This window comes from Necator americanus, chromosome I (assembly GCF_031761385.1).
Source record: "Necator americanus strain Aroian chromosome I, whole genome shotgun sequence".
Taxonomy (NCBI): Eukaryota; Metazoa; Nematoda; class Chromadorea; order Rhabditida; family Ancylostomatidae; genus Necator; species Necator americanus.
The window spans coordinates 29,540,382-29,651,867 of NC_087371.1; the positions used below are offsets into that span (position 1 = coordinate 29,540,382).

The following is a 111,486-nucleotide window of genomic DNA, read 5'->3' on the forward strand; positions in this document are numbered from 1 at the left end:
TCAATCTAAAAAAATCTATTCATGATACCGTAAATACGTACAGTATAGCTGTTATTTTTTTGCCTCTAATCACTTGAGCCAATCCAGTAAAATAATAAAAAAGAGGATTCTTATATAGTTGCTGGATTGAATTCAAACTAAAATTCTCAAAAAAAAATTTCGATTCTTCTTTCGATTCTGTTAAAGGTCCTAAGCAGATTTTGTGCGGGATCGTTACATGAGCTTCTCTAACTTTGTAGTTCTTAAAAAAAAGCGATCCAGTTCTACCCGCTGATTGTTGTTCTCATACAAAAAATAAGAGTAAGAATGTTTTTTTCGTGGATAAGATGTTTGTAAGGATAAATGTTGTTTGCTCTCTATTTATTAGCTCTGAGCGAGTCGAATAACATGAAAGTTCTAGAAAATCTCGTTTTTCAAAAATTGGAACCTAAAGAGCACGTTAAATACCTCCCAGTTGCTGCGTTCACTTTCATATTGCAAGGAAAATATCTTCTTTCCGAAAAAAATATGCATTTTATGCAAACTACATATCTGAAGCACATATCATTTTAAGCATCGAGTATATTTAAAATTCTTTTTGATCCGGAGGAGAAAAATTCTCCTTTCTAAAAATTGTTCTCAATCAAAAACAGAAATCAGAGAGCCGTCAACCACCTACAAATTTATCATTGGAAAAATTATTTTTTCAATATATTCGATTTTATTATTATATTATTATTATATTATTATTTATATATTACTATTTCTTTGTTTTTTATAATCTGAGCTAATTTTGTGAATTTTTTTATAATCTCAATCTATCATCCATTTTTCTGTAATTTGAGCGTGATTTGTAATAAGGAACTGAGCGAGAAAAACTGACAGCAATGGGGTTCAGTATGCCAAAGATCACAATTCTCAATAGTCGATCAATAGAGATCACAAATCAAGTCCAATTTCGGATCCCACACGTCGATTTCTTTCTTTGAGAGTCGAGAACGGTGGGACTTGTTGTAGTTTCTTTATTGGAAGGACTAGTTCTCCGGTTAGCTGTTCTGTCATATTGTAGCGTTTCTCAATTTGGACACTGTATGTATTTGTATGTTTATTTACCACAATAAGAGAAACAGATCAAATTTCACCACTAAAAAATTTTGATCACCTACCTTTCCACGTTCCGCTTCGGTTCTAAGAACATTCGTTTGTATTCCCGCACTCTTAATAATCCGAGAAATTCCTCAAGAACTCTAATCGCATAATCAATGTGCTTCCTTCCTTTTCTCCTTCAAATTCGACATTCTAACGCACTCCTTTGCATATTCGCGATTATTTCTTGAGAAAATGAAGAAGAGTCGTCGAAATTTCTGCCTCTTTTTCCTTGTTTTCTCCTTTTTTTGCATCTTTGCGCTTATTCGAAGGATGATTTCATGAATATTACATCATTTCTAACAATTTTCCACAACTGTACTGAATCGGTTTGTTTTTGTGCTGTTGTTAAATAAGGAATTCTTCGCTCGGGCATGATTTCCCTCTTTTCAACTTCCGTTGGATTCTCTAGAGGAGACAGTCCTAGCACATTCCAGAAAAATCCGCTATGGTAGATTTATCTAAATTCTATCCATAAATTCTGAATATTTTTTCGAAATCGTCTCATTTTTGCATAGACCATGTATATAAAACATAACATAAATAAATAAGGACAAAATACTATAAAACCACAATAATAATGAATGTAATGGTAGTAAGTTTAGTAATACAGTATAACAACAGGTAAACAATATTAACTGAATCTAATAAAACTCTTGAATTGTTTCTTTAGGTTGGACCTTTTAATTTGTAGCTCCAAACCAATATTTTTTGAGAACAACTAAAGTCACATATATGTAATATATAACTAGAGTCATATATTCTAGTTTTGGATATTTTTACGTAGGCTTCGCGTGTGGTTTGTGCTCACCACACAACACGTGTCCTCGATCCGCTCCTGTCTATACATCCATCACTCAAAACTCCAACTTGACAGTGACATTTATTACAATCCGTACAACATCGTACGTACGTATGATGTCTTGAGACAAATCACCCACGAATTCGCACGCGTTTTGGATATCCGAACCATTAACATGATAGCTACCGTAATTTCCCGACCACCACAGGTGGTCTCGATAAGAATACTTGTGGCACTTTTCTATGAACCTGCATAATCTTTCTATTCATTTATAGTATACTGCTATTGATTGCGGATTTTTTCTGGTTTTTTTTGTAGTTATTTTCTCGTGTGTATCCCTCTGCGAATTATAAAACGGTCAAAAATTCCCCGTATAGAAGACCGGGCCGAGTTTAATCTCCGAGTTCATAGTCGGGAAGGTACGGTAGTGGTGGGTGTAGCGCAGTCGGTAAGAGGTTCCACTGTGACTGCACGATCGATCCGTGGTTCGAAACCGTCCCAGCGCCAACAAAGGCTTCCATCTCTTCGCGGTCGATGAATTGGTACTAGACTTGTCGGTGAAGATAAAAGACACTGATTTGATACATCCTAACCGCTGCACGCCCTATATAGGCTAGACACGGGTTCGTAAACCTTGACGGATTCTGAATTGAAGAGAACGCACAGGCGCGTCGTTCCGAGCGGATTGATACACCATTGATTGATATTGATCGATATATTGAGGGACGTTATACTTTCATATTTACGAGCATTTGAATTCAGAACAAAGCATCAGCGACGACTTCTCCTCTGTCCCTTCCTTTGACCTTTCTAAAATTTTTCTCTTTGAGGTTTTTCCATGGATTAATTATGACTTTTTTCAGAGCGGAATAGTATATTTCTGTTTTTTTTTCACGATATTTTGTTTCTTATTATCAGTTTTTTAGCCGAAGGTATACAAAAAACCTTTTAGTTCCATACTACGATAAGCGATGCCTGTTTATTTGTCTGGTTGAGGGAGTTTAGAGTCTTTTGAAGTTTCCTCTCACTAACGCAACGAATTCTTCCCCATTCACTGTTTATTTCCGAGCTCATAACACTATGAGGTGTGTGTGTTTTTTTTTCTTGAAAGCGTGGGTCGTAATGCTATTTTCTCGCGCCTACTCGAGTTTCACTATATTCGTTTCTGAGAGCGCTCAGATCAACACAACGCCTCCTCCTCCAAGGTTCTGTTCATCATTTTTCCTGCATTCCTCTAATTTCTGTGACATCTTTCATCCTAAAATCCAGATATTTTTCCTTTCTTTTTTTTTTGGCTGAATGTTCATAACTCGCATTTATAGTAATATTTGTTCTATAATAAAGAACTGAAATAACAAATTTCATGGAAATATAGAGGGAATTCCAAATAAACCCTATAAGAAAACAGTAACAACGTTAATTTCGCCAGGGAATTGCATTTTTCGTCTTTTTTTTTTCGGAGAACTAGTACGGTTATTGTTGCACCATATCAATGCCAACGGCATTCTCTACACAACATTTAGGGCACTTATCATCATTGTTTACTCTTTATTTATTGTTTATTTATTTATTGTACCTGAAGATCTCCATCTAACTTTTTCTACTTAATATACACAAATTTAGGAGGACTTCGCAAACTAAAAATAATTAATCAAAAACTAAAAATAATAATTATTAAATTATTAGATGAAGGATAGTTTTGCAAATCGAAGCAGATCCGATGCTGAACCCATGTTTAAAGGCAGCATACCACGAATCTGGAGTGGTACGGATTTCAGGTAGAGTATCCGTATACGGGGTTGAAGATTATGGAGACCGGGGTGGTTCCGCTCATCTCTCCCTGGATCACTGCAAACAGCTCCCCCAGAATGCTGTTTTGTACGATGCTTCCTATTGCAGCGCGCCACCCTTGCACGCGTAGCGTCCCTTTCTGCCTACCGGGGCAGTCCGACTGATTTTCGACGAATCGCAGGACGGAGGCGGTGCAAGGGGTGGAGCGTCGCAATACATGGCGTCGTACAAAACAGCATTCTGGAGGCAGCTGTTTGCAGTGATGCCGGGAGAGATGAGCGGAACTACTCCCGTTTCCTTAATCTACGACTCCGTATACGGATACTCCACCTGAAATCCGTACTACCTCAGATTCGTGGTGTGATGTCTTTAACCTAGTGGGAACCGACTTAATAGCTTTACTGGACCATTCACTACAGTTTGGTGACATCGCTATGAACTCGGCGAAAATGGCTCCGAATTGAAAGTAGGAAACTGAAGTAGTTGGGAAACCCACGAGAAAGTAGAATTATGTGTGTACATTACGAGTATGAGCGACGCTGTGCTCAATTCTCTCTAATCTTCTTGAGAAAGAGCGCGGGAAAGTGCGTTTGTTCCTACGATGTACGTTAGTACGCCCACCCTTGTGCACGCGCCACGTTCACGAGCGTCAATGCGTCAGCGTCAGAATATTAATTAGCCCTTTGCAGCTTATTCAAGTGGAACCAATGAATATGTAGGCTTGTGGCGTATACAAAGAAGCGTGTTCTAACGTACCTCGTAGGGAGAAATACCGTTCTCACGCCGTTTTTTAGGACGATTGGGGGGAATTGAGCGGGGCTGCGCTCACATTCGTGATCTACATTCCGAGCTGCATCTTCTTCCACGGATTTTCCAAATATGTCAATTTCGTGATACCCTGCTTTCTTGAAGAGGACATTTTGAACATCAGTCGCTGTTCTCCTCTTAATTTGGAATTTCGGCAATTTTAGAAAGATCCAGAAGAAAAATAAGGCTAATTACGCGTTTTTCTTCGCAAACTGCAACATTTGCTGAAAATTAAAATTACATGGCGACGACTGCATGCACTAATACTTTGAGAGTCGGTTCCCATTCTGGAAAAAGGGGAATGTAACAAATAGAGAAATCAAGAAAAGAAAATCAGTTTTCCTATATAATTGTCTTTAAATCACTCGGTTCAGGTCACCGGAGATTTTTGCCATGAATTTTCTCATTGTCCCAAATTTTGCACTGCTTTTCAACATGCTTCAGCAAAAACGCTAAAGCTCTGCAGTGCTATTGTCACTCGTTGGACTCAACGTTTCCATTTTCTCTGCACTTTTGAAAGAGAACTCGACAAAATAACTGCCTCGTCTTCTTTGTATTCTCTCGATTTTAGTTGGATTGAAGCATCAAATCCTAAATCTCCAAAAAGTCGAAAAAGAGAATTAATTAACCTTCTGCACTTCGTTGTTTTCGTAGTGGCAACACGCTCGTTTAGCTTATTTCAACACTTCCAGGTAAAATATATATATATATATATATATATATATATATATATATAGTATTGCAGTAACTGTTTTTTCTCCTTAATAAAAAAATAAAGAAGATAAGAAAAATTATAATATATATAGTAATATAATAATATATAAATAATAATATAAATAATAATGAATATTAATAATAAATAGTAATAATGAATAATAATAATAAATAATAATATATAATTAATAATCGTGACTATTACTAGATTGTCCTTTTCGATCGGTACGGTGAGGAGGCTGTGGAAAAATTGTATCCTAGTAATATATATTAAGAAAAAATAATCAAATATTTTTATAATTATAATATAAAATATAAAAAAGAGAACTTAGGATTATGATAGGTTTTGCAACGAAAAAGTGCTGTTGTTGGTATTCCATGTGCTTTACTGGCTTATAGATTCGAGTGCAATGGATTAATTGGCTTAATTTTTTTTTGCCTTAGGACATTAACTAATTGGTTTAATTGGTTAATTTTGTTATACGCCTTGTACTTGGAAATTTGAGGAAAATTAAAGGAAATTTTCCCACAAAACGACGACTAAGCTTATGTAAATCTTACTCTGTTCTTTTCAGTTTAAAACCTTTCTCTATTGCTTTTAATACTTACTCAAACGAATTTTGTGATGTAATAAGAAGAAAAAAAACTTGAAAAAGACGAATCGAGGAAAAATGATAATTACTGCATCAGAATAGTTGAAAACGTGACGAAAGGCCTGCGAAAAAATAAAAAAATAAGAGAAAAAAAATTGAAAAATGGAATAAATAGAAATAAAAATCCAGCAATTTTATGAGAAAATGTTTGTGTTTGTGATCCGTTAAGTTTTTTTTGTTGAAAAAATGAAAGTAAATCCACCATCCTCCACAGAGCGAGACAAGCTCCTCGAAGCTTTCCCTTCTGTTATTTTTCATTATTTTCCTCATTTTTCTCTCTCTTTTTTTTCTCTCTATTTTTTCTCTTTCTCTTTCTTTCTTTTTTTTTAAATATCTTTAAATAGGATTGAATGTAGTCCTAACAGCGAATTTTTCTTTTTGTTTTACAGTTTCTTTTACTGTTATCGGATCACCTAAGATTTTCTTTTGTGCAGGAAGGAGATAGGAATTGAATTTCTCCTTTATTTCTACATGTAGCTATGTACGATTAACATTTCTTGCAATCGTAGGGACAGTAGAATTCTAAAATTCGCATCAGAAGAACGCTAATTTTGCGGAATAACATGGAACATGAAGGAGAAATCGATTTCTTTCAAGTCTGAAGTTTTCCAGGCGTTGCTTCGTAGAGGAATTAGTGAACTGGGGAGGAAAAAACTATCTTCTTAGTACTACAGCGCTAATCGTGTAAAATTCCACGAAACAATTTAACGGAGATTAAATTCTTATAAACTATGTAGGATTGTAGAGGCGTGTTAGGAGAAGAACAAAAAAACTGAACTAATAAAGAAGGGATTTGTTAGGACGATGCAATCCTATTCATATTCCACTATGCAAGAAAAGAAAAGAAAAATTATGAAAAAGAAGAAGAAAAGAGCCGCACGAGGAGCTTGCCAAGTTCTATGGTGAAGAATCAACGCACACCTTCACCAAGACCTCTGACATAAACGTTCCTCCCGGATCTTATAATCTAAATCCACTCCTCAACGATCCCAGCAAGGAAGGAACGGTAGAGGGAAAGTGAAAGAAAGGATTAAATTGAATAGGACATAAGAAAACTATTGGAATGAAATCATTTAGGTCTTAAATATGTTGAGATAAGAATATTTATCCATTTATTCATCCGTATACCATAACTGTCCATATATTTATTTGTTTACTTGTTTAATTATTTATTTGAAAACACCTGTAGACGTCTCGTAAACCAAAAACTAGATAGAACAGAGCTCATTGGAATTCCGCCTATGTTTTATGCTGCAAAGTTGGCCCTTGCTAGCACATTGCGTGGTGGATTGTACAGGTCCTTCTCTTCTTGCAGAAGGTTAGAAAATCCCACATGAGATCCTTTTCCCGAGCCCTGGATGATAGAGTAGAACAACGGTTACTAGGCCTTAGGTGAGCAACGTAATCCTGACGAGCCGAGTCCGTCAGGCAGGCCCAGGGGACCTGGGCGAACCTCGATGGGGGGCGGGGAAGAGACCTCAAATCCAGCAGCTCATCAACTTCACTATCCTGTGACCATATTCAAGAAGATTCGAGAAGAAATGAGACTAATGAGTTCAATAAATCAAAATCCTTTAGGCCCTTAATATGTTAAGACAAGAATATTCACTTATTTATTTATTTGTTCGTTTAATTATTAATTTGTTTTGTTGTTTGTTCATTTTATTTCAAAACAACGATAGGCGTGTCATGAAACAAAAACACGATAGAACCGAGCTCACTAGAGTTAACGCTACATTTTACACAACAAGGTTGAACTTCCTTAGCACATTGCATTGTGGATTCTACAGGTCCTTCAGTACCCTCTCTTTTATTCCTTCTTTTTTTCTTTTTTCTCAATCATTAGCTTGGATTGTGGTGGATCACCCGTTAGAAAAATTCCTCGAGAAACTCGATCCATTTCTAAAAATTAGTGAACGTGTTACTTTATCTTTTCGTTGTGTGAGCACGGATTGAAGAAGAAGAAGAAGAAAAAAAAACGTTGTGACGGATGCAAAGCCAAAGTAATGTAAACGAACACCTCTGACGTTTCCAGTGAATTTCTTCGGATAAAACTCCTGCACTTCGACGGCTGTGACCAGCAGAATTTTTAGCTTCTAGGTTTTGTTTTGGATTTTTCTGTCGTCTGTCGGATGTGTTTTTACTCAATTGTATCACGTGTTTTTTTTTTTTGAAATTGAAAACAACTGGTAAACAATAGCGACGAGAGTTCATCTTTGGTCATCGCATATTCTTTCAGGTTTTCGTTGTTTTTTCTTTTTTCTGGAATTTGCAGCCATCATACACAATCTTATTTTTCACCAAAAACAAACTTTTGTTTGTGTTTCAGCGTCAGAAACGAATTTTTCAACGGATTTCGTCGACATGTCGAAGCGGATAGATTTTCTTTTTAAAAATTGAAAAGGATACCTTCAAAAATTCTTGGAATTTTCGCCTTATTCTCCTACGCGAATCCCAAAGGGCATTCGATTGAGCGCTAACGTTGAAGGGAGTATGTATGTATGTGTGGGTTTATTTGTTCTTCACTGAGGTATAGGATAACTCCGGCCGGAAATCGGGCAACCTACACCCCGACCGAGACAAGACGGCACTTCCATTTGGATTCAACACGCTAACATATCCTCTAAATCCACTTTTTCAACTTGAAACAAATTGAATTTTTCCATTACTAGGAGAGATATTTGAAGTTCTCATGGTTACTAACAAAAAAAAAACGAGTTTACTTCACTCGTTTCTTTTTCTTTTTCTAAAACGGTAAATTCCGTAACGCTCAAAAAATGCTATCCGAAAATGTCGCACACCATTAACACTTCACAAACCAACGCTTTAATTACTTCCCGTTCGCGAGTTCTCGCTATTCACCAGGAAACTTTCGAATGCGGCTGACGAATCCACAGAAGAAGAAGAAAAAAAAACTCGGCTGCTCGGCCGTGTTTAGGCAATCCTGAAGTGCACCATTATGCGGCTGCTTCAGCTTTTAGTCCGTTCGGGTTTTTTTTTTCTATTAATTTTCCAATAAAGAATCCATTAGTTAAAGTACATTCAACTACCCATCAACGCCTTTGATGTTCTTTTAGAGCTTCCACTCATTTCTTTCTTTTCTGTTCAGAATATCTGGTAAAAATCATTTCTTTGCTGTTGTTTTCTAGTTATGGAGGGAATCTGTCAGTTTCCTGGGAGGATTTTATCGACTTTCAGAGGAATCCGGATCCATCTTCTTCCTTTGAATCCCTGTCGCAAAGCACTCCCTTCTTCTGCTCAGCACACATATTCTATGTAGCCTGAAGGTGCACAGCGCTCACACGCCAAAACCTAAAACAAATTTCTATTCAACTATATCTATTACTATATTATTACTATATTGTTATATTATTTACTGTCGGAATTATTGATGTTGTGTCCGAGTCACCAATTAGGTGACTCGTTTTTTTCCATGCTCAGGTAGTCGATGGCATGCGACATGTAGTTCCAGTGGTTATAGTCGGGTCAAAATGACGTACACTAGGGTCAAAACGACATGAGGCACGTCCGCAATTGCGTACACGGCTTCTCCCGAAGCGTTTCGGTGGAGCGTAGCGGTTGGCAGCGTAGTGAAACCCTTGCTGGCATCAGCCATCGCTGCACATTGTGACGGTCCCACCTAGGTCCCACTGCTGCCTCCACTGCCCCGTTTCGACCGCGTACGCAAATACACCGCAACTACACTCGTGATTCATGTCGTTTCGACGTGACTATAAGCTTGGTGAAGTTGCGTAGGCGGTTGTGTTCGCAACGGTGCTGTGGAGCGAGCAGTTGGGGTCGAGATGGGACCATCACGAACTGCAGCGATGAGTGTAACTGTTGATACAATTACGCAGGCTACTCGATCTGATAACTTCCATTTATTCTGTTAAAAAGCGTAGTATGGCTAGAAATCCACGGATTCTAGGACTCTTGCCTTGCTTCACTTCCTGGCTGGAAGCACAGTCATTAGCTGTGGGGCATTAATGCACTTACAATCATCTGCAAGCGGTTAAAAGTTCTATCTTTTTTAGAAGTTCTATCTTCTTTACGCGATGCTGCACTGTTTTTGCTAAATCATAGACCTCTTAGAAGGGTTTGACTCGGTAGAGAACTCATTTCACAGTTCAAAGTCAAAGGCAGAATCTGAGGTGGTACGGATTTTAGGTGGAGTATTCTTATAAGGGATGATAGATTATGGAGAGGAGGGTGATTCCGTCCATTTCTTCCTAATTGTCGTAAGAAACGGCCCGGAAGATGCGGCGCCGCAGAAGGCTGGCGCGTTCCAGTCGAACTCCTTGTAGAAAATAGTGCGCCGGAACGCTCGAAGCCGTGTCTTCCGGCCCGTTTTCTACGGCAATTAGGAAGAAATGGACGGAATCACCCTGCTCCCCATAAGCTACGACCTTGTATACGAATACTCCATCGGAAATCCGTACCGCTCCATATTCGTGGGGTGTGCCTTTAACGCAGCTATTGAATTTTCTGTGCTCTGAGGTTGCTTCAACCTGATCCCTTCTCATGATATGTGTAGTTGTTCGAATGTCCAAATACACCGACGTTGTTCAACTGTGAAAAACCTTTTTGACTAACAGGCTTTGAAACTATCACATTTTGAAAATAAGACTAAGTGTAATAGGACTAAGTGACTAGTATCCGGAAATAAATGACTTAAGGTAGTTACCCTTAAGGTACTAAGTATGTAGACCTACACAGTTTTCTATTCCGAATTTCGAAGCCGCTTTTGACTCTCCTCATCCAGGCCTTGCTATTGTTTAATTCTCAGAGTGCTTTGAATCCCAGAAAAGTTCGTTATTTATCTAACGAGATAAAAAAAAACTGCTGTGGTTGCAACATGGTGCTGTTGTGCTTCATCATTGTGGTAACTGGAATCGGAGAAGTAGTGGCAAGGCCTTTTCCTTTCAATTTTTGACATCAATCACATCATGCAAGATGGATTCGATCTGTATCTTGCTGACATCTCCATAGCACCATTAGGGCGTCCGTTGACCGATTCTGAATGGATTCGGCCCATCGTATCCACGGAAAACTCTGTATAAAAGTATAAAAGGATGACTTCCAACCGCATTTCGGGAAGGCGGGGAACCGATTGAATGCTTGGATGAGCTCTGTTATCTCGGCTGTATGTTCAAGAACAACGATAGCTTATGGGAATGATATGTATATAGTGGAGATTCACTGAGGCCTGTTCACAAACCAAACCTAATCATGGTTTTCAATCTTGATCAGGGGTTTGTGGACAACTCTCATCGCCCACGAAGACACACTGCGAGTCTATCTATTCTCAGTTTACACTTTTCATAATTTACGGATCGCAAATTTCTGCAGAACCGGCAACAGTGATGAAAACGAAGTTAATCAGGTGGAGCTGGAGTATCACCTTGATCACCTTGACTCCCGTTGATCTTCGAACTGGTCGAGCGGGCGCCAGTAATTTTTCCATTTGTCCCGATCGCGTGCCAGAGTAGCCCTGTGGTTCCTGGAGCTGGAGTATACCGCAGCGAAAACCTTTATGCGGTGATGTTGTGGTGCACCAGCGATAACGTGTGGAAGTACAATTCGTCCAGTATGACCGCTGAAAACTTTCTTCACTTCTTTGGACGAGGAGTTTAAAAGAGTCTAAACTATTCAATCAGGAAAAGGTCAATTGGCCGTCAGCGGAATTCAGAGAAGGTAAAAGGAGACCGGGCGTCGATCGGCAGTTCAAGCGAAAGGTCAGTCTTCGTAGGATACGGGGAAGATACGGATGGATTGATGCTGAGCAAACTCTTGCCGATGATCAAAAAGGTAGAGCAGAGCCATGTTTGATGTGAGACACTCCTTGGTGAAGATACGGACATATACCTTAGGAAATAACATACGCCCCTCCCCCCCGACCAAGTTGAGTAGATCATGTCTGAGGTAGATGATCTTGAGAAAATATTACCAAAGTGTATCCTTGTCCTTGTCTAAGTATGGGATTCTGGTTTGAAACGAATACGAACTGTAATTTTTTAAAACTTCAACGGTAAGTATTGGGTGAGGGGTTTGGTGTTGGCAAATCCGCTTGGGACCCGCCAACGCATCCACTTCAATTCAGAATCGTTTGAGGTTTACGGGTAACTAGCCTCTGCAATGACTTGCGGTGGTCAGCCGATGTGTCAAGACAGTACTTTCATCCACCCAGACAAGTCTGGCACCAATTTATCGACCCCGTAGGGATGAGAGGCTTGGTTGGCCCTAGGGCGGATTCGAACCATCCCAACCCGTGCAGTCACAGTTGAGCCTCTTACGGTCTGCGCTCCAACCGCCATGGGGTTGTGTGTTACTGAGTGATTTGTAGGTTTTTTCTTCTGAAGAATAAATATAGATATAGATGTAAACTTACTTAATAGTAACACTACTCACCTTATTATATACTATATGCTACTAATTATAGTATTAATTATAGAATTGTGTAATTATTTTGAAATTATTGTCAAAATTTAAGCTAGTGCTGCCATCTCTGCGCTCGGAACACATTAAGAACATGTTCTAGCAATAATACAATTGTTTCGAAGACCTCGAATATGAAAATGAAGGAGAAAAGAGAAAAACAACTGAAGTGCGTTTAAAACCGTTTTTTTTTTGTTTATTGAAAAGAAAACTGTAGAAATCAGTCAGGAGTATTTTCTTGTGATGAGAAAAATTCGATATGTTTGCTACGTATGGAGACAAATGACGGAACATCTCAACTGTTTTTACCTCATCCAAAAATCCTATACGCTTCCTGTCTTCGTTTTCCAAGATTTATGCCTGGATTACTCCTTGTAAAATTTTAGTGATATAGAATAAAAATAATAAGTACTGAATGAAAATAAAAAGGTGAAATAATAATTAATTAATAATAATAATATAATTTAAAAAAAAGTAAAGTAAAACAATAAATAAAAAATCTATCAAAAAGTTATCAGAAAGGAGGAAAGTACGTTGAAAATTTCTTTTGGCCGCCCAAAAACAGATGAAAATTTCCCTCGTGACTATCTCTTCGTATCTCTGAAGTACACTTTAATACGAGGACTTTTTTTTTAAACGATTTATTTTTCTTATACTTTTTTGTATTTCTTCTACTTTATTTTCTTCCAAAATAACTCGGCGATTCAAATAAATTCAACAATTATTATTTCAAATAATACACTCAGCTAAAGAGACGCATAGGGAGTTACAGTGCCGAAAATTTTTAAATTTTTGAAAAATTCGAATTTGAATATTTCCCGTATATGCAACATTGTCCTAACTTTTGTCTATTGTCTGAATAAAAGCACCCACGCACACATAACGATGTCTAAGGATTTTAGGATAAATGAGTTACGGAAATGAAAAAAATAGAACAATACTGCTAAGCCTTCGCATCCGTTTCTCTTTTCATTCTTTTCCCGTTTGTCTCATTCCTCAATTTTTCCTCTCTCTTTTCTTATATCTGTTGACGAATACATACGCATGTTTGTTAAAGGCCAAGATGTCCTTTTATTGAATAAGCGTCGTTTTTATCGCGAAAATTCACCATATTCCTTCTATGTACGTCAGAGAAATTTCACTGCATCCTCACTGCTCCTCTTATCCTCCCAGCACACCCAGTAATTTTCTCTACGTGTGACTTTGATGTGTATCTGTGTGTGTGACTTCAGCACTGCTTCCGAGATTTCACCATTCTAATTGTTCCAAAACGCCTGAGGGTGTACAAATATATGTTTATGATTGAACCTACCGTACCTGTTCATTTCCAATGAACAGAATTAATCGTGTGCACGTCAAATCACCACTGATCCACGATCTACGGGAACTTAGACCTATTTTCTGAGGAATAGCGCAAATCCGTTGAGACGTCTCTACTTTTTTTTCTCTGCATGTGTCTGCGACGTGAATTTGAAGCTTAGCGAGCGAAAATTACATATTTACTTTGCAATTTCGTGAATCCCACTGACAACCCCAAAAAGAAATGAAGCCGAATGATTTCGGGTGCTGTGCGTCACAGCCTCCGCTCAGGTTTTACCAGAATTTTCATTATATGTAGCTTTTTTTATTGATTTGCTTGAACTGCAGCCAAGATTGGTATTGATATTTATCACCTCACGAATCTGAGGTGGTACGGACTTCAGGTGGAATATTCTTATAAGGGATAGTAAATTATAGAGAGGAGGGTGATTCCGTCAATTTCTCCCCAATTGCCGTAAAAAACGGCGCCGGACAAGGCTGGCGCGCTCCAACCGAACTCCTTGTAAAAAAAAGTGCGCCAGAATGCCCAAAGCCGTATCTTCCGGGCCGTTTTTTACGGCAATTAAGAAGAAATGGACGGAGTTGACGTACTCCTCCTCATAATCTACTATGCCATATACGAATGCTCCACCTGAGATCCGTGCCACCTCAGATTCGTGGATTAATGCCTTTAACAGCTCACGTTTCGGAGTTTTCGCCTTTGTCAGAGCCTGGAAAAAAAAATCAAATCTATCAATGACTTATCCTATCAATCGCCACATGACCTTACAAAGACTATTTAAGGAATAGGGGAACTCAAAGGACAACACTACGGCTATCGCTTACCTCATTTGCTGAAATTTGGTAACGCAGCAGATCACCACGTACCCAATTATGAGTCACAGGGATGCTCATAAGGGACCTCACGGCCCGCTCTGGAGATCAAAACCCGCACAGGTTTCGGTATCGGGTTAGCTCTTTTGCGATCGCAATCCACTCACCATTTCGGTTCATTTTTAAATTTTATCAAATTAGTTGGGCGGGTGAAGTGTAGCGGTTAGAGGTTCCGCTTCCTGGTCAATCGATTGGCGGTTCGAATCCGCACTAGTGCTCACCAAGCCTTTCATCCCTCCGGGGTCGATAAATTGGTGCCAGACTTGTCTGGGAGGATAAAAACATTGACTTGACCCGTCGGCTAGCCCCCACAAGTCATTGTTTGGGCCAGTTACACGTTCCTGAACCTCAAACGATTCTGAATTGAAGTGAACGTAGGGGCGCATTCCAAGCGGATTGATTGACGCCAGAAACTTTATCCTTTATCTTTTATCAAATTGATTTATCAATTTTTTCTATCAAATCGAATTTTTAAACTATTGCCAGCTACCCGGAACGAAGACTTCCATTATAGTTGAAATTATTTTTTATAGTGATATGTGGTATTTATTGAATCATTCCCGAAGGTTTTAGTGGGTTCTTAAGCGCAGCAGTGGTTCCTTTAAAAAAATCTGTGTTGTATGTACATTTATTAAACGGTGGTTTTTTTTATTCACCCTAACAATAGCTAAGCTTTTTTTCTGTGAACAGAAAAAAAGCTGTTGTTTGATGATAAGAAATCCTGTCACTGGGCTAAGTTGACGATTTCCTCAAAGTTCACAGTTCGCCTTCGTCTCCAAATGTTTCGTGTATATATTAGTTTTTTTTTTCTTCTTATTAATGTTATTTTTAAACTGTTGTTATTTTTCTCCTTCATTATTTCATCCATCATATCGTTATCATACATCATATCGTTATTTTTCTTCTTACTATCATTTATCGTATCTTCGGCTCCCTGAATTTATGTGCTCTGCCATATCTTTCATTCATTTATCTCCTCCCAATAATTTTTAGTTCTTTTTTTATTTCATTCCAGAGTGTCGGATATTTTTGGCCATTTTTCAGTGTACTACTTTACAAGCGAGTTGAAGAACCATATTATATTAGTTTCAGTGCTCTTTTCACATTTCTATCTATTCTTAGCAGGAATTTTTCGCTCTACGGAAAATTTTTTAGCATTTTCATTCCTTTGTTCATAATCAGTTCCTATAAGGTTTCCTGGGAAAGGAACAGAAGAGTCTAAGTGCCCCCCACCCTTAGTATTGTTGAATATTTTCACACTATCTCGTTCAGTTACGTTTTCATTTTTCATTCATTTTTTTTTATTTTATTGATTTATTTTCAGTAATTATGCTTCCAGAACACGCTATTCATTAACAATCTTCAACATATTGTCCTAGGTGGTTTTGCGAAGACTCTAAATTCTTTAATATAAAAAAGATACAGTATTTACAGAATAGTTTATGTGTAAGAAATATGTTAACGATTTTTAAACGCTGTATATAACTAAATATGGGTGGTCCTATTCCTGTTTTGGTAAGAAAAACCTCTTTTCTCAAGAACTTATTTATTTCATCTACTACATCATAAACTATTTTGTTTTTAAAATATTTATCTGTGTGAAGCGAAAGACCAAAATTACAGTATCTGTGCTCTTTCTTTTAAAAATATTTTCAGTCCGGTCAGTTCTTTTTTTTTTTTGCTCAAAATTCAATCAATATTGATAGAATCCTATTTAGTCTTTCGCATTTCGTTCTCGAACTAAACCTGTTATATTTTTGTCCTCCTTTAAACGATCTCACATTTTCTTCCAGAAATCGAACAGGTTCTGAATAATGATAATAATAATAATTGGTATTGTAATTCCTTTTCGGAAAACATTAACTTTAAAGATGATGGGCTCGGAGTACATTGATCTTGAAACGAAAAAAGATTATGTAGAACAAAACTGACTCATTTTTTTTATCAATAGGGGCCATCGATAAAATCAATAACGTGACTTTTCTTCAAAACTACTCTTGTATTAAATGAATTTTTGTTTATATTAACGCCATTTTTCTTCATTCATTCCAGCAACTTTGCTAGCACTGAAATCTGAACCATTTTCTCTTTCCATTAATTTTTTTCATTTTTTGGAAATTTGTGTTTGTAGCTGGAATCTGCTGAAATCCTATGCGTTACCCTTAATGTGTAGGATTTTGGTTCGTTTTGTTACCATTCCATTCAATTTCACTTTACTTTTTTTCCATTTCTTCATTTTCCTATTTTATCGATTTTTTGATTAGGAATTAAGAGTAGGACGAGGTACATATGTAGGTGAATTAAGCAGTGGAAATAAGAAAAAATAAGCAAATCGAAATGAAATGAAAAAATCTTTTATATGTATGTATATAATAAATAAATATATATATATATAGATAATAAATACATATGTTTTACTTTTGCGCCAGCAACCGCAGTGTAGGTAATATAAACGTATGAGAAAGATGAATGAGACGTATAGATGGTGGAATGGCATTGCCGCCAGCGTTCTCGGACCACTTCCTGGGCACAATCCATGCACACGCACATGAATACTTTAAAGTCTATAGTTTTTTCTCTGAAAATCTCCATAATATTCATTTCGGATGCAAAATTTTAACGCATCCTCTAAAATAGTAAACAACGAGTTATCCAGCCATTTTTTTTTCACTTACAGTAATCAAGTAGAAGAAGAGGTTGTAACGGTTACTCGACCAGTATTTATCGAATATTCACTTCCCGAATAATCAACTGAACCGAACCGAAAATTCAATAAAAACTCTGAAGTTTTTTACGAGATTTTTTTTCACGGGTGCTCATATATAAGTTATGAATGTTGTTCTTGTATTTTTCTATTTTTTGTTCTTAGTTATTTGTATTCTTATGTTGTATACTTATTTCTTACATTATTATTTTATGTCTATTTTTTTTATTCGTTTCTTTTTATTCCTCGAGAAATTCCTTTAACATTCCACAGGTGCAAATTTGACGTTCATTTCATGAACGTCTGGAATTTGTTTTGTAAAGTACGTCTTGTAGCTTCTGTCCGTCTATCAGAAACATCTTATAAATAACCATAGCAAATGAGTTTTTTTAAAGTTTTTTTCTAATACGAGTTTCTTTAACATCTTATGAACATCCTACGTGAATTTTTGGCTTCTACAGCGCCTATGTTTAAAATAAAAATATTTTATGTATTCAGCATTTCTTTTCAATTTTTCAATTTTAATTTTTTTCAATTTTAGATATCCATAAAATAACTGTTGAATCGAGAGTTATTCCTTTTTTCTCGGTTATTTCTCGTGAAAACACAAACTTTTTTTCCGAGTTACGCCCACGTTCTTTTTTTTTCATTTCCGTTTCTTTCTTCAATGTCGATTTGAGTAATCTTTTCGATAGTTAGGTTCGGGCATTGAATCAGTAAGACTGTATTAATTATTATTACTTATGGATTATAAGGATTATTATTATTACTATTATTATTATTATTACTTATTATTTAAGCAATATTACAAGATAAATGGCAACGAATAAATTATAAATGTGTAAATAAACGCGAATATCGCGAGCACGCTTTTCATTATCGTGCCGCACTCATCGACCGCACGAAATCTCAGATTTCGTTTGGCGTGAGGTGTTTTTTCGTTCTTCCTTTTCCGGGATTCGGATCATCTCGAGCGTCCAATTGTCTCGATATTTATTTATTTCTCTCGAAATCCCCCTACTCCAATTTTCCCTTTCAAATAATTTATTACAAAAACAATTTTAAAATTTATATTTATCGCAAGTAGGGAAGGGACCGCATTGGCAACGAATGTCATGTGAGAATATTTACTTAGAAGAAAGACGTATACGCAACCGCTTACGCAATTGCACCGAGTTTCAGGACGGAACGAAAACGACCTGAGTCTCTGTGTAATTGCGTACGCGGCTGCCCATGAAGCGGTACGGCGGACTTTAGAATTGAGGTGGGACCCTCACCAGCGATACTAATTAGTGCGAGGTCGTTTCGATCCGACTATCCAGATGGGACTCTGGAGGCGATTTTACTACACACCCTGCACACATACAGTCAACGTAAAACGGATTGTGGCGTAACCACGCAACGCGTCCTCAACGCAGGCGTGTACACAGAGTCCCTCTAAAGTACGCGAAAAACTTCCGGGACCTCTTTTTTTGCTTTTTATAGTATCTCTTATCATCTCACCATTTTTCCCATGTAGTGAGCTGAGAATAAGCTATAGAATAAATTTCTGTAGTCTTAAAGGCAATCCCACGAATGTGGGGTGGTGCGGGTTTCGGATGGGTTATGCCTACACGGGGTCGTAGATTATTGGAGAGGTGGGTGATTCCGCCCATTTCTTCCTAATTGCCGTAAAAAACGGCTGGGAAGATGCTACGTGTGCCCAAGGCTGGTGCGCTCCAATCGAACTCGTAGATAATAGCACCCTGGAACGCTCGAAGCTGGATCTTCTTAGCCGTTTTTTACGGCAATTAGGAAAAAATGCACGGAATCACCCTCCTCTCCATAATCTACGACCCGGTTTGGGCATAACCCACCTGAAACCCATACCGCCCCAAATTTGTGGGGTGATGCCTTCGACTGAGTCCTTTTGCATTAGTTTTTCGTTTGTTTTCTTCTAAAACTAATTTAACATCTAAGTGTTTTTAGGAATTGAATTTTTGTCTTTTCTTGTGTAAATTTGCATGATTAGCGTTTTTGTAGTCGAAATCATGTTAAATCTAAAATCCCTCTTAGAAGAGGCACGGTCATTCAAAAAAGTGAAGCAGAAATCCAATTTCTACAAATTGAAAGCTTTGAGGAGATTCTCCAGGATTAGAAGGAATTTTTGATACTGCAAAAAAAGGATTTCTTTTATGTTTTATGATTTCTGTTTGTGTTTATTTTTATGATTTCTTTTATGTTTCGACCAACCACAAAAGATGAAGATCGTGCACATTCTTCCGGAAAAAAACTTTATAAACTAAGATCTTAAAGGAGTAGAAGTAGCGACAAAACAAGTAGGAAAGGACTTCACTAGGACCACAAAATCCTTTCCATGCGCTAAAAAGCAAAAAAGAAGACAAAACCCAAGAAAATCAAGAAGAAAAGAAAATCGGAGAGTTTTACCGTGTACTGTAGAGAGAGCTGAGCGCACGCGTTCATCGAGGACCGTGGTCGCTTGGTCCTGGTACAACACTTTTTACGCTGGATGTACGTCTTTGTCATGTAAAGGGATATTCTACCTCATTTGCCTTGCGCAGCAACAGAAAATCCGTTTTAACTCCCTACCTCAGCTTCAACGGTGCTGTTGAATTAAAAGCATTACCCCACGAATCCGAGGTGGTAAGGATTTCAGGTGGAGTATTCGTATACCAGATCGTAGATTAAGGAGAAGGGGGAGGAGTGGTTCCGTCCATTTCTTCCTAATTGCCCTGAAAAACGGCCCGTAAAATACGTAGGATACGGCTTCGAGCGCTCCGATGGGCTATTTTCCAGAACGAATTCGATTGGAGCGCGCCAGCCTTGTGCACGTGCCGCATCTTCCGGACCGTTTTCAACGGCAATTAGGAAGAAATGGACGGAATCACCCCTTTCTCCATAATCTACTATCTCGTATACGAATACTCCACCTGAAATCCGTACCACCTCAGATTCGTGAGGTAATGCCTTTAAAAATCTCGGCACAATACACAAAAACATAAAAGTTGTCCTCTTCCTGTAATCCTGTTTCTTTTTAATGGAGGTTCTCATAACCTTCCAGAAACCTCGAGAAGATTTTTTTTTGGCTGAGTGTTAAGCCAAGCATGTATCACGTCCCACATTTCCTATTCTATACTGTAGTGAAGCTACTATAGATAGGGATAGGTGCAGCGCAGCCGGTAAGAGGTTTGGCTTGTCGAATACGCGGTCGATGGTTCGAAACCGCTTAAGAAGCAACAAAAACGTTGAATGCGTGATGCATTTCCATAGGGATTGACAACTTTGTCGTTTATCATTTAGCACAACTACGGCTCTGCTCATTTCCGAACCTCTCATATCGCTCGCACACATTTCGCAAACCATATCTGTGTGCGAGTAGTTTTCTATGGATTTCGGGTCCGGATGTATTTTTCCGGTGATAACAAGGAACGCGCCTCTGTAAGCCGTTGTTCTTTGATGCAAAAAAGAAACGTGTGGACATATCTTAGATGTAAACAGTGCAGTAATGTAGTCGATTCAAAACAACATGAACCTCACAGTTGCAGTTGCGTAAGCGGCTGCGCTCGAAGCGGGACGGTGCAGCGTAGCAGTTGCTGTCGAGGTGGGACCCTAAACGGTACCACTCTTCACTGCAATTCGCGATGGTCCCGCCTTGATCTCAGCCGTTGCGCTTCAGCAGAAGCATCGCGCTTCGTGCCGTTTCGACACGACTATGTCTGATGTCATAAGGGTCAAATATTCCACATAACTAAGAAAATAAAAGTGAAAGTAAAAATGAAATAAAAATGGCAAAATAGTAATAAAGAAAATAGAAGTAAAAGTAGCAAAATAAGTGGGCACAAGATGCCATCTTTCAGCTTGAGCGCATAGAAACTGACCAACCTTCCTTGTTTTTTTTTTTCCTCCTGAGGAAAAAAAAATATGAACGCCTATTGATTTATTTTCGATTTATCCTAATTGTGAAGGATGCGCTCTCAAGAAATACCGCTTGCTTCTGGATTAGGGCAAATATGGATAAAACTGATGTTGCCTTGGCTATATCCGAGAATTCAGTTCAGCAATCGTTCCACAGGCACGGTCGCATCCCTCAAGCTCGAAAAATTTCTTCCTTAGAGCTTCAGCTAGCGCCGTTTCAACAAGGATTGTGTCTACAAAATGATGGTTTCCACCGATTGTTATGCGTTCGATTGTGGAACGTCATGGGATTTCATGTAATCATCAATCTTCCCTCTATTACAGCCTGTTGTGAAACATTGACAGGTGCAGGGGAAGGGCGAAGAGGCACAGAGGTGTTGAGGGCAAACGATCGTCGTCGACGTGATCACAATTCTCACATCATCACAGCCAGCCAGCTGTCATTCACCTGAATGAAGCATCGGCTCTCAACACGATCGACATGAACGTGCGTTGTTTCTGATGGGATTCGTTCAATACTTGTGAGACAGATGACGGTCCCGTGGAATTCCGCACTGTTCCCCACATTGGTCGTGATTTCTCAAAAATCTTTCCCCGTGAAACTAAAACGGTTTCCATTTCATATTGTAGGATTTTCATACGTGGAGCGCGCCAACTAAGAAGGAAATAAATTTTTTGAGGTTTCTTTGAGGTTTCCTTTTGAGGTTTTTTTTCTTCTTTTTTTTTGACTGTTCCTGTTTTTTTTTTTGACTGATCCTGTTTTTGACTGTCACTGTTCCTTTCTCAACAGCTCCTTTGTTTTGTTTTGTTGAAGTTTATTCGCCTGCACTTCCCAAAAATTTTCATAATTTTCCTGCTCATCGGTGTGTTTCGGTGTGATTTTTCCCTGGCGTACGGTATAGATGGATATTTAATTCTTTTTAGCTCGTAAATCGCTGTCTTTTTCAAAATATAACTAAATGAAAGTAATAAAACAAAAATTGAAATTAAGGTAATTGATAAATAAATAGAGATTTGAAAAAAAATGACAAAATTACCCAGTGATGCCTCCTTTATCCTTAAACTGAGAAAAATACGTAGAATATGGATGTTAGATATGCAAGTTTCCACCTTAGACCGTCTGGGTTGAGGTGAAACGATCCACCCTTTTATTTTAACCTCGATCATTTCTCTTACAAACGTTTTAAACGCAGCATATCATGGATTATTGACAATGTGTGGACCTTTCATGGACACGGCAGTGGTCATGACGTACATAAATTTCGAGTATGTGCGCGAACACTCCTTGAATTCCTTCCACGTGCTGGAAAACGTCGTCGACGACGGTCCACGACACCTTAATAACGCGCCATATTGAGTTCCCACCGCTGACTGATTTTCTCTGGATTTTCGGAGTTAAGCTTCGATTAGGGCACCTCGTCATGCAGAATAAATTATCTTACTCACACTTCTCCATTTAACGTATTCAAGTTCGTTTTATTACTCATTACTTACTTTTTACTGCTCATTACTGATTTCCTTCACTTAAAGGCATCACCCCACGAATCTGAGGTGGTGCAGATTTCAGGTGGAGTATTCGTATACAGGATGGGAGACTACGGAGAAGGGGGTGATTCCGTGCATTTCTTCCTAATTGCCGTAAAAAACGGCCCGGAAGATACGGCTTCATTCGTTTTGGCGCACCATTTTGTACAAGAAGTTCGATTGGAGCGCGCCAGTCTTGTGCGGCGCCGCATCTTCCGGGCCGTTTTTTACGGCAATTAGCAAGAAATGGACGGAATCACCTCCCTCTCCGTAGTCTCCCATCCACGAATACTCCACCTGAAATCTGCACCACCTCAGATTCGTGGGGTGATGCCTTTAAAGGCAGGGTGCCACGAATCTAACGGGAATCCGCGGGAAACGTTAGAGATACAGTTGTAAATTTCGAGATCCGGGGATGGTTCCGCTCATCTCTCTTTAATCGTCGTAAAAACGCCGTGGGAATCGCATTATTTCCTACGACGTGCCTTAGAACGCTCCTCTATAACCCGTTCTCGTCCCCTCATTTTAGAGAGCTATTTAGTTATTGTTTTCACTTGGATAGTCTGGTGAGGACACTTCATTGTTCTTCGACCACTCGCACGTGGATGCGGCGCGTGTGCTGAGGAGGCGCGTTGTAACTGAAATCGTCCATGAAAAACCACGTCTTCCAACCCCGTTTTTTCTTACGAAGATTAGGAAGAGATGAGCGGAACCACCTCGGACCCAGTAGTCTACAACTCCCCCTCCCCCTCCTCCCTCCTCTAACCTTTCCCGTTTATTCCTTCTGATTCCTGGGATGTTGTGTTTAATCAACGGATTAACGTTATTGTTTCGTATGATGGAATCTTCCCGAAATTTCTCCTCACAAATTCTCCTTTTTTTCATAAATGGCTTTTTCAGCTTAGATCCAAACGGAGCAGATCATGCCCGGTGCGACAAAACTAGTGTTTGTCACCAAAGTGTCTACGTATTTCCTCCAGGAATTGAATTTACTCAGTTTGTCGTTCCGGCAGTGTGCAACAGTGCTTTTTTGTAATTTATGGGGAACTTCCGCCATATCACATAGCCAGTCATATATGCGACGTACACAAATGCGCCTGATTATCTTCGGTTGACGGGATGTTTGGCCCTTCGCTGCGTGTAGCAATCAAATTCCTGGACTAGCAATTTATACATCCTTGTTTTCATTTTCCATCCATAGCATCCGCTCATTCATTTCTCATTCTCATATTTGTACCATTTATACTTTCTGTACATTATTTAAGTGCACATTAAATCAGTAAGTGATTTAAAATGTAACAAAAATCAAATCAGCATGAGAAAACATCGTTAAAAAGTCATTTTTCATTCATTCATTCATTCATTCATTCTTCATTCTCACATTTATAGCATTTAAACATTCTGTAACTTATATAATGATATAGTAAAAAAAAGTGATTCAAAAACTAACAAAAATCAAATCAGCAAAAAAAAGCGAGAAATGCCATTTTTTAGAGAAAAAAATTGCTCTTCAAATTTTGTATTATATAACGCTAAAATCTTTTTTTTTTCATGGAAGAGTTTAAATTTTAAAAAAAAGTCATTACTTGTGAATTTAACGCATATATATGTTGCTGATGCTATCTTGTGCATTGATTTTCCTTTCATTTTTCTTTTTTTAGATTTATTTTCTCGTTCTATTCCATTCCTATCTACCTCACATAGTTTCAAATGAGTATACAAATTCATATTTTGGCGTATTTTAACACATTTTTTATTACATTTTTCTGATATTTTAACTTACATAAATATTCCCATAAAACAACGAAATAAGGTTATTTGAGATGTTCCTGTTGATCTACCAATGATCTCAATTTCTCAAAAAAAAAATGCATTCATTTCCGGACTAGGCTTGCTGGATTTTTCTCAAGGTTTTCTGCTCATTCACTGGAGTTCACTGGAGTTTTCCACGGTTTTTCCTTTCAAGCCTTTCCAGAAATTAATTCCATTTCTCTTCTTTTCCATCAGTTCTCAGTTCCCAAACAACAATTTTCATGTATTTCATTGGTCGGGGCGAACTTTCTTCGAAAACTGCGCCTGTTCACTGACATTTCTTTGCTAGAAGCTGTAGGGGCTACACTGTAACAATGCATTGATTCCTCGGAAGAATTTTCTCCTGTGCCTCGCTTTTTTTTCGCCCTCGCATGGACATGCTGAAACCTGTGCGGGAGGAAAATAAATTACATGCTTTGACACTAACAATCTCATCTGTACGTCTCTCACTCTGTGTGTGTTCAAACTGGTTCCTTTCTTCTTCTTTTTTCTCAGATCAATCCCTCTTACCTCGTTCAGATTCCTGAATCAGGCGCATTCCAGGGACGTGTAAAAGTGTCCGACGGGATCCGACGACTCCGATGAATCCTCTGCGACTATGGCTTACTTCGTCTGTCTTATTGAATTTTTCGAAAATGTTTGCAAAAAATGGCATAGAACTCGTCCCATATTTCCGTTTTTTTTTTAAAAGAAATTCCTCATTAGTATTTTCCTCCCTGTTACTAGTTGCTTTTCTTAATCTATTTATTCCTATTACCTAGATGATACATAAATATTTCTCTATCTATTTTTTATTTATCTATTATCTACATTTTTATCTATTACAAACATATTCCATCCTATTCCCAAATTTAATAAAGAATAAATAAAGATTAAGTGATGAATTTTTATCTGTTGTTCATTTTATACTATTTTTGAATTTATCAAAAATAAATTTAAAAAAAATTTGATAATGCATTTTCCTCTTTTATCCATTTTATTATATTTTCAAGCTTAGTGAATATTTATTTATTACATCATTACATTTATTTTTTGTGACAAAAAAAAAACAAAAACATTTTTCTTATTCCACTCACAGTGTCTTCCAAACTTTCTTTAATTTCTTTAGTGACACCGCTATCGTTGTCCTAAGTCCGTACGTTTTGAATTGAAGAATTTTTTTTCAACTAAGGTTACGTGCTGTTCTACGGGTCTTAATTTTTGAATTTTGCTTTAAAATTATGTATACATGAAATTATCAATTATTAAATCGAATTTAAAATGCTGCAGCCTTTTTGAGGTTCTTATTTGTGATTTTCGTCCCGAATTTATTCGTATTATCGTATTTCTAGCGTTGTTTTTGTTTAATCGAAATAGTGGATTTAATCCACATTCGCCTATTTCATTATTTATTCCTATTTTTCAGGAGAGATGGTATCCGATCCATCCACAAGTCTTAACGGATGTCGAGTGGCGCTTCTAACATGCGGACAGTTTGATCCACCATCCTATGCTCATCTCCGGATGTTCGGTACGAGAAATTCTTTTCAGAGACAACCAAAACCACGAAAACAACCACGGAAAACATTCATATTTCTTTCCTCACACCAGAAAACCTTCGTGTGTGTTTTTTCCGTAAGAACCTTAGAACTATTTCTATAATATAATATAATTTTATAATTTTACACCGTCATCATGTGATCAAAGATTGAAAATCAAAGAACAGCTACTGCATTCAAAATATGCTCTTCCAAACAAAAGAAAAAGTCATCGTTCCGGTTTTTTTTTGTATCAAGCAAAAATTAAACAAGTACCATTGACGATTCCGCTATGAAGGAACCAAAACAGTTGCCACAGAACCCGTTCCTCAAGAAAAGAGACCATAGAACTCCACTGTTCTCCGTTTTAGTGGAGGAAATGGATGTTTACGTGCTCTCATTGTTTTTAAGAGATCTGCACCCAGAAAACAACTGGACTATTTGTTTATATAAACAAGGACAAAAAGAATGTAGCGCAACTGGACTATTTGTTTATATAAACAAGGACAACAAGAATGTAGCGGTTAGAGTCACGACCGTGCAATTCTATGTTTGTTCTTCTACGTTTTTCATAACTGTTCTTCTACGTGGTTTCCTCGTTCACTTTAGAAACGTGGACGTTTCGCTGAATGAAAAAGCGATCGCCATCAATCGAACGCTCCTTCGAATGCATGAATGGTGTCTACAAACATTCATTGATTCGCATAATGAGAAGGGATTCGAACTTCTGTCCTACATCCTATCCTACCTCGGCCGAAGATCAGACGCAGTGCCGGATTCGGTCAAGAAAGGTAAAATAAGATTGACCGTACACGTGGACCGTACTTAATCGTTGGATCAGAGCCATCGATCGGCTGGATTTCACCAGATGGGAGACAACGGAGGAGAAGACCGAACAGAGAAAAAGCCCTTGGATTTCTCCACAAAATCCATCAAGAGGAAAATTCTGATAAAGGAAAAAGGTGCTACCCTGGCATGATCGGGATAAGTAGAAGAAACTACTAGCGCTCGAAGAGGAGAGAGAATCAAAAAAACAATACGGTAGTACAAGTGATAGAGGTGATACAGTTAACTCTCGTCTCATTTATCGATTAGCGCAGCCACATCGATTTCCTTTGCAAGCAGTGATTGCGGTGGGGAAACAGTGTAAAGAGGTTTCCGTAGAACCGAATTTTCCGCGAATTCCTCCGAGACATCACTTATTCGATGAATATGCCCGAGGAGACAAAGTCATTTCTCGACGAAGTTACACTCCACTCATTCATGGAAAAACAAATGGTCTTAGAAGTTCTTCTAGCCAAAGATACGCGCAGAACTATACAGTTACAGTCAGATTTGAAAAAGAGAATGCTGAAATATGTAGTATTGATTGATTTGCTTAGAGGCATCACCCCAAATCTCAAGTCAAATCCCAAATCCCAAATCGAATCTGTGGTGATACGGATTTCAGGTGGAATAGTCATATACGGGATAGTAGATTATAGGGGGAGGGCGGTGATTCCGTCCATTTCTTCCTAACTGCCGTAAAAATCGGTCCGGAAGATACGGCCTCGGGCGTTCCGGCGCGCTATTTTCCACAAGAAGTTCGATTGGAGCCGCACCAGCCTTGTGCACACCTTTCCGTACCTCAGATTCGTGGGGTGATGCCTTCAAGCTGTAGCCGAAATTGGCATTGATCTTCTTTATTAATTCATAGCTAAACTTTCGCCTTTGTCAGAGCCTAAACAAATCAATCCTGAAATTACTAAATCTATTAAAAAGTAATGTATTTATTAACGCATTTTGCATGGTGGTCTACTATTGCTCAGGCAAAGTATAGTCGAAAGCATGCTCGAAAATCTAGGGAGTAAAATCAAATCGGGGAACGATGCAACACCGTACTGATTGGTACAGCAGTGTATCATGAAATTCACGATGATTGATATTTCCCCGTGAATGGAGATTGGTGTGTAATTAACAAATATGGAAGTGATTACGCTAGATCCCTCTTGTAATCCAGAAAAAACGCGTGTGAAAGAGGCTTAAGTGAACTTATCCCCAAACGATGTAACTTATTGTCGGTAATAGAATAATGGCAATCCAGAACGTCCACGATTATGCAGTTGGAGTAGCTTTATTTGGGTTGTTGCAGTTGGTTCGTGAACGCTAGACGACTATTGAGCTGCCCGCGTTCTATCGCGTAACAGGTTGCATCGTTGGGGAGACCGAAGCACACAAGGTTATCTTACCTTGATTGACGCCTTCGTCCAGATTGATAGGAGTTCAGCACGCTTGTGGCCATCAATGGCACCCCTCTCTATACCCTATTAGCATTTTCATGATACGCTGGATTATCTAAAGTCGCCGCAGTGTGGGACTTCCTATGTTGGGTCCCCTGCAGTATAAATTATGGTTCGGTAATTTGCAGATGGTGCAACAAAAGCCAGACACCCAGATAGAGATGAAATCGATCAGAGACACCAGACTGATCAATTTTACCGACGATGCAACTCTTTACGCTCACATCAGTGATGTAATCCACTTTGAGTAAATTGATTAGACAAGTGTTCATGATCTATCTGACTTATTTCTGGATTTCCAGAAATGTCTTGTCCCTCTGCCATTCTTGAAATCTGTGTCCCCACTTACTAGGAGGAAGAACCCGGCACTGGAAATTACTTCTAACCATGCCCCTAAATTAACTACACAATAGGTTGACAATTAGGAGCATTCACTGAAGATCCATGAAGATCGTGATTTTTTCTGGCTGTGAAAAAAAAGGCTGTTAAAGGCAGTATAGCGCATAATTGACGATGCTGAGATCTCTGCCCAAAAAAAGCGTCATTCATGAGTATGAACGTGGTCACGCTCAATTCCCCCCTACTTGTCCTAATTGATGTCGTAGAAAGTGTTCTTGGTGATTTGATTTTCCTTCGAGGCACCTAGTAACGTGCTGCTGCTGCGAGAGCAGACGTACGAACGAGCGAACAATCAATGAGCTGATGCCGTTGTCTCCCGCGCTCTCTGACAGATGCGACGCCCACGAATGTGCCCGGATCTGTGGCACGTTGTCAGTTGCATCGTAGGGAAATTCTGTCCACAAAACAGTTTCTCACGATGTTTTTCAGCAAAGTTAGGGGGAATAAGGCATGGTAGCGTTCATATTCGTTATCCATACCCAAAACCTTATCTTTTCGTCAACTCGTCATTTTCTTTTCCGTTAAGAGATCATCAAACCGTCTATTTCGTGCTTTTAAGTGAAAAGAACGGTCACAACTCTAAACAAGATTAGCAGACTACTACTTTCCCCGAAAAAAAACTTGGATTTTACAAAGGAATATACCAACATTATTTTCTGCATTTTCCAGCAGCCTATCGATTTTTGCGGTGAGGTCCTTAGAATATTAGGCTGTGATTCACTTGTTTATTAGGTTTACTTAAGAATTCAAGGATTCTTCCCAGAACGAACGAAACGAAAACTGTCGGTGTTCGAGTAATTACTGGTTCTTCCGCTTTCTAATTACTTTTTATCGCGTATTCTTGACTCAACGACACTCATTCCGAACTTCCAGTTTCTATTAAGGGTGTACTGAAAAAACAACAATGTTTTCTCATTTCTTCTCTCATTTTCCTTCGTTTTCAGAGCGTGCAAGAGATTTTCTCGTACGAACGATGGGTTGCAAAGTTGTTGAGGTGAGTTGTGTATGTATGTCTCTTATAGAACGCTTAATACCTCTCTTATGCCTATACATCAACTTTAAAATATGAGAATATCATGAGTGGAAAAAAAAATCCCCCGTAATGTCGTTTACCGTTTCCCCGAGAATTTATGCGTTCGAATGTAATCATTCACGTATTATTGTGTTTTTGCGACCACCACATTCAATAGATGTCACCGTATTGCCAGGTGGAACGCATCAATTTCATCTAACTGCTATTTGAAAGAGTTTAAAACGTTGCAGCGGTTCTCGCGGTTTTTCTTAACGATCACCTGCCACTGGATTGATGATATCCGCCGGTAATCGTTTCTTTCCAGGGAATCATGAGTGTGGCTGGGGATTCACCGTCGACACGAACCTCTGCAAAACATCGTCTACGAATGGTTGAAACGGCTGTACGGAAGAATTTCTGGATACGGTATGGAATATAAAATAATAAAAGTGAACTTTTTTGTTGGGAAAATTTGCCAAAATTATGCGACACACGTATAGTCCTCAATTCTTATGCTCTTCCAGAACACTAATCACCCCAAGAGCTCTAGTTGATTTAGATTTTTCTCACCAAATCAGAGTTACCATCCAGCAACCTAAATCACAAAATCTAAAAAATGATCCAAAAATTAGCAAGAAATATGTCAAAATGAAGCACTAATAAACTGTCTTATAGAAAAAGAAATATTCTTTTGAATAGCATGTTACGTGAAGTTACACTCTCTTTTCCTGTGCGCGAGTTTAAATTTTTAAAAAGTGCCATTACTTAAAGGCAGTATACCATGAATCTGAGGTAGTGAGGGAATCCGTTGGAAAAGATAGAAGTGGGGTTGTGGATTGCGAGATCTGGGAGGTTCCGTTTATCTCTCCTTCTCCCTATCGTGGAAGACAACGTCGTTAACGACGCTTTCAGTTGCAACGCGCCGCCCTTGTGCTGCGCCGCATCCATGTGCGAGCTGTCAAAAATCAATGAGGTCTTGTCACCAACTTATCCAAGTAAAACCAATGAATACGCTGCTGATGGGACCGAAACATGTACATGGAGACGTGTTCAAAGGTACCTGGTAGGAACTAATGCGGTTCACACGCCTTTTTTACGACGATTAAGAAAAAATTAGCAAAACCACCCTAGATCCAGCAATCAGCAACCCTACCTCCAGCTTTTCCCGCGGATTCCCTCACCACATCAGATTCCTGGTGGGCTGCCTTTGACTGTGAACCTAATAGCGTGTATTTAAAAACTGCGATACCCATCGATTCCGTCCAATTCAAGCTATTAGGTACATACTTTCAGAAACTTCTAAAGTTGATTACATCTTATGTCTCCATAGAGAGTGTTCTTCCTGAGTGGCGGTAGGATTTTGCTGAGTTCTCTTGTTTTGTTCTCGGATCACTTCAGTACCGGATCTATTAATAGTCGTTCCAGCGAAAGCAATTCATTTTTTCGAAAGACTCCGTTTCTAAGGTTTTCTTGAACTGTAATTGTAAACCAATAACTCCCTCTAACATATGTTTATAAAGATACACAAAAGGTCAACTCAGGCTATCTTTCCTTCTAGAAAAGTCTGACGTTGGATAGAAACAAATTCCAACTTCTAAAAAGATCACCTAGGCTAAGTTACGCGTCTGCGATCTGTAGCGGATTGATTGTTTCCGACTCAGAGCCTTACCTCAGCCTTAAATTGACGCAAATTGTGTGCACAAATGACTGACACAAATCCTAAAACCCTACATTTTACTTCCTAATAGTCGTTATCTGTCTGATTCCACGCTGCATTTATTTATTTTCATGGTTTATGTTTTGTTTCTGTTTTTTCTCTCATTGTCTTCGCATTCTGTTCGCATTTTCCTCTCTTTATCACCACGATCTCATAACTATCTGTTTTCGCACTTTTCAACTCGATCTAAATTTCTTTTTCAACTTCAACGCGAAATTTTCAACTCGATCTAAAGATACAGGTGGCCTGCAGATTATATATTTATATTTATATTTACATAAGCTTTCAAATCTCCCCTGAAAAATATACATACAACAGTTTAAAGGACACTGCGCACTATAAAGTCTCTGCGAAGAGATGGTTTGAAAAGGTAGAATATGGATACGGTCGCGATCACCCTCTATTGCCCCTAATTGTCCCAAAAACGCCTTGGGAAACGGCATTGTCGATCTGATTCTGATTTTCCTACGTGGCGCCTAACAACGCGCCATGTCTGCGAGGAAGAAGGCAATCAATAGGCTGTCTCACTGACACTGTCTCATTCGCTTGACGAGAACTCGGCGCGCATGCTTACGCTCGCATGTGTGGGATGTGGTCAGGTGCTTCGTAGGGGGATTTGATCGGCAGTGCCGTTTCCCACGCTGTTTTCCAGCACAATGAATAGGAATCACGTGTGACAGCGCTCATACTCATGGTATACGTCTCTAAGCCTATCTTTTCGTGTAGAGATCAAAACATCGTCAAATTCGTGCTTTGCTGCCTTTAGGTTCCATTTATATAACATTTTTAAATGATACCTATTCCGAATGACTTAAATGTCTGACGGGATACCCTGCAGGCGTAATATTTCGAAGCAGCTCTGCATGACGCACGTCCTAAAAAATTATCAATACCCAAGTCCTGTAAAAATAAAAAATTGCCTCATTTGAGACGACGATCTGCAGAGGTCGATAGGAAAAAAGTGAAAGGAATCAATGTGATCCTTCTATAAATTCTCACAAAGGTTATAATCTCGACTTATTACCACCACCGGTATTTCTTTCATCATGTTTTCAAGGAGAGCTTTTAGACCTCAGTCTAAGAGAACCGAAAGTCACCCCAGAGGAATAACTAAGGACCCAGATAGCGCAATGGAAGTAATTAAAAATGTTATAATCAGGAGATATTGATATATTTTGTTTTTAAATGAACGAATTGGACGTGTTGAGTGTTTGATCCACAAAAAAATAAAGAGTAGGGCCTCCGTGTGAGGAGGACAAGCTGCCTTCACTGACCAGTTCCGTCGATGAGAAGCAACGTTTTTCGCAGTTTCGTCGCAAGGTTTTTCTTTAAAATGAGAATGCTGAGAGTTGCATAGCTGTTGAAATAGTATAGTCACGAATCAGGGTAAATAATGATTCTTTGGATATTTTTACTAGCCAACACTTGTTGAAGAGTCTCGATTAGGCTTATTGTGAGATATTTCTAAGAAAATGCTCCATTTACGGGGTTGTTTTCGCTCAGAGCTGTCTTACCTGTCCTTTTTTTTCCAAATCCAACCAAATTGTTCAGATCAATAGTGTCCGATGGGTGCGGAATCCATGTTTTCCTTGCTTAGACGTCTCATTTCGTGACCTGGTTTCGCTGGGTCAGGCACGCACTGCGCTATCGAAGGCTCTAGGTATAGTCAGGTCAAAACGACTAGTGGGACAATCGCGAACTGCAGCGATGAATGATGCTAACAGGGGTCCCCGCTCAATCCTAATCGCTAAGCTCCACCGCGTCGCTTCAAGCCGCTTACGCACGACTATATACGCTTGTACTAGATATAGAAATTGAGCGGATGTAGGCCAGTGGAGTTTATACCTTTGTTGTTGCATAGTTCAACACAGCAGAAAATCAACCAAAACTTTTTTTTTACTCCGGAAGTAGTTAAATTAGTAGCGGATTTCTCTGATGAGATTGAAACACTGTCTTGGTGCAGCGACTCCCACCTTCAAGTCATTGTATGGGCTGCATACGCATTCGTAAAAATTTTTACGATTCCGAATTGAAGTTGGACGAGTTAGCTCATCCAGAAAGGATTGTATACGAATATACCCGTATACGAATACTGCACCTGAAATCCGTACCACCTCAGATTCGTGGCGTGATGCCTTTAAGGGACCGCATGTGAGACAATTTTATAGCTCACAGAATGTTACGAACCGCATAAAGTCATCAGTAATCGATAAGCCCTTATTTTAATTATTTATGGATGGATTCCTGACTGAAATCCGTCCCTTAAAATTACTCTTCATCCACATCTTTACTTAAGAATGTTTACTTGAGAAAAATGAAAATTAACTATGAGCGAATGTGGTTGCGAATACAAAAATCGAATCCTGTGTCCTAGAGATCTAGATGACGATAAATCAGTTATTCACTTTGTTGTTCCGGACCTTTTTAAAGATCTTTTCAAAGATCCTCTCCAGATAATAACCTGTTCCAGTGCCGGCGACTATGAGTGCAATCAGCGAACACCAATTAGGCAGATAGCTGTACTTCGGCATTACCAAAAGGTGGACACAGAGGTTTCAGTGGAGTACGCCTTTTAAAAAATTCAGTTTCCATTTCTAGAAGATTTCTCATAAACATGACGAACCTATACGAATGATGTATGTATGTGGAAGTGAGGTGCTCGATGAGTTGGTTGCGGTTCAATCGGATGGTGGCTGTCTTTGGACTCGCGCCGAGGTGTGGTTTTTGTTTTGATGCGCGATATTGATTTGTGATTATTATTATTATTTGTACTATTATTTATATTATTACTGTTTATATTGCTTTTTTTATTATTTTATTGTGATTGTTTACAGATTAAAGAACTTCTTCAAAAACACGGCCTAATAGTGCTGAAACGTGGTCGAACACATCCCTCACAAACCATCTACCTCACTGACGTCCTTCGGCAATATCAGGTATGGTGAAATTCCGGCAATTCCTACAGTAAATCGGAAATTTCGGCCGTTCCTTTTTCAAAACTGGACACGCAGTCACCGGCGGACGCGTTCAACCGAGTTGACGCGACGTGACCGCAACGCTCACCGCGACCGCATTTGCCGCCCATGCATCGCGTTGGCTTGAATCTGTAAATTCGGCGGCGACTGTTCCATTTTGAACATTGAACCTTTATGACAGTTGATTTCTTGAATCTTCACTACAAAGCGCTCGGCAAGGTTTCTAAAGAGTAATAATGTTGTGAATATGACTCATGACTTGCTCATGACTTATAATTGTGACAGCTGTTGATAACTTTCGATTTAAATTTAATTTCGATGTTTTTCCCTCTTCTTAAATGTCTGCATCTATTGCCTTTTTTTAAATTAGCGTTGAGAGAATTTCCAGTTCCAGAAGCTCTACTTTTTTTCCAATAGGGGCAGGAAGCAGTAGTTAAGAATGGCAGCGAAATTGCTAAACATCTTATAGATATACCGTTCAGAAGCCTCGGAAGCGGTCAGAGACCTCGTTTTATCCTACAAAACAACTCTTTTCAGGATTGCTAACTGGAACTCTGTAAAATGGATGAGGCGGAAAAATTAGCCGAAAAGGCAAACTTCTATGTGTGCCCTAATTGAGTAATTGAATACATTTTATGCGGTTTTGCTCCGTTGCTCCTGGGTGTAAGAAGTTGCATCGTTGCATAAATTGAAATGTCTGATTTCTGGACTATTGGGCGCTGCTTTGGGTTTTGGACGTGATCCCTGTGAACTATCTCCCGAACTCTTCTAGTGATCTAGTCTTCTAGTGATGCTAAAATCGGGAATTTCTACAAAAACTGCCTTTAACCTTTACTATTCTGACACTCTATACGACTACCGTAGGAAAGGAACCGATTTTTCACCTCTTTTCACCTGGTCACAGAAAATCTCTTTTTTTTCCTAGAAAAACATCTATGTGATAGAAGATGAAACATTCCCAAACGATCTCCGATGTTCAAGGATCAGGTAAGTACATTCGAACTGTACTTCCGCTGTAGTACTCTTACTGCTACAGTATCCATTTTATAGGACTGCACTAAGACGTGGCGAATCCGTAAAATATTGTCTGGATGATGATGTTATTGAATATATAAACGATCACAATCTCTACCAAACAAATTCGTAAGTGCTTTCGAATTAATCCCTCGCAATGAACGTTGTTTACTTGTTCTGCGGTCTCAGTTTATATTCCAAGTGGTAAACGAGCTGTTCCTTGTGTTATTAGAACGACTTGCAGGGATTCGGACACTGACCAATGCGCTTCTGGAATCAGCACATCATCAGCGCCTAATCTGCTCTGTAATAGCACTTCAAAAAGTTCAGGGTAGGATCTGGTACAAGCTTCATTTTCCTGATTGATTTCCCACAAAAATCCACGAAAATTTTCAGAAAGACGCAAGGTGACGACAAAACTGTACCGCCTGAACCGCCGCAACGTAGCAGTTCCGAAGCTCTTAACGAGAAGTATAAGAAATTGGTTAGTTTTTTCTTCTCTTCATATTTTAGTTACACTAATTATGACCTTCGCTCGGCATAAAATACGAGAACAATCTATGTAAAATCAAATTTTTCCCAGTCCAAGAACGCCCCATCTTTTACCAATCTGATTCGTAGTAGTTGACAGAAAAATCCAGACGAGACGTTTACTGTAACCATGTGCTGTTAAGTTATGCAGATTGGATCGATATTAGAAAACGCAGATACGTACTTCTTTAAATCCGTAAGCTTTTGAAGCAAAAAGAGAACCGTGGATATTCCGTGGAATTCTTCCACAATTTATGCGTCCTTGATAAGAAAAGCAGACGATTTTCGTCGTTTTCACATAGAGCTACTATAGTCGACGTAGAATTTGTTGAACTAGATGTGCGCAACGCGTCTGACGCTATACACACCCTTTTCCCTGGGCTTCACAGCCACTTTCTTCTTACACGCTCGCGTAGTCGGCGTTAAAACTGCATTCCCCGGGTAAACAAATATATTTAGAATAGAATTTTTCAATTTGACCTATGCTTCGGAAACCTGGGCATTTCGCAAGCAGGAAGAAAACGCGGTGAGCGTCATTGAACGCGCAATTGAGAGAGTGATGCTAGGAGTATCCCGTTTCACGCAAGTGAGGGACGGGATTCGAAGTTCTCTCCTACGTCAGCGATCGAAGATTAGAGACGCCGTCGCGTTTGCCAAGGAAAGTAAAATAAGCTGCGCCGGACACGTGATGCGCTTTAACGACAACCGTTGGACCAGAGCCGTGAGCGACTGGTTTCCCCGCGATATTAAGCGCACTACAGGAAGACCGCCGACCCGATGGTCAGATTTCTTCACGAAGTCCTTCAAAGAAAAGTATGATGCTCTTCGTGTCCCACGCGAAAGGAGGAACCACTGGGCTACTCTAGCACGCGAGCGGGACAAATGGAAGAACTACTGGGGCCCGCTCGACCATTTCGAAGATCAACGGGAGTCAAGGTGATCAAGGTGATCAAGAGTTTACGTGGATTCCACTCAAAAATGTGCAAATTCGGGAATCATGAATGCTTTAATGTTCACGATGAGATGAAAGATGACGATAATGCATTGAGATGAGAGATTTTCGGTTGTTCGCATCTAATTCTGCTTTGTGACCTGATTAAATCGATTTCATACGAGTAATACCTCATTTAAAGTCATCACCCCACGAATCTGAGGTGGTGATATCAGGTGGAGTATTCGTTTACGGGATCGTAGATTATGGAGAGGAGAGTGACTCCGTCTATTTCTTCCTAATTGCCGTAAGAAACGGCACGGCCCGGATGCGGCGCGTGCACAAGGCTGGCGCGCTCCAGTCGAACTCCTTGTAGAAAATAGCGCGCCGGGACGCTCGAAGCTGTATCTTTTTTTTTTTTTACGGCAATTAGGAAGAAATGGACGGAATCACCCTTCTTTCCATATTCTACGGTAATGTAAACGAATGCTCCATCTGAAATCTGTACCACCACAGATTCGTGGGTTGATACCTTTAGTTCATCTTTGAACTGTTTTATATATTGATTTAACAAACTACCACCGGTCGCTAGTGGTATTTAAACTCTAAGGCTGTCCATGATCTCACATATTCTAGAGTTGTTTAAGGTTTTTTTTTGTGCAATTATAATCGAGTCAAAATGACATGAAGCACTGTGCAGTTGCGTAAGCGGCTGCGCTCGAAGCGATGCAGTGGAGCGTAGCGGTTGGGATCTACGAGTGACCTCTGCTGCCACTCCTCTGCCACTCATTGCTGCTCTTCGCGGTGGTCCCACCTCGATCTCTTGCTCGACCGCACCGCTTCAAGCGCTGCCGCATGCCGCAATTGCTCCGAGCTTTACGTCGTTTTGATGCTAGTGTAATCGACACAGCCTGCCGCGTAAGAGGAGGAGGTTGGAAGAGGAGAATCTCCTAGAAAAAAAAGCAGTTGTGTGGGTGGATTAATGAAAAAACAGAACTAAAGTAATGTTATATGAGCAGAAGGCTATTTTCAGAAAAAAAAACGTAGGAAAGAATAATTGGTACGAGTAGCAATTAGTAAGCAATCGTCGCTGTAGAAAAAAGACCGCAAGCTTCTGGCAAAACGCCAGCCCTTGGTGGATCGTGGAATTGCTCTTCTCTGCGGGACCTAGCCGTTTCTTGTGGAAAAAAAGTTTTTTTGTTGGATAGCAATATACCTAACCAAGGTACATTCTTCCTCTGCCGCATATTTATCCAAATGTGAGGATTTTGTTGGATGCCGGCTGCGTAATTCTTATCAATTCTTATCATGCGTGCGCAATTTTTTTTTCATTCCCGTTAATTTTGATCTCCTCAGCGGGACATGGATCTCTCGATCTCTACATATTTTCCTTTTCCAGAGTATTCCTTCGGCCGAATGGCGAACACCACCCACATCACAATCGTCCTCATCGGCAAGTTGTAGTAGCCGTGAAACGTCCGAACAAAGACATCTACCGCAAAAATCTCAATCCGCTCGAGATCCACCATCCAACGATCGATATACGGTGAAATGGTCCGACACAACCACTGAAATCCCTGTTAAATCGAATTCGGAGCATCAGCTACATCGATCGGATTACGCATCGATCACAAAGAAGGAAAAGAAGGAAATCAATACGAATCACACAGTTATTGGGACGTCCGGCAACTGTCGGACTGCTGCTCCCACGTTCAAGCCTTGTTCACAAAATGTTGAGAAGCGGAAAGAGCCTACTATGGAGGTGGACACTCGTATGAACGGGATTCCTCCAGAACTTCCAAAGACCGCGTTCATGAAGCCGATCCTAAGTCAGGTAGTACAGCTGTTTATTTTTGATTTTTTAAATAGATTTTTTAAATTTATTGTTACATCCCACTTGTATTTTCTATGTTAAATTATCTGTTTCTTAAAGTTTGAGTTAAGAAATGTAGATTATGAAGTTGAGTCAAAGTAGAGGATTTGCGGAAGAATATCCGAAATAAAAATTTAAGGCGTAGAGATCAAATTTTTGAGGTTTCATTTTTTATTTTTTTTTATTTTTGTGGTTTCTTGTGGAATAGAAGTCTTTGAGTAATTTTCAGAGAAAAAAACAACTGTACAATGTTATTATTGTTTGTTTTTTGTTTATTAAAATTGTTTTGCTATTGAAGCGTTTCTTCGTATTTTAATTATTAATTAAGTGCAAAAAAATATATTTGTAGCGTCAACTATACGAATTAATAGCGAATGAGGTAAGAAGGAGTTTATGTGTGAAAACCTCCCAAATATTCACATTACTACCCGTTTGAGCGCTAACAATATTGAAGAGAATTTTCTTTTTTTCGGATTTTTTTTCGTGAAATTCTTCCATGGTTCCAGCCGCAACCGGCAGCCGATTCTCCGCTTTTCAACGGGAAATCAACCGATTGCGGAGAGATCCCGAATTGTGTGATCTCAACGGTGACGTCCGAGGCTAAAGGCACGCTACGCACGTTGGCCGATAGTCCCACGTACGACAATGTGACACTGGATGATCTGCTTGCTGCCAGTACTTCATGGGCAGAATATCTACACAAGGAGAGCGAGCGTATAGAAGGTTCGTTTCTGGATATCCATAGTCCCTTAAGGCAGCGATTGGGGAAGATTTTCATTCACGATCGTAAAAAGATGAGATTATTGACGTAGACTGCAAATACCACAACATAAACACGAAACGCCCTTCTCCGTTAAAAACCGGGAATCGGAAGCATTGAGAGCACCACACCTCTCAATTCTCCCAACAATGCAACTCTTTACATCCATGGGATTTACGAGATTGAGACCTCTCGAATTCCGTGATTTCATTTCCTACGGATCTACACAGTATATTGGGTTTTGGGTAACTTTATTAACCAAAACTTTCACTTTACGCAACTTCATTTTATCAATCATATTTATGTGTAAAGAGTATGTTCGTAGGGTAAAATTATGTTATTGGCGTTACTGAGGTTTCTTACTACTTATACGAATGCATACAACATTCGTATAAATCGCGTAAGTATATGCACCAAAAACTTCACTTTATGCGGGTTAATTTCATTAATCCTAAGTGTGTAAAGAGTATGCTCGTAGGGAAAATGAAGTCTACGGTGGTGCTCTTGACGCTTCTTATTCTTGTTACGTATGTATACAAATAAGGCATCGAGTAGCTTTAATCAACATAAACTTTTACTTCACTTTCACTTTCAACTTTCACTTCACCAATCTTATATGTGTCGGGTAACTTCATTCATCGAAAACCAATTCCATTTTGTCAGTTCTATGTATGTGTAAAGAGTATGCTCGTAGGATAAAATGGGGGAATTGGTGTTATTGAAGTTTCTTACCATCTTTATTCTTCCTATTAGGAATGTATGCAGTATACGGCATCGCGTAACTTCATTAATCAAAAATTTCACTTTATGCAGTTTCTTTTCATCCCTCCTATGTATTTGTAACGAGTAAGCTCGTAGGGCTAAATGAGTTCCACTTCATCAAACTTATGTATGTGTGTAGGGTAAAATGAAGCCGTGGGTACTCTTATCCTTATTGCTGATGTATACTGTATATGGGACAGGGTAACTAGATTTGTGCGGGGCGTTTCTCGCTCCGACTGTTTCTGGAAATTAGGTCCTGAACCTTGTACGCGGAAGAACTCAACATGTGATAGAATATAGTCTCGAACGATGCTATTGTTTTGCTAAAGGGATATCAGAAAGGACAAGGTGACTATCAGGTAGATCAAGTAGTCCTCGAAAAAAAAGGACAAGAGTAATCACATTGGGAATATCAAATGTTAAACTTGCGCTGAATCAACGCCTCTCTTGAGGTTGACAGTTGATCCTTCGAAGTTTTCGGTTTTCTATTTTATTGCATTTATGTAATTTACGGGGCGAATGTGGCGCAGTCGGTTAGAGGTCCGTCGTAGCCACACGGTTCAGGGTTCGAAAATGCCCTAGCGCAAACCAAGCCTCTCATCCCTCCGGTGTCAATAAATTGGTACCAGACTTGTCTGCAAGGATAAAAGCACTGACCTAATCATCGATTGGGCCCCCTTCCAAAACCTCAACGATTACGAATTCCAGTAAAACGCGTTGGCGCATCCCAAGTAGATTAATACGCCAGTGACTTTATCCTTTTTTATGTAATTTACTGCATCTATCTCTATTTTGTATTATTTTTATTTCTTTCGATTACTCAGGCATGAAAAATGACGACAACAAAGAGTCAATGGTCCCGAATGATCCGCCGCCAAGCAAGGAACCGCCACCTAAAGAAGAACGGAAGAAACGAGGATGGTTTTTTAACCGTAGCAAAAGTTTAAAAGTGAGGATACTTTCTAGATTTTTCTAAGGAAACTACTCTTCTTTCGCGAATAATTTCCCTTTTGATACGTGAAACTACGTTTGTGGAGTTAAAATGTAAAAAGTCGATAATTTTCCATTTTTTTCCAATTCCCGTCAACAGATTTCCTTAGTTTCCTTCGAAAAAAGGCAAAAACAATTATTTCACCTTTGCGTTGCAATCGTTTTAAAACTGTGAATATATCTTTTTCCCATCTATCAGGATCTGAAACCTCAACCAGAAGACGAGGCATTGGTTCGGATATGCGCCACGGATAGAAGGGAGCAAACGGAAACTTCGCCAGAAATTCTCTGGAGACGAATCAACCAAAATCCGGCGAAAGACAGGTCGACAGCGATTCGTTTCGCCCTGCCATAACCAACATTACCCCATGCTAATTTCAGATGGTCAGATCTACCTCCGTCTCCTAGGCAATGTCCACGACATCCTGGACGAGGAGGAGGAGGTCAGGCTGACACGGCACGAAAGGACTATAAAAGCATACGATTCGGTTTGACAAAATCAGCCGAGAATGTGTACAGTACGACGAGTGCTCGTCCAACGGTTAACGGACGGGTCCCAGCCGTCGGTCAGGTCCCAGCAGCCGAAATCACTATGTCACAATCACATTGTGAAGGTGTCACCACACCGGATGACGGTGTTACTTTACGTTTTCGACGATATAAACTCACATCGACGCCGGAAACTACCGTATAGGTGGGGCATACTGTATCGTACGGCCGGGGAACGAAGAAGTGATATTATATCTGCCAATAAATTTCTATCGATTTCCGCACAACAACAACAACAACACCACTATTATGTTATGTGTCATGTTTTTCATTCATTGTAGATCAATTTCAAACATTTACAATATTAAAGGGATTTGTAGGTGTTAACGTTATCTATCGTAATCCTACTTTTTCAACAAAAAAAAAAGATAGAATAGAAGACAGACTGACCATGCTGCTAAGGGGAAGAATATATGCAACAAATAGGAGGTGAACCATTAGGGCAAAATAGTGGCCATCTGTAGATCAAACAACGCAGTTCGCAGTACAATAAAAGGCGCTTATGAATGAGCAGTAAAACCTGTTCAACGTAACTCGAAAATGCTGACAGCTATATAAAACGTTAGAAGCACAAACACATTGCACTTATCGATTACTTACATTTACAGAAGAGAATAAATCATAATAAGTAAGACTATATCAAGACGACGAAGAAAAAAATTTGATATTCTTTGCAAGCAAATAATCTTCTAACTGATAAACAAGGAGTACTGTACAAAATTTTAAAGGCACAGTGTTAACTATAAAATGGATGAACACATCCATATAAGAATAAAAAAAAATCTCTTTGTTCAAAAGCTGACCTAACATACAGCGATAAACGATTAAATAAATGCTACATTACGGAGCTAAGTGGTTTCAGACGAAAATTTTTGTGGAACAGTAAGTAAAGAAAAGCCATTTCGACTATTGATCATTCTGGATTTGTCGTTCAGCGCTGCTGGTACTGTACCGAGATTTCGGCGTTCCTTCGCCCAACTGTGTCGCAAAGATTCGCATTTTATCACGGAATCCTAAACCATCTGGGACACGTGAATGCGATTCTTGTCGTTCCTAAAACGAAATGAAGTATCCCGATATAAAAATATAACAAAACAAACATAACAAGTATAGAATAGTAACAAAAATAAATAATAACGAATACAAAATATGAATAAAAAAGGTTTAAGTCATTGAATCATTGTTCGCACCTGTAACTCGTTTAACCGCTGCTGTCGCGGATCCCTATAGATTTCATTCGTTCCGTAAATCTATTTAAAAAAAGTGTTAGTGACTGTGAAATTCTGAGTAGATAACCATCTGTCACTTACTGAAGGGGAATCTAATATTTCCGTTTCTTTGATAGAGATCATCTCTTTGAACTGGACACTTTTTCGGTCGTAGATTTCTCCAGGAGAGATGTTTTCGCTGAAAGTTTCAACTATATCAAAACTATAAATAATTTAACTCATAACTTAAAGGCACCTTATCACGATCCCGAAAAGCGGCGCTTTATCCTACGAGTTACGCTTGACCGCGCCTCCTTATATACGCTCCACAGCAACCTATTCATTAGTTTTACTTGAATAGGGCTAGTGAGTACACCTCATCGATCTTCTATGGATGCGCAGCGCGCACGGTGGTGGAGCGTTCTTACGTGCATCGTTGGAACAAATGGCGTTTCCCACGCCGTTTTTTTTAGGAGGAGTAGGGGAGATCGAGCGGGGCGATGCTCATACTCGTAATCTGCATCCCGAACTCTATATTTTCCCGCAGGTTTCCCAACTACATCAGTTTCATCTTGTCTTTAGTTAGGACGTATGACCAAATTGAGTACTACAGACTCAGAAATTCAGCCTATATGAACTCTTACCGCATAGCACTTCGTCCAGGGCTCACATCCACGTCGTCGATCAACGTTTCCGTACGATTTCCTGTTGATGATCTCGCTGTGTCAACGGAACTGTACGAAGTGGCGGTGGTTGGTGCAATAACCGCTGCGGTTCTTTGATCACGTCCTCGTGAATGCTCCGATGTGAAGTTCAGTAACTCTCTAGACATCCGTAGAAATGAGCAAATCCATAACAGACGTTAAACTAATTGAGCGCGTTCGCGATGAAATAATCACCTGTATCGTCTCGTTTCCTCTTCAGTCATATTAATCCCTTTTGCATCCAAACGATCCAACTCTTCGTTGACCGCGTCTCGTGTCTGGAATTACTATCGATTTACTTGATAAAACGGTATATTTCACCAAACAAAATCCCCATGTCCAAAACAAGCCTAAAATCACTAAGGAGCGGACTGAATTGACCGTTTTAACCAGTGATTCTACCTTACAATATTTGCCTCTCCTCTCTTTCTTAAGATATGCCTCTCAACAATAACTAGTTCCAAATTTTCCCAAACACAAGATGGCGAATCGTTTCACTTTTAATATGGTTTTCATCATTTTAAGGACCGAAAAACTGAACAAAGGGCTGAACAAACCAATAACGCAGTGTTGGTCCTTTCCAAATTCCGTAACTCTCGGTCGATGCCTGAAGAACGTGGCGGAGCCAAAATAACGCGTGCTTCATGCGCTCCTCCAGCTTGTAGTGCCTGAAACATTGACGACTTTAGTGAAAGCTCGCAGCTACCGAAGGCAACATCATTCGAAAAAGAAAAACCTGTGTGAAAGCTGTTGGAGCCATCACTCCAAAAGTGGTTGTAGATCGAGATTCATCCCGACGTCGAACTACTGCGCCGTTCACATCATCTCTTGGCATTTGTAGCTCTACAGGTCGTATGATGACAGATTCCGGGGAACGTGTTGCCGTAGCGCTGTTGTAGCTTGGCGGCTTTCCGTGACCACCAACATTCCCATTCGGGACTGCGGTCGGTGATGTCGGTCCTCTAGGATGATACCGAACTATCGGTATGTTCCGAGTCTGGGGCTGGGGCTGGGGCTGGTTCCAGTTCGTGCTGGCGTAGTTGGAGCGATTGAGCGGGGAAGGGAGGGAAGACGAATAGTTTGTGTTGCTCGGTGGAAGGCCTGAATTAGTCGACATACGATGCTCTTCACGAGGTGAAGAGTGAGCTGCTGGTGGGGAAGACTGCTGGCTCTGAAAAAGAGTTTGCAGTGCATATTTTTTTCAAACTTTTAAACAGAAATGGGTATTCTAAGCAATGCCGGAACTCGGCCGACTGTTCAACTAAAATGCAGACACAGAAATAAAAACAATTGCAATCAAAAACTTTCGAAGTAACCGCTCACCGTCCTGTACAGGTCATGATTACTTTCTCGGGTGCCGGCGCTGCTATAGCCCTGTTGTTGAAGTGGATTCGGTGATCTGAATGAGAAATGAAATAATCTGGAGGAAGAAAAAGAAGACAGAATAAATTTAAAAAATAGATTTTAAAAAGGGAAATAGAACTTAGTGCATAAAACTAGCTCCTTACTAAGTCCACTGCTATTTGCTAGGAAAGTTTTGAATACATTTAAAAGATTGGGTCTAAGAAAGAAAAAAGAGAAAAAGAAAAGAGGAAAATGTGATGTGTACCTTGGTGGAGCGAACAGATTCGTAGAGCTAGGTGGTCGATACAAGGAAACAGGTGATTGCGCTCCTCGTCTCAACGCAGACGGTGATGATGCCGAGGGCCTTCCTAAATCGGATACGACTGAAGTTTGTATGTTTCCTGAGATCTTTCAGATCAGATTCTCAATTCAGATTGTGAGGAAGCTTAATCCAGCGTGAACTCGACAAGATCATGCTTTTTCCCTAAACACTGAGGGCGAAAATTATCTTAGGCGCTAATTCATAAAGTTTTTGATGAGATAAAGATAAAAAGCAAACTTCTGGAAGTTATCTCTAACAAGTTGGCAGTTTAATTTCCAAGTATATTAGGATTCACCGGTTCCTCATTTGTTTGTCTCTCGACCAAAATAGGTCTAAAGTTATTTTTCCGATTCAGATGCTCAAGAACCAGATGAGAAGGGCACGCAGAACTTCAAACAAAACCAAACATACACTAAAACCCACCTGGCTGGATTACCGTAGGTCTATTAGAATGCCTGTAATGAGCCGGAAGTCGATCGAAACCGCTTACGCCTGTTGTTGAACCAGTGATCGAGCGTTGAGAATAAGATGCGTTCGGCTACAAAAAGAGGTTATTTAGGGAACTGAACTTTTAGCAACAAATGAACTTTGCTCATCGTCATTGAACCACCCTACTCACATCGCTTTGGTAGAGATCGGATGCTGATACGGATCGAACGTGTCGACTTGGCTCACCGCCCGCCGCAACAGACACCGGAGCGAAGGCCGACGTGCGAACATTCGGGACTGAAAGATCGTTGTCATAGTGTTCGCCAAATGCGGTGCGGTTCTGCAAAAATACTGGGGAAAAGGAAAGAGGAACTCTTTTTTACCTACCCGGTTGGTGTTTTTGATAGCTGTTTGTTGTTTGAACCGACATCTGACTACCGTAGCTTGGCAGCGGAGCATAATTAGAATAATTTGAGTTGGTGAAGTTTGGAAGAGGATGTGTTGATTGTTGTTGCACCGTGAAAGAACTCTGCTGCATTTGTCCAGTTGCACCGGGCTGAAATTATGGCAATGGAACACTCATTTTTAATTTTTTTTTTGCAAGATGATAAAAAATATAATAGCAATAATAATGTTATAATAAAAATAATATAACAGAAAGATTAAAAGAATTAAAAAAAACAGATATTATCCCATTACTTGAACTACCAAACAAATAACTTTTCTATCGGTTATTAGTCACAGAGTTTGAGAATCTCAAATGTTGGGAGCCTTCCTCTTCAAAAAATCAGGAAAGAATTTTTCACAATTTACACCAAAAAAGAGCGATTGAAAGTACATCGACAAAACTACTCCTTTGCTTTCTTATATTGACGCAGAAATGTAAACGAATAAATCAGCAGTAATAAGAGTAGGAAATGAAAATCAAATGAAGGTGCTCACTATGGCAGAAGGCGGTTGACATAACCATGCAGAGAGTCCGTTACGAAGCGCCGCACCTTTACGGACGTCGAAGCGAACTTCAGCACCAGCACGGGCCATGTATTCAGCTGCTCTGAAGTGGTTTTCGTGTAAATCGAATCGAAAATGACAAACACTCAAAGACTAGTGCGAGTTTGATTCAACTCGACACACGTTTGGTTCAAAATCAGGATACATACAGAAAATCTTTCCACAAAAATACCTCCACTCTCAAACAGGATTTCTATTTCTTCAGTATAGTCTTTTAAAGTTATAGATATTAATAATTCTGCTCATTTATTATTCCGAAAAGTTGGAGGCTTTTCAATCAGCGCATTCTGTGATGAAATTATGTACAATTATTCAATCAATTAATAATTAATTATATAATTTGGTGTACTTTAGAGATACACCACTTTTTACACTTTTTTCAACATTTTTAATGAACTTGTATTGTTTCCCAGCAGCAAGCGAAAACTTTACATATTTAATAGTCATTTATTAGTAATAGCAACATATTTATAATACAATATATCAAAATTATTTTATATTTATATTTATAATATAATATATTATAAATTTAATAACATTTATTTATTTATCTTAACCCGAAAATTTTATTAAATAACTCCTAGCTGCTTGGTAGAAGATGGAACCTAAGTGAAAATATGTATAGACCTACATTTACTGATCTTTGCCAACTTCTAAACAGTTTCTTATTAATATTTCTTCAGAGAATTATTATACGTGCTCTACGAGACCGCTCTACTCACACATTTTCCCTTTTCCCATGTCAAAATATTAGGGGTACCCATAAGTAACCAATTATCAATTTAATAAGAAATATTTGCTTTGGTCTAGTTCAAAGGGTGAACGCATAAAGACGTGTTTCATATGGCAATATTACAACTCATGGCCTTAACGTTTGTAACAATTTAACTCAAACGTTTTTATTAAGATTAAAATTAATTTATTAATTTATGTTGAATTAAAAATTCCAAAAATATCGATGAAATTCGCACACCTTATCGATGAAGTGCGAACTCAGCAAGAATCAAATTTTTCTTCAAAGGAAACGATTTTTTTTTAAATGAACAGAGGTTTGAAACTTTAACAGCAAGATAGCAAAAGGTCCTGTATAACGATGAATACTACATAATCGACTAAAGACAGAATTAAACGTTAGTAAATTAGTTTTTTTTTTTCTGTTGCCACTGAAATAATTGAATACTTACGAGCATTCCTAATATATGCTCATTCTCATCACATTCTAATTTGCCGAAATTTCTATTAATCTCGTAAAACTAAATACCAATTTAAGAAATTCGAAGATAAAGATAATCTTTCAACAAGTAGCTAGAAAGTACAAAATATAATCAAATAAATCAAAGAAGTTGAACAAAAAATAAATTTAAAAAGTATTACTAATGTTGAAAATTAAGAAAATAAACTAATATTAATTTACAAAAACCAACTAAAAACTAGAATATTGAAACTGAATATTAACATTAAATTTTCGCATACTGCTCAGAAACTATGCAATTTCAGATGTAAGCAGTGGTGTCTCTTCATTAAATTATACAACTAACTATTAATCATACATAATTTCGTCATAGAATGCGCTGAATGAAAAATTTCCAAGCTTCTGGAATGGAAATGAGCAGAACTAACGAAAAAAAGCAGAGCTTCAGAAAACAACATGGGGTGAGGGGTCTGGGGCATGAGTAGAATAACTAGTTTTACAGCTTCAGTAGAATGTTTTCTATCGTAGAAGTAGAAATAGAAATTAAAATAAAATTTGAATGTATTTAGTTAGCTGAATGAGGAACTCATAAGACGCAAAATAATCTTGAAAAAAAAAATTATGCGTTTTATATGTTCCTCCTTCTCCTCTTTCTTTTCAGAAGGTCATAAAAAACAAGGATTATTACACCGCTACAGTACCAAATCTACGCACACTTTTAATTCCGGCCATCGAAACTCGAACGTTACTCAAATTCGAGTTTTTACAATCTAATTGTTAAAAAAAAGCCAAAAACAACGAACGAAGGGTTTATTGGTCGGCTTCAGTCAAGGACGCAGAAAAAAAACTGGAGTCAGCTAAATCTCAAAGTTGCGATCTATACTCCGGCAACAGCTATTAGTCCGTAGAGAAACTATCCAAACCAGTTACATTACAGTCACAGCAGAGGCTCTTTTTAGATGTTCTATGGTTAGTTAAGATCAGTCAACCTTAGAATAGTCGACTAACAGACTAAAAATAAAATAAAAACTCACTCTTCTTGGGAAATTCCTAGCAATGATTGACCGTTAACCGTCATTAATTGATCACCAGCTGCCAGGCGACCATCCTTGAACGATAAGTTTCATTTCACATTCAATGCACACTTTTTTGTCAAAAGTGTGAAATTGTCCCTGGCAGAAATTGTCCAGAAGACGTGACGAAAACACTCACCAAGGCAGCAGGGCTCCCTGGTACGACTTTTTTCACATAAATCCCAACCTGTCGATCACCGACTCCCTACAAATGATAAGTAATTCAATTTGAGTACTGTTCACATGCTAAAAATAATGTAAAGCTAATAATTTGGGAAAAAAAATGTTGTTAAAGACCACTAGTTTCAGATGGGATCAGAGTTTCAGTTTCAGATGGGGGGAATGACCGAGTTACTTGACCCTACAGAACAATTATAACGACTAAAATGAGAACATTCACATTAATTCATGAGTGCGCAATCAAACTTAGTTCAAAGGGTTTCCGCATTCCTAATGTCACGAGTTTCTGTAAGAAACTGAATTAAAAACGATCGACAAATTTTCGTAGTTCGACCGATTTCGACGAAACAACTTAATCCACATAAGAATTCGTTCTCATCACCATCTGACCATCTGACTATACCAGTTTCGATTTCTATTGCCTTTAAATTACTAAATAATTTCTCAGTCAAAATTCTCGTCACCAGAAATAGTCACGGAACTATGCACATAGATGAACAAATAGAAGACCATTTTGAATTCGTCATATATGACAACATTCGTCATTCCTGCAGTTTTCCTGAACAATCAACAAAAGGTTACTACTGTAACTGGGGATTCTGGACTTCATCCCTCCCGTAACGTCTTCTGTTGAAGAGACTGCGATGGGAAAAACTAAACATATATTATGCTTGTGAAAACAGAAAATCTCTACAGACAGGAGGAGATCTGGATTAAAAGGACATACTGACTGCCAAGGTATTCCTGTTGATTTCAGCGTTAAGAATACAAAACAGTTCTTTTTTTTCTAGATGCAAACACACTTGCTGAGTAAAAAAAAACACTCCAGAAAGCTCACACGGGTTCTCGAATTCAAAAAAAAGACACCAGTGAAGAAGGTAAAGGAAATGGTAAGATTTAAAGAAACTTTCTTTCCAGAAAAATATGCAGCATTATCAAGATGTTTATTCTCTTCACTTTCGGGATTTCAACAAACATTACACCCCAAAACTGATTTAATATCATAATCACTGCTGATAGCTGTTAATCGACAATTATTTTTTTTTTAAAAAGTACACTTTCGCAACATTCCCTAAAAAATGAATTAATCCTAATTTATCAAAACAGCGCCAGTATTCCAAAAGCCCGAAACATGCTAAATAATGGTAGTTCAAAGAACAGCTATAGAGACTGACCTTGCATGCGCAAATCCACACCATAGCAATGAAAAAATGGGGAAAAATTGGAAAATATGTGAATCCAATAACTCCGGGTCAATAATTCAGCTTATTTTTTTGTTCAATTTCCAATATTGCGACAGCAGTAGAGAAGAATCAAATAAAGCGAGCACTGCTTCACTTCAGTGAAAAAAACAGCTCTTTGAAAAGTCGAGGAGTGCGGAGAAAGTGGAATAACCAGCAGGCTGGCTACTGACCGCGTCGTTTCGGGACGCGATGCTTATCTCGAATCGCTGCGCAAAGGTTGCCGATTTAGATGTTATGATTGGCCATACTGGCTCGTAGGAACGAGCGAACACCTATGAAAGTTGTACAAACAGTTCGTAAATGGGGTCTACTCTTCCTGGAGAACAAAATCATTTGATAGGAAAAGAGAAAGTGCAGAAGCTTGGGGGAAAAGCTTAAAAGGTCATAATAATGGCAAGCTAACATTTTTCTTGGACGCCAGAGAAAACAAAGGAAGCCATGGGAATCACGACTTTTTGTTTCCTGCAGATTTAAAAATTGTCCAAAAAAATGCCAAGTAAATCAGTGAAAATTAAGAAGATAAATGAAGAATGGCGAAGACAATAAATGAATGAAATTCGTACGCCAAGACAAAACATCAAGAAAAAAAATGAACAGAACGATGTGAATGATATAAATTGGGAAAAGGTGGAAAGCGATTAACGTTTTATCCATGACATATCGCTTCAAAAGGTATGCTGATGCATAAGTATATTTTATATATTTTAAAATAATAATAACAATTATTGGAATATTTTAAAAGAAAATTTTAAAAAAAACTACGAAATGAAATAGTCAAAAACGTTCTTCTTCGAGATAGATATACTACACGCAAAAAGCGTGCTACGTAGAACAAACCAATCGAGTGTTCTCTAATCTCATGCACAAAAGAATATTGGGTCCATTTGGACAAGAAAACTAATGGAAATCTGGCCTGTTATTATATTCCTGATGAATTCGAGCTTTTTCGATTCGACCACACAAGCCAACTATGTATGTGGACAAAAAATTTAAAAGAAAAACGAAAATACGAAAATTCAAGTGGAAAACGTTCTGATCAAAATGAAAGGTGAAGGTTATGAAAAGGTATTAGTTATGCTCGTTATCACTCAGTATCATTACTCATTAGTTATACACACTTGTAATTACTTAACTAATTACCGCAACAGTTCTTGGAAAAACTTTGTGAAAACCTAACAGCTCCCGAATTCTCGAAACAGGTATTTGAAATTCGAGAAAAAGAAAAAAAGAAAAGTAGAAGAAGTAGAAGAAAAGAAGTAGAAAGTAAATTTCCGAGAGGCAGTTGATAAGGTTATAAGTTCGAATATGAATTCGCTCGATTCAGATGAGAATTGGATGTGTGCTCCACCACACGCTTCGGAACAAGTTTTCCGAAAATTTATACTTATTTACTTAGAAGTATTACTTCATGAAAAATTACAAAAGTTCTTTAAATATCAGATGCAACGAGAAAAGAGAGAGTAAAATCCATTAAAAAACACCTAAAGCATGACAAATTCTAGAGAAATGATTAAAACTAGTACCTGAGCTGCCACAATGCTCAGTCCGATTCCACCGCTTCCTCGTTTCAGAACCACTCTAATAATATCCTCACCCATGCTACCGAAACTGTCACCCTAAAACTATTAATAATTAGTAACGACTTGTGAACATGACCAGCTGCAATAAACCTACAAATTGTGTGGTAGGTAAGCTTGTGAGTGTGGATTGCGAAGAACTTCGAACAACCGCCGATTTATTAGGTGCAGGAGGCGAAGTCTGTTGAATAGATGGAACTGCTGGTCGTTGCTGAAGAAAGCAAAAACCACTACCACCACCGTTAGGATTGATAACGATGTGAAGTTAGAAACCACACCGTTAGGATTGATTACGATGTGAACGACGACTATAAACTATTGAAAAGAGGGTACATACGTTAGTTGGGGACGACCTCCAGGTTGGAGACACTGATTCCAGTACTGAAACCGAATGACACAATCCTTTGTCTTGCAACGACAATAGGTACTGTACAAGACCGTCTGGAACTCCTTTAAGTTGCTCTGAAATAGGAAGTCATTCAAGTAGTTTCTTTGACGAAAAAAAAAAGAGCATTAGAAAGAACTGTACCAGCAGTGTAACCGTCTTGAGGCAACAGAAATGGGAGAAGCAGTTGCTCTGACTCGGCTAGCGTTATCGGATGACCGTCCTAAAAGTGATAATCTAAAGCTCTTTACAACTACAAGTTGTACACAGCCAATTCATCAGTTCAATGTAAAGCCTAAATGGTCACGTTTTCTTTTAAAGTCACTAAAGAATTGAAACGAAAACCATAGCATGAACTTGTTCAAGAATTACAACAAGCAATGCAATCGACGCTGGCGCCTACTTTTCATTTAACGATTCGCTGAGATGATGAAGTAATGAGCGAATAATTGTAGCTGGTACGAGTTTGCCGACACGAGCATAACAGGTCTAGTTTCATAATAAAATCTTATACATTTATGTAGTAATGTATGTACTTTCCACAGCCAAAGTCTCCTAATACACTAACTTAACGTAGCAGATGCAAATAAACAAATGGAAACGATAAAAAGAGCGGGAAATAAAGTAATCAGTGAGTAGGAAGTAGTAGAAAGTTTCAAGTACTACCTGTAATGTCAATGCGTCTGCTTGTCGCTCCGAGAGACTGACAACACGTGAAATTACATCGTTATCACAGGGTATTTCACCATCTTGAGCAGAGAAGTGCGAGAGCAGATAATGAACCTTGAAAAGTATCCGATAAGAAAAACAAGACCAGATCAAATCCACCATCGCTTCAAACACACACAACTACAGAATTAACAATAAATCTGGACAACAATTACTGGATTTGGACTACTACACGCGTATGTGGTAATGTAGACAGAGAAGACCAGCTATTACGGTATGAAAATCATTTTGACCACAAAAATTGCACAAAAAAAAGTAGTCTTGTTGAATGGTTATCCTAAATGAGTACTTGTTACATTATCATCTATGATGTATAAAGAAAATATATTTAGTGACCTGAGCTTTGAGAAGAACCGTTGAGCGAACAGCTTATTTTTAAGAAAAAATAACTCCTTCATTTATTGTTTTAGCATAAAAATCTTTTAGAAAAAAGGAACAAACTTTTGGGTTTACCAATAGCCACCCCCCCCCCCCTTCCGATAACAAAAAATTATTCTCATTTTTTCCAAAAATTAAAACTAGACCAACTTGAAGACTGTTCAGCTTGTAGCATGTGGCTCCAAGAGCTGCGACATCGTTCTTCTGCGCAGCCAAAAGAGCGGCAGCCTGACGTGTTCTATCCAAATGACATTCAGCTGCTAATTCAACACCCATTTGTTCTGCCCATCTAAATGAATCGGTTTTCTTTCTACTACATTCGATTCCTGATTATTTTTTTCAAACTTCTTGAAGTTCAACTAAGCTGAAAATGTGGGATACAGAGCAAGTATCTTCCGAAAAAAAAACAGGATTTGAATTATGAAAAAAAAAGAAAACACAAAAAATCAACGGAAAAGGTGAGCTCAACCATTGTAAGGAAAAAAATCAAAAATCACCCACCCATGAATAGCCGCTAGTCTTGCTTGCAGGCACTTCCCAAGACGCGTCGTCAAATGAACAGGCTATAAACACTAAGAGTTGAATGATATGAAGGAACCTTGACACAACAAACTCACATTGGAGGCAACTCCCACCAACGAGTTGAAAAGAGTTGCGTTCATCGCATGAAGAACATGACTGCACAGCTGAATAGTCAACGCTGCATTAAGACGAGAAGCTCGAGCTGCTCGAAGCGTGCCATCAAGAAGAGTTAACAGTTCATCTAAAGATCAGCAGCCGATGGAGAAATAATAAATAAAAACAGTAATTCCTGGTAGAAAACCCTGCATCTAAGAAAATATCCCACATCAAGCGTTTAGAAAAAAAAAACAACTTACTACTTCCATCTTCAATCGGGATGTTCACGTCCAGCATTGGCTTGCATGCTGGACGAAGTGCGCCCAACAATATCGTGCACAATCGTCGGAAAACAGTTTCCACTACCGTTCCTAACTGTCCAGATCTTTAATCATATGTTTACTGAATTCATAACTAAAAATACACAATTACAAGTTGTAAAGTAAGGCCGCACCTCGGTGTCCTCAATTCTGCGTCTCGATCCACTAAGAACGATAATTCACTGGCGTTGGCCAACCAAAACAAAAGCTCGTCACGGGACGTACATTCCTATAAAGTCAAAATAAGATGGGAAACTTGTAGACAGAATGAATTCCATTGGTTGATTAAACCTAATTATACTTCATGTATATTCTACTAATTTTGATGTTTTGTTTAAACATTGCAGAGAAAGCTGGTGAGAACACATCTTGGTGAGATTTGCTAGTGAAAGCACAGAAACAGAGCACTTAAATCTATCGCACCTACCGCAGAACTACTTTTCTGTGAGTTCCCATTTTACTGAACTCTGTCATACATTCAATTCACAAACAGACATTACGTTGGTGACCCCACTTTTGTTTTCGCTAATTTTTTTTCTTTTGCAATATGTGTTTTGTGCTCTGTTTATGTCTTTAAAAGAAAGCGTTTGGCATCTTAAGAGTAAAAGCATAAGTTGTTGATCACATTTGTAATGGAATATTCCACCTTCAATGAAGCTCGGCATAGTAAAACCTTTTTTCCTTTTCTAAACAAAGAAATCTTCAGCAAGAATACAATTAGCGAAAGCTGGCGTCGTTAGAGGTTAACACGTTTCAAATCTGGTGACAAAAGCGTGGAGGAAAACCCAGGATGGAAAGATCATTGGATCTTAAAGACGTTTTAGAAAAGCATTTGCGCCAAAGGTTCTCAGAATTGTTTCAGGTCTCACAATGAATGTTCAGCCTACACAATTACTTACGGTGGCTAACCGATGTATGAAGTTAGTGTTTTTATCCTCCCAGACAAGTCCGGTACCAACCTATCCATTCCAAGGGATGAACATCTTGGTTGATACAAGAGCAGTTTCGAACCAACGATCTCTGGTGCAGTAATAGCGGAAACTCTCACCGACCCGCCCCTAAAGGCGATGAATTCTTAAACAAAACCAAAAGTCTATTCAATACCAATCGCTTTTCAGATCCACCTCAATTGCCTTCGCGCAAATACATATTGAAGTCAAAACACAGCTCAAAAAGAAAAAAAAACAACGTCTCTCATCACGATTATGCGCGTCAACATATTGAACCGAGTTGAGTCATTTCGAAATAAACGACTAGGCTACTTCTTAATCCATTCTGTTCTTCTATAAACACGCTAACTTAAAGGCAACATACCACGAATGAGGTGGCACGGATTTCAGGTGGAGTATCCGTATAGGGGGTCGTAGATTATGGATACCTGGGTGGTTCCGCTCTGCTCTCCCTGAATCACTTCAAGCAGCCGGCCCCTGAATGCTGTTTTGTACGATGCCTTCTCTTGCAGTACGCCACCCTTGCACTCGTAGCGTCCCTTTCTGCCTATCGGGGCGGTCCGAATTGATTTTCGACGAATCGCCGGGTGGAGGCGGTGCAAGGGGTGGAGCGTTGAAATAGATGGTGTCTTACAAAACAGCATTCTTTGTCTGAGTCAGAGATTCTTAGGAGTTTCTTTTTACTCCTAAGAATCTCTGACTCAGACAAAGGATGTTCCATTTGTTTTTTTTTTGTTTTCTTTATCTTCTTTTCTGGTGCACCATTGGTGTATGTGAATAAATAAATTCTGGAGGCGGCTGCTTGCAGTGATGCAGGGAGAGATGAGCGAAACTACTCCCGTCTCCATAATCTACGACCCCGTACACGGATACTCCACCTGAAATCCGCACCACCGCAGATTCGTGGTATGCTGCCTTTAAACCTCTGTCAGCTTTTAGGAGAATGGTTCAACTGGACTACTACTGCTCCCTGAAAAATTGACAGATGATCCATGACGATCTGAGTAAGTTGGTGTCAAAGCTTTAATACTCTCAAAGCTCTAATACTCGCGAGTGTGGCGCAGTCGCTTAGAGGTCCGCTGTAGCAACACGGTCGATGGTTCAAAACCTCCCTAGTGCCAACTAAGCCCTTCATCTCTCTAGGGTCGATAAATTGCAACTAGGACTTGTCGGCGAGAATAAAAACACTGACTTGACGATCAGCTGGGACCTCGCAAGTCGTTGTACAGACCAACACGCGTTCAAAAACCTCAACGATAACGAATTGCAGTAAAATGCCTTGGTGAATGGATTGAGACGCCAGTAACTATCCTTAACTTTTACATTTTTTTCAAATTCTGTATAAATGAAGTTCTTCAAAAACACCAGATAGCCACTAGTCACTAATGACGTGCCAATCTCATAAATAGGTTCAACAAAACGAGTTCATGTTCTGCTTTCCTACAAACGAACGCCCACGCTTTAAAAAAAAAAGGAAGAGTGTGAAAAAAGGGGATAATCACGACACGACGACAGATCCTTTAACTGCGAAATAAAGCAGAATATCTGACATACCTGTGATATTTGATTCATATGGTGAGCAATTCGTGTGAAGAACTGGACTAAATACGGTTTCGAATGTGACTGGAAGAATCGCAACGCAAGGTACAACGAATATGCAGGAGATAGGCGGAATGGACCAGCATCCAACCAACCGCGTGACATAACCTGATGCGAAAATCCATGAGGTTTGGCAATGAGGATTTTTGAGGAATCCATGAGGAATGACAACTCACTTCTACCAAATAGTCCCAAACTTTGTAGTCTCCTATTTGGAGCGTAACGGGAAGATTCGTGACTGCATTGGATGGCAAAGGTCCTGTAGCATTAGGAGTTTGTGATGATCCCATCGGCGCCAACGTTTGAACCGATGAGCTCATTCCAGCGCTGACCGGGTCACCCTGAGATCGCGTGGTTGAGGACGCGCCGGAGAGGCTAAAAATATGTTATGCTTTTGTTATCTGCAGGGTACCTTTAACATTTTAAATTTTGAATGTAGTACTATCTCTGTCATTTATTATACAAAGCACAAGAAAAAAAAAAGTAAAAACATTCAATGAGCAGATGATTTCATCCAAAAAGCGCACATGAGTTGATACTCGAAATGATAAAGCGGATATGAATTGCGTTAGTTTCGTGTTAGTAACGAATTCGTGCCGTTCCCTTCCACAACACCACTCACAGTGCTTTCAACTGATTCGATGTCACCGTACTGTGCGATGGATCGTACATGCTCTCCAGAAGACCGTGAGCTGAGGCATAGCGCCTCATTTTGAATAGTGACACGATGCGGTGTGGTGGTTAGTGCTTGTAGTAGTAGATGTTAAGTGCTCTAAAACGAACGAACAAAACACATATCAAGCAGTGTAACACGACACATATTAGTGCATATTCATCAGGACATTAAGAAAAACCATCTAAACGACATACGGGGACGACAGAACATTGTGCAAATTGTATAGATTGAACAAGGATTAAACTTGAAACTTTTCCAGAAAAAAAAAACTATCGAGAATTAGAACAGAACAGGGAACGTAAGACCCCATATGAGGTCTTTGAGATCTTATATGCTCAACCTCAAGTAGTTTCAGAAGTTGGTACACAGGCAAAAATATTAGAGTTTCTGGGAAAAAAAAGGAGAAAAGAAGAGCACTGTCTTTGAAATGAACTTCAAAAAACATAACTACAATTCATAACTACAAAGATCTTTCCCCGTCTCTTCTAAACTTCATTTACTGTAATTAGCATCACTACAATTAGGCAGTCAGGTGATAAAGGAGACTTCAATATTTTCAGAAACGAAAATAAAAGGAAAAAAGAGTTAGACAGAAATTAAAAAAGATCATAGAGAAGCGCTCGGAAAGGAAAAAATATGTACCGATTTCATCCGAGATTTAAGATTTCTGTCAAGAAAATAGAATCAAATGAGTGTCTCCATGGTTCATCATTTTCTCAATCTTGGGATTTCTCAACGCATTCGAAGTAAACAAACATAAATATAAACCTCAAATAAAATAAGAATCACTGCAATCAATAATCGCGTCACTAATACAATATTTCCGCCTACGCTACAGAAGGAATTTCTCCACGAATTTTAATGAAAACGGGGGCCCTCGTTAACAAATGTTAATCTAAAGCTTAAGAGCAATTTTCGTTAGGCTCACTTTTCATATGGAGGATGTTAAGAGGATTTCCATAGCAAATCACAGGAAATTTCCATTCTATGCGGAACCATTACCATTCAAAAGTGTACGTATACACAGGAACAACATGATAACAAATTAACAGATTCACAACCACAGCAGAATCTCAATGAACGCTTATCTTACGTGGTCAGGTTGTAATTTCATGTTACATCATATCAATATGAATATTTAATTATAGTTTTAATTATTCATAATAATAAAATCACACTTCTCCCCTCTCTTCCCTTTTCTAACCGCTCATACACTATTTCCTCCTTTTTCATTGATATGCAACAATAGATGTCGTTAAAATCGCATGACTTCATGCGTGACGATGTCATAACCGAGCGATTCATCGCAACCAGGAATGCAAATTTGAATAGGAAGCAATATTCGTTTGAAAGGAATATCGGCCTGCGATAAATGTAGTTGGAACCGTGGGACCCTTCGAATCCGATAGGGATTAAGATATCAGAGTAAAAGTAGCGGAAAATAACCACTTGGAACTGCTATGAACACAGGAGCGGAAGAGATTTTTTTTAAAAATTAATACAAAACACAAATGTGTAAGGTGCTAAAACCTTTTTTTTTCGTTCCTCAGGTTTTGGAGGTAGTAGATGTTTTCGAAGCATATGAGGGCCGGCGAGAGAACTTCTCACTGAGATATCGCAACAGAATTGCTGAGGGCAAACTCTGATTCACCCTCTTCCCATCCTATGACACTCGATCGGCGCTTGCTTTGAAATAGGTAAACAGAAAGAGCATAAGACGATTTTTGAAGATGAACATTGAGATTTCAAGCTATATGAAGAGGAAATATCCACAGACACCAATAGTAAACTTGACTTCCATATTCTCCAAACAACTGAAAGGTCTTCATCTTAGATTTATTAAATTTTTAAATTTCAATTCACTAAATTCAACAACTGTTCGGAATAATCCCCCAATAGAGGTAATTCCACTTTTTTTCCTCTCCAACAGCATTGGCAAAGGCGAAATTTCGGGTGAACGGTAGAGGATACTTTTATTTTCGCACCAAAACGAAGCTAGAGACTTAGATAGTCGGTTAAAGAGAAAGTCAGCGTAGTTTTCACTTACATTTTGCTGCGCTTCAAAAATCATCGGAATTTTCAAAAGAAAAAAAGACGAAGTAAAAAATGAGTCCCACTAAAATCACCAAAGTTTCATCTTTGAAACGACAAATGACTCGCCCGGAACAAAGACGAATTCGGAAAAATGATCGTTCAATAAATGAAAAAGGAATCAGAAAATCTCGGACTGAAAGTAGTAAGTAGATCAATATTCGAACTGTATAGAAAAAGTAGTAGATAAGTCCATCAATTTTATTTTTTAATAGAAATCCAGCAGCACTTGACAGTTCCGTCACAACTTTTCGCAACTTTTATTTCTGTTCCCCCATAACAGAGCACAAAATTACATTGGCGAGAGAAATGCTGTTCTGGATTTAATTCTTAAGACTGGAAGCACATTTCCGTGCTTTAAACGCCATGTTTTTGCAACACTAGATTCAGCTGAAAGTCAAAATGCATGGAATATATGTTCTTCTTCGAAATTATACCCCACACTACAGGCTGCCCAATTTCTTTGTTTATTTTAAATGAGCGAGAATTCAGCTGACATGTTTCAATAACGCGAAAAATAGCTTTTGATGGAATGCATATCACTGAAAAAACGGCAAAATATAGCGATTTATGGGTGCATCAATTCCTGGATGTCTAAAGTCCTTTTCTCCTTATTTTATTCGTTAGGTACTATGGAGTGAACCATTATTATTAATCCATTGATGACACCGCGCTTTTTTTTTTGCACATCTGGCGCCAATCGAGTTTTACCAGCTATATTGGAACAATAAAATAATAATTAATAATAACAAACCCATTGGGAACAAAGAAACTTCTAAAGAAATTAGAAAATCATGGAAAATAACCATTGACAAGTGTGCGGCCCACTGGTGAACCGCAATGTCTGACGCGACCAAAAACAGCTCAGCTTATCGTTGAGCCGCGCTGTCATCAAAACGCTAAAGATCTGAGCCAGTAAAACCCTTTCGCTTTTATAGCTGATCTTTCCAGTTAATAAAAAAAAATACCTACTATTCTTATCTTTCTTGAAGAGTTCAACAGTCAATAAAACTCAGAAACTTGAACTCAAAACTCCGTTAACCGTCCCGTTTCACAAAACAGTACAATAAAGAGAGATCAGTCTGTGAGATCCCACCTACTTCTTTACATTTTTTTTGTTCATTTTCCATCATTTTTTTCTGTCAGACTCGTGACAACACCAGTGCATTAGGGGCTCATACTTCAAAAAATAATATAAAATACTAATAGAAATCCTCTTACATGACGCAATACAATTTCATATGACACGACTAAAGTCACTGGCTCAGCACGACGCGCAGACATCTCGCTTTTTTTTCACTCTGTGTAAACGTAACGAAAGTTGTTTTATTTCAACAAACGAACGAACGTTTGCTGAAAGAAAACAACTTAGACGATTTTTCAACAAAATTCATAGATGTTTAGTATTGCAAACTGACTGAAATATATGCTTGATCGATAGGACACTTTGACAATGAAAGCGATACACGCTGAGAAAATTTTTAAAAGCATCACCCAACGAATCTGAGGTGGTACGGATTTCAGGTGGAGTATTCGTATACGGGATATTAGATTATGGAGAGGGCGGTGATTCCGTTCATTTCTTCCTAAGTGCCGTAAAAAACGGCCCAGAAGATGCGGCGCGTGCACAAGGCTGGCGCGCTCCAGTCGAACTCCTTGTAGAAAATAGTGCGCCAGAACGCCCGAAGCCGTATTTTTCTGGACCGTTTTTTACGGCAATTAGGAAGAAATGGACGGAATCACCTCCTCTCCGTAATTAACGATCCCGTATACGAATACTCTACCTGAAATCCGTACCACCTCAGATTCGTGGAGTGATGCCTTTAAAAAAATCCACATGACTTCTGTACTCATGTCGACACAGAATTACTATTTACTCCTCCTGACGGGAAATCAATACCATTCAGAATCACGAAATCAGTCCAGAACCAGGATCTAACAAGGAAGAAACGCTTCCGGGAAAGTGCAACTTTAGGAACGAGAGGAAAAAAACTTTCACACGTTCTGTACAATCTGATGCGCACCATGACTTCTATTTCAATCCATACTTTCACGATTCATTAGTTTCCTTCAAGAAAAAAGATGTTCCTACATAGTCTTACAGACAATGAGAGAACAAAAAATTATTCCAGTATAACCATGAGATAGACATAGTGCATAATATGCGAAAATTAAGAGCAGGAAAAAATAAAAAGAAGGACACATGCGTTTAACATCCGGGAAGGGTTTCGTCTGGAATGGGTTTGAAAAAAAAGCCAAAGATGAAGTACCCAAGAAGAGGAGAACATGTTCCCGTATCCATCTAACTAAACATCGCCCACCAGAGGTTAAGAACTAAGAATTTAAACCTCACTAGAACCAGCAACGGATGAAAAAGGAAAGAAAAGAAGATGGAAGAAAAAGGATGGAAAAGAAGAAAAGATGAAAAGAAGTTGCGGTGAGATTTCAAACCCCCCTGATAAGACGATAATTCAAAAAATCGGCTCAAATAATATTCCAAAACCGTTGGAATACGACATAGAAAAAAAAAGTAGAAAGGAAAGGCTTAGCTAAGAAATTCTAATTTTAGCGCCACAATCCTCATCTTTTGAGCCCCTATCAGTTATATCTCAATGAAAAAAGACTACGAAGTAAAAAGGACTATGTAGTTGAATCCTGTTTTACCGAGACACTGACAAACAGATTGGTAAGCACTACTTGCACTTCCATACCCAAAAAAGCACAGTTTTAAACAGAATGAAAAAAAGAAGAAAAAAATGGATGAAGACGTCGCCTAACATTTCAGCACACTCTATCACAACAAATAGCGATTTTTACGAAACAGAGATTTCACGAACAAATCTTTCATATAACGTCAGCAACATCAACGCTTCTCAGTTCCTATAAACGTGCGTGACGAGCTAGCTAAACGACAAATCACTTGAAAAAGACGTCTACACAGCTTTTTACGATATCGTCGCCAAGAGGGCGCCTTTAGCAGCAGCAAAACGCTTCCAAGGAACTAAAGTCGACAAAGAAACACCTTTTTAAAAACCAATCGAATCGAAACATTGCTGACTGCCGGCACACAGCTTCCACTCAAACAAAACACGTTTCATCATCCAATTGTTATCGGAAAATGTTCAAATTGGTTGTACGAGAAGCGGTTCAAGAATGAGTATATAATCAACAAAAGGAAACTCGGTTAGAAAAAGTCTATAGAGAAGAACTCTATAGAAATAGGAATAGTGCCTGTGATGCGAATAAAATCGAAGTTATTGCACTGCATGCCACCCCTTGAGCAGCTTGCTGGCGATAACAACGATAGCAGAGATAAGAAATAGTGCTGCGAAAGACTTGACCGAGGGGAAAGGACGAGCAGGTGAAATTAAAAAAGCTATTATAGCCTTCTGAGAGCGGACAAATCCGACTTACTTAGACTGATGAGAAATCGCGAAATGCGGGGAAGATTTGCAGAGAAAAAGCGAAAATCGAAATGAATCAGTAGGAACATTTGAATATGGATTTTAAACGAGAGAAAATGGAAAGAAAAACTGAAGCTGGGAATACTCTTGAAGCCCACACTTCAATGCCAATGTGATTAGTGCTTTCCAGGTAGAAAAAAATAGGAAGCGAGTAAATCTCGAATAGTCGAAAACAGAATGATTCGAACAGAGGAAACAACTCATCGAGCAGCAGTCAAAAAGTAAAACTTCTATATAATCTCGCCTCGAAAGTCAGAAGAAGCACATTAGTTAGAGATCATTTTTCATCACAACAAACGTTCATTAAGCATTTACTACAAAGTTTTGTAACTTTAAATATCCAAAAAAAAAACAAGAATGCATCGAAAAACAAGAGAGAGAAACATCAACATTCCTAGCCACAAAAAGCAGTATTTGACTTCAGACTACGAATTGCACTCTTGAGTAAGATGAGCGGCTGGCATCGAGGGACATGTATGCTAAATGACTCACACATACAGCAAACATGCCATGCTAATCGCACAATGCGTTCGCACACACATTCCATGGACATCTTCTGCTGACTTTTCGAAGATGCAGAATCTTGTGGAAGATGGATCAAATGATTCGGCAAGTTATGACCAAAATCACATACATTACTCGTGCAAAACCGGTGACACTGTGAACCAACAGTGTTTACAAAGACCGTAAAAAAGACTGACTCACTGACATTTCATACAGGACATCTTTTAATCACAAAATCATACAGGACAACATACGAGGAAGGACGATATTCTATCGAAAAAAATCAATATGCAAAACGCACCTGGCAGCGTTCATCGCATGGGAAAGCGTGCTGTAGTCGGAATGATGAAGCTGACCAATATCTCGGGGCTGAAAACTTGAAATTTCCTAACCGAACTGAAGAGAACAACTGAAGAAAAAAAAAGGAAACGTGATTAGACAGAGAAGAGAATCAATTTAGATAAACTCTTCCGGAAATAGAGACATTGGCGGTGAATATGCTGTCGCCAATTTACAAGAGAATTTAAAAGTGCATTTTCGCATACGATAGAGCAATTAGAAAACTGACGCCAGTAAGAGTTATAAAAGAAATAAAAACTAACAACGAAGCAATTCACTTTGTATAACTATTCTGTAAAGACCAGCAATTGCCGTGACAAAAACAGACGTAATTCGTACTGGGCACACTCAAAAAAGTTTAGCAATTTTAGTGCTCGTCGATAGAGACGGTTAGGAAGCAGCTAATGTTACAATGCAGCTACGAATAAAGGGAAGAATCCTACAACTTTACGGAAGAAGATCGACCCTTCATAAACGAAATAAACATAACTTTTGAATGCTGTTAATTGCATATCGTAACTGCTCAAAATAAAAAGTTAGCAACACTGAAAAAGCAAAAAAAAACTATTCCAAACTTAAAACAGGTAACCCTGACACTGATGGATACACGTAAGAAAACATGAAATGCATCTAATTCAAGCTGTTTTCTGCTTCAATTCGATTGCACCAGGTGAAAAGGTTAGTCAGTCCTATGCTTCAAATAACTACAGCAGAGAGCTGTTCTTTTCTACGTTAAAATGAAGGGAGGACTTGTGGAGAGGAGGCTCTCATCTACAGCTCGTAGTCTGTGCAGTTTTTTTTAGAACAGGAGTCGTATCGAAGTGCTCGAGAATAAGTACTCTTTCTCGATTTTCGGACTTGTGTTTTTTAAGCGTTACGGGGCTTCCGAAAATGTGAATGCGCAGAGACACACTTTTGAACAAGCCATAATCTTGAAAGGAATCATATGTGATCGAGTCATAAATGTAGCTTTACGAAACAGGTTCGGAAACAAGCGAAAGAAACCTATACTAATTCAACATAAAATTTCAACCTTTTTGGCAAGTATTAAGATAAAAAATTTCCTATGGCAGAAGAACGAATAACAGACAAAAATACAAATACGTAAAAAAAATACAGTTAGTAATGAAATCAGGAATGAACAAATGGTAAAAAGAAATAATAGCAAGAGGTTTCCAGCGGATTGAGCCCACCTGTCACGTTTAGAGAAAAAAAAAGAAGTTAGAAAAAGCAGAGTTACACGTTTGCATGCTTATGTATTAAGTAAACTGCCTGCTTGAAACATCATATCAAAAATCATGGATCACTCGATGATCATAAGGTGATAATGATAAGGTAGGAAAATATCGAGGTAAGCGCCTACATTGTCCAACTTAAAGAATGTTCCAATCCCTACACTGTCAGTAAACGGAAAACCTTAGGATATTATGGATCGAATGTTGTGTTGAAATGCGGAGTAAATGTTGCGATGCGCTTTCACATAACATACTTTGCGACACGGCAAACCACATATCGGACACACGTATGTAAACAGAAGGAATTGGCACGAAACCAACGGTGTATTCAAACATCGCATAACTCAACCCTTCATGTTCCATTGATCTGTTGCTCAAATATGGCTTTTTAGTTTAAAAAAAAGGAGATTTCTAAAATTGAAATCTACAAAAGGAGATTTTAAAGATTAAAAAAGAAGAAAACTCAGAAATGTAAAATTCTTACATAACAGCACAGATACGAACTTATTGGAATGTGAAAGGTCTCCACTTTGTATGAAATAGGTTTGCACGAAGAGATCCGTATTAGATAAACATTTAGGAGTGAGAACGTACAAGAGGACGTGAAGAACCCTCCGCAAGGGTCACCACCGTTTCGAGAGGGCAGCTTTCGCCGACTTATACGCATAAGCTCAACGCAATGCACAATAAAAAGTCCCTGCTTTTGCTTTTCCCAGCTCAGAGAGAAATGGCATAAGTTACATAAAAGGAGAAAATTTTGCGCAAGAAAGCATAGCATAAGCATAACTGGTGCATGCAATGCGAAAAGTCTTTTTTATCTCTAAATTAACAGTTTTTGATGAGCTTTGTTTTTAGAGAATAACTGTTAACTCAGAACGAAAACTGATTCCTACTATTCCAGCGAAATGTGACTAAATGAACGGGAACATCGGTCTTACCTGTTATAGATGAAACCTAGAGACCTAGAAATCATAAAGACTGAAAACATCAGGTTTGTGAGAAAAAAGCACGTGAATTCATTTACGTAGGATGATTTATGAAGGTGGTAAATGTGTTACTCAGACTAAAAAAAAAATCAGAAAAAGAAACCTCCTCTTCAGACCGAAGATAGCATATATAGATATGATTTTTTGAAAGAAACGTGACCGAAATCCCTCAGAAACGAGAAATGAAAACGATTTGTGATCGACAAACGAGAAACGCCAAGGTCAAGCCACAGAAAGGGATGTTTGTAAAGCCCAAATACAAGAAATTTCCGACAATTCATACTTGGTGAAATGATTGACGAATAAATAAGAATTAGAAACTAGTCCTAAGTTAGTGGCACTTAGAAAAGCAAGACTGCTATGACAATACACATTAAATTTCTCTGCGAAAACACAGGAAACTTTTCAAATAGAACAATTGAAATAAAATAGGAAAACTAGGCAAAGACACAACAAAAATGGTCTTAAATGACCACTTCTTCGATTTCAAAACATGCACATTATTTTGGGCATTGATATAACCACCAAGGAAATTACAAAATACAAACATAGCGCATGAAATACGAAAGGAAATGGAAAGAAAAATGGGAAAACAAACCTTGCTATTGCTCAGGAATCGGAACAGGTTTACTTGTCCTATTCGGAGCAAGTCACCATCTCTAAGAATTTCTGTCTGTCCAATTCTTCGATTATTTACCTGCAAGTGTAACCGTTCAGAGATGTTGAGATCATATGAACCAATAGATGGAGCACCTCGATAATGGCGTCTGCAGCACTTGGAGTTATTGTAACCACACCATCCATAAACGTTATCACACAATGTCTTCCGCGCATTTCAGGTCCATCGAGCTGAAATAAAGAAAAAGGAACTGAACTATATTTTTGTGTCCTTATGCGCGTAGCGCAAAAGAGAAACTGGTACTCACGCAAATATTCTGAGCCGAAAATTGTGCCAAAGCCCGCTCGCTGCCAACTTCTGTAACTCCAGCGCTGAGCGACAAAGACCTTGGTGGATTCATCGGCGAACCATCTGAATAGTAACTTTCTCTCTTCAGCGGTAATTGTCAGGAAAACTAGCATTTTAGCTAGAAGAATTCTAGCAGCTCTAGATGAATAAGCCGCTGTAGAAGCAGGCGATTATTCTCGCAAAAACGAAGAAAACTAACCCAGAGCGAGGAAATGTAGCTGAGGATTTCTAGGAGACGAAGGGATGGAATTTAATGTTTCAACAGATGCATTTTGTGCAGAAGAGTCGTGGACGATGACACGAGAACCTCTGAAAAGGAAATTATTCTCCACTCATCCAATGAAGAAGGAAATGGATTAGTCGTTGAAGGAAAGTAAATCAGAATGTGACTTTTACAAGAAATGGTATGAAAACAGATACAAACACTTCAAAAAAGGCTTCAAACGCGAACAGTTAAGTTTAGTAGTTCAGTGACATATGTTGAGTACAACAAATGATTTAAATATAAGTGACCTCTGAAGAAATCACCTAGGCATAAATAAGCGCGAAAAAATAGTGTACAGAACGAGCAAATCGACAATGGCAGAGGAAATGAAGGGAGTATGAGCTAATGAGAATGAAAATGAAAGAAAAGAAGAAAAAAGATAGAGAAAAAAAGAAGAAAAGTAGTAAATTAATCAGCAATTTAAAAACTCAACCAAAAAAGGCGAATAATATTGTCCCTTTTTGGCAAAACTTTTAAAGTATTTAGTGATCAGGTCTCGAATAACAGGCAACCTTCAGGAAGATGAGAAACTCATTTATTATAAAACTCAAACAAGACAGTGGGAACAGCAGTGGAATAAATACGAGATTCAAAAGTACAATTCATTACTTTGCAAAACATTAACAAATAATCAAGAAAGAAATGGTGAAGTAAATCACTAACTAGCAACGGTGGCCAAAAAGGATATCTTAAAAGATAAAGTCTACGTGAAAATCTCGCTTCGTGAGCAGTTATATACTGCATAAGAACCTACATACTCACCGGTATCCAGTAGGCTTTTTTCTTAGTGCCAGATAAATTTCCGGATGCCCATGCCCTCTTGAGGCCATTTGCATCAGCGGAGCCTCATCGGGTTCCACAATACGACCTTCAGACGAAACATCACGCAAATCCGAAAGACTATGGCTGGTTGATTGCGACGTCATCAGCTGAAGAAAAAGAATATGCGTTAAAATTATTACTGCAAGATTAAATAATTTCGAAAAAAAGGCACCTTAAATTTTAGGCAACGTTTCTGCACGTATTTCTTGAATTTGGCAACAAACGGTTTCATTATATCAACACACCCAGACTAGTGACACTGAGAACATATAGCAGAACGAAATACTTCAAGAGAAGCGCAGGTGACATAGTCACGTCTCTCAATAATGGCTGGTGCGTCCACTTTTTCGCTCAACCAAGACACCAACGTCAAGAAACCGACACCGCTAGAACTCGTCCTAACGGCATGGCGGCTTGTACACCACTGCTCAAGCAAAAAGGTAACTATCGGAACAATGATGGGAAGATGATAACGGTGATCACCGACATTCAGAAAAAAAAACCAGCCAGCTTGCACAAAACCAAATGGGCTCATTCCTCACCTCAACCAGAACGTAATCTGATGCGTGGTTAGGATCTATGGCATACTTTTCCAACGCTTCGGCGAGAATTTTTTCTGCTCGATCATGCATTGACACCAGAATAGTGACATACGGCCGCGACGGCACCAATTCACCACCGTAAATCTTCAAACTTCCGCCTGAACATGTTTCAGATCAATCCAATGAATAACAAAACAATAAAATAATAATAATAAAATAACAAAATTCCCTGGGTAGCAGTTGTACTATACATTAGAATAGAACACTGAATAAACGCAAAGAAACCCAGAGAATGCAATGTAGAACGTTTTGAATCTACAAGCGCGAATCATAGGGTATTCTTGTAGAAGCGAACAACATCCATTTCCTATTACGTTGCCACAAAAAGCGTGCGCACGTCCTAGAAACGATTGCAGAATTGATCTGTTCTTTAAACACCGCTCTAATATCGTCATAATCAGAGAGAATCTATACATCGTTTCGAATTTTAACATCGAAGATTTAACATCAAGAAAAAAAAAGCAGCTTGTTCTTCCAGAAAAAAAAATGGTTCAACTGCAATATTCATCACTTCGTTTGTTTACTTGGTTTTTTGTGCAACAAATCTCTAGTTCGAAACGAAGATTAAAAAGCGTTTTACTACATAAAATCCAAATATTAGGCACACCACAATATATTACACAATTATCTCAATATTACTACTACATTATCAAGTTAAAAGCATCGTTCGCGGAGTTTTTCTATGTTTGATTCTCCTCAAAAAGTAAAGTTTGTGACGAAGTTTGCAGGTCCAGAGGACAACTGGTAGCACAAGACTGATCAATTTACCTAACGAAGCAACTTTTTACAATGCTAGTATCAATGTCACCTTACGGGGATTAATTAGAGTATCAATATCACTGTCGCAGTGATGAATTGAATCCCCGTAAGGTAACACTAGTACAAGTTTCTGAGTTGCTTGACTGAGTAGTTTCATCTCAATCCCAGTTTACGGGGCTCCCGTCCATCCGCTGGCTGTAAGGAGTTGCTTCGACGGGTAAATTGATCACGTCGCTGTTACTGAACCATAAATTACCTCTGCTCGTTGGAGTTCTTCACGCCTTCGCTGTGATATTTGCAAACTACATACTGAACCGTACCTGTTGGCTTCAACATTTGAGATATCACCCAAGCGCTGACTTAATTTTTGAAATAAATTACATTCTGCTCCTGAGCATGAGATAATTATCTAACTCCGACTATGAGAAAGTTTTCCTGCTTGTCGCTCGCTGTCTGCTTGTCTACTTTTCAGACTTTTTCTAATTTTTTTTTTCTAACGGAGAGTTTTTAAACCTTAAAAAAAGTCGCTTATAGAAGTGATTCAATTATGAGAGCTTATTAAATATACGAGACTTCATTTTTGTTCTGCGGAAGAGATCCGTGAAAAGACCGTGATAGAGATGAAGTAGCAGTCAGATAAGGTGAGATAATATTTCGAAGATTTCGCATGTGTTATTTAGGGTAATTGATATTTACATAGGTCCTTCTTCTATGTCACGCCCACTTTTTACATGAGAACGACTTAGAAGGGGGAAAACCTTCAAAAATACAATGTTACATGGTAACATCGAGTATCAGCAGTATCCTACTTATCCGAAAAATGCTGTCCGCTCAAAATAAAGTTAAAAAACATATCTATCCTATGAAACGCATACGGATAAAATTTCAAATGAAAAGAATGTCAAAAACAAATCCTCAAGCATATTTTTTAACCAATAGAACCTCGTTGTGACGTTTGACAATGCTGTCATTAAAAAAAAAGGTCGAAAATGAGACGTAACTCCAAAGAGAAGGATTAAGGGTATGGATAAGGGTAGAAAGATACTAGTCATAAAAAGCTATAATAATAGTAGCTATAAAACCCTTCTTCACCAAAGAGATAGAGAGCATCGTCAATAAACAACCGTTCAGTGCTAGTATAACATAATAATATATGATAATTTTGAAGGTTTCTACATGAAAACACTGACAGGAAAACCCCTTTTACAAGTGTCTAGGCGAACGTTTCCGATTAGATCAAAAACAAAGTCAAGAACCAAAGTCTGTAAAATCCTAGAGAACTGAAAATCTAGGGTGAACACCGAAACTATGGTGGCTCATAACCGTGCAGAATCTGTCAACTTACCATGTAGTTCTAATAATGAATCCCTCAAAGGTAAAAATTTAACAAAACATATCCTAACACTATTCCATGAATAAAGTACATAAGGAATAAGGATAAATTACCATGACCCATCTCCTTCAGCTTCGTTTCGAGCTTCTTTTCTCGTCTCTTCTTCATTACTACTTCAGGATTTGAAATTGTTCGGGTAAACGAATTGGGTGGTACCTAGAAATGAACCAACTACAAAACACAAAGAAACACAATAGAATAAGAAAAATAAAGGAGAACATTATCCGCAAACAACATTCACTCGGATTTGAAATTTCTAACCCAAAAAAAATCCTCCCACCAAGAATAAACGAGATTCGTGAGAAATTCAATGCAGATATTTTTCTTTGTCATGGAAAATACGACTAAACTAGAACTTACCTGGCAGTAAAGATCAGTTGTTGGGCCAACAGCCTCCTCACGACCACTATTAACCGTTACTGGAAATTATACATTAGTGGAACTATCTTTAGTAAAATCCTGCTTCAATTAGCATTTTCTCTTAATCAACTGACTTATTTCCTTTTGATGCTTCTTTTTCATCTCTTTTTTCTCTCTTTTCGAGAATCGTTTGTTGTTCCTTTTTATGTCTTCATCACTTGGCAACTGTATAGTCTGAAATAGAAATTCCCACTATCAATTGGACAGGTCTTCCATGAGATAGATTAATAATGAACATACTGCCAGAGGAAGATTGCCCTGTCGATTCTTGCGCAGCAGGAATCTTCCCTCTCGATCATCACGGTGCCATGTTAGCTGGACCAGCAACGGCTTCTCTTCGTCATCCAACCGCCTTTCGCCGCCACTTTCATGGACCTGTTACAAAATTGAGTTTGGAAAGGAAAAATGATATGGCATTTAAAATTTCGAAAAAGAAGTGGTAAACACCTACCTCCCATAAGCTGTAAGTATCATCAGAAAGCATTTTTAAGTCCGGAAGAAATTTTTCAGCCAGTGCTTCCACAACAGCACGGGTTGTAGCCGTACTGGACACTCGAACACATTTCGTCAGCACCCTTTCACCACCGTCCTGAAAGAAATACAGTCATCAATATTTCTCCATGGGGATTTACTTGAAAATGTCTTCATTATGTATTGTTGCATTAGCTGAAAGCTATTAGCAAAACTGTGCTGGTAGACTATTGGGAGAAAAAAACCAACCAAGAGTGGAGAGAAAACCCTTCAGATTCGACACAGCTCAAGGAGAAGTAGTCTCAAGGGGAAGCTAAATTATACCCCTAAGCCGCAAAAAAACTGCCCAGTACTGCAACCAAACTGAGAATTTTTCATCACGTCAATAATACATGCAACCACTCAAACAGAGTTTCTAGCAGCTACAGGCAATCACCCGGATATCCTTGAATTGGATGCAGAGGACACTATTTTCATGGGTATCGTGTTTGTTTTTTTACCACAAGGACTCACGGTTCGCTCGCTTATAAGTGAAGCACTACAATCACAATACGATATAAGTAGAGAGCGGCGATTGTAGCCCAGTCGGTAAAAGGTTCCGCTATGATTACACGGTCGATCGATGGTTCGAAACTGCCCTTGTACCAACCACGTCTTTCTTACCCCGCGGGATCGATAAATTGGTACTAGGCTTGTATGTGAGGATAAAAACACTGACTTGATACATTGGCTAGTGCCCGAAGTTGATTGTCTAGATACGCGGTTCGTAAAACACAAACGATTCTGTATTGAAGTGGACGCCTTGGCGCATACCAAGCGCAATAATTAACGCCGGACACTTTATCCTTCATAAGTAACCAAGCAGATAGCGAAAAGTACAAAACTCTACTTCGATACAAGTTCAGAGCTTCTGCAGTTTTCTTTACTTGTTAAAATAGTCAAAACAACAATAGTCAAAGCGACAACAAAACAAACAACTAGTTTGAAACCAAAAAGAAAAAAACGTGAAAACACCGAGTTCATGAGTAATCCAAGCAAATATTTCCTGGGTAAAAACTATAGAACGTTCATGCGGATTCTGAATTTAGATTTAGTGTCCTCTCTACACTTTTTTTGGCCTTCGAAAATGAATCATATATGTGATGAATTTAAGCGAATGAGGCTTAATCTTCCAATAGGATATCTTCTCCAGTCTCCAAATAGAATATTTACTCAGAGGTGAGAGGACTTTAAACCATTCATGTTCACCAAACAATTCTAGTCGTACTCCTATACCCCTTTACCATCACCATGAAGCTGGCAAGTCAATCCAATTTGCGACCAACATCTCTGTTCCGATTTCAATACAGCAATTTACACGGCCATCAACAAAAACATAAGAATCAATGTCATACCTTTAGTTCGCGACAGCTTCAGTCCTGTTGTGATGAATTTGAGTTCCATCAAATTCCACTTTGAGAAAATTAGAATTGAGAATTTAAGGATTTTGAAGGATGTATAAATTGTCCGGCGTTGATCACTTAGCAGGAAATGGGCCAACGTGTTCGATTTCAATTCGGAATCGTTTGAAGTTATCAATGCACCATATACGAAGGCCTGCGGACGAGGTGGGACGGAGCAGACAATGCACTAAGCCAGAGTTTTTATCCCAACAGACAAGTCTGGCACTAATTTGTTGATCCCAAATGTATGAAGAATTCGGTTGGCCAAGGGCGGTTTCGAACCATCGACCGTGCAGTCGCAGTCTAACTTGTTAACAACAGTGCAACATCCGCTCCAACACTGAATTAACTAGATAAAAGTAAGGCTTAAAGGCATCACCCCACGAATCTGAGGTGGTGCAGATTTCAGGTGGAGTATTCGTATACGGGATAGCAGATTATGGAGAGGGGTGATACCGTCCATTTCTTCCTAATTGCCGTAGAAAACGGCCCGGAAGATACGGCTTCGGGCGTTCTGGCGCACTATTTTCTACAAAGAGTTCGACTGGAGCGCGCCAGCCTAGTGCACGCGCCGCTTCTTCCGGGCCGTTTTTACGGCAACTAGTAAGAAATGGACGGAATCACCCCTTCTTCATAATCTACTATCCCGTATACAAATACTCCACCTGAAATCCGTACCACCTCAGATTCGTGGGGTGGTGCCTTTAAGTGGAGAGAGAACGCCTCCTCTTGAGATGAACTTCATCGGATCAATTCACTTTTTGGTCATCTCAAGAGAGTCATCGCATGACATCCACTATGTAACACTTTACAGTAGAATTAAGCTTCGGCATAAGCCAAAGATTAAGCAACACAGCCACAGCAGAAACGAAACTACTTGTAGTAGCCATTTCATTCATATCAAATTTTCTATGCTAACAACTGCGGCTATGAAACTTGCGTAAAAAGCATTCATTCATTCAGCCTTTGACTACTAACATAATATTTATCCCATAATTTACGAAGGAACCTCAAAGTAGGACGAACGAGACGTCAAATATGGACGATTAAACGTTGACGTGTCAAGGTCACTATCGTCCCGACACTTTAGCCAAAAACGACTGTAGAGAGCGTAGGCAAAACAAAACAATCAAAGAGAAAGACCGAGAAAGCTTCGAAAAGTGGATTTTATGTGGCCACACAAACCAAAGTTAAAACTATGGAACGCACCTGGAAATAGAATCGCATGACTCCTTCGATTTCGAGATCCTAAAAAAATCAGTTCTGATTCAGTGGCAAATGAAGAGTACGATGATGATAATGGAAATTTGCAATTTTTTCTAATTTTGACCGATAACAGAATGGAACACAGGTCATCTCTGCTTTTCTGTACAGGAAAAAGAAGATAACTTCAAAAAAAGAAGGTTGCAGCGGACATTTCGTTTTGTTTGATTGATGAGGTTTCAGCATCATACCACCATAGAGACAAAAAAGAAAGAAAAGAAATAAAGAAAAGCCGAGGACTAAGATCTAGGCGTTATTATTACAAAGAAATCACGAAGAGCGCTTCAGTGAAGAAGACAATTCTCACATATTTTTGTAAATAAAATCTCTTGTTTGAAGAAACCAATAAAAACACCAAATTTACTTCAGAACTAACCTCTGTGGGGTAACTTAAATGGAATAAATCCAGGCGGTTTTCATTCCATTGTTCCACAAGTGTGGCGAGCTGTTGGCGCTCGCTTCGTGGAGCAAACTCCATTTTGAATGAACTGTCCAAAGCAACGGTAGAACACAGAAAATATAAAGTTACAAGAACCAGTTAACAGTTGAAGAATCGACGCAACATGGATTAACACTCTGAAAATGAAATTTTTGGCCGACGAAGGGGAATATTCTCGAAGAACGAGAGATTCGAGTGGAAACAATTCGATGTTATGAAATTATGAAGAACAGAAAGGAGAGGGGAGAAAAAGGAGGATGAAGAACGTGTCAAAAACAAATGAATTAGAAAGTTCAACAAAAAAAAAACAGCACCACGGTAGAAGAGAATTTGGAACGCTGCCACTGCCACATGTGCGCCCGTCGCAGCGGATTGGCGTTAGTTCCGTGTCTCCAGCATCGGTTCGGTCCGTCGTCTTGGAAGGCCGGTGTTCTTGACGCTTACGTTGTTTCCGGGGTAGTCGCGCGTATAGTTCCGTTCCAGAGAATTAAAATGGAGGATATTGCCCTCTCGGAATTGAAGTTAGCGACTGCCGAGGCTGGTTTGTTGACGTTTTTCGTCTCGCTTCATCACCGCGTCCGGTTTTCCCTCGTATATCACGTAGGAAGTAGTGTAGAGAGGACGTGGAGTGGAGTCAATGTGAGGAGTTCACTAGTAACGGTGCTAGTGGCGACCTTAACCGTACTGGTTCACTGTAGCGTTTTCATTTCCATCTCTCCGTGAAGTTCCAGAGCCGAAATCCACCTTATTTGTCCTTGGAAGGGCAAATACGGTGGAGAAGAACCCATCGACGACTTCTTTCTGAAATAGTGCTACTCAATATTATTTTGTTTATGTGGTTGACCTGAATTCGATACAGTGGCACTTCGCTGTGGGACCTAGCCGTTTCTAAGGTTAAATGGGTGAAGCGTCTGGCGTTAATCGATCCGCTTGGGACCCGCCAACGCACTCACATCAATTCAGGGTCGACTGGCCCATACAATGACGTGCGGGGGCTAGCCGATGTGTCAGTTCAGTGTTCTTATCCTCCCAGACAAGTCTGGTACCAATTTATCGACCCCGGGGGATGAAAGGCTTGGTGAGCACTAGGGCGGATTCGAACCTCCGATCGATCGTGCAGGAAGCGGAACCTCTTACCGACTCTGCTACACCAGTCCATCCTTCTGTTATAGGGACATTTCCAGTACTGGAAGAAGTGGACACGTATTTCCAACGTGTGATGTGTTTGTCCACGGACAATTTTTTATTGGATAGCAATGCACCCGACCAAGACATATTTTTCCGCTACAGCGCATTTATCCAACCGGGTGAATTCCATTGGATACGAGCTCAGCTACTTCATGGATGACTTGCAGTCGGGTCAAAACAACATGAAGCACGGCGCAGTTGTGGCGTAAGTGACAGCGCTCGAAGTGACACGCTTGAGATGGCGATTGGAATCGACATGGGACTTTCGCAGACTGTAGACTTTCGCGACGGATGTGGTGCTGCCAAGGGTCCCCGCTCGAACCTAACTGCTGCGCACCGCTGCGGCCGCAGCCGCTTACGCAACTGCACCGTAGCTCATATCGTTTTGACCTGACTATATATAGTGTAGTTTCGCTGTTCAGAGAGAATACTTTTTCCGATTTTAAAGCACTGTCGAAACTTCAGGAAGTTCCGTTTTAAAGAGCCAGGAGTGGTGGAATGGATAACAGCGGGTTCAGTAACGAATTACTGTACTTCTGAAGGTGTTAGATGGGTTTTCAACCCAACAACTGTGATCCCTTGTGAAAAAGTTGACAGCCTAATTGAGATTTCACGTAAAAACATCGCCGAAGCCACATCTCACGAGAGATTCTCCATCAGAGAAAACGACATCACTCTGCTCCTACTTTTTGTGGATGCGAAAGCGCTGGAACGGTCAAGTAGCTCATCATTTATGATCGCTATGAAGTGATCTTTTGAAGTCGTCAGCGTTCAAGAAACTTTTTTCGCGTTGGGTTCCCTCCATTTTTACGTGATGTTCGGAGCGTAAATTCCGTTGGATAGTCACAGTAAATACGTGAAAAACTCGCTAAAAATTCGAAAAGCCTATTTATCCAACGACACAATTTTTTACACTCATAGGATTGACGAGAGGAACCTCGCAAAGTGGATTCTATTAGTCGTATCGCGTCTGAATAGTTGTTTTGTCTAGATACCCTACTAGAAGTCCAATATAATATAATATATTCTTCCTTTCATCGTTTCTCTGGGCGTAAAGAGGTATGTCGTTGGGTGAACTGATACCTCGGTTGTTCTTCATGCATCTGATTTCTGGAATCGTGGGCGGTGTTCAATGTTCTCACTCGCAAACTACGCTCCAAGTCCTTCCTAATCCTCTAATCGGGTCAAAACAACATGAAGCACCGCGCAATTCCGTAAACAGCTGCGCTCGAAGCGGTGCTGTGGAGCGTAGCGATTAGGATCGAGATGGGACCATGACGAAGAGCGGAGATAGGTGGCGGTAGCTAGCTATCCTTACAACTTACGCTTACGCAACTGTTCCTGCTTCATGTAGTTTTGATCCAACTATATTAGTGGAAAGAACTCAAAAACGAAAATTTCGAAAATACGGGTGTAGTCTGTGGTCAAAAATGTTTGATCGAATTAAATACGATTCTATCAGGCGAAAAGATAGCCGGCTTTAGGGTAGAGATCATTCAACATTGCTTTAACCGAACGAACTGTATTTTGGAGCGCAAAAATCGTTTTTAGAGCACAAAAACTGTTCCTGACTGTCAGGCTTAGTTCTCCCATCTGAAAAGGCGATAGATTATCAACATCGACAGTTCATCATTGAAAGTGAACAGCTGAATCACTCGGGCCCTCAAAACCTAAGCATTATCCATCGAAGATCCATGACGTGTAGGCTAAAGCCAGGGAGAAAAAAAAGGAAAATGGAGTTGGAACTACTAATGCTTTAACTTCATCAAACTCTCCAAACAGGCTTACTGGAAGTAAATAACTAAGTAATATCATGTAATACTCTTAACTAAATCAAAAATGCTCTGAGAGATGGCTTCTCCCCAACTAACAGTTAAAAACACTTTTGCGTCTTTCCTTATCGTTACTTCTCCACCTCTTTCGTTCATCCCTCTTCTACGTCATCACCGTCATCAATTTGTCAAAAACAGATTCGTTCATCACTTTGAGCACTCTACAAGGTTATAGACAACAAGTCATCGTATTTTGCAATAATAGGGAAAAAATTAGAAAGAAAAGGAGATTAAGCGGTTTTTTAAAGTAGTCCAAATTTTTAGATTCCAATCCAAATTTGTAGTAATCCAAGTTTTTAAAGTAAGTTATGCGACTTGGAACTATTCCAGTACATTTCTCCCAAAATCGCAATTTGAGACCGGAAACACTTGAATCGCCGGGATATCAAACACTAAGAGAAGAACAATCCTCCCCGCTCATCATCGGCGAAAGTCCACCTACCCATGCTCTCGCGGATAGTGTTACAACAGGTCATGTTTCTAGTAAACAAATAAAGATAGTTAAGCCAGGGAGCTAATACTTAACGGTTCACTTGTTCCCTTTGAACGCACTCCGAACCGACAGCATCATTCGAAAGGAGATGAGTTGGAGCAGGAAAAAAAAAAAAACACCCAAGAGGTACTTTGTATGATGTAGACTAGTAAGTTCTTACGGTGCCGAGAGAAACTAACCTGGTATAAGTTTTGCAGTTCTACGAATCCAATACTCATCGACTTTCATTTCTGGTCATGAGGTCGAAACCGAGGTCGCCGACCTGCATCCCACCGTGGGGCCCCCACGAATTTATAGTCGGGTCATAACCACATGAAACACGGTGCAGTTGCGTAAGTGGTTGCGCTCGAATTGGTGGTGAGTTAAATCGAGTTGAGACAATCGCGGATTGCAGCGAGGTGCGGTGTCACCAAAGGTCCCACCTAAATTCTGACCGCTACGCTCCGCAGCACTGCTTCGAGCGCAACCGCTTACGCAACTGCATCGTGCTTCACCGTGCAGTTTTGACCCTACTATACACAACATGTGGGTGCGCTAGGGTCTTCATCCACCTCTGGATCAGGGCCTTGGATCGGAAGATAATCATTGACTGCTGTGTTACATTACCAGTCATCTACAAGCAATTATAAAACGCGTTCCGTCTTGGACAACACTGTTTGCACCGTGTTGCTTCATAGATTTGTTTAACAACACTTTATGTCTTTCAAGTTGATCTATTCTTACTGGCAATCCTGAGATAATGCATTTTTCCTTGCTCTCGTTTAAAGCCAGCGTATCATAAAATTTTTAATGTTGAAAAACGGCGTGGGAATCATCGCTCCTCATCATCATTACTTCCTACAAGATACATTAGAACGCACCCTCTTGTACACATTCTGGTTCCTTCAGCAGCCGTTAGTTACAGTTGAATAGGCAGCCGAGGAGACGTAATTGATTTTCGATCGCTCGCTTATGGACGCAGCGCGTGCACGAGGGTGACGCAATGGAACTAATTTTGTAGAAGAGAACGTCGTTTCTCACGCCGTTTTCACGACGAATAGGGGGAATTGCCGTGTTCCTACTCGCAATTTACAACCGGAACTCCAGATTGTCCACGAGAACATCGAAAGTCTCATGATACGTTGCCTTTGACCCTGAAAATAAATTCTTTGAAGCAGGAAGCAGGAAAATCAAGGAAAAGAAAAGAGTAAGGGAAAACCTCAGTTTTTACCTGTAAGGTTTTGCTACCTTCTGTCAGCACCGCAATTTCTTAACAAAAAAAAAAAGTTTTTTCCAGTGCTTCATTAAGAACGATCGGCGTCAAATATGTTCAGCAGCGCTTTCCATTAGGACTAATTAGAGAGAATAGAGAGTGTGTCCAGCATGGGATGTAGTGCGTTGCGGTAGTTGCGTCGCGTTAAGACGGTTGAACATCGATTGTATTTTGGGAATGGAGACGGACGAGGCGATATATGAGTTCTCCAGAACGTTGAAGTTAATTTAAAACAGGATTTACAATGAGTTGTCGTTAACGCACATCGTTAGTGCTGGAGAATAAAAATGGAAATAGGAAAAACGTGACTTTCTTCGCTGCAGTTTGCAGTTTAAGTTGAAACAGCTGCGTTGAACACATGCGCTGAGCACATGAAGAAGTAAGAACACTTTAAGGCTAATGAGAAAAGTCTGAGAATAGATTAGTCTAAGAAGTGGTGTAAAATAGAGATTTATTTTCAATCTTATAAATTTTCTTCTCTGGTTGTTGATCTATTCCCAAAGAAAAGAAAGAAAATAGGTCACAATTGAACTTTGAAACTCGAATAAAGCACTTAATTCATTTAAGGGAGGGAAACCCCAGTGAAAATTTGCAGGACCATGAACGATTTTCTACTAGTTCGATGAAAACTCCCATAAGTTCAGACCATCGGGAAACGTAGGGAAATTTCTGGAGGATAATTAGAAGTTCGTAGTAGTTTCTATTTTATATTATTTATTTGTTTTTAACAATATTTAAACTTACTCTGAAGAAACTTACTCTCCGCAAAGCACGCCTTTCTTTTGCTGCACTGACATTTTCTCGTCCAACTGCCCTTCTAGGATCGAAAGTACTCCATGGTAATCGACTGAACAGATTCGCCGCCAACTATACGTTATGTATTTCTACTCCTATTATATTTATATTTTTATTTATTACAAGTAAATATATAAATAGTAGTGTAACAATTCTAATAAATATCCTAATAATAATACAAATATTTTAGGTTATTTGATAATATTCTGTTTTTCTTTATTCTCTATTTAATTGTTTAATTGTTTATTTATTAGGCTCAATGATCAATAGGGTGCCAAAATGGATGTGCCAAGGGTAAATAAAAAACAAAGACAGTAAACACATAGTGAAAAAACAGAAAAAGGATCACAACGGGCAGGGAACAGTTTTTAACTAACTACTACTAACGACTAACAAATTTTTGGAACGAATATGAAAGCAAACACATGTGAGTACAGAAGAATCCTTTTAAGATTGTTGTCGGCCAATTTCTATTGTGTTCTTGTAGTGCTTTTGTATTTTTTGAATTGAAAACAATTCTGGCTGAGTCATGCTTCGCTGAAGACCTATCAATGAACATGTCGTATTTACTTAGAGTAATTGTTTCCGGGCAAGACAGAAATAACACAAAATTGGAATTGGACGAAGTGATATGGTTGAAAGAACGGAAGAATAGGAATTATTTACTTCTTCAATGCACCAGATCCAATGATACATTTAAAAAAAAAGCAAAAGAAATAATTTTATGTCCTAGTTAACAGAAAATTTTCGTACTTCAATTTTTTTCTACATCAGAAATTCTAAGAAAATGTCCTCCTCACAATTTGAAAATCAGGTATCAATTATGAATTTTATAAAATATAAAACAAGACTGCTTAATTTCCATTCGGCGCATAAATCGCTTAGGAAAACCAAGGAATGGTTGGTGATTTAAGTTCCTTTCCGCCCTCATTTTGATTTCATGCCCCTATTTTTTTTTTCGAATTAACAGTTTTTACTAATTAATTTGTAGTCACATTTCAAGAGATAGATGCTAGTTAATTTACAGTCCATTCCTAGCGATAGATACTCAACCCCAAACCTGTTCCTCCGGTTGACCGCAACGCGTCTGCCGCAGCGCGCTTCCTTTCCCTGCCTCACATATTTGCCGTCATCTTTTTGCTTTACCCTGATATAATGCGCATTGCGCTCATACAGTCAGACAAATAATAAAACACAAGTACAACAGAATGAATAAATGAAATAAAAAGACAAAATGAGGTTTGAATGTATGTATTTGTATGAATACATGAATGTATGAGCTTGAAGGATAAGACGAGGAATTTTCTTTCACTTAAAAAACTTCCACTACAGAACGTTACAAGTAAGGACTAGAGTCCTAACTTTCCAGACACAATCCAGTATTTCTGCTGGACCCTAGATCAAGATGTCAAAAATAAGTAGGCGGAGCTGCAGTGGTAGATGCGAGCCGACAAATCCGTCAATTTCTCCATGCAAGGGTAAAAAAACCTCCTTCCTTAAAAAGCAAGTTATAGCGCTTCTTAACATTTCTTTCCTATTTAAACTGGCTACCAGCCTAGGTGAACAAAAAAAAACAGGTATGAAGGTACATGAGAGATGTTTACAGTAAATACTTAGAATTTACTTACGGGCCAAACCAACAGTTCTCACCAAACAACGAGGCCGAACCGATTACTTTCTCGTCGGGAACAATGAGAACGCCGGATTTTCCCATGTTTTGCTATTCAGTACGCGTAAAGGAAAACGATTTGTTCTCACAGCAGCGCTTCGGGAAACGTACATGCATCGCTGATCCTCTTGGGGAACGTTGGTTGTAAGTGGCGACCCTGCCAAGACGGTAGAAAAATACACGAATAACTTATTTATTACTATTAGGAGAAGAAGTTCAAAAACTTCGACTAAAAGCATCACCCCACGAATCTGAGGTGGGGCAGATTTCAGGTGGTGTGTTCGTATACGGGATCGTAGATTATGGAGAGAAGGGTAATTCCGTCCATTTCTTTCTAATTGCCGTGAAAAACGGCCCGGAAGATGCAACGCGTGCACAGGCCTGGCGCGCTCGAACCGAACTCCTTGTAGAAAATAAAGTAAAAAGGATAAAGTTTCTGGCGTTAATCAATCCGCTTGGGATGCGCCCCCGCGTTCACTTCAATTCAGAATCGTTTGAGGTTTACGAACGTGTGTCTGGCCTATACAATGACTTGCGGTGGCTAGTCGATGTGTCATGTCAGTGCTTTTATCCTCCCAGACAAGTCTGGTACCAATTTATCGACCCCGGAGGGATGAAAGGCTTGGTGAGCACTAGGGCGGATTCGAACCTCCAATCGATTGTGCGGTAAGCGGAACCTCTAAGCGCTACACCACACCCGCCCCCTTGTAGAAAATAGTGCGCCAAAACGCCTGAAGGCGTATCTTCCGGGCCGTTTTTTTACGGCAATTAGAATAAAATGAACGGAATCACCCTCCTCCGTAAATCCCTACCACTCCAGATTCGTGGGGTGATGCCTTTAAGCGTACGCATCTGTGCATCCAACGTTTTCGAACTCGCAGGAGGTTCAGTTTTTCAAGGAGGGCATTTATTCACCGCATAGTTTTCTGTTCGTGGAGATCAATAAGTACCGGTAACGATCAATAGCAGATCAAGCAACATAATCAAAACTTTTCCTCTCTTTGTTTCTACTTTTTTACTTTTGCTACTTTCTTATTTCTACTTTTCCGCTGAATAAAACTTGTTTAGAAAGAAGAAGTAAATAAAAATGAAAAAAAACAAAACTAGAAAAAATAGAAAGAATTTAAATGCATTAAGAAATAAATAAAATAATAAAGAAATAAAATAGAAGAGAAAGAAAGGAAATAAATTGGATTCGCTCGAAAAGTCATCAGAAATACACACATGATAGAGAAACATTAATTAAAGATTAAAGATGCACGTAAAAAAAAGAGAACGAACCGAACAATATCTCTACTCGAACGCAATCAGATCTTCTTAATGATCAATAGATCATTAAGGAGGGCTCGGATCATGAAGATCATGCCCTTCTCCGGTGACTCGAAGCAAAATATGTAATATTTGTAGTAATATCTTATTCTGACGTTAGAATAGTGTTGCTGCTGTTGACAGTTGTAGAGAAAATGAAAAAAAAATAGAAAATAAAAGCAAATTAATTAATTAGTTAAATGAATGAAACCTTGATAGTGCTTTCATGTGAAATTTTGAAATTAGCATGAAAAATCCTAAAAAAAAATAAATATATATATAAATATAAATAAATATAATAAAAAATAAATCCTAAAAAAAAAATAAAAATTCTAACCGAACATCCGTGTAGAGTTCATATAAACACCATTTTTTTTCATTTTAGAGGTAATTTGAGTTAGTGAATATAATAATATATAATTTTAGAAGTAAATTAATAAAAGTGATGAAGTGGAAGATAAAAAATGTTACAAATATTTGAACCGCTGAGCAGTTGGTATAACATAAAAGTGCGAGCACCGCAGAGCAACAAATGTCAACGCAAAACTCTTCTTTTTAGACCCGGTCATTTTTCCGCATGTCTAGTGGATGATTAGTCCTCCATCACGTTTGCGGTAGTAATATCGTTGAAAAAGTAACACATATTCACTCAATCCACCCACCGTCGTGACTCATCCACATAGGAGGCGTATTCGAGTGATTCGAGTGAAGCGGAACGCTTCATAAACGCTCAATTTGACATCATTGCGAGAAAAGAACTCCGTGCTTCAATGTTCAACTCATAAAGAAATGTCCAGGAAAAGTACGAAAAAACTGGGTATTATTGGAATAGAAGGTCATTCGTATATAATTTTTGTCATTCTAAAACTAATTACACACCTTGTAGTATAATTTTTATCTGAATACGAACAGTAATTTTACCATGTCACAGTAAGAATGGCGAATATGCCTGTCTATTTATTTAGCTATTGATTTATTTATTATTATAGCTTATCTATCTATTTACTTATTATATTTATTTATCTTATTTACTTTCTATTATTATCACTGTTATTATTGTTATTGTCATTATTATTATTATTTATTATTATTATTATTATTATTATTATTATTATTATTATTATTGTTATTATTATCAGTGGCATGTCAATAGGAATGTGGCAAGGACAAATATGTACTTATTTTCTACACTATAAAATGTGCCATCTAATGCACAAAAAGACGATTACAGTATACTTCGTAGGTCTCAAAAATTCATTCCAGGTTCTCTCGAAAATTTCAATCCTATAAAAAACGACAATGACAAGGCTTAGTGTTCCAAATTTTATGTTATAATGAAACTGAATGAAAAAAATGAACTGTGAAAATAATGAACTCATGATGAACGCAGCGCAAGTTGTCAGGGATCTCTCGTGATTTCCACTAGGAATCAAAATTAGAATAGGGAGCTACTGAGTAGGTTAAGCGACTGAAGGAGAAGAAATATGGTAGCATAATTATATTTTTTAAAGTTATACTGCTCTTTACTTGGATGAATAACACCTTAGAGATAATCACGGCTCACGAGAGTTGAGAACAATCCCTTAAAGACGAGGGACGAAACGGTTGGTGTTCCTCCTTTTGCTGTTCCTCTTCAGATAATGGTCCGTAACGCTGAGCTAAGATTCAGGAGGTATCCATTGCTCAATGTATAGGCTATCAAAGATCGAGAAAACAAGAATCGAGAAGATAAATGCAGGAAAGTGCTTGATTTTCTCACGCTGGGATCCTTTTCGGCTTCTTACAACGGCGCTATTCCCTCCCTGCAGTCTCTTGAATTATAAATTAAATTAATTAAGTGTTCATAATCTCTTGTTTGAGTTCTAAATTATTAAAAGTTTTCGAAATGCAGTGCTTGACTTTTCAAATAATTCAATAAGTAAATAATTGGATGAAAAAACGGTGTAGCGCTTAGAATTACGGATTTATTTTCGTCCTCATCCCTTCCATCCGGATTTAAAGGCTCCCAGTCTTAGTAATCGTTAAGAAATACAGTACCCATTTGAACCCCACACAGCGCCAGCTGTTTATCCAGTGATAGGTCGTCTAACGGCAAAAATTGATGTTAAACGGAGCAAGCGAGATAGGCGAGAACCATGGAAACTGAGGAACTGAGGCGAGCAGCTGAGTGGCGAATGCGCCTCTATCCGTCCGCCCAGAGCTTCTTGCCCCTTTCCCCGTTATTCTGCAGGTGTTATCCTTGCAAACAAATCTTCCATCTGCAAATGTCACTGGAAAATCGTGGTATTTGCACGTGATGGCATCTCATGGACACATGCACTCAGTGAAGAACGAGCTGCGGAATCGGAACACATGGCTCGAGCGCGCCATGCATCGTGCAGAATGTATCGGATGATTGCATAAGTTCGTGCCCGATCCAACGATAAACTTCATCTAATGAAATCCTCAAAAATATGGCCTAATTAATCAATAAATAATAATATAATCAATAATAATATAATCAAGAATATGGTCTCCCTTGTACCTTGCAATCGTCTTCCTCTCAGCAATCTCCTAAGTTGTAATCCTTGGATTTTCTTCCGTTAAAGGCATCAGCCCACGAATCTGGGGTGGTGCGAGTTTCAGGTGGGTTATGCCTGTAGGGGGTCGCAGATTATGGAGAGGAGGGTGATTCTGTCCATTTCATCCTAATCGCCGTAAACGCAGAAGATGCGTCTTCGAGCGTTCCGGGGAGCTATTTTCTATAGTTAGTTCGACTGGAGCGCGCCAGCCTTGTGCACGCGCTGCATCTTCCATCTTCGCACCATCCCAGATTCGCGGGGTGATGCCTTTAAGGTACTCAAAATATGGTCATCAGTTTTAATAGGGGATCCAAAGCGGGGTTGATTATGCAAAGTGAAGTCTCCGCTTCGTAATCTACCAAACCACTATCTAACTCTCCGGAAAGCTAGAGCACGATCCAAGTAGACGTCTAAAACGTTTTTTGTTCAATCCCAACATTCACTCCTTTCCGGAATTCGTTCACTCTTAGATGTCGCAGATGAACTTTTCCTTCTCCATTCGAAAAAAAAAAATTCTCTAAAGCACAGATCGACCTGTTTGAACGATATTTTGAATTTGAAACCAAAAACAAAGGTGAAAATCAAAGAAAAACATGAAAAAACATCCCCTGTACTTTATTTTTAATATTATTTGTCCTAATACTATCCAATATTAATTGGGCGCTTTTGTCTCCAACCAAGCTATTTTTTGAACATTATTTTAGGTCTAATTATATTTTAATTTTTCACAATTGTTTTTGCTCCTCCGATTGTTTTTACTCCGTGTATAGCTTGAATATAAGAATAAATCAATGAATAAATAAATATCATTCTTTTATGCGATGATTTTCCTATAATTTTTTTTTACATTAATTATTGGATATTCCTATAAATGTAAAAGTATCGATCCTCCTTCTTACACCTCTTTAGCGCACAAATATACATCTTCCTATTTCCAACGTTCGCCTGTTTGCTGAAATGTGCCCCGGGGGTCCTTCTCAGGAATATCCATCAATTCGAAAGATTTCAACAAACTTTTTCCAAAAATGGAAATGGTCATTTTATGCTTTTTCATGAAATAATCATATTATATATCAGAATTTCAGAATAAATATCCAGTTCAAGCTGATCAAAGTATAATGGTTCTAAAGAATTCTTTCCCAACTTTTGCACTACTTTTGTGAAGATATCGTTCTTTGTCAATGCAAATAGTACCTATACGATCGTTGTTGCACGATTTGTTGACTATTTGAGAGGTACTTCACTGAAAGAACTGTTACTGAATCGATGATGTGATTTCATAGGGTTCTTAAAAATGAATGAAATGAATGAATAAATAAATATCATTCTTTCATGCGATGATTTTCCTATAATTTCTTTTTTACATTAAATATTGAATATTCCTATAAATGTAAAAGTATCGATCCTCTTTCTTACACCTCTTCAGCGCACAAATATTTAATTCGTCTGTATGCTCTGCCCTGTCGTCTGCAGATATCGGTACTAATTTACAATGGATCAATGATCAAGGTAGATAAGAAATCTGTTTCGAAAATCAATCAATAATTACTGTACCCTAATGCTTGTTCTTTTATTAAAGGATAAAAGGATAAATTGTCTGGCTTTGGTGAATCCGCTTGGGATACGCCCCCACGTTCACTTCAATTCAGAATCGTTTGAGGTTTACGAACGTGTAATTGGCCCAAACAATGACTTGCGGGGGCCAGCCGACGGGTCAACTCAGTGTTTTTATCCTCCCAGACAATTCTGGGACCAATTTATCGACCCCCGGAGAAATGAAAGGCTTGGTGAGCACTAGGGCGGATTCGTACCTCCGATCGATCCGTGCAGTCACAGCGAAACCTGTTCTTTTATTGACGATTTTTATTAGAAGAATACTACATGAGAGAAGAAATGAGTAGAAGCGGATCAGAAGTAGATCCTTGATCTCGATGAAGTTCTTATGTAAACTATAAGCAGCAAATATTTCACTAAACTTCAAAATATTCCTTCCATTTTCCTTTCATTACATTTCACTGAATACACAATTCATTCTTTTGCGGTGAAGTACGCGAATTCTTCTCTCCGCATTGAAAGTTGGTTTAAAAAAAACCACTGACAAGTTCTTTTGTAGAGGTTGGAAGGAAAGAAAGAATTTACAATGGATCAATGATCAAGGTAGATAAGAAATCTGTTTCAAAAATCAATCAATAGTTGCTATACCCTAATGGCTGTTTTTTTATTAATGGATAAAAAGATAAATTGTCTGGCTAAATCTTCCAAACGATGCATATATAGGTATGAAAATCCCGAATGACGATGACAGCTTGTCGATAAAAATTACATTACTTCTAATTTACTTAAAAAAAAAAGAAAAACATGGATGCACCTAACAACAAACGAAGTATTGGGTCATTGCAGACTTTCTTTTACTGTACTAGATTACAGCTTTTTATCAGAGACAAGTCAAAAGAAGTCGAGTCGATTTGAAAGAAGTCGAAGATCTGCCCGAATTTCGGAAAAGCGTGAATGTTGGAACCGCACAAAAAACGTTTCGAACGTTTACCAGGATCGTGTTCCAGCTCTCTTGACAGTTAGAAGTCTACCGTAAACTTGGAGGAGGCTTGTAGAAAGTGAAAGAAATTATTTGTCTATCTTAATTTTGAAAAATAATGGAGGTACATGGTACCTTATTATTTTTGGGTTGACCCAATATGTACATATAAGAGTGTATCATAATGAGATCAATCTCAATGTACAAGTAGAAAATGAAGCAAAGTTGTTGAAAAATGCTTAAAAATAAATATAAAAATAATATAAATAAAAATAAAATAAATATAAATATAAAAATAAAATAAAAAAATAAATAAAAATAAAATGAAAAATAAATATATAAATAAATATAAATATAAATATAAATGAATAAATAAAAAAAACGTTGTAGATTAAAAAAATGTTTTCTAAAGTTATTGAACTTCAGTAGAGAACGTTCAGGGATAGTTGAGATCAATGAGGTGTCGTTAAGTTGGATTCTTTCACGGATCCACACTATGTGTAAGGTATAAATCTCCATTAATCACCTGGAATGCGCGCCAATCGCAGAAATCACAATCATCCTCAAATTGTACTTGATCGTTAAACCAAAACACGCTTACCATTGTGCACTTTTACCACGTTTTCTTAGGAAAACAATTTTAAAAACGATATGTTTTTACATTTATTTTCCAACATTTTCAAATACGATAAATTTATATTTATTAGTTGCTTAACAGGATTGTTTTGACTACTTTTCCTCCATGAAAAACTCGATTTCAACATTCTACAATTAATATTTTAACGTTCTAACAACTTCTCTACCTAAATAATTCTTTAAAAAAACATATTCACCTTGAAAAATATGACTATAAAATTTTTTTTAGACATTTCACGGGGATGAGTTTTATTTCATAAGTAATTCCAGCTCTGACCTGACCATGTCGAACATCACGTGAACGGTGGAAAATAGCATGGAGAAAATGTTAAGGGAGAGGATTACGTTCTGTCAACTAAAAATTAAGGTTCCTCTTAGGAAACAACATGGTTTTTTGCCTGATACCTCAACAGCAGCTAATCTTCTGGATACCATCCAGGACTGGATCCATGGCATTAACTAAGCTAAGGAAAACCTATGATTCACAATGATTTATCGAAAGCCCTCAATAAAGTTTCTTACGGGTTACTGTAATTAGAAACTATAATATTATCATTCGTGCTAAAATTTAGCATGAATTAGATGATATGTGATCAATATTTAAGTATCTAGGGGCGGGTGTAGTGTAGCGGTTAGAGGTTCCGCTTCCTGTACGATCGATCGGAGGTTCGAATCCGCCCTAGTGCTCACCAAGCCTTTCATCCCTCCGGGGGTCGATAAATTGGTGCCAGACTTGTCTGGGAGGATAAGAACACTGACTTGGCACATCGGCTAGCCACCGCAAGTCATTTTAGAGACCAGATACACGTTCGCAAACCTCAAACGATTCTGAATTGAAGTGAACGTGGAGGCGCATCCCAAGCGGATTGATCAACACTAGAAAATTTATCCTTTATCCTTTATGTAGGTACCTGGCGGTTAAAATAGAAAAATAAAATAAAATGCATGAAAGAAAGAAGAAAAGAAAGGTTCCACTGACAGGCTGGAGTATCGCCAGGCGGACAGCTTTCTTATTCGCAATTCGTTTTGTATACAAATGCAGATCAACTAGTTTTTCCAATAGCTTCAGTCAACACTGCACCGATATTGAAATTTAAATTTAAAATATTCCTCCTTACTAATGAGCCACTGAAGTGAATTATTTATTCTAACTTATCCGTTATAGCTTCTTCTCCTTATTCCCTTCAAGGATAAAGGCGAAATGGAAACTTGAACTATTCTCTACTACTTTATTCCCACTATTCTATTTTATTCTTCTATTTTTTTTTCGAAAAAAAGTTTTATCATTGTATTTACAGCTACGGATTTAGTGTTTAGGGTTAACGTTCAACTGCTAGCCTACTTAGCATTTTTCTCTGGATGGTGATTGAAAGTGTTCATTAATTATTGGTAGTAGATCATGAGAACGCTCACACCGTCACCTACATACGTCACGACGTGGAATCGCCTCAAACGCTAGTATAGTAACGCTTTATCACAATTATGAGTAAATAAATAAATTAAATAAAAATTCAAATAGTCTTTGATTTGTTTAAATACCCTAATTATCCATAGCCTGAGTTGTTTGTGAGCTCTTTGCAAAGAGGAGATAGATAGATTTATTTATTTGTTTATTGAAAACACGTTCAGGTGTGCCATAAAACAAAAAAAACAAGATGGAACAGAGCTCACTAGAATTTCGCCTGAATTTTACACAACAACGATATTTTGATTACTTTCTTTTTATCAATAAAAATCAATAATGGACCTAGATCCAACTCCAGTGAATTAGTTTCATCGAAGAGGTTAAAACAACTGTCTCATACGAACTCATTCCCATCATTTTTGAGGATTAGTACGTCCAAAATGCAAATTTTTATTTGGCAAAATTTGTTTCACTTACCACTTTCAATTCTATACTGTCAACGAAAATTCAGAACCTGTTCTCCAGTATATCCTAAAAAAAACTGGTTCTTTTTTTTCCGTTTGTTGGCTGTGAAGTTGCACTTGAAGCGAATGAGTGAATGTAAGTGACGTTCATTTTTTGTTAGCATTGTTCGGATATGTTGAGCCGGAAGACGAGGGAAGGACAAATTTTTCTTTTATTTCTATTCACTTATATATACGAGGTGTAAGAAGGAATATGTGATTAAAGACCTTGTTAATTGAAAAACCAAAAAATTCAAAACCATTTCTTAATAATTCTCTGTATGTCTTACGCTCCGCTACTTCCTTGATATTTTTATCTTTTCTTTTTTATTGTTTTGGATTCTCTCTCTATCTCTGAATCTTTCCGGATGATAGGAAGTATAAGAGATGCACTGGAAGAAACTCATAGCGTAAAAATCTCTTCATCAGATTGTCTTAGGGTGAACACGTTACCCTACAGGAATAAGAAAATTCTGAAGGTCTGGACACAAAGAGACTATACCTAAACCCACTGTGTCATCAAGTTGACGATGTCAGGATCTGTCCACGGATAGAATGAGATAGAACTGTTGCTTACAGAAAACTCTCTTTTCTCCCGACGATGGCAATCGATATTTCAAATAACAAGCAGGAACTGCCCTCCTCGTACAATCGCAGACACCTTGCGGATCGCCTTCGTTTTATTAGTTGTTTTGTGATTAGGTGCATCGTTGGCGAAAAGGGACCACACAAGGCTGTTCCATGTGTCTTTTTCTGGACTAATAGGGGAAATGAACGAGATTACACTCATATTCGTGATCTACACCCTTAACCTCAATTCTAGCTATCCGTACAGAAACCTCAACGTCGCTTTAAAAAATCTCAATATCTTCAATTTCGTGACACTCTCCCTTCTAGTTGTAGATTTTATTTTAATCCTAAGGCTACTGTTTTTTTTCATGATAACTGTAATAAGAACTGTATACTCACTTTTTACAGTACCTTTATTTTTGTTTCGCTCTGTAAAAGACTACGTATGAATAGGATCAAAGATACGAAAAAAGACAGAAAAAAAAAACGACGAAAGCTCTCCAATAATTTATTTTAAAAATTTGTCAAATAAACCATAATCACAACAACAGATATGTTCCATTCCACTGTCATTACCTTTTCTTCTCCTTCACCTCTGCTGGCGACGGTAACATGTTCGCCTTCTCAAGCAATTTAGCAATGTCAACAGGACGATTATCCGAGAAATGAGTCAATGAGATTAACTCTGCGTCTGTTTTGTTTGCATTCGTGTCCAAGTAGGTCCAGAGTGCAAGTATTTGCAGATAATATGGATGATCCAGCCCGAAACACACTTCGAAGATGTTCATTGCTTCGTACGCATAGCTCACAGCCTGAAACGGCTCAAAAATAAGGCTACAAAAAACAGTTTGGACCCGTAGTAATTCTTCAGGGCGATTAGTGCACTTCGTTGCCCCGGAGGTGTTCCATTGCCCCATAGAAAAGTGGCAAAGGCCTTGATATAAAAGATCATGGGCGATAGCACTGCCATCACCCAATCTCTCCCCGACCTTTGCTACCTGCTATAGAACAGCAATGGCAAGAGATGCTTAAAATTTCTGAATTTTGGAACTGATTCTACTAATTTAAATATATCTGCATTAACCTTATTAACTAGAAAGATTTATGGGTGTACCACAGTGGTATCAGGGTTTGCAACGTCCTGCACGGTTGATGGTTCAAAACCGTTAGGCTAAACAAGTTTTTAATCCCCTTACGGTCTATCAATTGGCGCCAGACTAGTCTGGAAGCGTGAAAATACTGACTTGATACAACTGCTGGCTTTCGGAAGTCTTTCTATAGCGCGCATATGCGTTAATAAACCTCAAACGGTTCTGAATTGAAGTCGAATGAGTTGGTGCGATCAGTGAGTGATCAACATGTGGCACTTTACCTTAGTTAAGGAAAAAAAAAGGAAAAGGAAAATACAACCAGTCAATGTGAAGGAACCGTGGAGTCCTTACATATCTCTCCATTTTATTTTTAGTTTCAATATAGTTATTTTAATTTGCAGTTGCAAGCGCAAATCATAGGGCTGTTGCAGCAGGATCGCTTGCGTACGTGAATGTACGTGAATGCAAACGCCAATGGCCAGGTCACTTTGATCCACCGACCTGTGTTGGATTAATAAAGAAAATAAATAAATTGACAACACCCCATAATGTAGTATGACGAAACGTTCACGATAGGTACAAAATCAAAATTGAATCTAGGGGAAAATGGGATAGAAATCATAGACGTCCAACTTGTCCCTAGTAAACTATAGTAGGGTCAAAACGACATGAAACATTTGATAGCATCGTTCTTCGCTACAGTACGCGATGGTCCCACCTCGATTTCAGCCGCCAACTCCGCCGCTTGTGAGCAGAACTGCTTACGCAATTGCAGCGTGCTTCATATCGTTTTAACCCTACAATACTTTGCAACTAATTAAGAATCGATAAACAGTGGCTGCGATCGCGATAGGTACCACCTCTGAGCACAACGAGCACATCAGAAGCTGATGCGCGATGGCTTCGTAGAAGTTTTACTACGAGCCCTGATTTTACATAAAGAGATTAAATCCCTCTCAAAATTATGTTTTTAGATGAATACGAGGAGCGCAGATGGGTATTACCTCCTCTCTATCGCCTTTCTCGATGAGATCCTTAACAATGTGTAGCAATTGATAACCGATGTGTCGATCAGCTTTTGGAAAGCATCTGAAGTGAGAGAGTTGAAACTATAAAAAAAGTATTAAAATCAGGAAAATTCAGCGCATTTATTACAATTACAAGCAGATATTAAAAGCTCTGACCTGATTTACTAAAGTCGGATATTAAACAACCTGACTTGTGGTCAATTGCATGAACGATTGCGCTCGTAGGAGCGTGGTGGGACGGTCACCAGTCTCTGTGGTCCGGTTCGATCTAGCGAGGATCCCACCAGGAGCACAACCGCCTGCTCAGCTGCACCGCAGGTCAGGTCGTTTTGATCCCACTCTTACTTCTTCATATAATTCCTCAGACTTGGATGCAATCTATTTGCGGTAACGCAGCGGACCTCATTCCGCTACATCGCTAAGATCTTGAAATCAACAAGTGTATACCCCTTGTTCGACCGAGCTGACGTGATGTGTCCATAGGGAAGTCGAAAACTAATGATCGCCGCCGACCAATGGCATGTTTCTACTGTTGATGGGTTCCTTCACGGACAAGTGTCGTTAGGTGTGGACGCGCCGCATCAGGTACAACAAATTATACAGAATATACATTACGTGCTATAGTAGAGTCAAAACAACATGAAACACGGTGCAGTTGCGTACGAGGTTGCGCTCGAGAGCGCAGCGGTTTGGAACGAGTGAGGACTCCCACTACTACCGTTCAATGCTTGGAGTTCGCGATGGTCCCACCTCGATTTCTATCTCTACCATTCGACACTTCGAACCCTTCGAGAACAAGCGCTAACGCAACTGTTCTTGTCGTTCATGCTTCATGTCGTTTTGACCCGACTATACTATAACTCCAGAAAGCATATGTAGAAGTCACAATTCTATGCATAGCTTTTTCTAACCTGTTGACTGAAAAGCAGAAGGTTTCACACTCACAACTTGTAGTTGTCGTAAATCTGCTTGTGCATCATGCCCATTTTCGTTTCCAACGATCCAGTCACGTGGTACAATGCAGTCCGTAACCGGTTCACGTATACATTGTTTGGGTGAAGGAGGCGTTCTGCTTTGGCTATAAGCTCCCGCAACTGGAATGTCAATTCATTTCCTCGTACTGGGACGAAAATGTCACAGAAATAGAGGGATTGGTAGAAGTAATGCTGGGAACAGCAGATGAAATTTTGATACAATTCACTAATTTGGTTGACAGGTACGTGAATTATGGTAATAAGAAGTGTAAAATGGATTTCTATGCACATAAAACAAAAATTAATTTCCACTATCTTACATAATTCCGTCTTTGTATGTCTTTCTATTGGTTCTGATCGATATAACGATGGTTACTACAATTCTACGAATAACGTATAGACGGTACCAAATATGTTCAACCAGGTCAGTGCGATTGGAAAAAGGCAGAGGGAAGACAATGTGTATCATGCAGAAAGCGAGCTTACATCGCGTTCGGGGTTTATCTCGGTGCTATTTTTCAAACTATGTTCGATAAGTGTTCTAGAGATTCGATATTCCTAGTCCGATGTGATGTCGGTCTTATTTATTCTTATATGAGGCATATTCGTTTATTTTAGCAAATATAGTACTATTAATGAAAAATATGAGTGATGACGCCTTCCGAGGACATCATGAGAGTTTCCTCAACTTTGAAAATAGACGAAGAAATAAATAAAATGAGTGTGCATATGAATAAATATTCCGCTGTTAAAGAATGGAACGAAAAAAAAAATGCGCTGAAAGGCAGCATAGCACGAAATTGACAATGTGGAGGTCTCGGCTGGACAGTATAGAGTTCGAGTTGTAGGTTACGATTATGAACGTGGCCACGCTCAATTCCCCCTAGTCGTACTGAAAAATGGCGTGTGAATCGCCTTAGTTCCTACGAAGTACGATAGAACGCTCCAGCCTTGTATACGTCCCTGTTCTCTCAGCAGCTTATTCATTGGTTTTGCTTGAATAAGCTGCTGAGGAGAGCACATTGATTTTTGACCGCTCGCACGTGAACGCGGGACGTGTACAAGGATTTTAACGTAAGTTGTACTCTGTTTTGTTCCACAAAGAACCCAAGATCGCCAATTTCGTGATATTCGTGCCTTTGATTAAGTTCATTTCTCAACAATCCTGAATGATCCATGCAATTAATTGTCGCAGAAAATGGATTGAGTAGTTAAATTATAACAAAAAAATATACAAATAGGTGATCAATACAAATTGTGAAATAGGTGATCAATACAAATGTCACCTGCAAATCTGGTGGTTTCGGACATTCGAATGGACCGATTAAAAGCTAAAATAACTTCAAAAACAAAGCGAATTTCAAAATAAATTAAACTTTCGTACGGGTACGAAACCGATACTTGTACTGTACTATTAAGTACTAGCAGGAGTAAATATCAATTCGCAAGGAAACCCTAGAACTTACAGTTTCAGGAGGGCAATTCGGATCAAAGGAAGCAGGGAGGCTCTTCATCAGTTCCTGAGCTTCTTTCACCACGTTGTCGTCGGTCATTCCACGACATTTAGGACAAGCGATGTAACATGGTTCAGCTGTTTCTGAGGTTATCTACAAATTTATGGATAAATCACTTCCCTTGCTATAAAATTCCCAAAAGAATCCCTCACCAATGGTTCCGAACAACCTGGCGTGGAACATTTAATAGCGGTCAGCATGTCATCGGTCGGATCAACACAGCGGGTGCACTCGCAATCGAAATACCACCGGGCCTACAGCAGATGTTTAGAAGATAGTAGAATTTGAACTCGTTCACATTTAACTTCAAAAAAAAAAAACAGATGTAATAGGAAACGGAAGCGAAACTTGAATAACCGCTAGAATACTATTTAAAAAAAAACTGCTCAGAGGAAGAATTGGATAATTGGGGACGGTAAAGACCAACACTAACGACGAGTATATTAACCTAAGAACCAAAAACTAGGAAAACCGCATCTTCAGCGAAGAGAAAACAGGATAAAAAGAAAGCAAGGAACAAAAAATAAATGTTGAACTGCTGGTCACCTTGAGGTCTTTCCGCCGAACATATTTACTTCTCCCTACGTCAATGTACGAAATAAATGCCTTGGTAGTATCTGAGGCGTCAACTCCGGGCACCAGAGGGCGAAGACACACACTGCAACATTATTTAAGTTCATTTTATCATACTTTAATGATTTACGGTGAGACTGGCACTGGCAATCTCACTGGCAACGTAAAGTAATTTATTTCAGTAGCTGAAACTAAATCATGCATAATGAATATGACGAATTCTTTCTGCAGAGGAGTTAGTTCAACAAAAAATTCCACTTTGAGAAAAAAGGAAACGCAAAATCTCTTAAATCTGGATAAATGAACAAACACTCGCGTTAAAGGATTATTATAAGGACTACTTCTTTGCTAGTTCCTAATCGTTACAGCAGCTTTCAGTATCGGTGATCTTCGCAATGAATGGATCCATTGATCATTCACTTGATCAACTCTATAGCTACTCCTCACATTTACAGAAGAGACACTTCAAAACCGAACAGTGATAAGAAAGTATTCATTTCATTGTGTAGCGGTCTTTTATCTATTGCTTAACTCCGAAACAAATTTAAATTTGATAAAACACATAAGTGCTGATTATTCTCAAAGAAATATTTTATAGACTAGAAACTGAAATATGAAACAGAAGTGCATTCTTACGTGTTTTCAAACAGAACATTAGCCCACAAAAGTTCCTCTGCTTTTGGTTCTCTTTAATACAAAATTAAGCAGATCTATATATTCCTCTTGGTCACACAACTCTGATCTAACCATAAATCTCGAAATGGAAGGTACTTGGCAACGCACCTTATCAGGCAAAATCTTCCAGGATTCACTACCTTTTCATCTCTGCTCTTAAAGCAGCATAACTTAGAAAAAAAAACACTTCTGCCTTTTTGTTCGAAACTGAAACGCGTCAGCTTTCCTGTTCGCATCCCAGAAGCGGCAGAACAATTAGAAATAGAAATCCCGCTTCGACAGAGGAAGTAGAAACGAGATCTTAAGAGTAAGTTGGCAGTTTTCTAGCGAACTACTACGAGCGTTTAACTCTCGTGTAACCATTTCGTAGGAACGAAAACGTTGACCGTTCCAAGTAGATGAAAATAGGCCACGCTTGTTTTAAAAAAGAGGAAGTCCTAAAAAGAAAATAATCGTACATATTCGGTGCCAGTTGCGTTCAAGAGCGTTCGAGCGCCGCCCGTCTGCTGCAATTTTGTTTGGTCTAGTTCATAGTCCCGAAACAGCGTTAGTGCGAATAGTTTAGGTAAGCCTAGCCAAGCTTAGACGGCCGGGTAAAATGTATTTGGGAAGCCATTCACTGGCGCCCCTATTTCTCGAAGTAAAGAACTAAATCAATCGGGCCCTAAGACCTAAGCATTAGTCTTAGAGGATCTATGATATGTAAACTAAAATTACTAATTAAAAAAGTAAGATAGGGAAATAGAAAGAGAAATAAGGACGCCACTGAGTGTCCCTCTCCCATCCACAATTTTGCCTAGATATCCTATTTCCATACGGAAGCAATACAACTATATGTTCTTAATGGTGACCAAATTATAAAATTTGAAAGAGAAGGATGTATACCACATAATGAATTATATAATAATAGCAAGGATTTCATAATGATGAAGCGTAAACGCACCGAAAACCGTCGAACACCATTGTACACGTTGGTCGACATGAATGGTTGTACTTGGAAATACCTAAATAAAGTAGAGATGAAGAAAGGAATGCTCAAAACGCATCGATCACGAAAGCACCACAATGGTTCTCTTAAAACTAAAGCAACGACTCTAACAAGAGTATAGTTGGGTCAAAACGACATGAAGCTCGATGCAGCTGCGCAAACGGCTGCGCTCGAAGCGGTGCGGAGGAACGTAGCGGTTCGGATCGACGGTTGGACCTTTGCTAGCACTTTTCATCGCCGCAATCCGCGATGATCGCATCTCGATCCCAACCGGGAAGTTCAACAGCTACACTTAAACGCATCATACCACGAACCTGACGTGATGAGGGAATCCGCGAGAAGAGCTAGCGATGCGATTGTAACTTGCGGAAGCCGGGATGGTTCTGCTCACCTCTCCCTTATTGTGGTAAAAAAAAGCAGCGTGGAAGAAGCCGTTTTCCAAGATGATCTCAGTTATAACGCGGCACACTTGCGCACACGCGGCATTCCAGTGCATTCTGTCATTAAGGCAAGTTCTATTGTACCTCGTAGGAAATAAAGCGGTTTCCACGTAGTGTTTTACGACGATTAGGGAGGGATGAGCGGAGCTACCCCGGATCCCGCAATTTAAAATCCTATCTCTAGCTTTTCTCGCGGATTCCTTCACCATTTCAGATTCTTGGTATGACGATATTCGTTCGATTATTATAAACTGGTAAAGAAACGCAGAAGCCGAGTAATCACTTCTGTGAGCTCTACTGAGAGCATATTGGTATGTAATTATAAGAAACTTGAAACCTGTGCTGTCATAGAAGAACTACGTTTATGTATTCACAAAAAACCACGACTAAGTACAGTGTAGGTCTCTACGTGTACTCGTACGCTAAGCTTTACCATATACCAACAGAGGCCTTATAGTAGGGTCAAAACGACATGAGGCATGTACGCAATTGCGTACCCGGCTTCTCTCGAGGCGCTTCCGTGGACCGTAGCGGCTCCACCGCGCCGTTTAGAGCCGGTACGCAAATGCACCGCAACTACACTGGTGATTCGTGGCGTTTTGATCCGACTACATATTTAGAAGGAACGGAAAAATCTGGCAAACCTTGTGGTTGAAGGGATAAATGTAGTTGGGGTGGGGGTAATTAGTTGCGCCCTTACTTGTGTAAGTGAACAATTAAACAACTAAATCAATAGGAGCCCTAAGACCTAAGAATTAGTCTTAGAGGATCTATGGCATACAGGCGTATAAAGCTACTAAGGGAAAAAGGAAGATAGAGCTTCCAGAAATGAGGGCGCCACTGAGTGCCCCCACTGCAACTACATTTTCCCGTGGTTGAGTGTATTTCAAGTTTCGGAAAAAGAAAAGACAAAAAAGAAGAGAAAAATAAAACGAAACGGAAATGAACGGAAGGCGAAAATGTTACCGAGATCAAGGGCCATGCCGATTTCCGTGCCAGCATTTGTGTGGATGCTGTGTGAATTGATTGTGGCCTTGCAGAAAATATCGAAAAATGATTCCTAAAAGTGCAACGATTTTCTTAATGGTATTGGAGCAGTAAGCGTCGTACGACTCCACGATATTGGGCAATATTGACTTTTTTAAATGTTGCCTTTGGAGCGCCGATCTATTTGTAAACTTCACTGAACAAGTTGCAACTATCCCTAATTAGGTCCCACAAACGGCAAGTGAGGGCCATCCTCACAAAGGTTGTTTCCGCCACGAATTCCTCAGAAAAACCGGTAAAAAACAGTGCTAAGATATCGTGCTGCAGCGGAGTAGGAGTTATGACGCTTCGCAGATCCTAGCGACAGTTTCAAATTCGAACAAAAGCGATTTTTGTGCAGAGGTAAAAAATCGGAACTTTTCTGCGCAATGTAGTCGGCCCAAAAAGACTGCGCGTCGCGTGCGTAAGGGTGGAGCGTTCTCACGTGCTTCGTAGGAACAAATCCCGTCTCCTACGTTTTTCAGTACAATTAGAGGGAACTGAGTGGGATCACGCCAATGTTCGCAATCTAAGCATCGAATTTTATATTTCCCCCACTACTTGATTACTCAACTACGTCGGTTCTGTGATACGCTCCCTTCAATGGTAAATAAATAAGAGATAAATGACGAATAGATCAATAAATAAAGAACTAGGATGTATGAAAGAAACCCATACAACGAAGGAAAACTCCCACCTTCTCAATCATTTCCTCTTTTCGAAATATCTTCATTTTTTCGTACACTTTCTCGAAACGCTCCATTCTTATCTTGTCTGCTCTAAAATAAATTCCATGGACACAATCCTCTCATTTGACTTCAACATATAATTTAAGCAAGATTCAAGCATTTTATAATGGTTTGTGGATTTTCTTTGAGGATATCAAAAAAAATTCAGTGTCATCGTATTCGTGGTTCAGCGGCTCCGCTGCCTGGAAGGCAGTCTGGTTTCGATTCCTGGTATTCCTGCCGTGCTTTTTTAAAGGCTGTTAATGATTGACACAAATTGAATAAAGCGAGGTTGTGGTAAAGCAAATATTAGAAGTACAATGGATATCTTAAAATATAAAAATATAGTTATAATATAAAGCTAAAACATTACAAACAGCAACGATAACTCAAAATCGTGGGAATCTCAGCGAATACACGCCCATTACATATTTGACAGTATCAGTCACCCTAAATTTATATGTAGATATTAATTATTGTTTATTTCTATTCGTTATATATTTCTTACTATCATTACTATTTATATTCATGTCCATTTTATTTCTCTGATCAGAACTTTGACGCATTTTCTATCGTTGTTTTATTCCACCACGGAACTCTTGGACGGGATGTTAATTTAAATTTTGTGAGATTTTTATTTGATGCTTTATTTCCATGCTTATTTCTAAACTTCTTGTTCTAATTCGAATGCACGAATAAATAAACAACTCAGATAAACAATTAAATAAAAAGACACGTGCGTAACACGTAGCCCAATGAAAACGACGTGACTTGTGGTGCAACGCGCTCGCTCCCGACCTTCACTAGATCAAATCGTCCGGGGTGAAGGTCCCGCAGCGTTATTACGGTAGCGAAGCGCTTACACAATAGCACCACCGTAAGTGGGACCTTTTTGATCCGGCTGTATCAGATTTCACAAACATTGCTGCCATTCCCCTAACGAATAAACACAACTCACTTAATCTCTTCCTTATGATCCACCAACGATGAGAACTTCCTTTCTCGTTCCCAACCGAATTTATCGCCGTTTATTGCGATAAAAACAACTCGATCGATAATTTTTGAAAGAAACAGAACTTCTGTTAGTGGTAAATTCGGGAACACCTGAATTTTTAATTTCTAGGGCGTGTAAAATTTTGAAGGTAAGAGGCAAAATACTCACCGCCTTCAGTCGCCTGCACTCAGGCCTATGTATCTTCCATGCTAATCGTTGACAATCTTTGCTACAGTACCGAACATGATCACATCTGAAAGGGATATTTCAGAAATTAAAAGAGTTATTCTCTCTGCTTTGTAAAATTTGAAATCCACATACGCAGCACATTTCCCTAACGTTTCACCTTTTACAGGTGCACGCATACAGTACGAACAGAATTCATCGACTTTTGGGTTCAGCACTTGATACGCGAACGGATGGTCGAATATCTGGAAGGAAAAAAACGGATCGCAAATCACTTTAGAACATTTACACCTTTTTCGTGGTTAGTGAGTTTGATTATGCTAAAGTTGTTAATGAAAAATCTACTTTAAATGAATAAAGTTAAATGAAAATAAAAGTAAAAAAAAGAATAAAATAAATTAGTAAAAATTAGCTAGCTTTGAGTAAAATATATAATAATAGTGATTACACATAAATAATAAATAATAGATGTATAATACAAATAATTGTCGTTTTGACCCGACTATGAATTAAATTAGCATAGTCGGATCAAAACGACATGACACTTGCAGTAGCGTAGCGGCTGCGCTCGAAGCGTAGCGGCTGCGCTCGAAGCGTAGCGGCTGCGCTCGAAGCGGCGCGGTGGTGAAAGCACTACTGCGATGGTGGTGGGACCACCGTGAATCGCTACGCTCCTGTTGCAGCGAGTTGTTTTGACCCAACTATAGGATCTCACATGGAATATACTTGCATAAATAATCTTATTTTTTGAAATATATATATATATATATATATATATATATATATATATATATATATATATATATATATATATAGGACCCCGAATGTTCTCAGTCGAATAAACGCAATTCATCTTAGGTTAGAGCAGTATGGAAAAAATAGAGTTGTTTAGGTCATTCAAAGGAGAACGTGCGTCGCGGTGGACGCGTTGCGCTCACCCGGTTGAACGCATTACGCAACTGTAACGTGAAAAAGTTGAATAAAAGAAGAAGAGTTTAAAACAAAAAGGAAAAGTAAACAGTTGTTGGTTGTCGGATGCAGATAACAAGGCATAGCTACGTTGATTATGTCTAGCTTAGTTACGGCATGATTTAAACTTTGTAGGTAATTCCTAATTAGTAACCAACGAAAAACAAAACGTCATCATCAGCAACAGTGAGCAGTGAAATCCAAGGAAAGGCCAATTTTAAACCACATAAATCCAAAATATATCAAATCGCTGTAGGATCTGTTTTGTTGTTCCATTTTCTGATAGTATCTATGATATCTAGAATTTTTCAATGGAACGAAAAAAAAGGATAGAGAGGAAACAGCTGCAGCACAAAACACTGTCCCTGTAACTGACGAAAATACTTCAAAGCTAGTGAATAGTCATTACAAAATGTCAAAAACAGTATCATTTATTGAAAAATCAATAGCTTGGTTGATTTTCAATAACTAATAAATTTTATCAAGAAAATTCTCCATATTTCCTGAGCTTAGAATTTAAAATTTCGAAAGTTGAAAGAATACTCACCACAATTTTGGCATGGATGCTTGATATGTCATTTTTACCGCCTTCATCTGTTTTTGCCGTTGGAGACATTCTGGAATTGGGGAGATGTTATGGAAAATAATTTAGAAAAAGAATAAAAACAAATAAGAAAGAATAAAAAAGAAAGAACAGAATCAATAAAATAATCAAAATCCAGCCAAATGGTCTTTTATGATGCAAAGAAAAGGCTGTTTAGGCGGCAAAAACAAAGTTACAAAGATAAAGAGTGCGATCGTTTCAACTTTGATTTTTTTCCTTTAAAAATTCTAATTGTAAATGATGTGAAATGCGTAGAAAAATAATTACAGCAGAGTAAAAGTGGAAAAGACGAGAAGGATTTCTGCAGAATCTGGAGAGGTTCAAGAGAGGACCAGTCGCGCTGGATGAGGCCAGCTTCTTTAAACAAATATTACACTGCGCTCGCATATCTTCTCGTTTCGACGCTGCCGCTAAAACGAACAGTTCGACGAGTGAAAATCGAAAATAGATTTTTTTATGCTTATTAAGGGCATGTAACTCTTTATGTCTTGGTTATTTTTTTAATTTTTCCTCTTTTTAATGTCTTTTTCTTCCTTTATATGATTTGTGTCTTTTTCTTTATTTACGTCTTTTTTTCCTGTATAATTAGCAAGGAAAATGTGAGAATAAAGGCAGAAATAAGGCAGACCAAGACGATTTCGCGTCGTCTTTACATCTGATCAGTTGTTAAATAATTATTTTGATGTTATTATTCTGAGTTAATTGGTTTATTAATTGATTTAATTAGTTATTGATTAGATTCGTTTTAAGCTTGAATAAACTAATTTTTTCAATTTTGTTTATTTATTTACTTATTTATTAGACGCAATGGCGTGAAAAAGGGATGTGACAACGATAAATATAAAACAAATACACTAAACACATAGTGAATGACGGAAAATAAGAAAAAAAACATGGAATGAGTGGGAATCAGTTCCATCTTTTACCTTAACTAATTAGTATAATTTGAATTCACAGGATTTTTAGTTTTTGCTAGCATTTTTGTCTCCGTAAAATTTCCATAATGTATCAATTTTATTCTGAATAGGTTCAACAGTTGTAGGTTCATCTGTATATCTTCTTGTCAGCAGCTTTAAAACGGTGATATAATGTTAGAACAGCAGGCTATTTATTTCTTCATAAATTAGCAAATTTTGATGAAATTCATATATTTTAATAAATTTTCCTTGAGATGTTTATAAGTTATTGTTGGGTGTATTCTTGTCACCATCATATCCTTGTGATTCAAAAAAAGCCAAACTACTTGAGATTAAGAAGATTCAACAGTAGCGGCCAAGGTTGAAAAAATGTTCAGATGTTCAGCTGGGAAAAATTATTCAAAGAAGAGAAGCTCAATATTTTAATGAAAAAATTATGTACCTTTGTGGTAAAGGAGGTTATGGAAGGAGATTTAACTTCAGAAGTGTTCTAGTGCATGGATAGTCCCCCTGTATGACTCCATAACTATTGCGAATGATCGACTCCAAAACGAGATCTGCGGATCCGGATGTACATATCTTTTCCACTTAAAGGCGTCACCCCACGAATCTGAGGTGGTGCAGAATGGAAATGGAGTATTCTTATAAGGGGTAATAGATTATAAAGAGGGGGTGATTCCGTCCATTTCTTGCTAATTCCCGTAAAAAACGGTCCGGAAGATTCGATGCCGCACAAGGCTGGCGCGCTCCAGTCGAACTTTTTGTAGAAAATAGCGCGCCGGTACGCCATCTTCCGGGCCGTTTTTTTACGGCATACGGAAGAAATGGACGGAATCATCCTCCTCCCCATAATCTACTACCCCGTATACGAATACTCCACCTGAAATCCGTACCACCTCAGATTCGTGGAGTGATGCCTTTAAGACCGATTTATGCCGCTGACTGCTCGTAATCAGCTCACATAACGCCCATCGAAAACGTTGAAATAGAGTGACAATGCCAATGTAGGACTCTGAAGGTAGACTTAAAGGTTTTGGTCAAGATCATGTATATATATCATATATCTTTATAGGAGAATGTATGTAGGATTCAGGGCGATGTTTCGAAAATAATAGAAAATCCAAAATAATCCCTACAAATCCGAACAAACACAAAAAATCAAAAGGTGTTATTTAACAATGTGACAACAATGCATATCGTTTGAAGTGGATCTCGTTTAAGCACTCGTTCGAGTTGGTTTTCGGGAAATTTACCCATTTATTTTGATTATCTTTTTATACTTCTATTTTTTTTAAAAAAAAAACTTCCCTGTAAAAAATGTTTTTAAAATTTTCCTGCAAAAAAATACATAGATTTACGCACTATGATTTCGTCAATTCTGTGAGCAAAAAAGTTATCTGAACGAGTGATGTGAGGTTTTTGGCCACTCCGGCAGCCCTCGGTTCCTGGATTTTTAGCGGACGGTTCGTGTTTTAGTCACCATTTACAGAAACGTAGTCTGCTTAAGGGAAGAATCCAGCTGATTGAAAATATTTGCGAACGCTGTCTTTAGGTTCTAATCAGGTTTTTCTTTACCTTTCAACTAACGTACTTTATTAGATGCAAAACACGTATTCGGTAATCATTGTCGAATATTTGAAGTTAATCCGAATCTCTAGGCGGAAGGTCGATGGTTCGAAACCGCCCCAGTGCCAACTAAACCATTCGCTTCTTACGGTGTTGATAAATTGGTGCCACACCACGTCTCGGGGATAAAAACAGTGACATACCTGTACATGCCTGGCTCCCGTTAGTCATTGTATAGATCAACATCCAGCAGAGTTATAAGCCTCAAATCCAGACCATCAGATCCAGAGCCGATTCCAGAGCGATTGTTCGATACGATCACTGATCGATCGATCGATCATAATCAAAGTTATGTTCTTTTTTTCGAGAGATTTGACAAAACAAAACAACAAAACAATCACAAAATCAAACCACATGTTTGTACTTTCTACTCCATTCCTTTGATTCTTACTTCGTCAATTTATCGATTGATTACATAAAGCTGATCATGTTTACTGAGCAAAATCGCTGAAGCGAAATCTCAACGAATATCAGAAAGATTTTCATCGAAATTAGTTAGTTTTTTTTTTCGATTTTTTTAAAATTTATTACGTCTATTACTATTTTATTACCTATTTTTATTTTGTATTTATTTTATTTGATTTCTTTTTCTAGTTTTTTTTTGCGTTTAATTCCAAGCAATGAAGGAGGCGAAGGGAAAAGGTACTATAGTACATATTTAAAGGAAAAGAACTTTAAATAACCTGAAAAATTTATTTGAAAAGTAACTGGTGTTATACATTGAACTCAAAGATTGATTCTTCACAGCGAACTCAGCACAGACTCTTCATAAACAATCCAACATCTCATCAACAACAACATCAACATCCAGGGATAGGATGTCCCTCTAATGGTTTGTTTATTTATTATTGACTGCCCATTTATTATTTATTTTCTGTGGTAAACTGTAACTGTTCATTCCCGATTCCGATGCATACGAGTTTCTTTGTGTTCTGATGAGCTTCACTCGGGGGCTCTGAAGGCTAAGAATATGTAAATTACAAATAGAAGTGCAAATAGAATGACGAAAATTGTTCTTGCAGAAAAATCTCCTTCAAAGTATCATTTTAGCTTTTGTGAAAGTTCCTAAGAATTTTTAACCGTGTAATCAAGTGTATTCATTGTAAACTTGTAAAAATCAACTTTTATATGGATTTTCAACGGCTCATTAGCAATAGCATGGATGTGTCGATCCAAAATCGGCGCTCTCTCCGGCTCTTATTGCCCTGGATACGTTAAGCGAGGCGGCATCGAAGAACATCTGGATGGAATCCTTTTCGGTGGTGTTTTGGTTGGTTGGCAACGACCTTTCGTGTCCGGTGCTGGTCAGTCGCGAATTGCTTCGGCCTGGTACGAGACGTGTGCATGATAATTTCGGGAAGAAGTGTCATCATAACAAGCTGCACAAGCTCCAATTATTTCCATACCATCCATTACTTACATCAGATGTGCACGCAACTCATATAGTGGCACACTTAAAGAATTGTACTTTTTCCAAGAAAAATTTTCCCGGAAAACAAGGATTTTGTAGATTTTGAAGAAGTGATGAAGAAGTTTTTTTTTTCCTTCGGAGTGCCAGGCAATTGTTAGTTGTTTTGTGATATTAGAAAAAAAAATCGTCAATTTTTTTACCTACTCTGCCAAATTCCACAATAAACAGGAAGAACAATGGAGTTAAAACGACCTGTTTATTTACCTCCACATGGGAACGCGTTGGGACTTCTACCACAGTTTCTAGCAGTACTTCCCATGAATTTTTTTCGCATTCCTACAGTACTGGAACTTCGTCGCAGGACCGGAGCATGACGTCTACATGTGACTTTCGAGGATAATGCGATCATTTGTCTGGAAAACTTGTGCCGTAGGTCCCGAGCAGAACCGCATTGGCCTCTGGACAACGGCAGCCTCCTTCCCGTCTCACGTTCCTTCATTCACAGTTATTTTCAGGATTTTTTTTTTGAAAAAAACAGGAACCATAAGGAACATTATGAAGAAGCGAAGCGGTGTCAATAATTATATGTATGGAACCAGTTTCTATCTGTTTGTTGTTTCTCTAGTCTCCTAGACTGCGTTTATACTCATCGCACGATTGTCGCGTCACGTAGACCACGGCAGTATAAATGATGGAAATGTACAAAGCAACAGCAGTTGAAATTATCTCCATCACAAAAAAAAAAAACTTGTCTGTCTTTCTGTCACGTCCTTTTCATGAAACTTCTCCTTGGACGATGCACGTGACAGGGACATTTTTTCCTAGATCTATCTCCTTCCATGGACACCTTTTCCTTCCACGGAGATGTTTCCGAAGGATATGCCAGTGGCAGGAAAACGGAGGGGTGAAAGTAATTAATGAAAGTTCGGGGAAACTTTCCTTGTTTTCCGGATGCATATTTGTCGAATTAAATATATATATATATATATATTCTGGTAGTATATTTGAAATCAGGGGCTCATTTGATTTTGAATGGTTTTTTTAAAGTTTAATTTTCCACACTCCCAAGACTTCGACGGTTTGCGACAGACTGATCCGTTGGAAACGGATTCTAACAAACACAGGTTAGTAGCGGTGTTATAGCGGCCGCAACGAGATGAACTTTCTTGGATAGCAGATGGATTCACAACTTATTTCATTTCTTTTTATAGTCTTTTAAACCTCCGATGAACATTTCCGGAAGATCATCATATTTTCGTGTTTGTTTTCCGTCTATTTTTAGGGCACATGTAATTTTTTTACGCGACGATGTCATTTTAGTAGAAAGCAAGGAACTTGACTTTAATTCAGGTGAATAAGTGATTTATATGCAAAGGAAAAAAAAAGCAAGTTCAGCTGAAACATTGTGCTAATTTTCAGCTTAAACTAAATGCTTTTAGTATTTTAGAAAGTTTCTCCTTCAGCACACTTCGTTCTCACTCACTCCTCATCATTAATAATCTCCTATCATTTTATGCGCGGAATTTTGAAAAAATAAGAAAAAATTTTTTATTCGAAAAAATATTCACATACACAATAATATCATCACTTTCTGGATGAAGAGATCAACTGCCATTTGATAGAACAACGGAACGTTGAAAAGCTATAGATCAACAAACACAAAATTTACAATCCTTGTCTTTTGCCAGTGTTATTTCTCATTGTCTTTGCCAACTCACATTTCACCGTCATATTTTTATTTCCTCCAATATCACAAAAGAATGAATATTAACGGAAAAACTTTAAGTGATTTCCGTATAATTTCGTGTGAATGAATCCATGATCTTCTGGATATTTCTTAAATTATATTGAACTATTTAGCAGAAGGAAACGAGAAGGGAAAAAAATCCGTGTTTGGGTGTTTCCCTCCCCCTCATCACTGATTTCAAATATTTCATATATGTCTTCATGTTATCCGAATGACGAGCGGATCGTCTGCGGAAGAACGTCGTTGTCATTTCGCCGTCACTTTGCTGTCGTTACGAGTGCCGGGTCACAGCTGTCCCCTCTCCATTCAACGCACGCGTCCTCCTCCACAACGGTCCAGAAGGGCGCGGATATTGTGTCAGCCAGGAAATGTCAAGTGTGTATCAGTTGCGTCAAAACATTCATCTTACGATGCAGTTGGACTCTAGTCGATCCGATCGTATGGTGAAATTCCACTCGGAATAAAATTGCTTCACTTCTTTGATTCGGAAGCGGCGACGGCAGCAGCTGTAGCGGAGACAGCAAAGTGCTGCGGTAGTCCCCCATATGTCTAGTCGTTGTAACGATGAAATTCAACTCTTTCTCCGTTGTGAAGTGCCACTTAATCCGACGGCCTGTTGATGTCATTAGACCCTCAATCGTCCAAAGAAGTAATTAGCAAAAACATCATTCTGCGGTACGTGGCTCTCTTCGCCACACACACTCTCCCCTCCCTTACATTCCCACACTGATTTAGTTTCGCTCAAAGCGATTGCTTCAACTGCAACTTCGATATAAGTTGATTACGGTAGCCTGCAGAAGCTCCACATCGATCAAGTAGTGGATTTTCGGAAAAAAAGAACTCAACAGAGAAAAATAAAAATAAGAATAATTTTTTTTATTAGTTTTCTAAGTTTGAAATTTTGAAAAAAAATAATTTAAAAATTAAAATTTGAAAATTCAAAAGAACACATAACTCCTGCTCTCTTCTTTTAGAGGGACTAGTGAAAAGGAATTCGCAAGTTGTAGATCAAAAGATAGGTAATAGATCAAAAAACTGGAAATTTCAAGTGATCCTGTTGAAATCCTGCCGTGAAGCACTGCCAATTTACTGTCGAGTAAAATTTTCACATTTCTTAAAAAATATCCAGTGTTAATGAAGAGTAGAAAGACCTATTGATGTTTTAACGCACGTTATCGAATAACGAAATTTCTGGAAGTAAAGTTTTGGTGTAGCTTGGCACGGTTAACCTTTTTTCCCGTTTATTTTTGGAAAACCATTATCACTTCTGAGGTTGCTGATCCCATTTTCTGATTGAGAACCTCATCCATGGTCACCCTGAACCAGCGCATTTGTGGAGAACACTGAAATGATCCATGAAATGGTCTTGAATAGAGGTGTCGAGACTTTCCCGTTTCCCTTTCGGCCCCTGCCCGATTGTCCCCTTCCATGACTTCACGAGACGAGCTTCCCTATTCGCAACATCAACCCTCTAACACACACACACAGCGATCCGAGTGCATCCCGAAAAGCTTGGCGCCCTCGTGTTATACGGTAGTTGGCCGTGGAAGCATTGCTTGTTTATTGCCAACTTGAGTGGAAACTGAGGAGATAGATGACTTTCATCAAACACTTATGTCCGACCGCTGTTTCACACATCCGCCACGGCCATACTATTTCTCGTCGCGCTCACCTCCAATATCTCGTCAAGCTGCGTTCGTTGCCAAAGTTCCATTAGATGTTATCAAATTTCAAAAACGCTACACCGCGCTACTTCAGACTGGAGTCAAGCTTACTATAGTCTCAGTGAGCAACGTTTTCAGGAATTCAGAAAATCGTGAAAATTCTTCTACGACCCTAACCGCTTAGCTAATGCTTATAAAAATCTTTTTTAAGACTTTATTAAGGTGAAGAGATTAAAGAGACTGGATCTCACCTATGAATTTTGATTTATTAGTAAATAGAGCTCATTTTCTGGAATCCAGAAAATCCAGAAAATTCTTCTAGAACCCTAACCTCTTAGTCAATGATCATAAAAATCCTTTTTTAAAACATCATTAAAGTAAAGAGACTAAAGAGACTGGAT

The 111,486-nt window shown here is 38.7% G+C and overlaps 3 protein-coding genes across 6 annotated transcripts; 1 reads left to right on the forward strand and 2 right to left on the reverse strand.

Annotated features, from left to right (window-relative positions):
* Positions 1-25,885: 25,885 nt before the first annotated feature.
* Positions 25,886-41,929, forward strand: RB195_007259 (uncharacterized protein; the record flags this gene model as incomplete). The annotated part of the gene is made up of 15 exons (XM_064180795.1): positions 25,886-25,985; positions 29,615-29,664; positions 30,008-30,108; positions 33,870-33,939; positions 33,998-34,114; positions 34,234-34,335; positions 35,300-35,361; positions 35,425-35,517; positions 35,633-35,719; positions 35,785-35,872; positions 38,250-38,684; positions 39,230-39,446; positions 41,070-41,194; positions 41,435-41,559; positions 41,617-41,929. 15 exons carry the CDS (start codon positions 25,886-25,888, stop codon positions 41,927-41,929), a joined length of 2,085 nt encoding a protein of 694 aa, XP_064037637.1.
* Positions 41,930-42,690: 761 nt separating this feature from the next.
* Positions 42,691-75,224, reverse strand: RB195_007260 (uncharacterized protein; the record flags this gene model as incomplete). Of its 3 annotated transcripts, XM_064180798.1 has the most annotated exons (41): positions 42,691-42,837; positions 42,975-43,034; positions 43,095-43,191; positions 43,637-43,816; positions 43,892-43,974; positions 44,254-44,364; positions 44,433-44,867; positions 45,020-45,095; positions 45,306-45,408; positions 45,786-45,900; positions 45,982-46,088; positions 46,179-46,347; positions 46,734-46,845; positions 49,029-49,102; positions 49,207-49,272; positions 52,015-52,107; positions 52,166-52,279; positions 52,406-52,530; positions 52,598-52,676; positions 53,120-53,236; positions 53,711-53,849; positions 54,062-54,123; positions 54,178-54,323; positions 54,439-54,563; positions 54,633-54,727; positions 57,003-57,155; positions 57,224-57,422; positions 64,084-64,151; positions 66,941-67,039; positions 67,096-67,191; positions 67,269-67,372; positions 67,509-67,618; positions 68,337-68,503; positions 68,939-69,096; positions 71,204-71,306; positions 71,511-71,569; positions 71,645-71,744; positions 71,811-71,945; positions 72,022-72,159; positions 74,693-74,731; positions 75,123-75,224. In XM_064180798.1, 41 exons carry the CDS (start codon positions 75,222-75,224, stop codon positions 42,691-42,693), a joined length of 4,860 nt encoding a protein of 1,619 aa, XP_064037638.1. The 3 variants fall into 3 exon arrangements, with proteins under 3 accessions (XP_064037638.1, XP_064037639.1, XP_064037640.1); XM_064180796.1 differs by lacking the exons at positions 64,084-64,151; positions 66,941-67,039; positions 67,096-67,191; ... (9 more) ...; positions 74,693-74,731; positions 75,123-75,224 and adding an exon at positions 57,670-57,758; XM_064180797.1 differs by lacking the exons at positions 42,691-42,837; positions 42,975-43,034; positions 43,095-43,191; ... (22 more) ...; positions 57,003-57,155; positions 57,224-57,422 and adding an exon at positions 63,876-63,936.
* A 17,278-nt stretch (positions 75,225-92,502) lies between these two features.
* RB195_007261 (uncharacterized protein) lies at positions 92,503-103,732 on the reverse strand (the record flags this gene model as incomplete). 2 transcript variants are annotated; one of them, XM_064180800.1, is made up of 14 exons in its annotated part: positions 92,503-92,742; positions 94,026-94,110; positions 94,995-95,143; positions 96,310-96,354; positions 96,490-96,630; positions 96,690-96,791; positions 97,084-97,195; positions 98,729-98,789; positions 100,180-100,273; positions 100,937-101,018; positions 101,926-102,071; positions 102,130-102,214; positions 102,283-102,392; positions 103,664-103,732. In XM_064180800.1, the coding sequence occupies 14 exons, from the start codon at positions 103,730-103,732 to the stop codon at positions 92,503-92,505; spliced, it is 1,521 nt and encodes a 506-aa protein (XP_064037642.1). The 2 variants fall into 2 exon arrangements, with proteins under 2 accessions (XP_064037642.1, XP_064037641.1); XM_064180801.1 differs by lacking the exon at positions 96,310-96,354.
* Positions 103,733-111,486: the final 7,754 nt, after the last annotated feature.